This window comes from Squalius cephalus (assembly GCF_949319135.1).
Source record: "Squalius cephalus genome assembly, chromosome: 22".
NCBI classification, from domain to species: Eukaryota; Metazoa; Chordata; class Actinopteri; order Cypriniformes; family Leuciscidae; genus Squalius; species Squalius cephalus.
This window is the reverse complement of record NC_137143.1, coordinates 29,787,876-29,909,771: the sequence shown is the minus strand read 5'-3', so window position 1 is coordinate 29,909,771 and position 121,896 is coordinate 29,787,876. Positions and strand designations below refer to the sequence as shown.

Genomic DNA, 121,896 nt, shown 5'->3' with positions numbered 1-121,896 from the left:
GGAAAGATTGAAACACTTCACAGGGGATTTGGGTGAGAACTGATGTTTCCTCTGGGTGGTCTGTGTTTCATCCAACAGGAAATATCATATCAGAACATCATTGCATTGAGTGTTGTGTAATTATGTAACAGACTCTCTCTGGGTTTGGGCGGACACAAACTCAAGCCCATTTTTAACTAACCCAAAGTTTTTCTGGAGCTGTGAAGGAAACTCCTCCTCTAACCGAGCTCACATTCCTTCTTGGACCGTTTTCCCCAAACGTGGGAGTCTGTGGAGAGAGTGAGTGAGTGGAGGAGATGAGAGAAGGGGAGGAGACCAGCTAAGAAACAACACTGGACTTCAGACGAAAGTTTTCCGAAGATCTGTTGGTACGAGCACACACAAGGTAAGCTGCATTTTTATTTCTTCAACAACAGCGAGTATTTCCTCTCTTTACTTCCAGACTTTTTAGAGCCTGATGTTCCATGGATGTACTGGTGCATAAAGAACCTATAGATCATCACGTTTACTTTGTTAATGCACAAGAACCCTTAAGACCTAAAAGTCACACCAAGAATATGTCATTTCAAAAGAACCCTATAAAATAGTTCATATGATCCTGAACCTAAGAGTCAAACTATTTATGTTCTCTGAGACATTCTTCTGTTTGTTTGTTCATATAGAACTATCCAGAAAAATCTTAGATGTAGAAAAGATTATGTAATCAAAATGTGTCTGTTCTGGTCTGTGTGATGTGTTTCTGTTGCTTTTATGATTGGTAATTTACAGTTTCTGTAATTTTAGTAAAGTCTTGCATGGCAGAGAGAGCGACTAATGAGCAAGAACTGTCCGAATCTGTTCCAGGAACGCGTAACGAGAAGCTCCTGCATGTAAACATGAGAGGTGGGGGCCGATTTAATGAAAACCATGAGTTAGAGAATGTTGTCTAAATACGTAATCTTACAGCCACCACAAAGGGCCTCTTGGTCTCTGATTCGGGAAGAGATCTGAAACGCAGTGCGAGTTATTTTCACGGCACAGTAGTGACATAGAGGGTGTGGAATCTTGGGATCCGTGTGTGTCGTTCCCAAACTTCCTTCCCCATCCCGATCCGTCACACAGTCCTTGTATGAATGCAGGTTTTGTTAAATTCAAGCAGAAGTCTCCATTCATCTTATGGACGGAAAAGTCATGGAATGTTTGTGGAATTGCTATATGCTTTGCGTCTTGGAAACATCATAATGCAAAAGCGTCTAGCAGTGAGGTGAAAATGAATTTATAGGTATGACACCATGTATTATTACAGTGCTTGAATCAAAGTTCACACGCAAGTCCTAAATTTCTCCCTGGAAAGATTCTGTCAGCAAATGGCATCATTTTGATCAAGAAAACTTCCTCATGCAGTCGAGAACATTTCCAGAGAGCCTCTCTTTGACATCATACACCAGTTTTATTCAGCAATGATACATCAAATTTATCACTAAAGACATTTGTTACAAAATGAGCATTTTGAACTTTCTATTCATCAAAGAATCCTGAAAACCAAGTGAATTAGTTCCCACATTGATGATAATCAGAAATGTTTCTTGAGCAGCAAAACATCATATTAGAATGATCATGTGACACTGAAGACTATGAAAATGCAGCTTTGATCACAGGAAGAGATTAAATTTTACAATAATTTCAAACAGAAAACAGTTCTTTTAAATTTGAATAATATTTCACTGTTTTACTTTATTTCTAATCAGATAAATGCAGCCTTGGTGAGCAAAGAGACTTCTTTCAAAAACATTGAACTTTTGTACTATAGGATGCACATTCACATCAGATAGAACAGGAGAACTTTTATCTTTCAGTTTGTTTAAGCTCATTCAATGCTAGAGAACAGACTATATGTTTACACAGCGCTCATAATGTTAGCTACATCAGAAGCTTTTTAGACACACTGATAAATCCCAAATGATTCCTCATTTTCCTTTGTGAGTACATGAGATGGAAGTTCTCTAACAGAAATGATTCTTCTACCGACAGGATCCACCAAAATGTCTTTCCTGTTGATGTTTGTGACCGTTCTGCATTTGGTCACCCTGGCCATACTCTTCATTGCCACCATGGAGAAGGTTAGTCAGAACTGCAATAAAGAAACTGACAAACACACATGACCTCTGAACTATGCATTTGCTCATACAATCAAAATGTGCTAAAAATTGTCTTCTGCTGCATATTATATATATATATATATATATATATATATATATATATATATATATATATATATATATATATATATATATATATATATAATAGATGTAAATCACTGGAGATCAGGTGAAGCTCATTTTCCAAAAGTTGTAGTTGTAAAACAAAAGTTTTCTTACAAAAGTTGTAAGAAACATTTTAACAAATGAAATTTGAGAAACTCACATTTTTAAAAGCATCTACACATCATTACATCTTAGGGGCCATTTACACTACACCGTTTTCAACTAAAAACGGAAAACTTTTTATGCTTTTTCTAGTCCTGGTGGACTTTGGGAGACACGGAAAACACAGATCTCTGGTATAAGTGCACCTATGACAACGCCACAGAAACCTGGTTATGTGCATCTGTCAAGGAGAACGGTGGGTAACTGATTTTAAACAGTATAAGGCAAGGCTATTAATCAAAAGTCCTAAACTAGTTTTTGTTAATACAAAAAGTTAACTCTTTCCCCACCAGCGTTAAAAAAAAAAAAAAGGTTGCCAGCCACCACCAGCGTTTTTGATCATTTTCACAAAAAATATTTTGTTGTACGAATATCTGAAAATGCAGCATATCAAAAGAAAAGAACAGACCCTCAGCTTTTAAACTAAAAAACCTGTATAGCATCATGCATTCTTTCTTTTTTATCAACACTTGAAAATGGGGAAGTTTCCTTAAAAAAAGCATTTTGTTTGGAGTTGAGAGTTAAGCCACCACAGTCATCAAAATGTAGAAAATAGCACAAAGTGAAAATAAAATGGTATTTGGGGTTAAGGTTACGGAAACTACATTTAGCATGGTAAATACACAAATCATGAACATGAACTGTTGATAAAACACATGGACACTGATTTGGATGAATAGAATGAACGTACATGCATGCAAATCCTTCCCAACTTTCATTACTTACAAACTGACAACACAACTAATGACGTTGCATGCTCGTAATTTCATTTGCTCTTTATATATAGAGATGCAAACAATAACAAGCTACGCAAATAGTGTTAGAATAATGATATTGACATAAAGCCTGACATATCACTTTACAGCAGATACTGAATCAATGCATGTTACATAAAAGGCATCTCTGACAGAAGAGTCAACAGCGTTCATGTCTTTCAAAATAAAAGTCTCACATCAGAAAAACATTTAGAATTATGTTTATTTATTTGACTGCACACCTGGTCGCGACCCACCAGTTGAGAGACTACATTTCTACACCGAGGTTGACGAATAATCTTTTTAAATAAATAGTTATTTGTGATATTCTTCTCTCTCAGAATGGCTGCAGTCAGTCCAGGCCCTCATGATATTATCTGTAGTGCTCTCCTCCATCTCCTTCATGGTGTTCCTCGGACAGCTCTTCACCATGTCCAAAGGAGGACTTTTCTACTTCACTGGTCTATGTCAATGTTTTGCAGGTAAGTGTTTTCATTAATTGCTTATAAACTGATTATATATAATTTTGTATTAATTTAGGTAGGTTGGACTAGTAGGTAGGCTGAACGTTGATGACATGTTATTATTCCCTAAATAGTGCCACATGTGCTGCTCCCTTGTGGACACTTTCTATATATATTCTCACACTATTCACCTCCTCCACACACACAGGTTTTGCAGCATTTGCGGCTGTTCTGATCTACACCTTTCAAAGGAGCGAGATCCTTCAAGATGTTCAGGAACTGGAAATGGGTCGTTTCGGCTACTGTTACATTCTAGCCTGGGTCTGTGTGCCCCTTTTACTTATTAGTGGCGCACTTTATGTGCATCTGCGCAAACGGGCCTGATTTTCTGCTTAACACCATGCATGTAGTGTAGCTGTTTAGTCTGCTATGAGATTATATATGCTTATGGCTGTTTTATATTTTATGATATATGGCTTATTGTTATTTGTAATTTATTACAATAACCAACACATGCTTTGCTGCTTTTGGGAAGTTGCATCAAAACGTGGAAACTGCTGCTTTATAGAGGTGACTTTTGTTCATCTTCAGAACACAAATGAAGATCTTTTTGATGAAATCTGAGAGCTTTCTGTCCCTCCATTGACAGCCAAACAACTACCACTTTGATGCTTCAAAAAGTTCATAAAGATATCGAAAAACTAATCCATATGAATTGAGCGATTTAATAAAAAATTTCTGAAGAGACTCGATCATTTATATGCAACAGATTGAATTTAGGCTTTTATTCACATATAAACACTCATCAACTCGCACATCAGTTGTGGTAAACGTCATGTTCGCTTGATGTGAGAGAACCAATGAGGTTCATTCTCGTGTTACGCAGCATGTTTGAGCTTCTTCAAGAACCAATGAGGTTTATTTTTGCGCAGGTTTGGTTGAGCTTCTGTTTATGTTCACTGATCAATGTTAAAATGTGAATAAAAGCCTAAATTCAATCTGTTCATTATATGAAGCGGTCGAGTCTCTCCAGAAAATTTGGACTAAACCACTCAATTCATATGAATTAGTTTTACAATCTCTTTGTGAACTTTTTGAAGCGTCAAAGTGTCAGTTGTGTAGCTGTCAATGGAGGGACAGAAAGCTCTCAGATTTCATCAGAAAGATCTTCATTTGTGTTCTGAAGAGGAACGAAAATCCTTTTTTAAATCATGCGTTAAGAAAACTGGAAAAAGTTTCTAGATCAATTTGTTGGATTCCCAACATGAAAATGTCACAACTGGAAACCTCAAACCAGTCCTTTTCCCCCAATATTGAATATGTGTCTTTGTATTATTATATGTTTTTATGTATGCGAACTCTATAAATAAAATATTTTTCAAAATCACAACAATAGTTGTTGTGTTTTTGGTTAGAGTAAACAACACTTTGTTTACTCAAGAATAGTATCACAAAAATGCTGCAGTTCATCAACAGGATCAACAATTGTCCACTAAAAACTTGTGAGTCATGAAACTGTTTTAAGTCGTTTATATAGTAGTGAGTTTGAATCAGTAATTAGTAACAATCTGCACTGCTAATTCAAATATTCAATTTGAACAGCTCTAATAAATGTATTGTGTTTAGTTGTTGTGCACATGACTTATCAGCACGACAACATACCATCGTAAAACACATTCTCTGCTTTTAAAAACACGATCGATACTGTCTAAGAGACAACTGGCATTAGACATGACACCTACAGATAGAAGAGGCGATTACAGAGGAATGTGTGCATAAATGAATTACAAGGAATTCATGCAGAACCTAAAGGTGAGCAAAGGTGAGCTCACCATACTTTCTTCATTGGATTAAAACACACGTAGCTTCTCCGGATGTGTCTAAACATCATGTATACAGATGCTTGTGACGTGAAAAGAGACCACTAGGTGTTGAGTTCCAGCCTCGCCCCCTTTTGACTGTGACGGAAAGAAGGTCTCAATCTCTTCTCCCTGGAGATGACTGGCTCGGCTGGTAGAACCAGTCACGATAGTGGGCCGGCGACAGAGAGGCACTCTATGTGTTTACTAAAGACACAATAAAGACAGAAATCTAATATCAGCCTTACGAGAGAGAGGACGAGGACTGAAGGGAGACCGGAGTGTTTCTCAACATGTTTTGTGGGATGTTGGATGATTTGCTGACTCAAGACGTGGTTTTGCACGAAAGCTAAAAATGGGCAGATCGCAGCAATGACTTGTTGCTCACATTGGCTGGTGACGGGGAGTAACTTAACACCAGATTGAGTGAGGCCATTTAGAATGGGTGGAGATAGCAGAGATATGTCAGAACTTGACGGAAAGAGTGGATGGACTGAGGGTGTGTGAGACAGGCACAGACGGGTAAGTCTCCACTTTTAGTACATAATCTGTTCTTTTTAAGTATTACCATGAAATAGATAAGTAGAAATGCATGGATTTTAACATGCCCTTGTGAAAAAGAAGTACACTTTAGCATACTTTGTAATGAAAGAGTACTTGTTACTTAAGTGCGAACTGAATGTAACGTTTTAATTATGTTTTAATAGTTGAGGTACGCATAAGAACATTTTCATGTCAGTTTCTCCCTTAATAGACTAAATGCCGATTTGTTCTTCACTTTTGATGTAGGATAAAATACATGGTATTTAGGATCAACTCTGACTGTATAATTGCGTTATATAAATCTTAAGTGACTTAAGTGCGAACTGAATGTAACGTTTTAATTGCAATTAAATGAAAATGTTTTAAGTTTACATTTATATTAAAATCATTTAGCTGAACTTTAGAGTGTTTTTTGACCCGCTTAAGTAAGACAACGTACATCTTTACGTGTAATTTCGTAAATATGCTTAGTGTACTGCCAAATGTAATGTCAAGCATTTATGGTAAACTAAAATTTACTCTAATGTCATTTCTATTGAAACTTGTATGTCATGTATTTAATTACACATTTGTGGTTATGATGTTGCAATTTATTACATTTACAACATGCTGACTTCAACATACATTACTCATTAAAAGGACAGATAACACAATGCAGTTAAAAGTATAATCATGTACTTTACAAATGCTTTAGTATGTTAGTCAACATATCAAAATAAAAGCACTTTAAAAAACACTACAAAAGATTGTTAAACATGATTTAAAACTTGCTAAAAAAAAAACTTCTAAATTGACATTATTACAAAGTGATTTTTTTTAAAAGCTTTCTTTAAGTACACTTAAGTGGCATTTTTTTTAAATATACATTTAAGATTTGAAGAACACAAGTGCACATTCAACACAATCAAGTGCACTTCTTTTCCACAAGGGTGGCCATCAAATCAAATTGACGAGGAAAAGGCTGGGAATGTTCTTAAACTCTAATGATGCTATTTTCCCCTCAAGACTGTATTCTAGGACATTTCAAGATTCTCCAAATCTTCCAGGAACCACACAAACGATTCCTCCATGGAGTATCCTGCTTTTCTGTTGACATTTGGTGGCTAAAAAGAGTTAAATAGTTTCAAGGCATGAAGAAGAACCTCAACTATTTGAATAATTCACCAACATCCTCCTCCAAGACATATAGAGGAGCTGCCAGTTATTCTCTACACATCAACATGCAGTTTTCCACAGTCATTGTTTGGTAGAAGAAGGATAACTCCATCCATCATTGGGTTCCAATCATGTCAAACTCTCAAGAGCAGAGCCTCAATGAGAACGTCATCTTCGCTCCGTTGACCGAGTCCAGTCCAGACTTCTTGCACTGCGAGGAAGAACGCTATTGTGTGGAAAGCCTGGTGAGCTCCGGTCCTGAGGCTTTCTACACCAAACTCCACCGGGAACAAATCGGATCGTTCTTGTCCACCGGCGAGGTGAACCAGATCTCCAGCTGGGCCGAGGACTATCTTCAAAGCGATGCGGTCCTGGAGGATGGAAACGGGGAGGTGGAGGTTGGTTCTGAGGGGGACGACTTCTCCGGACATTATTTCCCCACGGAGTCTGACACTCCGGCTCCATGCTTGGAACTCGGATGGCCAGAAAGGTACAGCTGGATGGACATGGGTCGAGTTGAAGTATACACCAATCCTCCTGTAGAACAGGAGCCCTCCATACGAGTAGTCCTCAGGAGACTCTTACAAGGAGCCACTAGGGTAAGTCAAGTCAGCTTTATTTATATAGCAGCTGTTTCAAAGCAGCTTCACAGTAATAAACAGCTGCAAACTTAATCAAATATGAGACAAATTATGCAGTTCTAAGAAGACAGTAGTTCAATAACTCTAAAGTTCAGGAATTATGAAATGGATTAAATTGCTCTACAAGCAGAAGACAATAGCTTGACTCAGCTTGAGTCAGTTCAATGTTGATTCAGTTCACTTTATTAACAGTGTTGATGTTGCAAAATGCATCAATGATGAAACACTGTCGATTCAGCTATAAATCAGCTCTAAAGGAGACAGTCGGTAAGACCAGGGGCCTGATTTATTAAACGCAATTATGCAGTCGGATTTGATCCTAAATACCATGGATTTTATCCTACATCAAAAGTGAAGAACAAATCAGCATTTAGTCTATTAAGGGAGAAACTGACATGAAAATGAAACCTTTTGGCTGAAACCTTTTGGCCTCTCATACGAGTAATTCAATTATTTCGACATTGTTTATGAAAGCACATCAGAATATGCATGAATATAATTTACTGTAATATTTTTACTGCTTTTGATGATTGCATCCCTGAAATGAATTGATTTATATGAATGATTTCCTAAGTAATAATAATAATATTAACAGAAACTGGCCCATGCGCTCACGTTTTCTGATTTCCTTGCCCATTGATGAGTCCCATGCTTCTGATATTTGTAGGCGTTCAGTAGTTGATGTTGATGCGCTTGATTTTAAAGTCGGAAGTTGAGATGTCCATAGGGTTGATTTTGTCCATAGGGAATTGATTGGATGGTTGTGGTTTGCTATTGGTCCTCATCATCAGATAATAAGAGATGTGATTAAAGATTACGAGGGCACATGAATTAAAAAATAATGATGTACACAGATAAATTATTTATAATAAATACAGCAATATTCCTTTTGTGACTTTAAGATGAACTGCGATCTATAAATAGAAGTGCATTAAGAACATTTTTGTGCATACGGATAGACGTTGTATAAATCATTCGTCAGAACATTTTGGAAACATTTGTGATGTGTTCACATTTAGGATAATTATATATGAACATCTTTATAAATGAGCTAAAATAAGTTGGTTGAATGCAAAAAACTAAACTAAGCATGAACCAGCAGAAAGTCCACTAGTTTTTTGCATTTGTGTTGGGCAGGTGATTGCCGTTGTAACAGATAAATTGTCGGATAACGTGGTGATTGGTGACCTCCGAAACGCTGCATCCCGGGGGGTTCCGGTGTACATCATCCTCAACAGAAGATCCGCGGAGGAGAACTGCTCCCTGCACCAGCTTCAACATCCGGTGAGTGGATCAAACCATCAAAGTTACTTCTGTTGAGTACGTTGTGTAACCTTTAAGCCACAAAACTTTCATGCACACCTTAACAGACTGAACTTTAGGCTGGTCCTCTAGACAAAAGATCAGACACACCTTAGTGGAATATTCTGCATTTGTCAGCAAATGTTACTCTTCATCACAGAGTTTCTCTTTCTGTGTGCAAGCAAGTATGAATGAGAAGAACTCACAAAGCCATGGTGAACAGGTTCAACTACATTCATCTGCTGCGGATGATTGGCTTGTGGTTGTGGAATGTTTTTGGTTTGGATAATCGCTCCACATAACTTAACTAGATCTGGCCTTTAGTTGAAAGCTGAAAGTTTAGCATTTTGCAGAAACCAACTTCAATCTTTATGCAGTGAAGATTAAAGGTTGTGAAACATTAGATTTTGCGATGTAGTTCAAGGGAATCTCTTCCTTGATGACATTTTCCAGAATATCATGGTGCGCATTCTTGGAGGTAAAACGTTCCTGACGCGTGACACGAAGATGGTTGTTGGAGAGCTGAAGAACAACTTTGTGTTGGTGGATCTGGAGACGGTGATGATGGGGAGCTACAGGTAAAGGACGCTTTCATAATGGAGCTCATAAATAGTCTTTTAATAGAGCTGAGAAACGCATTACCTGCAGTTGAAAGACTTGCTCCAGGGAACAAGGGTGTGAACCGTTTGGGATTTGAACCAACTTTTGGGTTGCCAGCTCATACCATTAAAGACTTTAAGCTACACCACCCCTACATTATACAGACAATTAGTGAAATCAAGACTCTGTGGGAACAATTTTTTGTCTCTATCACAGTTATTAAAGTATACTTACTCAAAAGTTTAGGGTCTTTTTTTTTTTGTAAAGAAGTATCTTTTGCTCACCAAGGCTGCTTTTATTTGTTTAGAAATGCAGTAAAACAGTAAAATTATAAAATATTAGTTTATTGAACTGTTTTCTATTTGAATATATTTTTTAAATAGAATTTATTCCTGTGATCAAAGCTGAATTTTCAGCATCATTGCTCCAGTCTTCAGTGTCACATGATCCTTCAGAAATCATTCTTAATATTGATGCTAAATTTTTTTTTTTATTAATGTTGAAATGAGTTGTGCTACTTAATATTTTTGCAAACCATGATAATGTTTTGTAACATTGTAAATATATTCAGTGTCACTTTTGATCAATTTAATGCATCCTTGCTGAATAAAAGTATTAATTTCTTTAAAATTTTTACTAGCCCCAAACTTGTTAATGGTGATATACACTGCCCGGCCGAAAAATAAAAAAAATAAAACGATGCCGTTTGGATTTAAAAAGGCAAATGCTCAAGGGTCTATGTTTGGATTATCATTGCTGTGTATTATTATCATGTTTCTAGCATGTTATATGTTTGGCAACCGTTTTTCTAACCCTAATTGATGGAGTGTGTAGCTTTTCATTTCTTAACCCTCTGGGGTCTGAGGTGTTTTTGGGGCCCTTGAGATGTTTTGACATGCCCTGACATTTGTGCTTATCTCAGCTACTTACAACATACCATTGGCCAACATGTAATTTTGCTGTATTTATACAAAAAAAATATCATGCGTGGTTAATACGTTTTGGGAAAAACATTGTCAGCGCAATAAGGCCATTTAACACAGTTGTCCACAAGACTTTTGAATTACTATTCTTGTAGGCTAGAATTTTTTTCAACAAAATGATGTGAAAATCATTCTGACCACTCTTTCACAAACAACAATATAACGATTTTAATTTTGCATGTCAGTTTTTTTTGTATGCATGGGAGTGTTAAACAACCATGTAGGAGTAGACTTGAGTCTACAGAGTACAGAGTGCTGGACTCTTGCATTGTCAATACAAGATCTTGTCCAAAAATTGATGCACCTCTTGATGGAAATAAATGTTGTGATGTTATTTCCATCAAGAGGTGCATTCATTTTTGGTCAAGATCTTGTGTTGTCAATGCAAGAGTCTCCTCCAGCACATCCCAAAGACTTTCAATGAATTTAAGGTCTGGACTCAGAAGTGCCAATTCATGTGTGAAAATGATACGGCAGGCTCCCTCCCAAACATTCTTTCACAATTTGAGCCTGATGAATCTTGACATTGTAATTCTGGAATATGGCCATGATGTGTCTTCATGGTTGTTTAAGTAATGAAAAGCTACACACTCCATCAATTAGGGTTAGAAGAACTGTTGGCAAACATATAACATGCAAAGCGATCAAATGCTATCAGAAGACTTTGCACATATTGACTATTTTAGTTTAGTTTTATGGTGCTACTTTGCTCCATTTTGGATTTTTACATCTTCTGAATCCTTTATAATCCCTTAATTTTTCTTTTTTGTCTTGGTCAGCCTTGCCTGGAGCGATGCTCACCTGCATCGTCAGCTCGTCACCGTTATGAGCGGCCCGGTTGTGGAATCATTCGATCGAGAGTTTCGGATCCTCTATGCTGCCTCGCTTCCAATCCCAGATGCATGGAAAACTGGAAAACCAGCAACAGAACCCAAAATATATAATAAACTACCACCCCTGAACATAAACGGCAACAAAATTGAACTTACCGAGTTCATCTCCAATCCTCCGCCTCCTCCTATTGACAGTCCTCTGGATTGGGAGGCGATGGGGGTCATCAAGAGATTCACGGACAGCACATTTAGTCCACCTGATGATGGGGAGTTGCAGTTCTATCATCAACCCCTTTTGGACAGACATCCAGGAGGATGGGAGCTCCCCTATAATGACTTTAACAGCAGACATCTGACTGGGCATCAAGAGGAGGGCAAGTAAGTACAAAATACAAAGATATTTGACCTCATATCTAATATGTGACAGTCTTACAATTACATTAAGAAATAATGGGAAAAATATTAAAGGTAGACTTTAGAAAACTGCATGTATTCTGAGGAAGAACATTGTTTTTTTTGGTTGTGCTTCGGCTCTGTGTGACTGTGTGGATGAATATGATTATCATACTGCTCATAAAACATTTACTACTAGGTGTAAGAGATATAACCAGTTTAGAAAGGATCTCAAGCTGACTAGCTGAAGACGTTACTGTAGCTTTACCTATTATTAGACACAGTACTTCCTTGAAAATAAATTCCAGCACACATGATGAAATGAGCCTTCACAATAGATAAAGCTTTACAGTGAACTCTGTTAGAGAGCTACATATGGAAATGTATCTGTTCAATAAAACACCTTACTCTCCTGTTGAGTAATAAAAACGCATCTCTGCGTCACCTTGATAACATTTCATAGTCTGTCTAGCCAATGTTGATTCTTGTTTTATTACGAGCTCCGTCTCGTTCTCTTTTCTCCAGCAGACTCTCCTCTGTTCCCCGTTTGTTTTAAACGGGTGATTCTCTGGAGGTTGGAGATTTAGCGGCTCCATGTCAACCTTTCTCGCTCCTTGTGACACTAACCTCTGACTTCTCACACCAGACACACACACACACACACACTCAACTAACCTCTGACCTCTCACACGAGACACGCGTCAAATGAGCCAATGCAACTTTACTCTATTTACGGAAATGACGAGACACACACGGGCGAGTGACGCATGTACACAATTTTCTGCGAAAAGCATCCCAACAGGTCTAAAATATAAACATATTATTGGCTTACTATAGTGAATCAGGGTAAGACAAAAACATGTTTTGGTTAATATATTGACTCATTATTTAAATTGTATATATTTTGAACAAAAAAGTTACATAGTGTACCTTAAAAATAGAAAATAGTTAATGGTTATTGTAAGTTGTAATGTTTCACATACAATTTTACTGTATTTTTATCAAATAAATGAAAACAACAAATAAAACAACTTTTAAAAACAACAAAAATCTTGCTAAACCCAAACTTTTTAACAGTAGTGAAGTGTATGACATGAAGTGTATGACATGAAAGATAGAGAAAACAAAAAACAGGTGCTGTAACTGAGTGAAATTACATAATTTTGAATGTTGTATTTTGTGTTTTCATGAACAGCTTGTAGAATTGAATACAGTTTTTGATATGTGATGACTAAATCCCACAATGTATGACTCCATCCATATTTAATATATGATATAATATTCTGCAAGCTGTGATAGCTTTGAAGAGCACAGTCCTGAAGCTGCTGCCTGTTGTATTTCAGAATGAAGGACAATATTTGAACTAAACTTAAACTTGCTCTGTCTTATCTGCATTTTAGGTTCAATTCAATGTTTCTGTCAGACTTCAGGCATCCGGAATATCAAATACAAAGGTCAGCATTCTCAAAAGACTTTTCATGTGAGCTCATACGGATGTATTGTTAGATGTGTTTGCGCTTCCTCTTAACATGCATGTGCTTTTTCTGTTGTTTTCTGCAGGCGGCATTACTCTCCAGGAGAAATGCATTGCAATGACGTGGTGAACAGGTAAATAACCGGTCCAAAAGACTACAAGAGGCAATCATGTAAGCAAATATTTGAATAGATGTTAGCAAACCTCTTAGAGATTTGTGCTTAAATCTTTCACCCAAAGACATTTGCAGATGCCTGACAGAATCACGTATCCCGTGCTGAATCCTGAAAATGAGGAGAGGTATCCTGTGTACAAATCCCGCAACATGGCATCAGAGGAAGAGATGGGACCCGCTGTGAGACGAGAGCCTTTCCTGATAAGAGACAGAGTTTTAGGAGACATGATAAACCCAGAAGGAACCACTCAAGCCAATCTAAAGGTCGGTGCTACTGGTATACGTAAGCAATAATGTACGACAGGCCGTGTTTTATTGTGAATAAAGTTACAGCTGAAAGACGTTATTAGGCACGACACAAAGCCATGATGGCCTCTCCTACATTATTGCTTTTAAAAAACGGTTACCACACAGTATGAATATTAAAGCCGGAAACAAGTATTAATGTAACTTTTTTTGAAGTAAAATCACTGAAATCCATCCTTCCGCCAGAAGAAAATAGTCCCTGACAGTGACACTAAACGTCAAGAAAGTGTTCCTAGCATAGGTTCCTAGATGTAATATGCCTCATCTGATGGAGCTCAAATAAAAAAAGATACTAGAACAGAAAAAAAAACAAAAAAACCCCAGAGACTTACGCGTGGGTACGCGTACATTACGCAGTCATTTTGTACCCACTTTTGTTGTTGTTGTTGTTGTTGTTGACAGTTTTCAGTGTTTATGGGGAGCAATATGAGAGAGAAATTTGGTGATCGTTGTTTAGGTACATTAAACCACGTAAAGCTTTTTCACGTTAGGACTAATGTATATAAAGCCCATGAGAACGTGGGGAGTCAACCCACAGCCGCTCCGCTGCCCTGCTGAAAATGTGAAGCAGAAACGCTTAATGTTAAAACATGACCTGCGCGAAAGAGAAATTAAATGAATGCGTCATTGTACCCACTACCCAGCACTTCTGAAAATGCACTTCCGAATGCGTCTCTGTCGCCAGCACATTTCAAACCAAACTGACGCCCATGATAAGATGAACAAACAGTAAAAGGCCTACCTGAAACAGAAAACTTTTGAATAATATTCCCTCTGCACTTCGGAAACTGTGGGCTTACACACACACACACACACACACACACACACACACACACACACACACCAACCACCCGCATAATGACAAGACTGTCTTTGACAGAGGGAGGGTGAATTAAAGATGAATAATGCAAACATAACGCCAGCAGAGGTCACTATACTTCATATAACTAATAAACAGTTACTTTTGCGGTAATAGATGGAACAGTTTTGACAGTAGGCCTATATTGATTGTTATGTTGAAATGGGTGGAGCGCAGTGATACACGGATATGTTCAGTGAAACGGTAATTTCTGTGCTTTATCGTTAATAAAACCAAAAAATATACTGAAATACTGAAAAAAAAAAAAAAGCAAAGCCACTGGAGGCTGTTGTTACAGTGATTTTCTATAGGATAGTTAAGGGATGTTGTTGTTTGCTTTATTCCATTTTGACCTTATTTCATTCTTGTTTTCTTTCACAGAATCCATCAGATCTTTCCCGGAGCAAGACTTTCAGCACTTTGAGTGACATTCTTAAACGGGTCAATTCACGTCGCAGTTCTTTAGGACAGACTAGGACAGAAAACCCAACGCCGGGCATCAGCAAATCCACAATGGAGCTCAATGTACATCGTTCAGACACGGCATCAAACGCTCGAACCACCGTAAGAGACATTGAGATTTCTCATTTATATGCAGATTACGTGGCAGCTGTTGGGACAGAAAGATAAACATACAATTAGACCTAAAAGAGCCATAAAATATAATGCTCATGTTTAATGTTTCCACTGATATTTCAGGGCTTATTCAATATTAATGGAACATGATTATTTTAAATTTAATTTCTATGAAACACATTTGTGGCATGTTGTCAATTATGACATTACTCATTCCTCGTGTACAAATACACATGTTTTGCAGTAAATCAATGTATACCAGAAGCCTAGAAGAAATGTACTCTAGCCTAGATTTAAAAAGCACATCTGACTGTCTCAAAAGTACACTACCATTCAAAAGACTTTTTGTGTTGTGAATACTTGTGTTCAACAGTGGGACAACTGTTTTCAACATAATAATCAGAAATGTTTCTTGAGCAGCAAATCATCATGATTTCTGAAGGATCATGTGACACAGAAGTCTGTAATGATGCTGAAAATTCAGCTTTCATCACTGGAATAGATAACGTTTAAAGTAGCCTATATTCAAGTACAAAACAGTTATTTTACATTGTAATAATATTACACAAAATTACTGTTTTTATCAAATAAATGCAGCCTTGTTGAGCATAAGAGAATATCAAAAATGTAAAAATTGTACAGATCCCAAACTTTTGATATCTACCCAATATCTTTATATTGTTTATGCATAATCAGAAGTTCATTGTCCTAGAAAAATAGTCCCACCCACAGTTTTACTGAAGCCTATAATATCTACTATGAAGTGCATTTCAATTTTATTTATGCACATTTATGCAAAAAAGGCATGTACAAAGCTGGTGTATTTAAAGCTCAATCGTGTGATATACTTTAAAACGCTAAGAAATGACTTCACTGCTATTGTCTTTCAGAACTGTGATAATCTGCCTCTGACTCCAGCTCTGGCACTTATGAAAAAGAGAAACGATGATGTTAAATCTGGACTGTTGAGGAACATGCCCAGTGTGTTTTCTCCTGGATTCAGATCTTCCAGCTTCGGCCAGCAGAGGGAGCCGTGGAGGTCTCCTTTCAGAAGCCACAGAAGTGAAGAGGAGCACTGAAGTTAGCAGGAAACCCCACACAATGACATCAATAGTGTTACAAGAATTCCCACATATTTAAATATGTAAATGTTACTGTAATAAGCAAGGCTGCAGGTACGAAGGGAGTTTTCTGCTTAATGAGAATGAATATTCATCATCAATGATGTCACACTTGAAGAACAAGTCTATTATTATAGGCCTGATTTACATGTGATGGACTCATGATGTATGAACTGTCATATTTTCTCAATGAAAAGGGAATGTAAATGTCAAATGTTAATGCTGCCTAACATTTAATATATATACCTCCATTTATAAAATCAAATACCACAAATAATATAAGAGACTGGCTCTTTCTATTCAGATATGCTCAATAAGTCATCATGAAATAGTTTTACTTCAGTACATCCATCAGCTGCAGAGGAAAGCTGTTTCAGACGAGCAGGTTGTTACGGTTTGATTAAAGATTACAATACAAAGAAAGACCTTTTTATCCTTTGGAATAATGTGCAATGATCAATCATTCAAAATAAGATTAGGAAAGCGTATAAAAAAAAGTAAATAGGATCAAATTTGATTTCATGTTGATTTTATATCATTAGACCTGTCTGGATAGGCTGCTAAGATTAAACAAAATTACACAAGTATAAATCGTTACACTTTATTTTAAGGTGTCATTGTTACAGTGTAATTATATATTTAAATACTGAGTAATATTAAGTAACTACATGTACTTACTATAGGGTTAGGTTAGGATTAGGATTTGGTTGAGGGTTAGTTGCATGTAATTATGCATAATTTACTGTTATTACTATAGTAAGTACATGTAACATGTAACACGGACACTGTAAAATAAAGTGTTACCGTATAAAATAGTTTTTTATGAGTGACATAATAAAAAATGTTTCATAAAGGGACCACTATGTAACTTATTTTGTTTAAAATAAACAAAATTTAAATAATGAGTTAATACATCATCAATCCTCCTTCCCAAAATGTGTTTGTCTTATCCTGATTAACTATGGTAAGCCTATTATAAGTGTTTATGACAAAGCCTATTATAAGTGTTTATGGCCTGGTTTCACAAATTCACATTTCACATTTAAATAGCTTTTATAAATGTGCCTTAGAAAAAAACATTAGGCCTACTGGTGTGCATCTTGAGACAAAACAACGGCAGTGACATATTTTAAGAGATATCAGTGCAATCTGCTTTTAGTTAAAACAGCTCAAACATGCATTGTAGTCTGGGATCTATATTTTAGAGCTGTTGGGATGGTTTTTGCGGGAAATTGCGTATATGCTCGTAAATAGAGTAAAGTTACTCCGGCTGCTTTGATGCGTGTCTGTGTGTGTGTGTCTGGTGTGAGAGGTCAGAAGTTAGAGAACGAGAAAGGTTGACATGGAGTCGCTAAATCACCAACCTCCGGAGAATCACCCGTTTTAAACAAACGGGAAACAGAGGAGAATCTGCTGGAGAAAAGAGAACGAGACAGAGCTCGTAATAAAACAAGAATCAACATCAGATCGAGTGTGTGTGTGTGTGTGTGTGTGTGAACAGAGGAGAGTCTGCAGGAGAAAAGAGAACGAGACAGAGCTTGTAATAAAACAAGAATCAACATCAGATCGAGTGTGTGTGTGTGTGTGTGTGTGTGTGTGTGTGTGTGTGTGTGAGAGAGAGAGAGAGAACAGAGGAGAGTCTGCTGGAGAAAAGAGAACGAGACAGAGCTTGTAATAAAACAAGAATCAACATCAGATCGAGTGTGTGTGTGTGTGTGTGTGTGTGTGTGTGAGAGAGAGAACAGAGGAGAGTCTGCTGGAGAAAAGAGAACAAGACAGAGCTCGTAATAAAACAAGAATCAACATCAGATCGAGTGTGTGTGTGTGTGTGTGTGTGTGTGTGTGTGTGTGAGAGAGAACAGAGGAGAGTCTGCTGGAGAAAAGAGAACGAGACAGCTCGTAATAAAATAAGAATCAACATCAGATCGAGTGTGTGTGTGTGTGTGTGTGTGTGTGTGAGAGAGAGAGAACAGAGGAGAGTCTGCTGGAGAAAAGAGAACGAGACAGAGCTTGTTATAAAACAAGAATCAACATCAGATCAAGTGTGTGTGTGTGTGTGTGTGTGTGTGTGTGAGAGAGAGAGAACAGAGGAGAGTCTGCTGGAGAAAAGAGAACGAGACAGCTCGTAATAAAACAAGAATCAACATCGGCTTGGCTTTAGGAGATGAAGCACTGAGGGATCTGAAGTGTTGTAAAAGTGACGTGAGATGATGGTGTTTTATTCCTCAACAGGAGAGTAAGTGTTTTATTGAACAGATAATCTGTCATATGTTTCTCTCTAACAGAGTTCATTAAGCATTATCTTTTGTGAAGGCTCCTTCATTATCTGTGCTGGGTTATATTTTCAAAGATGTACCGTGTCTATTAAAGGGTAAAGCTACAGTCTTCAGCTAGTCAGCTCGAGATCCTTTCCATCTGGTTATATCTCTTGGAAGCAATTGTTTCCACCAGAGAATAAAACATTTTATTCTGATAATTGCGACTTTTTATCTAATAATTGCGAGTTTACAATTGCGAGTGATATAAAGTCGCAATTGCGAGAAAAAAAGTCAGAATTCTGACTTTATAAGACGCAATTGCGACTTTATTTCACGCAATTCTGACTTTATATCTCGCAATTCTGAGAAATAAAGTCAGATTTGCGAGATGTAAACTCGCAATTGTGAGATAAAAAGATTAAAAAAAAAAAAAAATTGTGGCGGAAACAAGCTTCCATACTTACACCTATAGTGAATAGTTTTATGATAATCATATTCATCCGCACAGTCACGCAGAGTCGAAGCACAACCAAAACAATGTTCTTTCTTTTTTACCGCCAGAGGGCCAACAGTTATAGTGCACCTTTAAATATTGAAAAATACAGTGGATTGTAATGTGTAATGATTGCATTAGTATCCCCAATATAGAATTAATCTAAAAAATAATAATTGTGCAATGGTTGTGGTACCTCTCTAAAAAATGAAATTGAAGGAAGGAATATCCCTGCACTTTTGAACTGGATCATCGTCATTATCTATGAAAAAGAAACTGCAGAAAGCTGACGAGTCACTAAATGCGTCTTGAGTGTGTGTGTGTGTGTGTGTGTGTGTGTGTGTGATGTGGGCGTAGCCTACTCATGACGTTTTAAAATGTGGTTTCACGTGTGAGGGTTTCAGACTTTGTATAGACGCAGCACACTAGAGAAGATCTTTATTCTCAGCATCTTCCAGAGAACTGTGTGTGAGTGTGTGTGAAGCCTGTGAGCAGATGGACCTGATGTGGAGGATGAAGCTGCTCTGTGGACTGATCTTGACTGTGGCGGTCCTGGTTCTGGCTGAAGGACACAGCGAGGAATCTGGATGTCAAATATGGGAAACCAGTAAAGACCCGAAAGACGTGTGCTGTACGAAGTGTCATCCAGGTGAGTTTTGCAAAGGACTTTACTCTGGGATAAAATCATTGATAAAAAAGACATCTGTATTATCTGCATCCATGTTTCTCAAACTCAACAGAATTGTGTTTAACAAAAAACAAACAACAAAACAAAAAAAATATGGCAAGCAATTTGCTTGATAAACTGCAGATCTTGGGTAAGAGTATCAAGATATAATATATTATAAGTTTATAGTTCAATATACAGTGCTCCATAGGAGTGTGTGAGATTCCTGTTTCCATAGTAAGGATTAGGATTGTGGGAATTTGGGTTGGAACTAGGTCTGCAAAAAGCTGGGGCCAAAAGGAGCCGTGTTCAGAAAGGTTTGAGAAACAATGGTTTATGCTTATTGTTCGTTTTTTGTGAAGTGAATGCATGTAGTAAAAAGAGATGAAAGAAAAGAGAAATATGCATTAAAAGAACTCTTAGTACCATGGTATTCTTAGAAGTACCTCAGAGTACTATGTAAAATTGAGCAGTTCCACTGTGTTCTTTTTTTAGTAAGATTGATTAAATCAATAAAAAAAATTATTTTGTTATATAAGAAAGCAGGGCTTTGTCTCAAATGAAATATCAATGGAAATTGATCATTTTGTTAAACGTTACCACATTTTATTACTATAATATTATTAATAACAATGTGTTATCAAACAACACCAAAAATATCAATGTAAATGTAAAACAAATGGGGAAAAAATCATATACATTTTTGTTGCATATTACATACATGGAGGCTTGAGAAGCTCAGATGTAAGAACTGAATACACAGTTATCAATTTGTGATAGATGAAGTTGGAATAAATGACTAAACCCCAAAAATCAAGCATTGCGTTAGTTCAGGCAGGCCACGTCAGCTGTTCATGACGTGTTCCAAATTCCAATCCAGTGTCGACATCTATCACAGCGGCACATATAAACTCCCATTCCTTCAGCATTTCCTCATAGCATCGCTGCTCGCATTAAACTCCCTCCTCCAACACCAACTCCACCCAACCGAACCTTTAATCATTCTGTCTTTTTGTTTTTCCTGTACAGTCATACATTGCAAGCTTTTTATCATGTATTTGTATTTTCACAACTCATGTAATTGAGATTTGTAATATGTATGCATTTACTGGTTCTGTTCTGTACCCCAGGGGGGTTTGACTTGCTGCTCTCCCCGCTCTGTCCAGGCATAGGAGTTTTGCCCAGAACAGAACCATACCGCCAACACTAACTGTATGCTATAATTGTAATAAATGTATATACTTGGCAAAGTGGTCCTGACTGAACAGGAATTGCTATAATAACTGTCGGAAAGTCTTTTATTTCCTGTCATTTTATTTTGAAACTGTAGTGACGTCATTTTCTTTCCGAGCGCATCACATTCTCATTTCCGACTCCGCATTCTGTGGGATGGTGGCTCTCGTGTGCGTAACCTAAGCGAAAGTAAGTTTCATCCTGCACTAAGATGTAAATATTGCCATCGGACTTGTTTAGATGTTGTCTACTTTCGCCTGTTTTCCTGTTAAGTATATTATACGCTTGGTTTTGATACTTTCGTGTGTATTTCTTTAGTTAATAGGTATCACGTGGCTATGTTATAAGCCGTGTTAGACTGAAGATTGTTTCCTTTACATTATTTCAGCCTTAAGCTATATTCTCGAGTGCCATATTTCAGTTCTTATGCCCTTTAGTCCTACCGTTAAATCGTGTTTTGCTTCTGTGTCGCTGTCAGATGCAACTAGAGTGTAGTTCGGCACTCCCAGGCCATGCGCCCCTTACGTGCTGGGCGCATGGGGTGCAGTTGCGCCCGCTTCCACTAGAGGAAGCGAAGACCACCAAATCTATTTAGTATCTCTAAATTGCCTCATTAACCCTTTGTATGCCTGTATATTAGTTGTTTGACTCTTTTCAGGTTATTCGACCAAATTATTATATTTAAGTATTCCTATTCAATGTTTATTATTGTATTGGATATTACTTTATACTTTTGTACATTGTGATTAATATTATTTTATTCTTTGTTTCTTTTATAGACCACACACACACATACACATACATTTGTACAACAATGCCTGTACCCAAACTTCAATAATAAAGTTTGCTGGAATAATTTCTCCGTGCCCTTCTCTCTGACCGGAGCCCTGTCAAAGGAAACTGTCAGACCAGTATTATCCCCTTCAGAGTGTCCGACTCTATCACATGGTCCTTCGAGCCGGATCTGACAGCTTTCTGGAGACAATATGGAGCCAGGACAACCATCTGCAGATCCAGCAGTGCGTTCTCGACCCCAGCGGGAGATACAGTTACCAGCATCCCTTGCAAACTTTGAAGTTGGGTACATACCGAGAGTCACAGTACTTCCTTCCACCGAAGCTGAAGAACTCGGAGCAGCAGCCCCAGCTCACGACATCCCAATCCCTGATCCACTTTCACTGCCATTTGTGAGAGCAGAGTCATGCCGATCCTTGGTATCTTCTCATCGTAGCAGGCCGAGATCTCGAGCCAGTGCTGCCTCATCAACCAAGAGGTCCGTTGCAGACGGGCTATCCGAGCTACAGAGTGCCATGTTGGAGGAACAGGTCAAGCGGATGGAATTAGCAGAAGTGCAGCGGCAGATTATGGAGCAGACGCTAGTGGACGAGCAGTGTACTCTTCTAGACAAAGAAGCCAGAGACGCCCTTGATGAGAAGGAGGAACTTCTCAGAGAACAAGAACGGCAGAGACGTCGACTGGAGGAGAAAGCAGAGATGGCATACAAGAGTAAAGAGGCTATCACCAGGCATCAGATGTTGCGACGGCGACTGAAAGAGAAAGAGATGGAATTGGCACAAGCAGCTCTTATCACATCTTTCCTGAAGGAAGAAGGAAGTAAAAGTCCCAGTTCCTCCAGGCCCCTCAGTGAATGTGAGTACAACCTAAGGTCCTCATCAGAAGCTCAGCCTCTCCTACTCCACTCACAAGGTGAACACGGACTACTCCATTCTACTCCATCTATTCATGTTCTGCCATCAGTCTCCAGTGCAGTCATTAGTCCACCTGTCTCGACCAGTCTTCCATCAGTCCAGCCCACTCCACAAGTGAGTGCTTATACTACTACTAGTATACTTGCCCAGCCGCAGACTACGTATATTACCATGATTCCTCCTCCTGCAATCATCAACCCAGCTTCGCAGTCGGCTTCCAGACCAGCCGTGAGTGCCGTTACCTCACGTGCTCCGCCACTGTCAGTCGAACAGTATATGGCCCCACTTCGCCAGCCACATATGGACTATAGCCAAGCCCAGGTCCAATATGTGCCTCCACCTGTTACACCTCTACAGCCAGTGCTATCAGCTGCTAACACGCTGTCCTATCCTTACCCCGCTATGCCGCCACCTCCACGACAGGGCACAGCGCCTCTAGATTACAGGGCAGCGCCGGGTACAGACCTCATGGAGCTCCTAGTTGCCACATCTTATGGCCTTCCTAGACCTACTCTACCTCACTTCACCTCAGGTAAAGAGTCAGACTTTGCCCTGCTCAAGATGGCTTTGGACAATCTGCTCAATACACATGCTCACCTCACAGAGCAGTTTAAATATCAAGTCCTCCTCGATCATTTGAAACTGCCAAGCGCCTACAAGCTAGCCCAAGCCTTCATGTATCATGCAAAGCCGTACACCTCATCCCTCCAGGCTCTCCAAGATAAATATGGGCAACCGCGTCAGCTCGTGCAGAGCGAGCTGGGTGCCATCTTAAACTCACCTCATGTAAGATCTGGAGATCCAGAGGCATTTGACAACTTTGCTCTATCAGTACAAGGTCTAGTTGGTATGCTCCGCTCTCTCGAGGGTGAGAATGGCTACGAACTGCGATGCGGCTCCCACGTCGACAGGCTGCTCAGCAAACTGCCTACTAACTATCGAGACGCGTTTGTGGAGTACAGCATAAACCGAGGCATCCTCAGGACCGGCACTGACCAGACCTACACGCTTGAAGACTTCTCTGTTTGGCTTCAGTTAAAGTCACAAGCAAAGCGCATTTCATCTCGAGCAGCTCTGATGTTCCAAGACCAGCCTAAGCCAGTTAAGGGCCAAAGGAAATCCCAGGGTCCTTCATCCAACGTGTTTTACAACACTGAGAGCCAAGCTAAGGTAGCCCCTCCAGATCCTGCTCGCAGCACAAAGTCACCCAAAGGTAAACCCAGTGTGAAGCCTTACTGCCCGTACTGCGACGCCCGTGAGCATTACCTCAGCTTATGCCCCAAATTCAAAACGCTCACTCCATCAGAGATTTCCACCTGGATTAAAGACAGAGGCTGTTGGAGGTGTGGCAGGAACCATAAACCTGAGGTATGTACTCTCAAGAAGCCTTGCCAGGTGTGCAAGCAGCAACACCTGACCGTGCTCCACGAAGTGAGTTCCCAAGAGGCTAAGAAAGTGTTAATGGTCAGTGCTGCTCCCGACACCATATACGTTGACCGTCCTAGTCGTCCACAGAGAGTCATGTTGAAGCTAGTTAAGGTGTGCCTGTACAATGCCGAGCACTCTCTGGAAGGTTTTGCTATTCTGGACGACGGATCAGAGAGAACCCTCATCCTTCCCTCAGCAGTCCGGCATCTCCATTTAGCCAAAGAGCCTGAAAGCTTGCCTTTGCGTACTGTCCGCCATGAGGTGATCCATCTACAAGGAGCCGCTGTCTCGTTCGACATCTCCCCAGCTCATTCTCCCAAACAAAGGTACCACATCTTTCATGCCTTCACTGCTGGTGAGCTGAGCCTGTCTGAGCATAGCTATCCTGTCAAGTCACTCATGCGCAGATACCCCCACCTGCAAGGTCTTCCTCTGCCGAAGGTTGATAAGGTCCAGCCGCTTCTGCTAATAGGCTCTGACTTTCCACATCTGCTGCTCCCCAAACAACCGGTTCGAGCAGGTCCTCCTGGGAGTCCTGTAGCTGTGTGTACTGATCTTGGTTGGACACTGCAAGGCCCCGCCAACCTCAACCTCACTGGTGAGCACTCTCACTGCTACTTCACTATGTCTCCTAACTCAGAGCTGCAGCGGCACGTTGAACGACTGTGGGAAGTTGACATAACACCGTATGCCAATGCCAAGACTGTGACCCGCTCCAAAGAAGATCAGCAGGCCCTAGAGCTGCTAGAACAGCGCACAGTCAAGGTAGAAGTGGATGGAGTAACAAGGTATGCTACTCCCCTACTTAGGCGCAAAGCTAGCCTCACACTCTGGGCTCCAAAGCACACATTGCTCCCACAGCTACGGAGCACAGAACGCCGTCTTGCCAAAGACACTGCTCTAGCCAACACCTACTGTCAAGAAATACAGAAGCTTGAACAGTTGGGCTACGCCAAACCTCTACCTCCTGACACAGTAGACAGCTCCACAGAGTCCTGGTATCTGCCGCACCACGTTGTCCACCACAACGGTAAGGCGAGGATTGTCTACAACTGTTCCTACCAGCACAACGGTCAAAGTCTCAACAGCCAACTGTTGCCCGGTCCGACCTTAGGTCCTACTCTCCTCGGTGTACTTCTTCGGTTCCGAGAACACAGTGTGGCTATCAGTGGTGACATCAAAGCGATGTTTCATCAAGTTCGCCTGCTACCAGAAGACAAGCCCCTTCTCCGTTTTCTCTGGAGAGGTATGAAGAGGGAGGAGGAACCAACAGTGTATGAGTGGCAGGTTTTGCCATTTGGGACGACATGCAGTCCCTGCTGTGCCACGTACGCCCTTCAGCGACATGTGAAAGATAACAGCAGCGGTCATGAGGACATCCTACACCTTGTGGAGACTGCCTTCTATGTCGACAACTGTTTGACCAGTGTCACGAACACTGATGAAGCCAAGACCATCATCAACCGGATGCGTAAACTGCTCTCAGTCGGAGGCTTTGACATCAGGCAGTGGGCCAGTAACACCCCCACAGTTGTTGAACATCTTCCATTGGAAGCGAAAGCAGCAAGCACCGAGTTGTGGCTCTCTCAGCCTCGACAAGATCCCGAGGAGCCAGCCTTAGGCCTTCGCTGGAACTGCCTTACCGATCGCCTTGGGTACCGCCACAGACCGGTAGAGTATTCACAGCCAACTCTGAGGAACGTCTACAAGGTGATGGCAACACAATATGATCCCCTCGGATACCTAATTCCATTTACCACACGAGCAAAGATCCTTATTCAAGACCTGTGGAGAGTGGGAGTTGGCTGGGATGAACCGATCAGACCAGAGGCTCTTCTGGATATCTGGACACAATGGGAGAGTGAACTAGTCCATCTTCCACAAGTGGAAATTCCCCGATGCTATGTCCCATCAGTAGCAGACACTGGGCCACCCAGACGAGAGGCACACATCTTCTGCGACGCCTCTGAAAGAGCCTACGGGGCCGTCGCTTACCTCCGCACCCAAGACAATCAAGGTGAAGTCCACGTTGCATTTGTGATGGCTCGGTCACGAGTGAGCCCTCGCAAACAATTATCCATGCCACGCCTCGAACTGTGTGCTGCTTTAGCCGGAGCCCAGCTGGCTAAAGTCATTATGACAGAACTGTCACTCCTTTCCCAGCAAGTCACTCTCTGGACTGACGCGATGACAGTTTTAACGTGGCTCAATTCCGACTCGTGTCGCTACAAGGTCTTTGTAGGAACTAGAGTCGCAGAAATTCAAGAGCTCACTGAAAACTCGACCTGGCGGTACGTCAGCACCACTGACAATCCAGCCGATGACCTTACTCGCGGCAAACCCTTGCTCGAGCTCAGCCAGTCGAACCGGTGGAGCCAAGGTCCACCATTCCTCCGACAACATCCAGACTCCTGGCCAGTGCTTCAGTTAATAGAAGCCCAAGAAGCTGACGAGGATGAACTTCGGAAGACAGTGTTCTGTGGAGCCACCACCTGCTCTCCGACCACGACACTCAGGTCTGATATAGACAACTGGGACAGTCTTCTCAAGGCTACCCATGAGAGCCTTCACGGGGCGGCTGATGATCAGAGCAGTCCTACCATGACAGCAGCTGACGTCCAAACAGCAGAGCTCCATGTCCTCAGACAAGCCCAGAGTGAGTCCTTCCCTGAAGAGGTGGGAACTCTTGCTGCTGGTAAGTCTATCTCGAGACTGAGTCGCCTGCTCATGCTTGCTCCAGAGTATGATGAAGCTGTTGGCCTGGTGAGAGTGGGAGGTAGACTACGCAGAGCAGAAGATCTTGACCCAGATGCGATGCATCCTATCATCCTCGATCCCAAATCTCATGTTACGAAGCTGCTCATTAAGAAATATGACAGTGAACTGCTACATCCTGGTCCCGAGCGGGTTTTCGCCGAAATGAGGAGAAGATATTGGATCCTCCGGGGTAGAGAGTCCATCAAGCGTCATCAGCACGGCTGTGTTGAATGTCAGAAATGGCGCGCTACTCCAGTGGTGCCTCAGATGGCAAACTTACCCCCTGCCAGACTCCGCTTATACAAGCCACCTTTCTGGTCGACTGGAGTCGATTGTTTCGGCCCTTACAACGTCAAGGTGGGCCGGCGCACAGAGAAGCGGTGGGGTCTGATTTTCAAGTGCATGACGACGAGCTGTGTGCATCTTGACCTACTGGAGAGCATAGACACTGATGCTTTCCTGATGGCTCTCCGCCGCTTCATCGCTCGCCGTGGCAAGCCATTTGAGATCCTGTCTGACAGAGGAACCAACTTCCGAGGTGGAGCTGCGGAGCTGCAAGCCAGTTTTGCCGCTTTAGAAGTTCCTCTTCAAGAACAGCTGGCCAGACAGCAAATCGAGTTCCGTTTCAACCCCCCTGGGTCTCCACACTTTGGGGGAACGTGGGAACGAGAGATCAAGTCGATTAAGTCAGCTCTCCAAGTCATCCTTCAGGACCACACCGTCGCCGAACCTGTGCTGCAAACTGTGCTGATTGAAGTGGAGGGAATACTCAATGCTAAACCGCTTGGGTACATCTCCTCCGATGCTGCGGATCCGGATCCCGTCACACCAAATCTACTGTTGATGGGACGCCGCGACGCATCACTCCCGCAGGCTGTTTACGCATCTAGTGACCTTCTCAGCAGGAGAAGATGGCGCCACAGCCAGATCCTGGCGGACCATTTCTGGTCCAACTTCATCCGTCGCCACCTCCCGGACCTTCAGAAGCGGTCGAAGTGGCACAAGGACACAGACAATCTGACTGCTGGCCAGGTAGTGATGGTGGTTGATTCGCAGCTACCCAGAGCCCAGTGGCCCATCGGGAGAGTGGTGAAGACCTGTTCAGGTTCGGATGGACGAGTTAGGGCAGCGGAAGTTAAGATCAAGGGACAGACCTACCTACGGCCAGTCGTGCGCCTTGTGCGGCTGCCAGCCTGGGAGGATGAAGATGACGCCAACTAAGTAGACTTTCCTTTGGGATTCAAATTTATTGCTAAATTTGGGGGCGGCTATGTCGGAAAGTCTTTTATTTCCTGTCATTTTATTTTGAAACTGTAGTGACGTCATTTTCTTTCCGAGCGCATCACATTCTCATTTCCGACTCCGCATTCTGTGGGATGGTGGCTCTCGTGTGCGTAACCTAAGCGAAAGTAAGTTTCATCCTGCACTAAGATGTAAATATTGCCATCGGACTTGTTTAGATGTTGTCTACTTTCGCCTGTTTTCCTGTTAAGTATATTATACGCTTGGTTTTGATACTTTCGTGTGTATTTCTTTAGTTAATAGGTATCACGTGGCTATGTTATAAGCCGTGTTAGACTGAAGATTGTTTCCTTTACATTATTTCAGCCTTAAGCTATATTCTCGAGTGCCATATTTCAGTTCTTATGCCCTTTAGTCCTACCGTTAAATCGTGTTTTGCTTCTGTGTCGCTGTCAGATGCAACTAGAGTGTAGTTCGGCACTCCCAGGCCATGCGCCCCTTACGTGCTGGGCGCATGGGGTGCAGTTGCGCCCGCTTCCACTAGAGGAAGCGAAGACCACCAAATCTATTTAGTATCTCTAAATTGCCTCATTAACCCTTTGTATGCCTGTATATTAGTTGTTTGACTCTTTTCAGGTTATTCGACCAAATTATTATATTTAAGTATTCCTATTCAATGTTTATTATTGTATTGGATATTACTTTATACTTTTGTACATTGTGATTAATATTATTTTATTCTTTGTTTCTTTTATAGACCACACACACACATACACATACATTTGTACAACAATGCCTGTACCCAAACTTCAATAATAAAGTTTGCTGGAATAATTTCTCCGTGCCCTTCTCTCTGACCGGAGCCCTGTCAAAGGAAACTGTCAGACCAGTATTATCCCCTTCAGAGTGTCCGACTCTATCACAATAACTATTTATAACAAGCGACAGCACAAATATCAATGTAAATGTAGTTCACAGTATTTAGCTTGTACTTACACACGCATGAACACTGGTATAAACTAAAGTGTGTTCCTGTTTCCCCTCATGATAAAGTGTGATCACGTGATTAAAAAAAACACAATAAACAGCTGCTTTCATCCTCACAGCGCATTACTTTCGATTTCGATTTGATCATCGTGCATCAGAGATGTATAATGTTCAGGTATAGAGTGAGGTTCAGAAGTCCACTTGTAAAAAGGCTTCTATTTTGCATTTTTTATTTAATCTATTATAGTCAACAATCGAAAAGTAAACATAACTTTGGTGTGTCTACCTTTTGAATCAATGACCGATGACAGCATAATAAAGAGCATCTTGTGCTTCATTGCACAAGGGTCATCACGACACATTTATGTATTTGATTAGTCAATAAATATGTCATTCATTTTACATTACAATTTTCACTGTTTTTGCAATGCATAATGGATTGGAGAATGAGAATGTTGGTAACATTGACTTCCATAGTATTTTATTCCTACTGTGGAAGTCAATGGGGACCAGCAACCGTTTGGTTACCAACATTCTTCAAAATATCTTCTTTTGTGTTCAGTGCAAAGAAATAATTTCATACAGGTTTGTAACAACATGAGGGTGAGTAAATGATGACAGAATTTTCATTTTTGTGTGAACTATCCCATTAAGGTTGAGTAAAAAGAGGACACGTCTAAAGAGGACGTAGACTGTGTTCACCCAAGGTGTGTTTTTCAGATTTTAATGTGGTCTCAGACTTCTAATCCTACTGTATGTGTGTGTGTGTGTGTGTGTGTGTGTGTTTGTTGCAGGAAACCGTCTAGTCAGTCAATGCGGTCCAGACCCAAAGGATCTGTGTACTCCCTGTGGAAATGACACCTTCATCCCCTTCGGAAACCCTGACGCAAAACAGCGGATGTGTCTGAGGTGTTATCAGTGTACAGGAGGTACATCATACATCACTTTAACTGATGCTAAAGACTTCTTCATTATGTTTTGTTATTCAAGTGCTCTGAGCATCACCATACAAATGCCAAAACTGCCCTTAGCTGACGACAGGGTTGGTGGTTCTGTGTAATAAGACCATGGCCAGTAAAAACTAGCCCAATAATGACCCAAGCCTGAATAATACCAAATATCAAAATATCAAAAACAGGTGGCATGCGGGTGAAAGAGAAGTGCACCGCCAGCAGAGACACAGTTTGTGGGTGTTTACAAGGATATCGATGTGGAAATGATCAATGCTCTTACTGCCTGAAGGAGTGTGGGAAGGGAGAGCAACCTGCTGGAAGAGGTGAGTCTGGATAAAGATAATCGATCAGTCTTTTGATATTATTAACTAATATGCATCTGACTGCAAAGTCTTTCTGATATGAATTTAGGCAAGTGTGAGCCGTGTCCTCCAGGGATGTACAATGACAACATCCATCAACCCTGCGTGAACTGGACCAAGTATGATGCCTTTAACATTGTTTCTGATATCGATCTGCCTGTTAAGAATGTTTCTGAGCTGATGAAACCACATTTTATAAGCTATTTCTAAAGATGCATCTCTCAACCCACAGATGTACGCCTGACCATCAAATAAAGGTTCCTGGAAGTGCATTTAAAGATGTGATCTGTGAACCTAAACCACATCTCAAACCAACAGTGTCGCCGAACAGCGATGCAGACAGCAGTACGTATGACTATGGAAGCTTGTTTCCGCCACAGAATAAAACATTTTAAAAGATAATTGTGACTTTACATCTCACAATTCTGACTTTATTTCTCAGAACTGCGAGATATAGTCAGAATTCCGTGAAATAAAGTTGCAATTGCGTGTTATAAAGTCAGAATTGCGAGATATAAAGTCAGAATTGCGTGAAATAAAGTCGCAATTGCGTCTTATAAAGTCAGAATTGTGAGATATAAACTATTATGAGGTAAAAAAAAAAAAAAGTCTCACAATTTATAAAAGTTAGAAAAGATGTCAGAATTGTGAGATATAAAGTCACAATTATGTGTTATAAAGTCAGAATTGCGTGATATAAAGTCGCAAATTGCAAGAAAAAAAGTCAGAATTCTGACTTTATAAGACACAATTGCGACTTTATTTCACGCAATTCTGACTTTATATCTCGCAATTCTGACTTTATAACACGCAATTGCGACTTTATTGCGACTTTCATGCAATTCTGAGAAATAATGTCAGAATTGCGAGATGTAAACTCGCAATTGTGAGATAAAAAGTCGCAATTATCTTTTAAAATGTTATATTCTGTGGCAGAAACAAGCTTCCATATATGACAGAAATATAAACCCGTGGGCATGATAGTGACCTCACTGATGACCCTGACATCACAGGGAGTTTCTAAACACCCTGAGTCCCTGACGTCTTTATTTCAGATTATGGGAAGCAGCCCTACATTTTTCATGCACTTGACCTTTTATAATTCATATACTGTACATACACACACACACACACATTCTTGTACATCTATCTTTATGAGGACATACATTGACACAATGCAATCTCTAGCCGCTTACCCTAACCTTACCCATCACAACTAAGTGCCTAACCCGAACCCTGACCCTAAACCGACCCTTAACCTAACTATAACCTTATCCCTAAAACCAAGTCTTGACCCTCAAACAGGCCTTTAAAGGCTCTCAGAAAGTCAGGACCGGCCAAAATGTCCTCACTTTACTCTCTTTGTCCTCACTCCAGTGGTCTAAAACTCAAACTGGTCCTCACAAAGATAGTTGTACAAGTACACACACACACACACACACGCACGCACACACACACAACTTGAACTTGATGTTCAATTAAAGGTAGGGTATGGGATTTGCAAAACGGCCGGCAGATTTTGAAAATACACAACTCAAATGGTCCTACCTTCTTTCCTCCAACGCTGGCCCTGACTCCACCCATTCGAAGAACATGGACATGAATGGGGGGAGGGGGGTTTGATTGACGAACTTACTGTCCAATGATTCTAGGTGGTCTTGGAAATGATTGGCTGGAGTTTTTCGAGTCCTGCCCGTTCCACAGATGATTAAATTGCTTAAAGGAGAACTCCGGTCAATTTTAACATTGAGCTCATTTTGTTGTAAATTTGGAGTGCTGTCAATACAGAGAACAACGACAATAATCGGTGTTGCCTACATCGTGTTATCCTCTTTTTAAAATTTGCACCCTGTTGACTTCAATGGGGCAAGTTTTAAACCTGTCGAGTTCACGCACATAGGTTTAGTTACCTATGATCAATGCACGTAAACTCGACAATCGACTACTGTGGACTTCGACCGAAAACAGGATGTAAATACAGGTATGAGCGCTGGCTGAATTAACATCACTTTTATTAATATCTTTCACATCTACTGCAGTCAGATTCACCCGCGTTCACTCTGAAGGAATCACTCACATTGGCTGTGCACTTGTAATGACACATCAAGGATGTTAAGAGGCTAAAAGCAGGTTTTTTAAACTTGCCCCATTGAAGTCAACAGAACAGGGTGCAAATTTTAAAAAGAGGATAACACGGTGTAGGCAACACTGATTTTTGTCGTTGTTCTCTGTACTGACAGCACTCCAAATTTACAAAAAAATGAGCTCAATGTTAAAATTGACCGGAGTTCTCCTTTAATTTTCATTTCAGTGCTTCTAACTCAGTGGCTGTAAGTGGGTTAGGAATAGGATTTCAAGTTATTTTGAAAAAATTGACAAAAAAGAGAATCACATACACCACCTTTAAAAACATAAATACATTTCAATAAAAAAAGAGCCGATAACTTGTTGTGGTCATGTCCATTGTTACGTTCCACACGTGTCTGTTTTTGTTGTCATTATTCCCTCCCTCTCGTGTACGCTGATACGTTCCACACGTGTTTGTTGTTGTACTCGTTATTTCCTCCATGTTTCCTCCCTCTCTGGTACGCTCTCTATCTGCTCTCAGGTTGCTGTGATTGGCTGTCCATCATCCTCAAGGCGGTGTTCGACGTCCAATCTGGTGTCGCCCAGCTGTTTTAAAAGACAGCGCGTCTCATTCAAGAAAGGGCGCGCGTTTGTTCAGTGTTTTGAGAGGTGTACTTTGTATCAGATTCCTTATGTGTAGTCTAGCATTTAATTGATTAGTCCTTTTGTGTCTTGCACTACTGTTCGGAGTTTAATGGTTTTTACGCCTTTGAATATCGCGCAATATACACAGTGCCTGTAGGCTGTAGTATTTTGTAAGTGTTAGACACACTAGGTAAGAAGTGTGCGCCACGTACTTTTGTTTTTCTTATTTTAGGATTATTTAGGCGTCGGATGCGCCGAAGAACTCGGTTTATTTTCTAGGCTACATTTTACTTTGGCAGATTAGGAGTAGATTTAGGGAATTATTTTTGTTATATTTGGTTCTTTTCTTTGGCGCAACTTAAGTTCCTTTTCCTATTTATTACTTGTATGTTTGCTCTCCCATGAGTATTGTCATTTACATTGTACATAGCGCATTTGCTGGATCTAGTGGCTACGGCTTTTTGTAATAAATTTTCCAGTTGATTACACTTCAATCAGTCTGTCATGTGTCCTTCTGCTGTATCCCCTTTACCGTAGTAATATAATATCGAAATGTTGCGTTACATCTCCTAGACCTTTAAATATCGTAACATCCATGAAATATGATTTGTTTAAAGGGGTCATATAATCAGGGTTCTAAATTAACTTTTTTGATCACCAGCCAATGTGGCTGGTAACTTTCTAAAGTTACCAGCCAATCAGAATATCCACTAGCCAAAATTATTATTTTTTTTTATTTATTTTTTTTTTTTTTTGAGTAGGCTACATGTGGCAATCCTGACAATACATGATGACATTATTGTGATCAAACACTAGCCATTCACGACCCGTCAGCCATTTGGCATTTTCTTTTCTTAGTTTCTCTGTCGATACCCTCCTCATCCCCTGCCTCGTTCCTCTTCTCGCCCCCAGAAGTCTGTCCCAAGTACCACTGCCGCATTTCGTTTAATACTTTACTAGCCAACTCCGTTTGTCTTGTGAAATTTAGAGGTGGATAAACGCAATTTAGAGGTGGATAAACACACTTAGGAGGTGGGTAAACGCTATTTCCGAATTTTGGGAGGTGCGTAAACGGCGTTTACGTGCGTTTAGCCTCCACTACATCCCTGCATGTAATGCCTCATGCATCACCGGCCAAACTGGCTAGTAAGTTTTTATTAACACCCGCCAAAATGAATTTTAACCCGCATTTGGCGGGTTGGCGGGTGTTAATTTAGAACCCTGCATATAATGCCATTTTTGTACAAGCTAATATGATTCTTTAGGGTCTAAATTAACAGTTTGTAATATACTTTAATTAAAAATTCTCATTAGTATTGTAAGAAAACACTCATTTTACCTGGTCAAAAACAGCTCTGTTTTCAGCACGCCGTTTAAGTGCATGTGTCTTTAAATGATAATGAGCTTTGCTCACCCCGCCCCTCTGTTCCAAAGAGTATAGAAGACAATATAAGTGTTAGGTACAACTGTCAGGGCTGAAGCACTAAAATTTTACTTATCTGTTTAAAAAATAACCAGTCTGTGAGACTATGACAGTTATTAGGCACATAAACAACACACAAGTTACTCAGACAGGAGCTTACCTTTTTCAATGTTCTCGTTTATAAAGCAGTCTGGTGAAATGATTTGCGCAAACATTGACGTTGATTGTGGGGAATATTCCCTTCGAAAACAAAACTCAGCCACTGCTTCTTCAGCGGTTCGGATTTTAGGAACATCAAAATGACTGATGTGTTCCTTATTACGCCAAAGAACAGAACATCACAATCGCTTAGACGCCATTCTGCTCCAGCGTATCAACAATGGCGGACTATGATGACAGCTCGCTCACGGGCGAGGGTGGGTCTGTGTTGAAACGCTGCTGTCAATCAACAATCGTGGGAGGGGCGTCCGACCGTGTGACGTCACTAGGTCGAACAGCTTGATTTGAGACAGGGGAAAACATATAAGGAGATTTAAAAAAAAAAAAAACACTGGATGGATTTGTATCATTTTATGATGGTTGTGTACAGGCACTGCCAACACACATTTCAGTACAATCAATTTGTAAAAGTGCATGTACCATTATATGACCCCTTTAAAGCTTTAAAGCTCATTTTCAAGTGATTCACTCATCATTGCTCTTTGCTACAGCGGTCATAGTTTTTCTCATCATCTTTGGGCTCCTCTGCGTAACCATACCTTTTTTTTTATTTATTTTTTTTTTTTATTTAACAGACAGACATACAGACCAAAATAGTGCAGTAACGAACAATCTAGTAATTCCAGAAATCCAGAAGTGAAATAAAAGTGTGTAAATGTATAGGTGTGTGTGTGTGTGTGTGTGTGTGTGTGTGTGTGTGTGTATGCATAAGCATAAGCAAAGTAACCATTTATTATTTATTACCATCTTCATTACCATCACCACCACCACTCCTCACTACCATCATACTGCCAACATTGTATTAGTCAATTTTTATTTTTTATTTCTATATTTTCTCCTATGCAACAATTACCTTTGTCAGTACTCTCTATAGATAAATTAATTTTTAGATAGTAAGATAATAATAGAAGATAAGATAATAAGATAATATAAGATAACCCTCCCCCCACATCTCTTCAGTCCCTATTTTCTCCTATACAAAATTTTTATTTTTTTGTGTAGTGTCTAAGGTGCATTAAAAGAAGGGGTACAGTGTGAGAGTGTCTCAACTTGGGACAGAGATGCTGTCCTATGGAAACCACTTCTCGCCTGTCTTGCCTGCCTGAGTGTTTATGAGGTTTTTCAATTTATATATATATATATATATATATATATATATATATATTTTTTTTTTCTATTCTACGTTGTGGTGCATTAAAAACACATGAAAAGATTAGGGGAATTGGAAATAATCAATTGATTTAACCATAGCAGTGCTGATAACAATGAACACCAGGTTAGTAATTCCAAAACAGCAATAATAATAATAATAATAATAATAATGATGATGATGATGATGATGATGGCAATGGTGATAATAATGATGAGAGCAACGACAATAACAACAGCAATTACAACAATAATAAAAATAATAATAGTAATCATAACAATAACAGTAATGAAAAAAAAAAAACAATGATGACAAAAATAACAAAAATGCAGTAATATCCGTGGGTTGATTAAAAGGTGGTAGGAGTTGGAGTTGAGAGGAGAGAAGGGATTCATAGTTGTAAGAGGTCAGAAAGTGTTGGATGGCAGAGGTCGGTTTCAGCTGCGTAATTATAAGGGGGAGATGTGTATTCCATTGTAATGAAGTCTGTAATGAGATTTTTCCAGTGGTTAATGTTTATGTTATTATGAGTTTTCCAGTTCATGAGGATAGTTTTCTTGGCGATGGTTAGAGCTATGAGGAGCATTTTAGAGTTTATATTTTTATCAGTAATTATTGTGAGGTCCCCCAGCAAGCAAAGAGAGGGCGATAGTGGGATGCGGCAGCCGACTATATTGGATAGTGACTGTGTGACCTCTTCCCAAAAGTGTTTGATTGGAGTGCAGTGCCAGGTTGCATGGATGTATGTATCTGTAGAATTGTGAGTGCAATGTGTGCAAACTTCTGATGTGAGACCCATTTTAGCTAATCTATTGCCCGTGTAATGTGTTCTATGAAGTGTTTTGTATTGTATAAATTGAAGATTAGCATTTTTGGACATGAGATAGATGTTTTTACAGATTTGGGTCCAGAAGTTGGCATCAGGAGCTATTGAGAGATCATTTTCCCATTTTATTGTTGGTAAGTATATGGTCTGAAGTTGGTTTGAAATGATTTTGTATATTTTAGAGAGAAGTTTCTTTGGAGAGGAAATGTTAATGAAGTCTGCTATTGCTTGTGGAAGTTCTAAATTTGTGGCTCTGATGTTTATTTTTGCCAGAACAGAAGATTTGAGTTGTAGGTATTTTAAAAATTCATTGCTCCCGATGCCAAACTCCTGGGCCAATTGCGGAAATGTTGTTAACGTGTTAGATTTGAAAATATGGTTAATGTGGGTGATACCCTTTTCAGCCCATGTGCGAAAATTCAGTATTTTTTTTATTGCTTATGAAGTCACGGTTGTTCCACAGTGGGGTGAGGTTAGATGGAGCTAGTATAGAATTTGTGATTTGGTGAAATTTCCACCAGGCTGTCAGAGTGGAAGCTATAGTTACAGCATTAAAACATGTGTGTAACCATACCTATCGCTACAATCCTCTTCCTGGAGTGGAGAAGAAGGAAGGTCACCCATAAAGAAAGAAAGCAACCAGGTAAACTTCATCAAATGCTGTTTTCTTTAGTCCTGCATGTTAAAGGGTTCCCGCATCTTCATGCTTTTCCGTGTGTCTTCCGCCCCGCAGGAGGACCGACTCAGACGCGTGTTCCTGAAGAGCTCAGCTTCTGTTTTCCTGAGCAGGAACGCGGCAGTGGCAGCCAGAGCTCCATAGAGTCCCTGCTCTCGCAGAGCATCGGGCCTTTAGAGGCATGAACGCTGGCATCACAAATGATCATTATGTATATTGAGGATATGTATATTGTGTTTCTGTGTAATGTATAATTTATTAACTGAATTCTATTGATGCCAGTGAGATTTTGTAGCCATTAGAGTAGCTGTACTGCTTTTTCTGTACTGTGTCATATTTTCATATTAATGTTCTGCCTATGTTCTAAAGGAATATATTTTGTACTTGTTTACTCAAGGAGAAGGTTTGACCCTAAGTAGTAACTCTGAGAGGTACATGAACTTGACTAAATATTATGGTTCATTTTTGTTTAATACATTATTGTGATTTTTTCAACCTCGGCTGGATCAGGAATCACATAGCCTACTTCCCTACTATATAGAAAGTGAAAAACAGAATCTGACAAAAGTATGTCCGAATTCATAGTCGGCAAAAAGTACCCAGATGACCTACTACTTCTGGTGAGATTCTGAAGTGTGTGTATGATGGACACTTTACTTTCCCACTGGAGAGGATTTATGAATGGCTGTGAACATAACCTGACATAACTCATGACATGACACATGCATGACGACATGGCAAATGTAGTAGTTGTTGTTTGTCAGCCAAATGAATAGCCAAATATTTTGTTTTATATATTTAAATAATTGAACAATGTTCTCTGAGGTTGGTTAATAGTCACATGACATGCAGGTAAACAAAACAAACAAAACTTTTTTTTTTTTTTTATGTGCTCACAAAATTTCAGTTTGGGAAATCCTGACCTATAACATTGTTCTGATGTGAATCTCTTACAATGCAGGTTGTAAGTTTTATCAATTATAATTTCAGAGAATTGTTTTCTGTTTGATAATTAATCAGCCTGTACGAAATCATTGTGCTCAGATTACTTTTATTATGAAAACACATGTTATAATACAATACAATATAATTTTAATAATATTCCCTCTGCTCTTCGGAAACTGTGGGCTTCACACACACACACACACACACACACACACACACACCACCCATTATGACTGTGCAGAGGGAGGGTGAATTAAAGATGAATAATGCAAACATAACGCCAGCAGAGGTCACTATACTTCATATAACTAATAAACAGTTACTTTTGCGGTAATAGATGGAACAGTTTTGACAGTAGGCCTATATTGATTGTTATGTTGAAATGGATGGAGCGCAGTGATACACAGATCTGTTCGGTGAAACGGTCATTTCTGTGCTTTACGGCTATATTGGCCAATCAGCATAAAGGACTGATTGGCACTAACACACAATAATTATTGCAACTTGGTATTCTATAAAACCAAAAACTATACAGAAATACTGAAAAATAAAATAAAAGCAAAGTCACTCGAGGCTGTTGTTACAGTGATTTTCTATATGATAGTTAAGGGATGATGTTGTTTGCTTTATTCCATTTTGACCTTATTTCATTCTTGTTTTCTTTCACAGAATCCGTCAGATCTTTCCCGGAGCAAGACTTTCAGCACTTTGAGTGACATTCTTAAACGGGTCAATTCACGTCGCAGTTCTTTAGGACAGACTAGGACAGAAAACCCAACGCCGGGCATCAGCAAATCCACAATGGAGCTCAATGTACATCGTTCAGACACGGCATCAAACGCTCGAACCACCGTAAGAGACATTGAGATTTCTCATTTATATGCAGATTACCTGGCAGCTGTTGGGACAGAAAGATAAACATACAATTAGACCTAAAAGAGCCATAAAATATAATGTTCATGTTTAATGTTTCCACTGATATTTCAGGGCTTATTCAATATTAATGGAACATGATTATTTTAAATTTAATTTCTATGAAACACATTTGTGGCATGTTGTCAATTATGACATTACTCATTCCTCAGTGTGTACAAATACACATGTTTTGCAGTAAATCAATGTATACCAGAAGCCTAGAAGAAATGTACTCTAGCCTAGATTTAAAATGCACATCTGACTGTCTCAAAAGGACACTACCGTTCAAAAGACTTTTTGTGTTGTGAATACTTGTGTTCAACAGTGGGACAACTGTTTTCAACATAATAATCAGAAATGTTTCTTGAGCAGCAAATCATCATGATTTCTGAAGGATCATGTGACACAGAAGTCTGTAATGATGCTGAAAATTCAGCTTTCATCACTGGAATAGATAACGTTTAAAGTAGCCTATATTCAAGTACAAAACAGTTATTTTACATTGTAATAATATTACACAAAATTACTGTTTTTATCAAATAAATGCAGCCTTGTTGAGCATAAGAGAATATCAAAAATGTAAAAATTGTACAGATCCCAAACTTTTGATATCTACCCAATATCTTTATATTGTTTATGCATAATCAGAAGTTCATTGTCCTAGAAAAATAGTCCCACCCACAGTTTTACTGAAGCCTATAATATCTACTATGAAGTGCATTTCAATTTTATTTATGCACATTTATGCAAAAAAGGCATGTACAAAGCTGGTGTATTTAAAGCTCAATCGTGTGATATACTTTAAAACGCTAAGAAATGACTTCACTGCTATTGTCTTTCAGAACTGTGATAATCTGCCTCTGACTCCAGCTCTGGCACTTATGAAAAAGAGAAACGATGATGTTAAATCTGGACTGTTGAGGAACATGCCCAGTGTGTTTTCTCCTGGATTCAGATCTTCCAGCTTCGGCCAGCAGAGGGAGCCGTGGAGGTCTCCTTTCAGAAGCCACAGAAGTGAAGAGGAGCACTGAAGTTAGCAGGAAACCCCACACAATGACATCAATAGTGTTACAAGAATTCCCACATATTTAAATATGTAAATGTTACTGTAATAAGCAAGGCTGCAGGTACGTAGGGAGTTTTCTGCTTAATGAGAGTAAATATTCATCATCAATGATGTCACACTTGAAGAACAAGTCTATTATTATAGGCCTGATTTACATGTGATGGACTCATGATGTATGAACTGTCATATTTTCTCAATGAAAAGGGAATGTAAATGTCAAATGTTAATGCTGCCTAACATTTAATATATATACCTCCATTTATAAAATCAAATACCACAAACAAATATAAGAGACTGGCTCTTTCTATTCAGATATGCTCAATAAGTCATCATGAAATAGTTTTACTTCAGTACATCCATCAGCTGCAGAGGAAAGCTGTTTCAGACGAGCAGGTTGTTACGGTTTGATTAAAGATTACAATACAAAGAAAGACCTTTTTATCCTTTGGAATAATGTGCACTGATCAATCATTCAAAATAAGATTAGGAAAGCGTATTAAAAAAGTAAATAGGATCAAATTTTATTTCATGTTGATTTTATATCATTAGACCTGTCTGGATAGGCTGCTAAGATTAAACAAAATTACACAAGTATAAATCGTTACACTTTATTTTAAGGTGTCATTGTTACAGTGTAATTATATATTTAAGTACTGAGTAATATTACTACATGTACTTACTATAGGGTTAGGGTAGGATTAGGATTTGGTTGAGGGTTAGTTGCATGTAATTATGCATAATTTACTGTTATTACTATAGTAAGTACATGTAACATGTAACACGGACACTGTAAAATAAAGTGTTACCGTATAAAATTGTTTTTTTATGTGACATAATAAAAAATGGGTCCCACTTTATATTAAGTGGCTTTAAGTACTATGTACTTACATTGAAATGAATAATTTGACAATGGACTTATTGTGTACATACATGTTTTTACATTGTACTTACATTTTAAAAAATCCTGCATGTAATTACAGCTGTAATTAATTTATGTAATTACATTTATAATTACACTGTTGACCCTTCCCTTACACCTTAACTCACCCTTAAACCCACCCAATCCACCACACCTGTCCCTAACCTTACCCGTATCACACCTCAATAGCAGCAAAAGTGTTTTACAATACAACATGAACACAATAAGTACATTGTACTTATTTTTTGATGTAAGTACATAGTACTTAAAGCCACTTAATATAAAGTGGGACCCAAAAAGGTTTCCTAAAGGGACCACTATGTAACTTATTTTGTTTAAAATAAACTAAATTAAAATAATGAGTTAATACATCATCAATCCTCCTTCCCAAAATGTGATTAACTATGGTAAGCCTATTATAAGGCCTGGTTTCACAAATTCACATTTAAGTAGCTTTTATAAATGTGCCTTAGAAAAAAAAAAATAAAAAAAATAGTGGTGTGCATCAGTGGTGACGAAACAACGGCAGTGACATATTTTAAGAGATATCAGTGCAATCTGCTTTTAGTTAAAACAGCTCAAACATGCATTGTAGTCTGGGATCTATATTTTAGAGCTGTTGGGATGGTTTTCGCGGGAAATTGCGTATATGCTCGTAAATAAAGTTACTCTGGCTGCTTTGTGTCTGGTGTGAGAGGTCAGAGGTTAGAGAACGAGAAAGGTTGACATGGAGTCGCTAAATCACCAACCTCCGGAGAATCACCCGTTTTAAACAAACGGGGAACAGAGGAGAGTCTGCTGGAGAAAAGAGAACGAGACAGAGCTCGTAATAAAACAAGAATCAACATCAGATCGAGAGAGTGTGTGTGTGTGTGTGTGTGAACAGAGGAGAGTCTGCTGGAGAAAAGAGAACGAGACAGAGCTCGTAATAAAACAAGAATCAACATCAGATCGAGAGAGAGAGTGTGTGTGTGTGTGTGTGTGTGTGTGTGTGTGTGTGAGAGAACAGGAGAGTCTGCTGGAGAAAAGAGAACGAGACAGAGCTCGTAATAAAACAAGAATCAACATCAGATCGAGTGTGTGTGTGTGTGTGTGATAGAACAGAGGAGAGTCTGCTGGAGAAAAGAGAATGAGACAGAGCTCGTAATAAAACAAGAATCAACATCAGATCGAGAGAGAGAGAGTGTGTGTGTGTGTGTGTGTGTGTGTGTGAGAGAACAGGAGAGTCTGCTGGAGAAAAGAGAACGAGACAGAGCTCGTAATAAAACAAGAATCAACATCAGATCGAGTGTGTGTGTGAGTGTGTGTGTGTTAGGGCTGAACGATATATCGTTATCGTATCTATATCTAGATATGAACTTTCAAGATATTACTATCGAAAAAAGCAACGATATAGACGATATAGATTTCCCCTCTCCGCGCTCGCCCTGCATACAACTCTGGCAGTCACAACAAACATCAGTTTTACGAGTGCCCTTGAATGCACCGCTAAAGCCAGCGCGCACACACTACCAGGGAGTCAGGGACGTGGGAACTATATTGTGAGAGGGGGGGCGGCGTTTCCATGGTGACGCGTCATTGCTTGTCACGTGACACACCGCAGCAGCAACAGCGCTGAATGAATGATGATCTGCTTTTATGTCATTTTTCCTTTTTTATTCCGAATATTCACAAATGTGTTAGCTATGGCATGAAATATCTGATATTCCGATTGTCAAATACATGCAAGTGGAAGTATATTGTTGTTTAAACACCTTTATAACGATCGCGTTAGTTGAGCTGTATGCGCGATGGGCGCCGCCGTGTTGGTTTGTGCCGCAGACGCAGTTCAGAGAATCGGATCTGTTGGATTTACAACCTCTATGTTTACAACACGTGAATTCATCCACTTCTCCCGAAATACTTAAAAGTAAGTGGCTGGTGAACTGGGAATAGAATAGAGTAAACATTGAAGTTACTTACACAATGTGTATCTGATATGAATAAAACGTGTCGAATTATAATGGAAAGGATTATTATTACCTCTTCCATAGACATCAGTGTGTATTTTACAAACTCTAAATGTATTGTTTTTTTAGTACTTACGTAGTCATATCATATTGTATCGATATCGAGATATCTGGCATGAAAATCAAGATATGAAATTTTGTCCATATCATTCAGCCCTAGTGTGTGTGTGTGTGTGAGAGAGAGAGAGAACAGAGGAGAGTCTGCTGGAGAAAAGAGAACGAGACAGAGCTCGTAATAAAACAAGAATCAACATCGGCTTGGCTTTAGGAGATGAAGAACTGAGGGATCTGAAATGTTGTAAAAGCGATGCGGAGATGATGGTGTTTTATTACTCAACAGGAGAGTAAGTGTTTTATTGAACAGATAAACTGTCATATGTTTCTCTCTAACAGAGTTCATTAAGCATTATCTTTTGTGAAGGCTCATTCATTATCTGTGCTGGATTATATTTTCAAGGATGTACCGTGTCTATTAAAGGGGTCATATAATGCCATTTTTGTACAAGCTAATATGATTCTTTAGGGTCTAAATTAAAAGTTTGTAATATACTTTAATTAAAAATTCTCATTAGTATTGTAAGAAAACACTAATTTTACCTGGTCAAATACAGCTCTGTTTTCAGCACGCCGTTTAAGTGCATGTGTCTTTAAATGATAATGAGCTTTGCTCACCCCGCCCCTCTGTTCTGTGCGTACACCGTTTGTAACACAATAACCATAACGCGTTGTTCATTATAAACGTGGGATTATGAATTATATTGAGAACGTCGTACATAGAAAACATGCCGTAATGTACCCTGAGTGTAAACAGCCGCATTCATCATGAAGCGTGCAGCAAGCAATTTGCAAAGATTAATATAAATATTAATATAAAGGTTAATAAACATTACACTTACTTCTGGAGGTTCAGCAGGAACTCGTTGGTACCGATCACTGATCTATATAGAATGACATTATATAGATCAGTGGTACCGATCCGTTTTTTCTCGTTTGTAAAGCTGTCTGGTGTGAAATGATTCCCCAAACATGAAAGCAGGGTTGATCGTGGGGAATCCCCGTGAGGGAATCCCCGCGTCAATCCTTTGGGCATATCCCTTCAAAAACAAAACTCAGCCACTGTGTCTTCAACGGTTCGGATTTAGGAACATCAAAATGACTGCTGTGTTCCTTATTACACCGAAGAACACAATCGCAGACGCCATTCTGCTCATAGACAGCGCTCCAGTGAGGGTATCAACAATGACGGGACTATGATGACAGACAGCTCCCTCACGAGCGAGGGCGGGTCTGTGTTGAAACGCTGCTGTCAATCACCAGTCGTGGGAGGGGCGTCGATTTTGTGACGTCACAAAATCGAACGGCTTGATTTCAGAGAGGGTCAAACAGATAATGAGATTTAAAAAAAAAACACTGGATAGATTTGTATCATTTTATGATGGTTGTGTACAGGCACTGCCAACACACATTTCAGTACAATCAACTTGTAAAAGTGCATGTACCATTATATGACCCCTTTAATGGGTATTGCTACAGTCTTCAGCTAGTCAGCTCGAGATCCTTTCCATCTGGTTATATCTCTTAGGCCGGTGACACACTGGATGCGTGGCGTGAGCTGGCGTTTCTGTTGCGTGTCAGCTGCGTGGCGGCTGCGTCGCGTTTTCCATGTCTTTGCACACCAGAAGCGTGTCTGACGCGGCGCTGCTGCTGCTAGGTTGGTGATATATTTGACACATGGGGAGAGAGTTGTGGAAGGCCTATACTTAATGTTAAACATAAATATATAGCAGCAAAGACAACGTCGGCAGTGTTGACGGCAATATAGACTATAGAATATTTCGTTCTGTATTGACAGGTGCAGTATTTGAAAATCGATAATATTTTTTTAAATTGCATTTATATTTGCATTTATGTCAGACCCTAGACACTTTCAAACATCAAAATGACATTTATTAATATGTATTCGTGTCAAAATGTCATCTTGACCTATTCAATTTTGCCTGGAAACGCTTCCAAGATGCTTGCGTGTCGCGTGAAAAATAGGCGTCGGTTCTATTTCTAGCATGCACGCGTTTTCCGCGCGGCTCGAGCCGTGCCTGAGACGCGCGTGTCACGCACGCAGTGTGCAAGCTCTAACCTGTTAACATGGGAGCCGAAATAAAAACGGACACGCCACGCAGCTGAGACGCTTACGCCACGCATCCAGTGTGTCACCGGCCTTACACCTATAGTGAATAGTTTTATGATAATAATATTCATCCGCACAGTCACGCAGAGCCGAAGCACAACCAAAACAATGTTCTTTCTTTTTTACCGCCAGAGGGCCAACAGTTATAGTGCACCTTTAAATATTGAAAAATACAGTGGATTGTAATGTGTAATGATTGCATTGGTATCCCCAATATAGAATGAATCTAAAAAATAATAATTGTGCAATGGTTGAGGTTCCTCTCTAAAAAATGAAATTAAAGGAAGTTGAAGGAAGGAATATCCCTGCACTTTTGAACTGGGGATCATCGTCATTATCTATGAAAAAGAAACTGCAGAAAGCTGACGAGTCACTAAATGCGTCTTGAGTGTGTGTGTGTGTGTGTGTGTGTGTGTGTGTGGATGTGGGCGTACTCATGACGTTTTGGAACTTACAAATGTGGTTTTACGCGTGAGGGTTTCAGACTTTGTATAGACGCAGCACACTAGAGAAGATCTTTATTCTCAGCGTCTTCCAGAGAACTGTGTGTGAGTGTGTGTGAAGCCTGTGAGCAGATGGACCTGTTGTGGAGGATGAAGCTGCTCTGTGGACTGATCCTGACTGTGGCGGTCATGGTTCTGGCTGAAGAACACAGCGTGCAATCTGGATGTCAAATATGGGAAAACAGTAACGACCGCAAAGTGTGTTGTACGAAGTGTCATCCAGGTGAGTTTTGCAAAGGACTTTACTCTGGGATAAAATGATTGATAAAACCCAACATCTGTATTGTCTGCATCCATGTTTCTCAAACTCAACAGAATTGTGTTTAACAAAAAACAAACAACAAAACAAAAAAAAATATGCAAAGCAATTTATGCTTGTTAAACTGCAGATCTTGGGTACAAGTATCAAGATATAATATATTATAAGTTTATAGTTCAATATATAGTGCTCCATAGGAGTGTGTGAGATTCCTGTTTCCATAGTAAGGATTAGGATTGTGGGAATTTGGGTTGGAACTAGGTCTGCAAAAAGCTGGGGCCGAAAGGAGCCATGTTCAGAAAGGTTTGAGAAACAATGGTTTATGCTTATTGTTCGTTTTTTTGTGAAGTGAATGCATGTAGTAAAAAGTGATGAAAGAAAAGAGAAATATGCATTAAAAGAACTCTTAGTACCATGGTATTCTTAGAAGTACCTCAGAGTACTATGTAAAATGGAGCAGTTCCACTGTGTTCTTTTTTTAGTAAGATAGATTAAATCAATAAAAAAATATTTTTGTTATATAAGAAAGCAGGGCTTTGTCTCAAATGGAATATCAATGGAAATTGATCATTTTGTTAAACGTTACCACATTTTATTACTATAATTTTATTAATAACAATGTGTTATCAAACAACACCAAAAATATCAATGTAAATGTAAAACAAATGGGGAAAAAATCATATACGTAACAATTTTTGTTGCATATTACATACATGGAGGCTTGAGAAGCTCAGATTTAAGAACTGAATACACAGTTAATTGTGATAGATGAAGTTGGAATAAATGACTAAACCCCAAAACTGGAATTGCTATAATAGCTATTTTTAACAAGCGACAGCACAAATATCAATGTAAATGTAGTTCACAGTATTTAGCTTGTACTTACACACGCATGAACACTGGTATAAAGTGTCTTCCTGTTTCCCCTCATGATAAAGTGTGATCATGTGATTTAAAAACCACAATAAACAGCTGCTTTCATCCTCACAGCGCATTACTTTCGGTTTGATTATCGTGCATCATGTATAATGTTTACCGGGAGGATGTCAGGTATAGAGTGAGGTTCAGAAGTCCACTTGTAAAAATGCTTCTATTTTGCATTTTTTATTTAATCTATTATAGTCAACAATCGAAAAGTAAACATAACTTTGGTGTGTCTACCTTCTGAATCAATGACCGATGACAGCATAATAAAGCGCATCTTGTGCTTCATTGCACAAGGTTCATCACAACACATTTATGTAACATTACGTAACAGTGTTAACATTACAATGTTTCACTGTTTTTGCAATGTATAATGGATTGACAGAATGACAATGTTGGTAACATTGACTTCCATAGCATTTTATTCCTACTATGGAAGTCAATGGGGACCAGCAACCGTTTGGTTCTTCAAAATATCTTCTTTTGTGTTCAGCGCAAAGAAATAATTTCATACAGGTTTGTAACAACATGAGGGTGAGTAAATGATGGCATTTTTGAGTGAACTATCCCATTAAAGTTCAGGAAAAAGAGGACACGTCTAAAGAGCACGTAGACTGTATTCACCCAAGGTGTGTTTTTCAGATTTTAATGTGGTCTCAGACTTCTAATCCTACTGTATGTGTGTGTGTGTGTGTGTGTGTGTGTGTGTTTGTTGCAGGAAACCGTCTAGTCAGTGAATGCGGTCCAGACCCAAAGGATCTGTGTACTCCCTGTGGAAATGACACCTTCATCCCCTTCGGAAACCCTGACGCAAACCAGCGGATCTGTCTGAGGTGTTATCAGTGTACAGGAGGTACATCATACATCATTTTAACTGATGCTAAAGACTTCTTCATTATGTTTTGTTATTCAAGTGCTCTCAGCATCACCATACAAATGCCAAAACTGCCCTTAGCTGACGACAGGGTTGGCGGTTCTGTGTAATAAGACCATGGCCAGTAAAAACTAGCCCAATAATGACCCAAGCCTGAATAATACCAAATATCAAAATATCAAAAACAGGTGGCATGCGGGTGAAAGAGAAGTGCACCGCCAGCAGAGACACAGTTTGTGGGTGTTTACAAGGATATCGATGTGGAAATGATCAATGCTCTTACTGCCTGAAGGAGTGTGGGAAGGGAGAGCAACCTGCTGGAAGAGGTGAGTCTGGATAAAGATAATCGATCAGTCTTTTGATATTATTGACTAATATGCATCTGACTGCAAAGTCTTTCTGGTATGAATTTAGGCAAGTGTGAGCTGTGTCCTCCAGGGATGTACAATGACAACATCCATCAACCCTGCGTGAACTGGACCAAGTATGATGCCTTTAACATTGTTTCTGATATCGATCTGCCTGTTAAGAATGTTTCTGAGCTGATGAAACCACATTTTATAAGCTATTTCTAAAGATGTATCTCTCAACCCACAGATGTACGCCTGACCATCAAATAAAGGTTCCTGGAAGTGCATTTAAAGATGTGATCTGTGAACCTAAACCACATCTCAAACCAACAGTGTCGCCGAACAGTGATGCAGACAGCAGTACGTATGACAGAAATATAAACCCGTGGGCATGATAGTGACCCTGACATCACTGGGAGTTTCTAAACACCCTGAAGTGGTCTTTATTTCAGATTATGGGAAGGGCCCTATATTTGTCATGCACTTGACCTTTTATAATTCATATACATACATACATACATACACACACATTCTTGTACATCTATCTTTATGAGGGGATTCATTGGCACAATGCAATCTCTGGCCGCTTACCCTAACCTTACCCATCACAACTAAGTGCCTGACCCGAACCCTGACCCTAAACCGACCCTTCACCTAACTATAACCTTATCCCTAAAACCAAGTCTTGACCCTCAAACAGGCCTTTAAAGGCTCTCAGAAAGTCAGGACCGGCCAAAATGTCCTCACTTTACTCTCTTTGTCCTCACTCCAATGGTCTAAAACTCAAACTGGTACACACACACACACGCACGCACACACACACCTTGAACTTGATGTTCAATTAAATACATAAATACATTTCAGTTAAAAAAGAGCCGATAACTTGTGTCATGTCCATGAACTATGATTTGTTTAAAGCTTTAAAGTTCATTTTCAAGTGATTCACTCATCGTTGCTCTTTGCTACAGCGGTCATAGTTATTCTCATCATCTTTGGGCTCCTCTGCGTAACCATACCTATCGCTACAATCCTCTTCCTGGAGTGGAGAAAAAGAAAGGTCACCCATAAAGAAAGAAAGCAACCAGGTAAACTTCATCAAATGCTGTTTTCTTTAGTCCTGCATGTTAAAGGGTTCCCGCATCTTCATGCTTTTCCGTGTGTCTTCCGCCCCGCAGGAGGACCGACTCAGACGCGTGTTCCTGAAGAGCTCAGCTTCTGTTTTCCTGAGCAGGAACGCGGCAGTGGCAGCCAGAGCTCCATAGAGTCCCTGCTCTCGCAGAGCATCGGGCCTTTAGAGGCATGAACGCTGGCATCACAAACGATCATTATGTATATTGAGGATATGTATATTATGTTTCTATGTAATGTATAATTTATTAACTGAATTCTATTGATGCTAGTGAGATTTTGTAGCCATTAGAGTAGCTGAGCCTGCTAAGGTATTTGAGATTTTTCTGTACTGTGTCATATTTTCATATTAATGTTCTAAAGGAATATATTTTGTACTTGTTTACTCAAGAAGGTTTGACCCTAAGTAGTAACTCTGAGAGCTACATGAACTTGACTAATTATTATGGTTCATTTTTGTTTAATACATTATTGTGATTTTTTTTCCAACCTCGGCTGCATCAGGAATCACATAGCCTACTTCCCTACTATATAGAAAGTGAAAAACAGAATCTGACAAAAGTATGTCCGACTTCACAGTAGGCAAAAAGTACCCAGATAACCTACCGCTTCCGGGGAGATTCTGAAGTGTGTGTACGATGGACACTTTACTTTCCCACGGGAGAGGATTTATGAATGTCTGTGAACATAACCTGACATAACTGATGCTGACATGAGGACATGGCAAATGTAGTAAATGTAGTTGTTTTTTTGTCAGCCAAATGAATGGCCAAATAAATATATTTAAGTAATTGAACAATGTTCTCTGATGTTGGTTAATAGTCACATGACATGCAGGTAAACAAAACTTTTTTTTTTTTTTATGAGCTCACAAAATTTTCGTTTGGGAAATCCTGACCTATAACATTGTTCTGTTGTGAATCTCTTACAATGCAGGTTGTAAATTGTATAAATTATAATTTCAGAGAATTGTTTTATGTTTGATAATAAATCAGCCTGTACGAAATATTGTGCTCAGATTACTTTTATTATGAAAACACGTTAACACATAATACACACACACACAAAAAAAGGAAATCCTCAAATATGAGACCTTTAAACTGTAGAGGTTCAGTTGCCCTTTCGCCTTGAGAACAGAGAGGCGTTCACGCGCATGATGTCATCGCATGCACAAAAGGTTACAGTATGTGTGGGGGGACAGAGACCTCTGCACTGAAATACTGTAGGCTGTCAGGATGTGACACCGTTTGATATTTTAATTCAACATCATCCGAATTCCCCTGCATAGCATTATTTTAAATCCACTGAAATTTCCAACAGCAAAAACCCTGAATCTTCACATTCTGGTAAAAGACATCTCAGGTTCTTTTCTGACCTCTGACCCTTGCGTTTCGCAACACCATTACACACAGAGCTGCTGCTCTGTTTTTAGAAGTGAAACTGAGGAACACAAATTTAAACACAAATGTGGACTAAAACGGTTTGAAAATGCTGTGAAATAATGAAATTGAAGCACAACACAAAGACAGCAGAAATAAGGCATTATATCCCTTTCACAAACAGAAAATCACAGGTCTCTGGTGTATCATCCTTCAGTTAACTCTTGTTATTTTTTTCCATTTACCTGTTTTAGTTGACAGATGTTATTCCACTGCATGTACATTAAATGACTCATATAAACAAATACATGAAGATAAAAAAATGACATTTATTCTTCTATCACAATGTAACCATGAGAGTCTTCCAAATTTCATTCCATCCAAAATCAGATTTGCAATCTTTACACTTGATATTTCCAACTTCTGACCATAAAGACGATCTATTGCCCAACACAAGGAGAGTTATCTTAGCAGGTGTTTGATTGACAACAAAGATATGTCTCTGGAAAGCAAATTGTGAAGCATCACTAATAAGGCGCTGCAGTGATGATATATTTTTGTAGTGCAAACCGTATTGACAAAACCCAGTACGATTTTTGGATTATTGCAGTAAAAATAAGGTCTGTGACCAACAAAAGTTTGTGATTCTCACATCATGATAATCTCCACAAGTGAACAACTTTATATTATAAACCATGAGGCTGAGTAGATGTAGATGAGTTTACCTGTCCAGTCTAATGACATTTAATGTCTCCGATAACCTCTATAGTCCCATTTAGCCACATGTTAGCAACTCAAGATAAGTAAAAGCTTTCAAAAATCACATTAATGATGTATTTTATGTCGTAGAATAAAACGTGAATGCATACCTTAGTTCAGGCCTTAAAAAAACATTGACTTGAATGTTAAAGGGTTAGTTCACCCAAAAATGAAAATTCTGTCAGTAATTACTCTCCCTCATGTTGTTCCAACCCTGTAAGACTTTCGTTCATCTTCAGAACACAAATTGAGCTATTTTTTATTAAATCTGAGAGCCGTCTCACTCCTCCATAAGCTTCTATGGGATCGAAACTTGCCGGCCCAGAAACGTTAGTAAAGACATCGTTAAAATAGTCCAAGTGACTACAGTGGCTCAACCTTAAGTTTGTCAAGTGATGAGAATACTTCTTGTGCGCAAAAATAACGACTTTATTCAACTATTTATTTTCTTCTGTGTGGGCCTGAGTGAGTTCATGTAGTGTAACAGCGCAGCGCTTCTGGGTTGTACGTCACACGCGTCACACACATGACCAGCGTCGGCCAATAGTGAGCCTACGTTCTGACGTACAACCCAGAAGCGCTGCGCTGTTACACTACATGAACTCACTCAGGCCCACACAGAAGAAAATTAATAGTTGAATAAAGTCGTTATTTTAGTTTTTTTGCGCACAAAAAGTATTGTCATCGCTTGATAAACATGGTCACTTCGACTATTTTAAACATTGTCTTTACTAACTTTCTGGGCAGGCAAGTTTCAATAACATAGAAGCTTATGGAGGAGTGAGACAGCTCTCAGATTTCATCAAAAATATCTTAATTTGTGTTCTGAAGATGAACAAAAGTCTTACGGGGTTGGAACAACATGAGGGAGAGTAATTACTGACAGAATCTTCATTTTTGGGTGAACTAACCCTTTAACTCGTTTCCAGGTTTTGGCCTACAATAATACACTGTCCCTGCAACACTCTATGCTAATATTAATTTTGCAGGTGTACAATTAACAACAGAGATTTAAAAAAATGACAGTGTTTGTATCATCATATAATAAAGGAACTTTGACTCAATGTATTTTGATAGATTAAAAGCGAGTGTTTATCATTAACTATGTACATTACATTTCCCTGGCTGCCGTCATGTTTGTGTGTTGCTATTTAACAACAGGATGAAATCGCAGTTGGAAAACCAACTTCAAGTGTCGTTCCAAATAGCACACTTTTAGAAGAAAAGGTTCTATATAGAACCCTACGGTTCTTGACTCAATTTGAAAGATCTCTTTATGCTAGAAAGGTTCAATATAGGTAAATTATTTCATAATACTTTAATGTTTAATGGGTTATTTCATTTTTTTTCTTGTGATTAAAGGATATTTACGAGCCGTTTAATTCATAAAATTTAATTGAAATGAATGAATTAAAACAAAATTAATTACAAACTAAATCCATAAGATGATCCCATGATGGAAACCCCTGAAAGGTTCTATATAGAACCTTAAAGTGTTCTGTCAGACGCTTCATATATGGAACATTTCAGGGGTTTCCATCATGTGATCATTTTATGGATTTAGTTTAAATTCATTTTGTTTTAATTAATTTTGAACAATTAATTAATTTTGTTTTAATTAATTAATTTCCATTAAATTTCATGAATTAAACAGCTCGTGAATATCCTTTATCACAAGAAAAAATTGAAATAACCCATTAAACATTAAAGTATTATGAAGTAATTTACCTATATAGGTAGGCCTATAACCTCGAGGTTGAAAAATCGTCAATGCAAGTGAATGGGAGAAAATAATTATTTTCTGATCCCGTTTGAATTGTGCCATGAATGTGAAGTGAACATATGTTGTCTGTGAATTTTTCATATAATTTTTCATGTTACCAGTTTGACAGTATATTGTATGATTCTTTGGCTAGCAGTTGTGGAAAAGACATAACGAGAAAGACTACATGTCGTCTATGTGACGTCACCCCATAACACATTTTCCCTCCACTTGTCAAATCACGGTGCTAATGCTGCGATAATCTATGGAGACAGATCGAGATGCCTGTGTGTTTTGTACCCAAATGTCACCATTCAAACCAAATGGGCTGTTCTTTCTTCAGATTCGTGTCGAAAGCAGCGAAGAGTTGTAGTCCACAAAGTGCTCTCACACAAAGTCTAACCGTATCAAACTTCTACCCGCTAAATTGTAGCATTCTTCACACGAAAAATTATACTAAAAATTCACAGACAACATATGTTCACATTCATGGCAAAATTCAAACGGGACCAGAAAATAATTCTTTTCTCCCATTCACTTGCATTGACGATTTTTCAACCTAGAGGTCCAGTGGGGTTAGCGGAAGGGGCGGGACTTACCAGCTCTATATAGAACCCCACTGAACCTTTTTTTCTATAAGAGTGCATGAATGGAACATCAGATAATCACCAGTTATAAACTCAGTCTAACAACAGATTATAAAATCTGTGTCCATAACATTGACTATACATTACAAAAGAAAACTGAGAGACAGCACTGAATTAGTCATACGTTCACTGTTGTTTACAGTTCTCTTTCTTGTCTTTGGCTTTGTGACGTCCTGTTTTGTCGCTCTGCCGTTTAGTTGGTGGTATGAAGGTGGGTTCCGGTAAGTAGTCATAAAAGATACTGTGCGGGCTACGAGTGGCCAAGCACAAACCTGCTGAGGTAACAGAAAATGACTGTTGATGTGGCACAAATACAGTTATTGAACTTTCCTATTATATAACATGCATTTGTACCTGACGGGGGGCTGGTGGAAATTTGGCTTTCACGCTTCCTAGCCTTGAACGTTGGGTCCAGTTCCTCTGCAATGTTGTGTATGTGTTGGTTTCGGCTGAAAAGAGATAAACAAGGTGTGGTGCAAAGATACAGTAACTGTTGAAAGGCGTTCTTGAGAAACGGCTGATTGTGTGAATGTGTGTGATAAAGAATGTGTGACTTACAGTGCAGTGCATGGTGGGCTTGCTAGATGGTGTTCAATGGTGTAGTCTTCCTCTTCCACTGGCGAATGCAGTCCGTCTGAGTTCAGCCTCTCTCGCAGCATCTGAAGAGCCTGAAATTAAAGACAACATGGTCTGAAATATATGTCCATTTACACCAAAATTAAAATGTAAAACAAATTACAAATGAAAGGTCTATCCACACCATGAATTAAAGGGGTCATGTTATGCTTTTTTTCCCATATTCAACTTTCTTTAGTGTGTAATTTTGCTGTTTGAGGTCTGCAAAGTCCCTCCAGTGAGAGTTCTTCTCTATATCAGTGTCAGTGTTTCTGAACTCCCTGAAACGCCTCCATTGTAGTCTTGAGTTTTCTTCCGGGAACAAATATTCCTCATTTAAATAATTCATACGCAGAATAAAGGGGCGGCGCCTGGTTGAGTTAGTTAGTAGTGTGTTGAAACTGGCGGTTATGATAAGGCGTGGGACATTTCCCAAACATGTTCGAAGCGATTGACCAATCACAACACACTGCTCGAGCCGACCAATCAGAGCACAGTGTGCTTTTCAGAAGGAGGGGCTTCATAGAGACAGGAACTAAACAGAGCGTTAAGGCCCTTGCACACTGAGTCCGAAATACGCATCTGAAATTTTCGCACATTAAAAAACAAATACGACCTCATGTCATGTCAATAACGCTTGCACACTGCCTCCTCATAAAAAAAATCGGATCAGGTTTGATTTTCTGCGTTTTTCGCATACGTAACAAGCATTTTGAATGGTGTTTTGACAATTCAGAGCGACCGAATCACGAATATGAAAAAACGCAAGGACCTTAGTGTGCAAGGACCTTTACTGACAGACTGGGAAGAGAGGAGCTGCAACAATGGAGAATATGGGAAAAGAACATTTTTGAACATTCATACATGAAAATATTCTAGTAGGCCCCAAAAACTAAATTAAGACAAAGGCCGTAATGGGTCCCCTATAAATGAGAAAGTCTGCAAAATATAACTGCACACCAAAAGCGAAAGCATGTGCTTTAATGCTACAGATTTCTTTCACCTTAAATGCTTATATACAGTAAAATAATAATGTTTGAAGTTGTAGATAAAGATTATAGGTGTATGTTTTACAAGAAAATACCATTTCAGTTTTTCTGCTTTAAAATGTCCCAATTAATTCAGTGTGTTACTTGCAGTTTCTTTGTGAAATTTACTAGCAACTGTTTCACAACTGTTGAATAAAATCAGTTGTGCTGTGTTTTCATGAAGCGGATGAGGTTGGTTCAGACCTTCCTGGTTGTAGTGTTTCCTTCATCTCTTGGTTCGGCTGGTCTGGTCTGGATCTCTAGGTCTCGTGGCCTGTCGGTGACTCTTCTCTGATGGCGCTGCTGCATGTAGTGTGCGATCTCCTGATGAGCATTTATTCAGCAGTTAGAGAGTTACATCACCACAGCTGAGCTTTCTTTAGACGTTTGAGAATCAAGAAGAAGTATGTCATTTGATGTACTTAAGTTAATCTACATTCCAGGAAAATATGGAGCTGTATATTGCAATCTTAGTTATCCTGAAGATTATTTTACCTCATCTTGGGCTACTTGAGCCGCAATGAAGTCCACCTCTGATCCAGAGCTACGAGGAAACTGCTAAACAAAAGACATAATAATAAATACTATGCGTGTTGTTTTTGTAGCAAACTTATAATTTAGTTTTAGTAATTATTTATATACAATTATAATATTTATTCATATTTTTAAGATTTTATTTTTAGATTTTCATTAATTTTTTTTGTCATTTTGTGATGTGCTTTTTTATAAAAAAATTAAATATTTTTTTAATTTTTAATTTTAGTCATTTTAATTTTATTTAGTTTAATTTGAGTTTCACTTGAGTATCAAAAAGACATAAAAATTAATACTTTACTCTTATTATTTATATACTGTTATAATATTTATTAATATTTTGAAGTAGCTTTTATTTTAATATTTTCAGTTTTCATTTTACATTTTAGTTTAAGTAATTTTGTTATATGATTTTATTATTTTTTATATTTCTATTTAGCTTTAATATATTTTTAGTCTGAATACTTTTATTACATCAGCTTACTTTATTTCTGTTAGTTACCAAAGCAAAGTTTTTTTTAAGGTCAAGTTTTTTTTAAATCTAATTTTTATATTTTATTTCAATTACCAAATAAATAAATGAATTGGTGTGAGTTATTTAGAGTACTGCATTGTCATTAAATTTAAATTTATTTAGATTTTATTTAAATTTCATTCAGATACTGTCAAATTCAAAGACTGAGCAAACAAAACTTTGCGTTCCCTCATAAAGAACACAAACGTTTTTGTGAGGGAACGCAATTATTGACTTATTATTTTTCCTCACCACCATGTCCCATAAGGGCTCCGTATGCACAAAGATATTCACGATCTCCAAAAACAAAGTAATACTAGTCCCGAACCCTATGCAAACCTGAGGTTATCCATGAAAAACTAACCAAATAAAAGTGTGTATAAGCAAATAAAGCACGTTGAATGTAACGTACATCTCTGCGAGGCAACATGTCCTCTTCCTCCTGAAGTCTACGGGCCAGCTCAGCGTCCTGAAGCACCTGCTCCCAGATTCCCAACCCTGACGGAAGGAGAACAGCTTTATAAGACCAAAGCCAACATATCAGCAAGTATCTACATTAACAATACACGTTTACCTTCACATAGAGGAGAAACACAGTCATTTTCATGGTGACCAGCATCAGCCCTCTGCCGTCTCATCTCCATTTCTTCTTCTTCCTGGAGCCGTTTAGCGATTTCCTGTTCAGAAAACAATTCACACACACAATAATTCAATAATTCACACAATTCAATAATAAAAACGACTGATGCATCATGTGTTTTAATAGTCCAGTACAACCATAAGTGAAGTCATATTTATTTAAATAGTGCTTTGTACAATACAGATCATTTCAAAGCAGATTCACATTAATAAAACAGGAAGATAACAGTGTTACTATTGTAAAATTCATTAATTATGTATCAAATTAAATTTGAGCTGTAAGGCAGCTCTACAGAAGACAATGGTGTTGTTATTCAGCTCACGTCAATTCAATGTTGATTCAATTCAGTTCAATCAAAGTGTTGATGTTGCAAAGTCATTATTATAGTTTTGTTCTCATCCGATGGTGTTAGTGCAGTTAATATTACTAGTCTTTGAAACACTAGCTGAGCAAGCCAAAGAGAAAATAACATATTTCCGAGTGAAACAGTACATATCAGAAGTAAATATGAGATCTGGATTCATCCATTGGGAATAAGTTCACAAATAAGACCAGGCAATTTAATTTGTTTTCATTTTAATTTTAGTTTCAGTTTTAGTAATATTGCTATATGCCTTTGTCTTGTTTTTTTTTTGTTTTTTTTAAAATATATATATTTTAATTTAGCTTTCCTTTTTAACATGCAAGAAAGTAAACAGTGTTCACTATTATTTAACAATGCATTTTGGCTTAACAGAAGCGGCTTCACAACGGCAGAACTGAATACATCTCTGATGCATCAGGATGGAGGAGAGGTGATATTCATAATAAAACCTCAGACCCCACATGCACAGATACACACACACACACACACACACACACACACACACACACACACACACACGCACGCACACACACACACCTTGGTCTGAGCAAAGATCAAACAGCAGAGGTGTCAGAGTAGGCAGTAAAAGTTCCATCACGGAGTCACTCGAACAAAAGCATATAATCTTTTAGTGCGAAATACCAGTGTGACACTCACTAGAGTACAAGCAGGCCAGACCCATGGAAAGTACAGCTCACACACACACACACCTACACACACTCTATACGTGTGACGCCCACAGAGACGCTTCTCAGGACACACACCTCGCCTGAGCACTTCTGAGGCCTCGTTTACACACTGACATCACGGAAGAAAACCACATGATTCACACAAGAACTGACGCATTTATTATAAAGATCTACACTCAGCAGCAGAAGTTTGGAGAACAAACATCTGACTTTGAGGATATCTCTTGATCCTAACCAGTTTCCGCCCAAATACCACATTAACCACAGTTGTTGTTACTACACAGTAATATCATAATAAACTCAGAAGGGTTTAAACAGTTTTCTGAATTTGTTTGAAGTTAACATGAAATATAAACTGGAGGAAAATTAACAGTATTTTGGCAGTATATTTTTATTTAGCACTATTACACAGGTCTGACATGTAATGTGACATTGTTGTCATGGTTTTGTGATCCTTTATGAATTAAATAGAGTAGAAAACCATTTTAATTTTATACACCAACAGCTTAAGCAACAGGAATGGGTGGCTAAATGAGAGACAATATAGACGGGAAGTGAGTTCACACACTAAAAATAACATTTAATATCTATTATTCAATTTAAATGTAAGGTACTTTTTGAGACAAAAAGCACACACTATAAAGTACTTCAGTTGTCCACTAGAGGACAGTAATGTAAAAAGGAGGTTAGGGCTCTATGGTTCACGCTATTAAAGGGCCAGTTCACCCAAAGATTTGTATCATTTAATCACCCTCATTTGGACATAAACCATAAAGCAGATATGTATGAACAATGAGGACAGAATGACAACAGAACTATTAACTAAAAACTATTAATTCACTATATCTTCTGAACCTGTAGGTTTGTGTGCCAAACAGAGTGAAGTAAATGATGAAAGAAAAAATTTTTTGGGCTGCACTTAATTTGTTATCATTTGACTGATCGTCCATCAAGACAGTCCCTATATTTAATCACCGGGATGTCTGGATGTTCCCTGAAGGTTTTTTTTACTGCATTTCTTATAAACAGACAGAGAATTCCCCATGGGAAAGTCAATGCAATGACTACACAAATAAACACACAACATCAGAGGATGCAGTTGTGTGGGCTCATGGGTATTCCAGCACTTAAGACTGAGGGTTTACAAAACTTGAGTCCTACAGACTGAAGAGTTAAAGTATGTGTAGTTAAGTTATAACAATCAACATGCCCTCAGCGCCACGGTGAGGCATTTCTCATTGTGCGGCACCATGGTGAAAGAGTTTCCATTCTGATGCCCAGCGCCACTGGCCCACCAACGATTCAGGCCTGAAGAACTCAAGTGGGAATGTGTGTGTCTAACATGCTTTTGTACAACACACACACACACACACACACACACACACACACACACACACACACACACACACACACACACACACACATTCTTATACATCTATCTTTATGAGGACATTCATTGACACAATGCAATCTCCAGCCGCTTACCCTAACCTTACCCATCACAACTAAGTGCCTAACCTGAACCTTGACCCTAAACCAACCATTAACCTAACTATAACCTTATCCCTAAAACCAAGTCTTAACCCTCAAACAGGCCTTTAAAGGCTCTCAGAAAGTGAGGACCGGCCAAAATGTCCTCACTTTACTCTCTTTGTCCTCACTCCAGTGGTCTAATACTTAAATTGGTCCTCACAAAGATAGTAGTACACACACACACACACACACACCACAATAGCATAGCAGATCTATTCCGCCAGGACCAAACATATCAACATTGTTATATTCAATATCCATTACCATGCCAAACACTTAGAGAGTTGTCATGACAGACATTAAGTTACGCTTTGAACCTTGACTTTTGTATGATTATTTCTCTATTCTTAACTATGCCAATGTAAAGCACTTTGAATTAATTGCATATAAAATTTGCTAAATATAGTGATCTAAATAGACTTGCCCTGCCAATAGTGTTTCTCTTTTGTGCTCTTGAGTGCTGTGAGCTTTATGACTTGTGAAGTGAGCATTGTTTTGAAATAGCTGGCATAGTGTTGACAAGGGTCACTCAGATAAAGATGTCATTCTAGGAAAATATCGTCAGAAGAACAACAAGACACCGCAAAACTGCCAAGATACAGATGGATACATTTAGCCAGTACTGGAAAACTGAAAAAAGGTTACAGCTCCACTATACAATCAAACAGCTAGACTTTGTTCACAGGCTGGCAGAAATACAGAAAGATAATTACCAGTGCAAATCTCTTCTACCCCACTGAACTGCTCAGTTTGCAGTCTAATAATACTGTCGCCACTAGGCAGAAAGGACAGTCAACACCAGGTGTCCATGCAGAGCGTCTACAGCCCACATCAGGGAAAAACACCCAGAGTTAACAAACAGAGCAGGTGCTGATGGACGTTCCTCTTCTGTTGAATCACACAGGCTGCAAACCACAGCAAAACACAAAAACATCACAAGATATTGCCATTTTCTGGGAGCCTGTCCCAGTTCTTTCCGTCCTGTCCCAGGAAATGTCCCTGTTTTACACCACGGTCAAAATACCTCGCAAATAAACGGCAAAAATAAGATAAATTCTAATTCTATGCACTAAAATGTGCATAAATTCTAAAAGTAAACATTATACGCACGCCTCTTGTGAGGCAGAGCATTTTTTATCCGATAAGAAGGCGTGCATGAACTATGTCGGAACCACATTCACCGAAAAAATCCCTCAATGTCCATCTAAAAACTCAGGTGACTTTCTGTCATTAGATGATGTGATTGGATAACTGTATCAACCAGCAGACCAATCGCATTGCACAGCATCTCAAATGTTGTTTTGGTCATTTTGAAATTCAGAGCCAAAGTCTGTCATCAAAATGGTCGGGAATAATGACCTCCCAGAACTCTCGCAAGATTGCTTTTCATCTGTTTCAACAGATGTACGAAAAAAGAGCCACAGTTTCTTCCCCAATTGCAACAACTACTATTTTTATTACAGATATTTTGCACCAATTATCTAGGAGGTGATGATTTTGTTTTTTTGAACACAAGGGATGGAAACGGTGCTTTATTCGCAAATGTTTTTATTCTATAATTTTATCATTTTGAACATAAGTTAAATTTGCAACTTTTGGATGGAAACAAAGCTAATGTCTCTTTAAATAAGTCCAATTACTATAGTCAGTCAGTCAGTCATATTTATTCATAGAGCACATTTAAAAACAACAGCTGTTGGCCAAAGTGCTGTACAAAGTGTAAACTAGACCCACTTACGACCATAAGCAACAGTAAATAAGTGGGTTTTAAGTAAAGATTTAAAATCAATGTATGTTGGTGCAGTTTTTATGTAAGATGGCAGATTGTTCCGAAGCTGTGGAGCGGCCACAGAAAAGGCAGAATCTCCTTTCAATTTTAAAGGGGTGGTATAATGCCCTTTTCACAAGATGTAAAGATGTAAATGAGTGTGTGTGTGTGTGTGAAGTTTTAGCTCAAAATACTCCACAGATATTTTTATATAGCATGTTAAATTTGTCACTTTTTGAGGGTGAGCAAAAACGCACCATTTTTGTGTCTGTTCCTTTAAATGCAAATGAGCTGCTGCTCCCGGTACAGGGGGCGGAGCTTCAAGAGCTTGTGTCCTTAGCAGCTCCGAATACCTCACACAGACATGCACTGAAAATTTCAAAAACGTTTAGCCTTTTATGTTCAAACCGAAGTCAGAAAGATGGAGAGACTCAAGAAGAAGTGACAACATGTAGACAACATCTCTGAATGGTTAGTTGGTGAATTTATAAAGCTGATGTGTAGATATCTTCTAGTCATTGATTAGCATATTCTGTCAAGATAATCTATAAATCGTGTTCAGGGGGCGGGATTTATGTAAATTTTAGCATTAGTGATGTCACTAACCCGGGAGGAATGTGGTGTAGTCTCTACCAGCCGTTTGTTGTAGTCCTTAAAAAGCAATTTAAAAAAGAAAACATCTCCCTTTGATTTGTACTTTGAGCGTTGTAACTTTGCAGATGTTGTTTATGTTCAAACAGCAACATTACACACTAACTAAAGTTAGAAAAGTGAAATCATATTCAACCACCCGTTTAAACGTGTCCTTGGGAACAGTCAGCTGTAGACTACTGGTTGACCTAAGTTTTCTAAAAGCATTATGATGGGATGAAAGGACATCAGAGATGTATGGAGGAGCCAGTTCATGCAATCCCTTATAAGCAAAGAATAGTGTTTTGAACTCAATACTATGTTTAACTGGAAGAGAGAACAATACTGGCGAAATATGTTCGCTATAATAGACCATTACTTCCTCAAGACATTTCTCCAGACAGACGGCCTCAGAAAGCCTCTTGTAAATAGTCTTTCCACAAATACAGAAGCTCAGTGTTCATCCAGCGGGACGTGGCCTTCAGATGAGCGGTCCACCTCCTCAGTGACAAACCACTCGTCACCCCAGAAACACCACAGACATCGCCATGGGAACACTCTCAAAAACCACTCCTGACAACAATGATGACAAAGCTGCTCCTTTAGGAGACAGAAATGTCGCCCAACAGCTCAATAAAGGACATAAAAGAATACTTGAAGCCAATGGATATCAGAGTGCAAGATCCGACTCGGGCCTCAGTCTCTTCAGTCTTTTATGTTCTTTCTGTCCTTTATTGCTCTCTGCAAAAGCATCTCTACACAACCGCCACCTCACACAGGTGTTTTAATCAGCTTAACATGAGTGGACAGATAATTAACAACAGAGCAATGAACAAAACACTTGTCATTTGTGTAGAAATGAATGGGAAAAATCACAGTGTTCAATATGGTGAATGTATTAGGGGTGTAACGATACCCTCATACCCTACGATTCGATACATATCATGATACCGAACTCATGATATGATATTATTGCGATACTCCAAGGTTATGATAAAAGGTTAACAAAAAATGTACTGTTGATTAAAATACTAACTTCAGTTTTACATTGGGGTGTAAATGAATAGGCTTGGACTTGGTGCACCCAATGCACCGGACAATAGAGACTAAAATATTCATGATTCTGAAGCTAAAAATACAGAATTGTTTTAGACGAATATGCTTGCTCTCTGTCACTCACTAGATATATTTTAAATATATAGGCCACTTTTTACTGGTAACAAAAGACATTTGGCATTATCAGGACATACAAATATTCCCATATCCCCATTGCATCATTATATTCAACATTATATATAGAAGATTAATGTAGTACTGACACTAAAACTCACACAGTAATTTTCATATTGAGTGAACTATACACAATACAGATTATCACTATCCATGATTCATATTGTTGCCTTTTTGTATTGCGATATATTGTGACACCCTAGAATGAGCATGGACCAGATTTTAAGCATTATTTGAGCTAAAGAAGCAACATTTATGATACCAAACATCTGATAATCATAATCAAAATAAGCGCGCGGCCATCTTTAAAATGTTGTCTTTGAACTTCAGTTTTTGCTGTAGCTCTGTATATTTCTATGACATCGCTGTCGAAGAGATAATTAGCTGGTAAAGTGGATCTACTTTCGTAGAGTTATAGGGTTAGTTCACCCAAAAATATATATTTATTTCAATATATCAAAAGAAGATATTTTGAAGAATGTTGGTAACCAGACCGTTGACGGTAGCCATAAAAAAAAAACCTTGTTTTACAGTCTGGCTTTTTAGGTTTAAAGGAACACGCCGACTTTTTGGGACTTTAGTTTATTCACCGTATCCCCCAGAGTCAGATAAGTCCGTACACGCTATCTGTTTCTGATGCAGAAAAATTAGTTCATGCATTCATGACCTCGAGACTAGATTACTGTAATGCTTTATTAGCTGGTTGTCCTGCAACCTCAATAAACAAGCTACAGTTAGTCCAAAATGCAGCCGCTAGAGTTCTTACTAGGTCAAGAAAATATGATCATATAACACAGATTCTATCATCTCTACACTGGTTACCTATTAAGTTCCGTATCAATTACAAAGTATTACTACTACTGACCAATAAAGCCCTAAATGGTTTAGCTCCTGGGTATTTAACGGAACTTCTATCGCCCTACAATCCATCGCGCTCTTTAAGATCACTAAATTCAAGGCTTCTGGTCAAGGATATCTAAGTCCACTAAAGGAGGGAGGGCGTTTTCACATTTAGCTCCTAAACTCTGGAATGGCCTTCCTGATATTGTTCGAGGCTCAGACTCGCTGTCCCAGTTTAAAACTAGATTAAAGACGCATCTCTTTAGCCAAGCATTCACATAATAGCAGCTACTTACCTTTTATACTACAGTTGAATTGGATCGAATGCATTAATATTATGAACAGCAGCTATGCTAATTATTTCCCATCTGCTCTTCTGTTGTTATCTCGGGACGCTAGTCCCGAGGTAAATAGAGTTTGTCAGTTTGTATCCAGCCTCTCATGGAAACTTCAGATGCCCCAACACCTCTGAAGAGACGACTCGACGCCAGCGATGTTATGCCCTAAATTAATACATGATTAACTAACTGTATTTTTCTATGTAGGCTACATTTCTGAAATGCACTTTCTGTAAAGATGCTTTGAAACAATATGTATTGTGAAAAGCGCTATACAAAGAAATTTGAATTGAATTGAATTGAATATACACCCTTCTCATCTCTGTGCGTGCCGTAACTCTGTCTGACGCACCCACCGCTAGCCTAGCTTAGCACAAAGACTGGAGGTAAACGGCTCCAGCTAGCATACTGCTCCCAATAAGTGACAAAATAACGCCAACATTTTCCTATTTACATGTTGTGATTTGTATAGTCACAGCGTGTACAAATAACAAGTTCACATGAGACACAGCCATCCTTTAACCGTATACATACTGGGAACTATATTCTCAGAAGGCGAAGCACTGCTACTTGGGCGGAGTGATTTGTGATTTAGGAAAATGTTGGCGTTATTGTGTCACTTATTGGGAGCAGTATGCTAGCTGTAGCCGTTTACCTCCAGTCTTTGTGCTAGGCTAGGCTAGCGGTGTGTGCGTCAGACAGAGTTATGGCACGCACGGAGATGAGAAGGGTATGTATGGACTTATCTAACTCTGGGGGATACGGTGAATAAGCTAAAGTCCCAAAAAGTCGGCGTGTTCCTTTAACTTTGACATGTTTTGATGAAACACACCTCATCCTCTTCCTCTCGTCTCCTGGCCTCCTCAGCACACCTCTGGAGCTCTTCCTGAATCAGCTGTGCATATCTGCAGTCCTCTTCCTCCCTGAAAATCAGACAGAACACTTGAATGATTCAATATATGATATGATATTTATTATATATGCTTTTTGCTGTCCTCTTTTGTGCTGTTTGCAATATCATGTACACTAATCAGTAATTAATTAATACTTTTATTCAGCAAATTATGCATTAAATTAATCAAACGTGACAGTAATAGCATTTATAACGATACAAAAGGCTTCTATTACAAATTAATGCTGTTCTTTCTATTCATCAAAGAATACTGAAAAAAAAGCATCATGATTTCCATAAAAATTTGAAGGAGAACGACTGTTTTCAACATTGATAATAATAATAAGAAATGTTCCAGCATATTAGAATGATTCCTGATGGATCATGTGACACTGAAGACTGGAGTAATGATGCTGAAAATTCAGCTTTGCACCAAGGGGATAAATTATATTTAAAAAAGTATTCAAATGAAAACTGTTATTTTAAATTGTAATAATATCTCACAATTTTTACCAAATAAATGCAGCCATTGGTGAGCATAAGAGACTTCTTTCATAAAATGTCGTATCAACCCCAAACTATTGCACCGTTTTGTACATATAAACCCTAAACAAGTCCATGCACCATACAAGTGGAAAAAGCAAACTCATGTCAAGTCACGCTGATTTCACTCTCAAGCCAAACATTAATTCCTGTGTTTTTTAACTTACACTTCACAATATACAAACTAATCAAGTTACGCAACACAATGAGTCAAGCATCTGTTTTCCACATAGTAATTTGCAAATACAAAAATGTCTGTGGTTTAGTGATGTTGCTGATAATACAGTAATTCAGGAAGCGTGTCGAGGCCTGACGACTCTTACAGCTGCTGCAGGTTTCGGCTGAGATCCACTCGCTGTTCCTCCTCCTCCTGAAGCCTCCGGGCCAAACGAACATCATTCTGCACCGCCTGGTTCTTCTGGATGTTGGTGCTGTAAAACTGCTCAACTGAGATGAAAATGTTGAATCAGTCCGAGGCCTTTTTTTACCCAGTGAAATAAGGAAGGACGAGCAAGATTACAGGAAGTAGATGCTTATACTCACTTTCCTGCTCTTGAAGACTGTGAGCCAGAGCGCCGTCCTCTAACACAGAGAAACATTGGCACACTGCGGGGGGGAAAACACACAATTATAGGCAAGAGTGTTAAACTAAATTAACAGGTCATTAAAGGCTTAATTATAGGGATTTTACCACAGTAAAATGACTGTAATCTTTATAACACGGGACAACAGCAATGTCACTGATACTAATGTTCAATGCATTTATTTGATTAATAATCACAATTCTCTCATCAAATAAAATGGTTAATTTGCTGAAATGTAGTCTAATTGGTGCAACTTCAAATTCAAATAGTTTTGTCACACATTTGTCTATTTCATGCAATTTACAGATTTTTTTTAGCTAGAAATATCCAGTTTATAAACATTTCATAGTCCATAATTTCACATGAGGAGTGAAGACACTAAAGAGATGTGGCATTTTAACATGCGAACGTATTCATAAAACTAGCAATTTATTTTAAGTCACTGTCATTCTTTTCAGCACAAAAATGAAATAACTTTATTTGAGAAAGGTCTGCATTATTTGCATGGCAAAAATAAAATGACCACCTGCTGAATGCAGGGATTTGTTTTTGATAAATGAAATAATGCTGAAATATCATAAAATATAAATATTAGATGAAGAACTTAAGTTAAACATAAAAAAAATTAAATGGAAATTAGAAATGTTGCCTTTGACAACTAACTGATTTAATGAATTTAATGAATTAAATTTAAGCACTAAAATTACTGTACTAAAACTGAAAAAAATATAAAAGCCTATAAAAAAAGCTAATTCAAAAAATGTATAAACGCAATAATAGTATATAAATAATAGTAAAATGACTTTGATAATGGCAGTAGCAATGAATCAAATGATGAAGAAGAGCATTATAACCAGGAATAAAGCTATCGCTAATGCCAACCCCAACACTTAAAACACTTTCGCCATTTTAATAAAGCTGATTCAGGAGTCAGGATTGCAGTGATGCTGTAAAGCTATAAATCTTGGTAATAATCGGCTGCATTCTCCACATCTTAGCACTCACAACTGGCGTGCAAGTTATTGTGCAAATTAAGTTGAATCATTTAATTACTCAAAATAAATTTTTGAGTGGCATATTTGTGCAATTATTACACATTAGACAGTGCCAATAAACAACGTTATCAGAGCATGCAATTCATTCTCTAAGACCGGTTTATGTTTTGGCCCGTCTCCGCTCTGTTAATAACGCCACACTGGGGCCAAAACAGGAAAACTAAAGCCAAGCCAACTGGGTCAACAACTCTAACACAACGGCTCAGAGGAAAAGCACATAATGCCCCAATAAGCTTACAGAGGTGTGTCAATGTGAACGACTAAAACCGCCAGGAGTCCACTGATCGACTATTAAACAATAGCACCCTGAAGAAAGACATCCAAGCAAACACACACACAAGGCTCTGCTGAAGGTCAAATAAAACCCTGCACATTAAACACACATCCAATGACAACCCTCCTTCTCTCTCTGTCTCATGCTCTCTTTAAGTAAGTGTGGAAAAATCAGTGAGCTAATAAAAGCACACGAACTCTCGCACAAGCATGCTAAACATCAGAGCCATAAAAGCTGACACTCCATTATAATAGACAGGTCGTCTAATTACAGATCTGTCAGTGCTGTAGCACATTTTTAAACACATATTAAATGCTCACAAATAAGTCTATGACTATGAAACTATTATTCTTAAAAAGTACTAGTCTCAAGATTAAAAAAAAGTTATTTTGCATTAGATTTACCGTTTGTCAAGATGCGCCTGCGTCCATTCGTCAAACTCTGTCTACTGTCATGAAGCACATACACACACGAGTGTGAGCTCATCCTATACATCAGTCCGTCATGCGCTTCTGTTAGTAAACAGCACTGGTGCTCAACCAGATGGATTTAACAAAAAAAGAGAAAAAGTTAGGAAAAACCCCTCCTGGTTCATGGGCACCTCCACCCTGATCCAGGACGGAAAAGCTGACATGGCCACTCTCAGGACAGAAGCTTGCTTCATAAAGGTTGGCATACTCACAGTTAAACTAAATGCAATGAAAGGGGTTTTGTGCATAACAAGAGCCAATGTTGTGCAACTTAAAATTATAACCAGGTTTTAAACCAGAAATAGTGACGTGCAATTCCTCAAACCAATGGAAACAGCTTTGATGCCTTTATAATAATATTATCATTAAATGTTATTTTAATCACAGCTAAGGATGAGGGGGAAAAGTAGCAATAGTTATAAAAATTAAACTCAATGACTTAATCCTAAATGACCTCAATCTTAAAAAAAAATGTTAATCATTAAAGTGGTCTAAGGCTTATTGTTCACAAGTTTGGGGTCTGTTATTTCTTTTAACAATTTTGAATAGTCTCTTATGCTCACTAAGGCTGCATTTATTTGATTTATTTTAAAAAACAGTAATACTGTGAAATATTATTACAATTTAAAATAACTGTTTTCTATTTTGATATATTATAACATGTAATTTATTCCTGTGATCAAAGCTTGAGTTTTCAGCATCATTACTCCAGTCTTCAGTTTCACATAATCCTTCACAAATTATTCTAAATCATTGATTTGCTGATTATTGTCAATGTTAAAAAAAGGTTGTGCTGCTTAATATATTTTTGTGGAGAACATGTTATATTTTTCAAGATTCTTTAATGAATAGGCATCAAACTAACAGCATTTATTTGAAAAGAAATCTTCTGTAAAATTAAATGTCTTTGCTGCCACTTTCGATAAATTTAATGCATCTTTACTGAATGAAAGTATAAGTTTCTTTTAATAAAAAATCTTCCTGACCTCAAATGGTAATGTGGTTTTATGGTACGATTTTAAAGCTCATCTTATATTCTTTTATTGTACATAAAAACAACAATGTGAACATTATTCAAAACATCAGCTATTGTTCTACACAGAAGAAAGAAAGTCAAATGGGTTTAGAATGACATGAATTATTAAAAAGGTAAATTAATAATTTAGGAATCACTTATGGGCCATCCAAAATCGCATGTCTGAGTAGGTACTACTTTTGTATTTAAATTTACTTTGCAATCGTTAAAAAAAAGGGGCCGTTCTATATAGTATGACTATGGGTAGTATGAATAATATTCGGATACCACTCTGTTGCCGTGCTACTTTAAAGTAGGGAAGTAACTGATTTCGGATGCAATGTTGCACTTTTGCTTTAAAAGCAAATATTTCTGACAGCCAAATAAATTAGCGCCACCTGGAGGTGAAAAGTGAACACTGCTAATTTTGTTAGAATAAATGTTTACGAGGTGCAAGGATAAATAACGTCAGCCCTTAAAGAGACCGAGGATGATGAAGGGTGGTCAAGCGTGCATTTGTTGGGATAAGACAGTGGTCTGTCCCATTGGTGTGATCCCCACAGCTGAGCCGAGGCCCCCGGGACAAACAGATGGTGCTATTCAAGTTCCAGAAACAAAGAGAGCAGAGTAAAGACAGTAATCGGGACCCCTGCATGAAACTAGCAAGCGTCTTTTCCTGTATGCTGCTCTCCTCTTCCAATCACTCACTTTCTCCTGCAGTTCTTTGTCTATATTTGGCACGCGGAGCAGAAGCAGAAGCTATAAATATCCGGCAGCGAAGTTAAGGGAGGTTCACACATGAACTCAATGAAACAGGTCAGAAGCTCTGCTTCAAAACCCAGTTCGTTTCAGGAGCGCATTTAAGGCCTTATAATGCATTGTGGGTAGGCATCTCACAGGGTAGGTGTTTATATATAGTGTCCCGTTTTATGCACAGACAGTTTGTCTGCTTTCTAGGTGCAACTACAGCCGTGCGTAGGTTTATATGAACAACCAAACAGCACTTTCCTGTTCCTCCTGCGTTCTTCTTGTTTACAGATGTTTGATGTAAACTGATGTAAACTGACCTGTCTTTGTGTGCAGTAAATCTAAATTCTCCTGCACTTGAACTCTTCACACCTCTTTCCTGCCTCCAGCTTTAGGCCAAATCGGGAGAAGATTGGAATCTCGACCCAAATCCTGTTTAAGAAACAGGAACGCTGGGAAGCTCTTGAGCTCATCCAGGGCAGATAAGAGGACGAGCGTGTGGACAGACGCTCTCCAGCACTTATCAGCAGCACACAACTCTCTCTCTCTCTCTCTCTCTCTCTCTCTCTCTCTCGCTCACTCACTCGATCTGTCCTGGTCTCACATCACATTCCTGAACGCTGATCTCATCTCCTACAACACACAACAGCAGCCCTGCCAAACAACATCTGAGACAACAGCAAACCTGCACAGGGATAAGAGCCAGGTGCTGATTAAGCATTCAGACAGCTTTGACCTTCATTTTTGAATACCATTGAAATATCGTTCCTTTCACTAAACTGAAAGATTATGGATAATTACATGCATAAATAGTTTTTACAAGTGCATTTTCTTCCTGCATGCAGTAGCTGAGATGAAGAATAGTCAGCAACAGTTAGACCTTGTCCAAACTAATATGTTTTGGTTTGAAAATGCATCTTTTTCTCTCTGTTTACACTGAGACTGTTTTTGTCCAGCAAGCTTTTTGAAAACGTGATTTTCTGAAAAACGGTGACGTTATGCGCATGTGTATGTTCAGTCTATAGGTGTGTAATGTTGTCAATAATGATGATTGTTGTTAATGTTTTTTTTTTTTTTTTTTTTTTTTTAGCATTTAATAAAAATAAATAAATAAATAAATAAATAAATAAATAAGTCTATAGGTGTGTAGTGTTTCTTTACAAAGTGACATCGCCATCTACTGGCCTGGCAGCAGAATACAGCGTTTTTAGTCGTTTTCGACTAAATATGCTGCTGTTTAATGTTTGATGACCGCATTAGTAATATCAGAGAATGTCTAATAAGGGGAGAACTTCCACTCTCAGTAAACTTCCGGCTTCTGAACTGGTTGCAGTTCCACTCTGGTTCCATATGAGGGCGCTCACAGGACGAGTGCAGAATGATTGGAGGTCTATGGAGCTATACCCCTCAAAATCCACTTTTCTCAGGATATAATTTTTTGTCTAGTAATTTGAATGTTGTATTCGAAAGGAGATGCAAAGAAATTACACATTGCTGCTTTAAAAAGTCTTTTAAAATGTCAATGACGTCATACACATCGTACGACCAGAGATACTGCTTTACGGCAATCCTTCAGTCACTTTGGTGCTTTCGCGCTCTGCACTTTCTTTTCTCTCGAGGCATCGACAACACAGCTGACACAGGTAAATACACGTGCTAGAAGAGGTTTTGTTTTGTTGTTTTAAAAGACCACGCCGAAAATACACACGATGCCATCAAGCGGTATCTCTGGTCGTAATCAGTCCTTCACTGACCAATCAGCGTTCATTAGCAAAATGCTAGCGTGTTATGGGCAACAACAACTCAACCTGTAAGAAATGGAAAGGACATAAGTACTCGTTCATTCAACTTTCGACCTATAACCCATGTTGAACTTGCAAAACCTACAATCAAATCTGAGATTTCTCAACAGCAATCGGGTGAAAGAGACAAATTTAGCTGTCTAGCCCCATTGACTCCAATTAATTTTGCACTCATGGGCGATCGCCCCCAGTGGAACTCTGGTGGAACTACAACCAAAATTCGGTACAATAGGACTTAATAGGGAGTGGCCAGGCTCTCCGTAGACGGGCTCTGGTAACATGCATAAGCAATGCGTCTAATCGCTTGCTTCTGCTTCTTTTACGATTGTTTTTGGACCCGGAGATTCTGTCCTCTTCCAGAAGATGTGTAATAGCGCCCCCTAGTGAAAACATGGACTGCTGGAAAATTTCGTCAATGGCGGGGAAAGAGTTAAAACCAACATTGCAACATGGAATTCATTTTAGAACACTTTTTATGGTGGTTCCCTTTTCAAATACAGTTACACAGACACTTTTAACATGCATACCTGAGAAGATAGCAAAAGAAGTAAAGATGCAAAACAGAAAAACCCATACCGTCATAAACACCGGGCAGGTGAGATTTGTCGATGTCGGTTTCCGCCATAACTGATCCACACTGAGCTCACAGTCTCATGATGTTGAGGAGAAACCTGTAGCATCAAACAAACACGAAAACTGACTTTCAAATTATCTTTAAAATCATTTTGCAGGTTACTACAACAATTTCTTATAACTGTAAACACTGTAAGCGATCAGTACGACTTCTATAACATGCCAGCAGCCGTAACCTAATCTCCATAAATCCTGGAACAATAACACACATTGTGTCAAGGATAAAGATGTTGGCAAAGTTCTTATTTCCTCTGGAGTTTGTTGACCGTTTGTGAGCCATTAATCTTATTTTGATAAGCTTATGGAATTATTTTTGAGTATCTATAACAAGAAAGCACAAATATAATCCTTTCAGATCACCAGAACTATCATCACATATAATGTTGAAAAACATTATGGTTTAGCCGTCAGGTTAGAATGACCTTGTAAGGAATATCTTAATGCAAACTGCTGCCAACACTTAAATCAATGCAATACACTACAATATAAAAGCAACATGCAATATCACTGTAATGTCTTGACACAGTAGTACAGTAAACAGTAATATCTGATAAATCTTAAAGGGATAGTTCACCCAAAAATGAAAACTGTGAAACATGGAAGTCAATGGCTATCATCAACTTTCTGTTTATCAACATTCTTCAAATTATTTTCTTTTGTGTTCACCAGAAGAAAGAAACTCATGCAGGTTTAGAACAATATGAGGGTGAGTAAATGATGACACAGTTTTCATTTTTGGGTGAACTATCCCTTTAAAGTGCGTGAATTCAGGAAAGCTGATTTTTCAAACACATTAATAAGTAAGTTTTACATCTCAAAATTTATTTGAACATTTACTGGTCCCAGTTTAATAATGTCCTACACTAGGTCAAACTTTCAGTGTTAGTGTTAATGTTTCCATATTCACTAAATGAATTTTGAACCACAATGAAAGTATGAACCACAAACAGTAAACTTACTAGCCTATATAAACAGTTATGTTAATGTTCTACTTTTGTTGAGTTGCACTTAAATGGACTTTATAATATATATGCACTGTGAACAACATAAACACTATAATATAAATGTGCTTCAGAAAATAACGAAAACGTGATTAAAAAACAGACTTACCCTCTTCTGTCACTCCAGACACGCGCAGACCCGTGAAAGTCGCGTCTCTCTCTCCCTCTCACACACACACATACACACACACGCACACGCTTGATTTAGACGTGACACACAATATTACACACACACTCATGTGCAGTATGCCTGCAGTGTGTCACAGGAGCACCTTCTCTCCAGGACGAGCCCCGTGTCCTCTGTTCTTCATGTTTAGTCTGTTTTTCCTGACACACAATGTCAGTTTGAGTTCGGCTGCTACTTTTGTTCTCAGTCAAAACAAAGAGAAACATGTGGAGTTTCCCACGAGCCTCGCGCGTCCCCTGCTGGTCACGTGAGTTCTTTCACATGTGACCCCGTTCAAATATTTTGGGACATGTCATGTATTATGAAAGTTTCGGGGCACTAAAAAGTTTTTAGTCAGTACGGATGCATTAAAATGATAAAAAGAGACAGTAATGAATTTTACATTGTTACAAAACATAAAAATTAATTGTACACAAAAAAATTCTATAATAATTCGACTAATTAAAATAAATGCTGCTGTTTTGAACTTTATAATCATTAAACAATCCTGAAAAAATGCATCATGGTTCTCACAAAAATACGAGGCAGCCCAGCTGTTTACAACATTGATGGTAATGTATTTATAATACAATACAATATGCCTATTTATATATATAATAGTATTATATGCAATGTTTAAAAAAACTAGCTACTTTTGTACGCAGTGTGTGATCATTTATTATGCGATAGTTTATGTGATAGTTGACTGCTTTTATGAAGAGAGGTTACTTTATAATAAAAATAGTAAGAACGTTGTTTTATTCAGCAAATTCATGAAGTTACTATAGTCGAAGTCTACACAATAACTGGTGAATAGATATTTTACGTTATGTTTCGTAGCCTATATTGCTGTATTGACTAATTTTAATAACATTAGGCCTATATAATATATGGCTCCTCATTAGTAGGAAGTATATTTGAATAGGCAGAAATGGACGTTTAATTTATACAGTGGCCCCAAAAATTATTTAGACACTTACTGTAAGTCACAGTGAAAACAGACAGACAGATAGATAGATAGATAGATAGATAGATAGATAGATAGATAGATAGATAGATAGATAGATAGATAGATATATAGATAGATAGATAGATAGATAGATAGATAGATAGATAGATAGATGGACAGACAGACGGATAGACAGACAGATAGATAGATAGATAGATAGATAGATGGATAGATGGACGGACGGACGGACGGACGGACAGACAGACAGACAGAGATAGATAGATAGATAGATGGACAGACAGACGGATAGAGAGACAGACAGACAGACAGACAGATAGATAGATAGATAGATAGATGGATGGATGGATGGATGGATGGATGGACGGACAGACGGACGGACGGACGGATAGATAGATAGATAGATGGACAGACAGACGGATAGACAGACAGATAGATAGATAGATAGATGGATAGATGGACAGACAGACGGATAGACAGACAGACAGACAGATAGATAGATAGATAGATAGATAGATAGATAGATAGATAGATAGATAGATAGATAGATAGATAGATGGATGGATGGATGGATGGACGGACAGACGGACGGACGGACGGACGGACGGACGGACGGATAGATAGATAGATAGATAGATAGATAGATAGATAGATGGACAGACAGACGGATAGACAGACAGACAGACAGACAGATAGATAGATAGATAGATGGATAGATGGACAGACAGACGGATAGACAGACAGACAGACAGACAGACAGATAGATAGATAGATAGATAGATAGATAGATAGATAGATAGATGGATGGATGGATGGATGGATGGATGGATGGACGGACGGACAGATAGATAGATAGATAGATTGTTGGACAGACAGATGGACAGATAGACAGACAGACGGATAGACAGTTAGATAGATAGATAGATAGATAGATAGATAGATAGATAGATAGATAGATAGATAGATGGACAGACAGACGGATAGACAGACAGACAGACAGATAGATAGATAGATAGATAGATAGATGGATAGATGGACAGACAGACGGATAGACAGACAGACAGACAGACAGACAGACAGATAGATAGATAGATAGATAGATAGATAGATAGATAGATAGATAGATAGATAGATAGATAGATAGATAGATTGTTGGACAGACAGATGGACAGATAGACAGACAGACGGATAGACAGTTAGATAGATAGATAGATAGATAGATAGATAGATAGATAGATAGATAGATAGATAGATAGATAGATAGATAGATAGATAGATAGATAGATAGATAGATAGATAGATAGATGTGTGTGTTGCAGTCAGCAGTGTGTCCATCACTCAGACTAATAAAGTAGATTGACGTGCAGCTCTGAGGCCAGAATAGCTCTCACCTTTTTTATTTATTTACACCATTAAGAATATTGGTCACTCTTTCTGTCTGCCATTTCCTATCTGTCCCGTTTCTGAGTCTCTTAAAATAGAAGCTGCGAAGGGCCGTAAGGATGAAACACTTGAGGAACCGCAGTGGGCATCATGGGAAATAAATCTCAGCAGCCTCTTAAATAAATGAATTAAGTGGGCAATTTGCCTGGCCGACTCATCCCGCAAGCTCTAACACAAAGTGCCGTATTCCCACCTGTGTTCGGTGGGATTTATGAACTCGTCTGGATTACATCCCATCCCTGACGCACAGACCCGCATCTGTCTTTCAGTTTTATTGATACATTCATTTATCCTCGGTGAATTTACAAGCACAGGATATGTAAAAGGTGGGGAGGAGATGACATGGCCAGTGATGGAGGGTATATAAGTCCAGGACAGACACACTGAGATAAGATCTCCAGGCTGAAGTCGCACAAGAACGAGTTTGTGTGTGTCTACGTGTCATCATGATGTGTAAACTGTTTCTGTTTTTTGCCTTTCTTCTCACCGTCCTGGAGCCTCTGCTGGGACATCCGCTGGTCCATCCGGCAGAGATGAGCTACACCAGGCCTGGTAAGTCTCATGTTCTCTCCTTCACACACACACTGAGGCAACAACCTGAAAGCCTCATGTACTAGTGTGAGCATACAAGATACAAAATGTTGCATGCTCACAATCCAACAACCCAGAGCTGAGCATATCATAACCGTTCTGTCATATGTCGTATTCATCTGTAGTTCTTGTAGAAGAGGAGCAGGCGGTCAGTCCAGAAGACCTGAGTTACTCTGAACAAGCGTATCTATCCCAGGGTGCCGCAGGATTCGGTTACCCGTCCCTCATCACCGGAGACATCAGCAGTGATGGTGAGCTGTTGCTCTTAGTTGAAACTTATAGTCAATCCACAGGAAAACTTCAGTGCTTAGATCTCACTTTTTCATAGATGCTTCTCATGAGGAGAAAGAATAAGAGTAAAAAGCTCAGATCATTGGGTCTCAGGAGAATTTGAAGAGAAATGTTAGAGAAACTCCAATAGAGATGCATGTGAGGTTACTGGGGTCTTTTTACATTAGGAAAAACATCTGAGAAATTCATTTATTGCTGTGTAGGAGAAGCAAATAAGACATCGGAAACACTTTACAATTTCATGCATTAACATTGGTTCAGTCATGACAACTCTCGGGATAGTTTGCAAAACATTTTATTAATGTAAATAGAATGTACGTAGGTTTAGTCTTGGCAGACCAGATTTGCTGAACAGCTGCAGAACAAGTACGACTTTCTTCTGCAAAATGCTCAGAACATAAATGAACGGAAATCGCCGGCAGCAGATCTCGGCAGGTGGTGCTGGGGAGGTGGAGGGACAGAATGAGATTTTGCATAGTGTGCCGAGAGTACATTTGTTTGGATGCGTCATGGTTATAAATGGGGAATGGTATTGGATATGTGAAATTGATTGGCTGAGAACGTTACACTGAACGAACCGAATGAACGAATCAGGGGTGCGTTCCGTCATTACCAACACATAACGAGAAATGAAAACCAGCTCGTTTATTCATTTTTTAGTTTAGTTTAAAAAAACGAAAAATGAGATTTTGGCTCAATTTTTCATTTCAAATGAAATATCGAACCCATAAACCGATTTGTAAACCACAAATGAAAAATCGAGCCAAAATCTAATTTTTCGTTTTTTTAAACTAAACAAAAAAAAATGAATAAACGAGCTGGTATTCATTTCTCGTTATTCCATTCCAAACAGGAAATGAAATAATCAAAAAGTACACGGACCATGGCTGAACTATTCATTTAAATACTTTAGTTAACATGAACTAACAATGAACTATATTTCTACAGCAGTTATTTATCTGAGCTAGTGTTAATCTTCATTTTAAGATCACATCTGTCAACATTAGTGAACTAACAGGCACATTTAAGGTTTAACAACGGTTAATAAACACTGTAAAAACATATTGCTCATTGTTAGTTCATGCATTAACTAATGTAAACAAATGAGACCCTTTTGAAAAGTGTTAAAAAGACATTAAATAGAAACAGTAAATCTATTAAGGGTGTGTTTATTGAAGCTTTTTCAGTTACACTTTATTTTAAGGTGTCTTTGTGACAGTGGAATTATACATTTAAGCACTGACTAATAATGAACTACATGTACTTACTACAGAGTTAGGGTAGGAATATGGGGTTGGTTTAGGGTTAGTTGCATGTAATTATGCATAATTTATAGTTATTACTACAGCAACTACATGTAAGGTGTAACAAGGAAATAAAGTATAATTAAGTTTTCCCACCTTTTCTTACATTGATCCTGTATTATAGTAACTTAAACACAGATGGGACTGCAACTCACTCTCTTCTGGCCTTATTCTTCTTTCTCACAGGCCTCAGAACAGCTGGATTTGTCCCGAGTCAAGCTGTAAAAGACGTGAGTGACTTTATTGAAACCCTATCATCATTCAATATTATATCAAGAGACAGCGATGAAGTTTTATTGAAATATATTTGCTTGTTTGTCGTTCAGGTCTTGCTGGAAAAGCAGTTGTTGAATCCTCTGAGTCGTTTCCTGGGCGGAAGGAAGCAGTACCGCAAGCGAGGCAGTAACACCGAGTGTTTCTGGAAATACTGTGTCTGAATCAGCCAGTGAAAAAACACTTCTCATCCGCTTTACCTGTCGTTTTCAACACTCGTGCACAAAATTTGAGGGCCTGATGCACTAACCTTGCAAAAAATAGATTTATGTTTGTAGGAAAAATAGCTGAAAATGTATTTGTACATACCTGTTCTTTAGCTTTGATGTAAATAAAGTAAATATGTTTAAAAAAAAAAGTTTTGGATGTTGTTGTGTAAACGTGAAATAATTCAGACCATTAAAAGCGACAAAATACAAAAGCAGATAAAAAACGGAGAAATATGAGGATCTAAGTCATTGTGGTTTTTTTTTATTCATATTTATCATGTGGTGTAAAATATTTCCCTGAATTTGAGACAAAATGGCTTTTTACATAGTTCATTGTATTTTGCACCTTTTTTTTCCGTAAAATACATTGTACTGATATTTACATTGGTTTTCTTTCAAAACTGTACAAAATTTATCTTTGATCACAAAACTGTACAAATCAGAAGTTTCCTATTGGGTCCGGACTGACGGGTCAATAATCGGCCTCTGGCAGCTCTCAAACCTACAAACCATTAAGGAACTACGCCTGTGACATCAGCAACAGCACAGAAACACACTCACAACGACACACTTCAGCTCTGACACTGACACAACAGAGCAATAAATAAAATAAAAAAAGACAAGAATGAGGTTTGGTGAGAACCGTACGGTACACTGTGATGAGTTGGTCTTTCTGGATGCTTTATGATGGATTTGATACGTTTTATATGTACCAGTGAATCTCATGAAACATATTCAGGTCACAACTCGCCAGAAAAAAAAGAAAAAAACGACATAAAAACAAATAATTAGAACCATTTTTAGAACCATTAAGATTACATTGCTATTTTTGCATTACAACCAGTACGCATTTTTGTTTCCGAAACAGACATCATGAAAATAAATGTCACTATGCCAATAATCATAATGGTCCAACAATGGTCAAGGAGAGGAAAAACAACAATGGTCATAATTTGAAGGAGAAAAAAACAAAAAACAAAAACAAATTATATATATGTATGTATGTGCTTATACATACATATATATATATATGACCCAGTTATGTTTATGACACACCGATCTACGTATTCAACCATCAAACCAATCTTCAGATTGGTTTTATACCATAGTAAGAGACGCTGCTTGACATCTTTCAGACACCTGTATGGTGGACAAATATTATTTGAAACTGAGAAACAGAGACAATGAATTAACACACTGTGTTGTAACAACACTGACAGAAAAACTCATTTAAGGCCTCATTCAAATCATCCGTTTGGATTGGATGAACTCAATCAGGACAGAATATCATCCCTCTCATTGCTGGTTTGCTTAATTGTGGTGATTCAGCTCGATGCGGGCGAACTAAACAGAAGACTAGTTTGAGATGAAGCAGCCAAAGTAAGCAGCAGTAAAGTAAAGCTTTGGACAGTAAAACCAGGTCCAAATATCATTCATAGACGCTTTTATATTTGGCGGTGAGTGCTAATGTTCTTCAGCAGCCGAACAGGATGCTGGACTTTGTGGGACATTTATATCCGCGCAAGTGGTCAGAAGCTCATTACAGGTACTTCTGGGAGATCATAAACCCTCCTGAGCCTGCGAAATTCAGTAGAGGACACATTAACAAAAACATTTTGAAAAACGAGTTCGGGCAACAGCCTAAAAAAACAAAAAAAAACTACACAGGTGAATGTGACATCAATACCAAATTATAGTCTGATATTCACAGTTGTTTGGGTCCATGGACTGTCTGTAAAGGAGAAATGCATGGTCATGTGATGGCCGGTGTTCACATGTTGAACTGTCCATCTCCTGTGAGCGTACAAACTCAAGAGAAATCACCTCGCGCCGTGCCCTCAGACCGGATCATGAGAGACTGGCACACGGACGGCTCTCCCTTCCTAAGATTCCCGGAGTCCCAGCGGGGCCTGCAGTTGCAGTGATTGTCCATGGAGCGGAGAGCTTTCAGGTGTCTGTGGCGGGTCTGCTGTCCTGTGATGGACAGGAGCTGTCAGGAGGGTCAGTCTGAAGATTCAGTTTCTCACCCGATTCCATGGTGTTACAACTCACACAGCCCTGGAAAAACAGTTTAAAATAAATCTATGAGATCATGATGATGCAAAATAAATATATGCTTCAGTGCTAGATAAAAACCATGAGTCAGGCTGAAGCTGATGGATGATATAATATTGATATGTATATAAGATGCATCAAATTGAGAAATAACAATAAATACTAAATATTTCTTGAGCAGCAAATCAGTATATGTGACCCTGGACCACAAAACCAGTCATAAGTCGCACGGGTATATTTTTGGCAATAGCCAACAATACATTGTATGGGTCAAAATGATTGATTTTTCTGTTACGCAAAATCACGAACATAAATGCACAACTTTTAAGGCGATTTTCTCAATGTTTAGATTTTTTTGCACCCTCAGATTCCAGATTTTCAAATAGATGTCCTATCCTAACAAACCATAAATCAATGGAAAGCTTATTTATTCAGCTTTCAGATGACGTATAAATCTAAATTTTAAAAAAATTACGCTTGTGACTGGTTTTGTGGTCCAGGGTCACATTAATGATTTCTGAAGGATCATGTGACACTGAAGACTGGAATAATGATGCTGAAAAATTCAGCTTTGCATCACAGAAATAAACGACATTTTAAAATAGATTCAAATAGAAAACAGTTGTTTTAAATTGTTTATATTTTTGATATAACAGGAAACCGTCTGACACGAGGAGAAACTCCCTCTTCTGTTATCTCAAATGAATGAATATGGCCAATATATAGATCTATAATGGTACATATGTTCGACCCCGGCGTAAATGAGAAGTTCTCGACCTGTGTGTTGATCTCCTGTGGGACGGTGTGCTGACGGATCCAGGGATGAACCTCTGCGAGCTCCTTCTTCTGGTCCGGGGTGAACCAGGGCTGCATGGTCTGCATCAGAAGCAGCTTTTCTCGGTCTTCTTGCAGAACCTGGTCCTGATCCCTGCATGGACATCCACACAACAAAACCAAACTCACTCAGGCTGCCTCAGCACGTTGCTAGCTGACACTGAACAGCACAGCGCTTTGATTTCAACATCTAAATCCTACTAAAACATCTTGTATTCGCCCTCTCCTCCTTCCATAATCAGGAGCTTTTTAAAAGGATCCACTTCATCAAGCTGCTAAACACGGGTCTCATTGTGTACCGTCACCTGGAGTCACCTACCTCAGCGATGACGGCGCAATGAGACATTTAGCTTGATCAGAACTACCTCAGCGAGAGAGCCTGGCAGCGCTATCTCTTTCCCCTGTGGAAAGAGATGCTGAGAATGTCACGTTTCCCACAGGTTTCTCAGAGGAATCAGCGGGAACCCGGGATTGAGAGGAAGAGAAGGACAGAGGGAGAAGACGTTCCTCAGGGTCTGTTACCTGGGGCTGATCTGATAGGTCATCATGATGGGCTCTGGTGTCTGCTTGATCGTGCTCCACAGAGGGTTGTCCACGTGCTTCTTGAGGGTCGCACGCTCCTTTTCCTGGGCCTCCGCGGACTTGCGCGCCTTTCGGGACGTGTCCGACGAATCGTTGCTTGCGAAGTACTTGCTGCTGTTGCTGCTGCCTGTAAACGGGAAACGTCAGGGCTCAGTTTAATGACATTTTGCCTTTTATATAGTCATACAAACTGTAAAAAGTGATTTTTCGAACAAAGACTATTGAAACAAAATGACGTTTAATTCAATTTGTTCCATGCCATTGTTTGTGAAATTTACACACAATTTCTGAGAAAACTGTTTCTACACTATTTTAGTTTTTAGTGCATGTTTGGAACAAAACGAGGGCGAGTAAATTATTAATTTTTGCATCAAATTTCCATTAAAATAATCTTCTGGGAGACTTTTACAGTCTAGTTGAAACTAGGCAACTAATCCAAAGTCTCTAAACACCATCTACAGAAAGAAGCTATTTTGTGGTGGGAGTGTCTAATTCCCTCCACACAACATTAAGTGTCATGGACGAGTGATTTTGAACAGCACCGGTATGGCTGGTTGACGTTCTGTTAGATCCCAGTCCGGATCCGGAGCCCAGTGAGCCCGACTCTCCGGAGCCACTGCCCGACGCGTTGGAGCCGGTTCCTGAGCGGGCATCCTCCTGTAGCAACTGGTCAAGCATTTCGCTGGAGGTAGAATGGGCGTCCTGGTTCCCCGACTCGCTGGGAGCTTCTTCCTGTGAGCAGATAAACAGACAGCTGGAGTCAATCGATTGAACTTCATTCCCACTTCAGCTTCTTAAGGAAAACTTCTAAACAAAGATATGCAATAATCGTGGATAACTGGTCTAAGGCCCTTTTACAAGCATTTCAATATTATATATATATATATATGAATATTTATATAAAATATATAAAAATAAAGATTTTAAATATATTTTACTTAAATATATCATGCATTCTAATAATAATAAAAGAAATAATAATAAAAAAATCGGACTCTTAAGGCCATTTCATATGAATTTTTGCAAGTATTTAAATATTTTAAATATGTTTTAATTACTTGAAATATTTTAATAACAATTACTAAAATAACACTTTGTTATTTCTCTTATGGCACTTTCACGTTAATTTTTACAGGTATATTAATATTTAAAATATATATGTTTTTAAAAAATATTTTACATTGAAACATTACCTTTCACACAAATTTTTACAAGTCTTTTAATATTATATTTTGATATTTTACTAAAACTAAGTATTTTAATAATTAATACGATAACATAATTGGCCTCTTATGGCCCTCACACATTCATTTTTAATAAAGATTTTAAATATATATATATATATAAAAACATTTTAATATTTTACTTAAATATTATAAAGTATTTTAGTAATAATTAATGAAACATCAATTTGGCTGCTTGAGGCCCTTCTTTACAAGTATCTTACAAGTATTTTTACATAATTAAATACTTTAATAACAATAATATAATAACATAATATGAGGTCATGAGAACTACATGCATAACAATTAGAAAAGTATTCGCAAAATACTTCATAAAATAGTTTCAGATTGAGTAAATCATGTATTTCAACTTCCAAAAAGCATCCACGCCAACCCAGATCTCAGTAGGGTCTCACCGTTTTGGCGTGGTGCTGGTGCAGACTCTCAGGACCGGTGCTGTTCAGGGGTTCGGTGGGTTTGGTCAGCTCCTCCTGGAGTAAGTTCAGCTGGATGGGTGAGCTGGAGCGAGAGCTGGAGAAGAGCGCTGTGGGCTGTGCTGCATCAAGGTCTTCCCCAAACCAAGGGGTGGGAATCGAGTCGACCTCTGCGGAGGCACCGGCTGGCATCCCAACACCCGTGACGGTGGACCCTGGAACATGTCCCTGCAATGGAGACCCATGAGCCATGTGGGCACCAGGTGGGACAAACCCCCCCATATTAAAGGGAGTCTGGGGAACGACTCCAGGCGCAGCGACGGGCATCCCCTGGAGGTACATGCCATTGGTGCCGGGGTACATGGGGTAGCTAGGAAGTAGGACAACCATCATGGGAGTCATGGGCTGGAGGTTCTGGAGACCTTGGTCAGGCTGGACCACCATGGGCTGCTGATCCGTACCGACGGTGAAGTAAGGGGCGGTTTGCATGGGCACTGCCATGGGCGGCACAAAGCCGATGTTGGATGGCGGGAGCTGAGATGACTCTGAGGAAGGCCAGGAGGAATGGGGTGCTCCTGTGGGTCCGGGAAGCGACCAGTAGTTGCCCGGCTGGGAGCCGTAGCTGTCGGACGAGTCCTCTGGTTTCGCACGCTTGTGTTTGTTCGGAGGTCGCACGACATCACCTGAGAGCAGATGGGAAAGTTGTGTATCGTTTGATAGTGACTGTTAATGGAACTTTATAAAACGGTAAGTTCCAGTCCTTGATTCTGATTGGTCGATAGCTGTGTTTTAGCACAGCCTCTCATACCTTATTGCTTACGTATGTGAGACAAGGGCTAATACATTTTATTTCCGTGAAACATACCAGTTAATTTCCAATATTGCGCAGAATAGCGAAGTTAAAACTGGAATGATAACTCAAAAGTTGTAGTTAAACAACTGAGCTTTTTCAGTTGCTGATGCCAAAGCCAATGTAATACAAATAAATAAATAAAAGTACATTTTATGCATGGAGAAAGGTCTGTATTGCTTTAGCATCCGCCATACACACACAAAACTTTACGGATTTTTTCTTTAAAAATACAGATTAAAAGAATAACTAAAATATATAGTTATTTTAGAGCTCCTGAAGCGTTTCCACACACACCTCTGTGATGAGAATGGGCCATGCTGCTGTTGTCCTGCTGGAGGTAGGAGCTGTAGGGACTCTGCAGGATGCGATGTCGGAAACGGTCGACGAATTGCTGCTCCTCATTCTGGGTGTGAGCTGACAGCACCTCTTTGGTGAGACCCACCAGGAGTAACTCCTCCTGAGCCGCTGAGGAGGTGCTGGGGGCGGGGCATGCAGGGGTGGGGGCGGAGTCTGTGGGCTCGCTACCCATTGGAGCATCTTCTAAAGCTGTGACTTCTGGAGGAAGAGAAGGGGCAGCTACAGTAGGACATTTACACAGTTCAATGGTGCTGCTAAAGTACTTCTGGGCCGCGTCCGAAATCTCCCCCTATACCCTTAAATAGGGCACTAATTGAGGGGACCGAAACCTAATTGTAGTGGTGTCCGAAACCATAGTGGATGTTACTGAATGCACTCATTCAATCCCACAATACACCGCAATAACGAGTGTACAACTGATGTATGCTCAATGGCTAGAGAATACCCATAATGCACTGTGAGAGTCGCGCGTCTGACCAGAAGATGGCGCCCACAGCTGAATCATCCATCCATTTTCCAAACCGCTGGTCCAATGTGGCTACAGCGTTATCATACAGGTATACATTTCTTTTTAATTGATTATTAGATTGTTTAATTACGATTTATGTATGCTAGTTTCCATGACAGAGTTCAAGATAAATCTTTTCATTACTACTGGAGCTGCCAGTTTGCTACATTTTAAATGATTATTAAGCAGCACAAACCATGCAAAAGCTGCAGCGCTACCGGCGCACTCAGTGTCCGAATTCACTCACTCGTTTTCATACACTCCTTCAGTGGACTACATTAGGGGAGAAATTTAGGGAATAGTGAATGAGCGATAAAAATTCTGTATTATAAATTTTAAGGCCAGACAAGTTTGTTGAAGTTTGGTTTGTAGGCAAGGACTACATGCCTGCGCACATATATTCAAACGCGCATACCTATAGACTGAACTCGTAATACACATGTGCACGCCATCAGCGTTCTCACAGGGTTCGCGTTTTTGAAGTTTGTGCATAAAGAACTTAAGAGTTTTCTGTTAAAACAGTGTCATGTTAGCGGCCCCTAAGTTAATAACTAATGATCATTGTGACAGAAGTGAATCAATCAAAACTAACTTTAGCTGGACAATAACTTTATTCTAGAGCTCTTGTAAAGCCAAAACAATCTCTGTTACTTTAATTTCCTATTATCAATGTAAAGCTGCTTTGGAACAATCTACATTGTTAAAAGCGCTATATAAATGAAGATGACTTGACTTGAGGGTTTAGGGATTTCAAACACAGTCATCTGCCTATAAATGTAAAAAATTTTGTGTCACTGTATGTGGTGTCAGTGTTAACTCACCCGACTCGGGCTGCGGCACATGCACTATGGTGCTGCTGTAGCTGCACTGACTGGTGACAGACACAACGCTCATGGCTTCTGTAGAGATGGTGAGGTCAGTGAGCGGTGCTCCCACTACCGCTGCCGTCGTGACTGATCCCGCAGACACCTGACTGTCCAGAACACCAGCGCCCTCGAGAGCAGCTTCTGCAGGAGACAGGCCGTGAGAAACTGTGCAGGGCTTTAGGAGAATACAGAAAGGGTTGGAATGGACTCGTACCATCTGTGTTCATAGTGCCTTCATGTGCGGCCGCTTCAGGTTTATCTTCCTCAGACACAGAAGAAGAGGATGAAGTAAATATGGACAAAGACTCGCTCTTTCGTTTCAGAGCAGATGTTGCACAGCTTTCTAGATATCTAGAGAAGGAAAAACACAAACCAACATTAATGGGCTAATTTCATTCATTTTTTTTCCGTTGTTTCTAACTGTTAGTATATATATATATACACACACACACACATATATAAATAAATAAATATAATCCAATAATAGACACTACACTGATCTCAAATGATCATGTTCACTCACTGATCTCTTTCTTTAAATTGGAAGATATTTTTTTTATTACATTTTAAATTTTGAAAGACTACAATATATATATATATATATAAATAAAAACAGTATGGATTGCATATTTAAATGAATTACTAACTTATAAATGAATTATTATAGAAACAAATATTTAATTGTTTGGATTATCCAATAATAGATATTACCACATTTTATTTAAAATGAAATTTTTGTTCGAAATTTTCAGACAATATATATAGCTATTTTTATAATCTATTCGTTTTTAATAAAATCTAATCTTATAGGCAACATTAGGGATTGCATATTTAAATTAAATTAACAATTTAGAAAAAACAAATCATCGAAACTAATATTTTGCTGTGCTTTACATTTTCAGAAAAACATACAAACCTAAAAATAGTTATTTTATGATTTGATCTGATTTGTTATGATACATGATATGATATATGATATGCCTCACCTGATGATGCTGTCCACACAGTTGATCTGCTGATATGATGGAATGTGTGGATGTTTCCGGGCTTCTTGAAGAGACTGCTTCAGATGATTTCTAATTCCCAAACCCTGGCTGGAGTTAGGATGAATGCCTGTGCCTGCCACTGATGGGAACAAATCAACAAATCAAATATCACTACGTGTGGGTTTTGGGTTTATATCTTGTGCTTCTAAATCAGACTTGAAATGAAATTACATTTATTAATTCACCATATGTTTTCTGATCAAATGGTTGCATATGGTATATTTTGGTTTATATCCATAAAGTGCTTCTATTTATGCTTCTATCTATTTAGGACCGATGTAGAAAAGAAATACAGGGTCCAGACCTGCAGTGCTTGGTCCTAAAGGTGTGAGCTTCCTCCGGGAGTCGCGATACGCCTGCTGGCCCCAGTTTTTCACTTTATTGACATCCGTACAAAACTGCTGCAATGTCATCTACAAGACAAAAGATGCATTGTAAGGTCCTGCCAAACCAACACTGATTTGTCAATATGTCATGCACTTTCAGACGTACTGGTTCTCTGTGCGAGTCCTCCCAGAGGTTTCCGTTACTGTCGCTGGACGACGCCACACTGATGTAGTGCTCGTGAGAGCCGTTACTACCCAGACTGCCATAGCCACTCGATCCATTATTGTGAACAGGCTGAGAGAAAGACAGATGTGATTAAAACAAACCAGCAGCTCAAATGTGCTTTACAACTGTAGTCATGCCACATATGAAGCAGAATGTATTTTTTTTAATTCACTTTTATTTTTATTTTGTGAGTTTTCGTGTTAATTTGAAGTAATTTATTTATGTGCATTTGTCATTTTATTAGTTTGTGATCTTTTTAAATAAACTAAAGCTGATATAAAAATAAATTAAAAATAAATTGTATTTCTTTTTTTACTTATTTAATTGCCAAGGCAACATTTCTAATTTTGGTTTAGTTTGATTTCCATCTAATATTTGTATTTTATTTCAGCTTTATTTCAATTAACAAAAATGTTTTTAATAGATTTAGTTAACAATAATAACCCTGATATGAAGTCAAGTAGGCATGCACAGATATTAGCTGATCAAGATCTAATTGTGGGCAATTGCTTATAACTATTATTATAGTTTAGATTGTAATTTTGCTCTAATGAAAGAGCACTATTGTTTCAAGAATGCTTTCCTATAACTGATTTGACAGTAACAGACTACCAATTTTAGGCTTTAGTGAGTTTTTTCGAACAGTTTTCATGTAATTTGGGTCTGTTCCTCATACAAAGCGATCCATGCATAGCTATTCAGAAATGTTCGAAAGTTTGGGGCCAGTGAGATTTTCTTTTGAAAAAACAAAACAAAAAACTATTTATTTAGTAGATGCATTAAATTGATCAAAAGTGACCGTAAAGACATTTATATTATTAGAAAAGATTTATGATAAAAAAAATGCTGTTGAACTTTCTATTTATCAAAGTTTCCACAAAAATATGAAACTGTTTTCAACATTGATAATAATCAGAAATATGCAATGTGTAATTTACTCCGGTGATGCAAAGCTGCATTTTATAATATTATATTCATATTTACTGTATTTCTGATCAAATAAACAGAGCATTTTGGGCTGTAAAAAGGTTGTCTGCCTGTGTCTCTTGTGGATTTAGTGAGCTCTCACCTGCTGGAAGAGCTTGTGGATCATGGCTTGCAGCTCTTTCACGTCCTCACACATGATTGGCTGCTCGGCGTTACTCCGTGCAGCGAAAACATCTTCATTCAGAGGTCCACTACAGAGAAGACACACATAAACAAGTGATAGTGTATGTGCGAATGTGAATGTTTGGATTCAGAAACAACTGACACATTCGTGAGCCGGCGCTTACGTGCGAACTTTGTGCCTGCCGATGATGAAGGCCACCTTGCGGCTCCAAGGGTTGATGAAGCTGGACCAGCTGGAGTCCAGGGACACGTAGTCACCGTTCTGACACCGGAACCGGATGGGCGAGTGTTCAAACGGAGGCTGGCCTGCGTACTTCAGAACTGAGGGGATCATGACAATTTTTATTAAGACCATATACAAGATTCAAATCTTGCTAAAGCACTAAATGGTTTATCTCCTCAGTACTTGAGCGAGCTCTTTACGCACTATAGTCCTTTATGTCTATTGCGTTCTCAAAACTCTGGCCAGTTGATAAACCTAGAATATCAAAATCAACTGCTGGCGGAAGATCCTTTTCCTATTTAGCACCTAAACTCTTGAATAGTCTTCCTAGCCGGCTCGTTCGGGAAGCAGACACACTCAGTCAGTTTAAATCTTGATTAAAATCACTTCTCTTTAACCTAGCATACACAACACATTACCAATTTCGATTATTCAAATCAGTTAAAGGTGCTGTATGTAACTTTTTCACTCTACTAAAGCATTAAAATACCATAATATGTTTGCATATATTGAGAAAACATGCTAAGGTCACATACTCGTTTCTCTGAAAAACACTTCTACAGCCAGTTATTTTACTTTGAAATGTGTGTTTCTAGGCTGGAATGATTGTTATTGTTTTGGTCTGTGATACTGCACGTTGCCAATTTTTATTGTCCATTGCGCTCGTTCCTGTTGCGTGTGCTCAAACTGGCAACCCATGTGAGCACCGTCCAGTCTGAGGAGCAGGTTGGCGGGAGAATCGACGACCTCCGATATTTTTAATTGGACTGCAGTACCTATTTCGACCACTAGTTGTCATTCTTACATACTGCACCTTTAAATGATTGTTAGGCGGCATAAATTAGGTCAACCGGAACCGGGAGCACTTCCTATAAGAAGCATGGCATCTACACTAACATTAGTCTGTCGGTCTCATCCTCATCCCGAGGTTACCGTAGTCAGCCGGATCCGGTCCATATCCAGATCAGATGGTAGACCTGCACCTAGACACGACCAAAACGCAGCCCTGAACATCAGCAGAGACCATGTCTACTAGACAATCCCCTGCGAAGGCCTCGTCGATACGATCCTCAGCAGAGACCGCAAGAACCAGACCGGTCCTCCGCACAGACCCTAAGACCAGCCTCGGCTCCATGCCAGCGTGATGAATCGATCTTCAAGCAAAAGGAACTGGATGAATATTTGAATGCTACTGAATTCTGACTTGTGATGCATCTTGAATCATAATGACACCGTGTTCGTTGGTTGGCCAGAGGAGAACTGAGCCTGGTTTCTCCCAAGGTTTCATTTCTCCATTCTGTCACCTGATGGAGTTTGGGTTCCTTGCCACTGTCGCCTCTGGCTTGCTTAGTTGGGAACACTTAATATTCAACAATATTATTGATCTGACTACACTTTGATGCTGTTGTATAAGAACTGAACTGAACGATGACATAATTTCTTGCAGAACTGCTTCATAGATGAACTGAACTACTTAAATAACTGCTGATCATTACAACGGAACTGAATCAACACTGAACTGACTTCAGCTCGATAAAGCCGAAATGCATCCTTTTCCTGCTTTGAAACAATCTGTATTGTAGAAGGCGTAATATAAATAAAGGTGACTTGACAAGACTGATAAAGCCTTTAAAATGTAAAAAAGTCATAATGGACGTACTTTTGCGATGCATGGTCAGCATGAGCTGGCGATCGTCTGGATGCAGGACGGTCAGAACAGAGGAACCGATCAGGTCTTGAGGGAGGTAACCGAGCAAAGGCACCGCCCTGCACACACACACACACACACAACTAATGAACAAGGATTCATTTCACAGAAACACATTTACAACAAGAAATTGCATTTATTTCCAGACTTTGTTGAAATGAACATGAGACCGATAAAGTCTCATGTTTGAAAACAGTCCAAGCCTTCATTATTTGTACAAAAAAGACTTTTGATTCCAGCACAGAGTAACAAGATATTGAACTAATCTGGTCAACAAAGCTGGAGTTACCTCACATTCATGCTGTTATATAAGAGCTAACACACCACCTGATCATCACTGAAAAATATCCTTAATGCGAAGCTGCTGACTCAACATTATTTGTTTATTTGGTAAACAGCCATAAGAAGATGGAAACTTACCACTACTTACCAAATAAACAAATACATGGATAGAAATATTGATTAGAGCCTAAATTATTATAAACTTAAAGCATCTGCCAAGAAAAAGTCCATTACAACAAAGAAAACTATACATTACTACTACTAATAAGTTGCCCAGCTTTACTCCATACATCATATTTTTTTCAATTATTAATAATAATCTGCTCAGCTTTACTATGTGAAACATATTATTTTAAATAATAACAATAATATTACACAGCATATTACATTATATATAATAATTATTATTATTATTATAAAATAATATGTTTGCACAGATTATTATTATTAATAGAATTATTATTTGAACATATAACCATTCACCAAAGCTGCTATGGTATTTTGATTAAAGGTCCAAATCACTCACCGGTCATCCACTTCTAAGAAGACACAGCCTGGAGAATGAGTCGTGCTGAATATGCGCTTGTCCATGGGGATGCGAGGGGCTGGAGACAAACAAGCAAACAAACCCAGACAATCATTATTAGATCAGAACTAAACTGCCAACATATTGAGGTCATGTGACAACCAAGTAGTATACGGCGGTTTCAGAATGTGCTGAGGTGAAAGGTCAAAGGCTCGTACCCTCATATCCTGAGATGACGCGTTCAGCGAGGGACAGGCAGCACGGCTCTTCCTCTCCACTCAGTCCCTGAACCTTCAGCAGATACGGAGTGATCCGGAAAGGACAATAACGCATTTCTCCATCTCTGTCTTTCCCTCCTCTGATGGCACACACACACACGTATTTAAAGACACTTAATATTCAGTAATATTACCAATTTGACTGCACTGACAATACTGGATCAGAACTGGATGAACTATTGTCTTCTGTAGAGCTGCTTTATAGCTGAATATTGAATTCATTTCATAATTAATAAACTCCAACATTGAGTTAATGTTATTAAACTGAATCAACACTGAACTAAGTTGAGCTGCTTTACAGCTGAAACTGTATTCGTTTCATAATTGAAGAACTATGCAACATTAATACTGTTATTTTCTTGTTTATTACAATGAAGCTGCTTTGAAGCAATCTGTATCGTATAGCTAAACCAGACTTGACATAATAAGACATATCAGATGAGAATGAGTAATAATGCTGTGTAAAGCGCAATTAAAAAGTCATCAGGAAGCAGGAATAAAGTGAGATAAAGAGGATTCCTCTGACTGACCTGAATCGACAGAAGAAGGACTTGACCTGGGCACATTCAAACAGAAGCGCTGCTATGGAGAGCACAAGCACAATCATATTATTATGAGCTGAATACATCAAAGCTGTTGTTTGTATGATTAAAACAACCAGCTTTAAAGGGATAGTTGACCTAAAAATGAAAATTCTGTCATTTACTCGCCCTCAAGTTGTTCCAAACCTGTATGAGTTTCTTTCTTTTTGAACAGTTGAACACGAAAGAAGATATTTTAAGGAACAGTTGATGAGTCCAATTGACTTCAATTGTATGTGACCCATATCTTCTTTTGTGTTCAGCAGAAAAAAGAAACTCAAACAGGTTTGGAATAACTTGAGGGTGAGTAAATAATGACAGAATTTTCATTTTTGGGTCAACTATCCCTTTAAACTGGAAGACTGTCATCATGACGAGCGACTCACCGTTGTCCGTTCCCACATTCCAGTGCGGCAGTCGCGGCTGCGCCGTGTGCGAGTAAAACACATTGACGTCCTGATGGTACAGTAGGTCCACGAACTTGGCAGATTCCAGAAACTTCCTCTTGCAGTGAAGCGCGCTGGAGGCCTGTTCAGACGCGTACACCACCTTCCCCGAGGCCAGAGAGAAGACCACCACAAACATGTCCTGAGAACACCAGAGAACTGTTCGTGAACTCACAGGGAACGCGCTCATTAAAGCCAGACGGCCCACGGTGATTCCACCAATCCATACTTCGACGTGCAAAAATGTCAAAAATTTCTGGTATTACAAGTTTTCTAAAATGTTACGTTTAAATATGTAAATGAGGCATTATCTAATAAAATATGCACTCATTTGCATACATTTCCAGAACTGAAACCTGAACAATGGATGAAACCAGGTTCAAAAATCTTTTCATTTTGTTGACAGAAATATTAGTCTTAGTTTTCACAGAGGATTATAAACATATCTGTTGATCCCTCCATAAATCAGAAAATACTGTCAACAGCCAGAAAACAATACATTTTCATCATATTTTTAGAAAAAAAAAAAAAATTTAAAAAATCAGGCAAACGATAAATGAACAAATATAGATAGGAATAAAACAAAATCTGGTGTATGTAAAGCTGCGGAAGTGGAGATTATTTTGACACATTTTTTATATATGTACTGTAAATGAAATTAAAGTGCATTTAGGATGTTTTCTCTCCACTAATCTAAAAACTATATGTTATGAACAGCCAAATCTCAAAATTGAGCTGTGCATTGAAAAATTATGTTTTTTCCTGTAGCCTTAAAATCACCATAAAATCAAGATAGTCACTTCTTCTTTCTATAGAATATTGCAGTATGATTATAAATGATTTATCCGTGCATTTTTTTTAATTCATGTGTCCTTGTAATTTTGAATCAAAATAACTTGAGGATGGGGCAACCTGTCACTCACATCAGATCCACCAATAGCAAACCACAACCATCCAATCAATTCCCCATATTTCTTGTTCAAGAAGCCATTATAAGTAACAATAGGAAAGAAAGTACTATCGCAACTTCTGTTTCCATGCGACTAAGTGTGTGAGAGGAAGCGCAGCAGGGACGTACTGTGTTTTTCAGTGTGTGTTCTGACGTGATTCTCTCCAGCTCCTCCAGTGAGCACACAGTGGCGTCCCGTCTCTCCTCCAGACCCCTGCTCATCAGTAAGTTGTAGTACTCGCTGTTTGCTGCAGGAGGCGGCAGAGGAAATGTCAAATGAGCGTCGCATGAGAGTCACGGTAAATAATCAGTGTTTGGCTGAAACAACGGAGCAGGAGGCCACGAGAGAGATTACAACACCACACAGATGTAAAACTGGGAAATTTCACATAGCATTACATCATACACTGATGACAGACATTTATTTCAAGTGATCGCAAACAGAAATGAGCAGAAATCTATACATGCACTGAAGAAAGCTTCAATTAATAAAACAAAATGCATGATGATTTAATCCCTTAAAATATTTCTTGTTTCCACCAAAATATACTATGGTTATTGTTACTACAAAAACTCTATATTACCCTTGCAAAACTATGTCTTTACTGCAAACTTGCCATTCATTTAGGACAAAATCGCAGTAAACAAAACAAATTTTGCAAAAACTTTGGTAAATATCCATATATGCAATACATTTATAAATATAGCACGCTCAAGTGAGAATATGAACTTGCTGCAAATTTGTGGAAACATTTTCAAGTGCAGTATATTTTTTGTACAGGTAACCACGGATGTTCCTTCAGTTTCTTCACACATTTTTAATGAGATTTATTGCATTTTTTTTTTTACAGTAGTACAAATCTGTCACGTTTCATGTGTGTTTTTATTCATGTCTGTATTTAAAGTCTTGTGTTTTGCTGTCAGTGTGTTAACTGGTTCTGTCATCCTCCGTTTCCCCGGCCTGTTTGTCACCACAGTTTCATATTGATTTGAGTTTCAGTTCAGGTGTGTCTAATTAATTAGTCTCGTTACTTCCTCTTGTTTCTGAGTATTTAAGCCCTCTGGTTCAGTCTGCTCCTTGTCTTGTATTATTTCAGTTCTCTGTGATATGTGGTTATACGTTTTCTTGATTAAGGCCATGTTTACATGAAGACAAGACGCAGATATTTCCCTGCGGTTTGGCCTCTCATTTACACGAAAAACCCATTTTTAATCACAGAAAACGATTATTTCTAAAAACTCTGGCCAAAGTGGAGATTTCTGATAACGGCGGTTATGTGTTGCCGTGTCAACTGGGAGAAACAGGGTTTTAGGTTCTCAAACGTCACATTATGCACCAGAAAATGCTTAACGTCATGTGAGCGCCCTAGGAAGTCGCTCGTGTTATTCGTTGTTGTCGATTCTAAGGATTCTGATTGGCTTGCATGGCTTTATCCTTCCCTACACTGCCGCCCATAGGTTTGGCATAGTTATGATGACGTATTTATGCGGGTTGATGTAAATGACAACTTTTTTGAAAACGATGTTGTGTGCACAATGTTATTATTGAAAGCGGGAGCGGGGGGGATATTCGTTTCTCTAAATACCCGGCTATGTGTAAATGTGGCCTAAGTATTGGATATTGAAGTCTCCTCTAGTATCTCCTCTGTCGTGCGCTTGATTACAGCCGCCTAATCCGTGACACAATCACTTAGTGGTGTTGTGGCAGAAAGATTTCCTTGCACAAGTAACATTAAAGAGTGCCATATTTCCAAGCGATAACAGGATAAAGACTTCCTTCATGCATATCAGAAAATCAGGTGTTTGCACAAGCACACACTTTATCAGCTAGATGAGAGCTCTTAAAATACAAGGCATGAATGATTCAGTTGAAAATGTATTTCCTGTGTTGTTTTGGTGACTGGTCATCAGATCATCTGCTGCGCTTCAATGAAAGCTACCTTATTAACTAAATTAAATCATAATGTTTGCCCTCGCTGAACCACGGCATATGTTTTGATTTGGATCTATTCCTCAAAGGACGGGAAATACATGGCAGCTGCATTCTAGCGTGTTGAGTTTCAGCATTACTTAACCACATGACGCACACGATGAGCTCATGCAGAAACCATCCACATCATCTCAAGACAGGCTTTATACTGTAAAACATTTAATAAAACCAGCAGCACAGGGGAAAGTCCTGAAGAATGCGGATAGATTTAGCAGCGAGCGGTTCGCCCCTTCCTGACGGACTGTTACATAACCACAGACGCGGATCTGAATGTGTGTTTTACAGCAACAGCAGTCGCTCTAGTGGCTTTGTGCTTGGAGTCACACACCTAAACAAAAGTGTGTTTACCTTGCACTTGTTTGACACAGTTCAGCGCGTAGTTCAGAGCCTCCACAGTGCTGGCTTTACTGCGCATCCTCTTCTCAGACGGCAGACGCTTCTTCATATCCTGCACCGTCTGCATCATCTCTCTGTGCGTCTGGCCTCGCTCGTGCTCCGTCTGCTCACTGCACACACGGTTCATTACAGGGCTTATTGGACAATTGCAAATGGATCACTTATGGAAACCCATTTCCACCCCGTAAGAAAAAAAATCATAATTATGAGATAAAAATCTAAATTCTGACTTACCACGTTTAAATTTTTATAGATTGTAATTATGAGATAAAAAGTGATAATCATAACAAAAAGTTGAAATTGTTATGATATAAACTATAATATAATATAAAGTCTATTTTTGCCATGAAGTAAATTTTGTGTCACAATTACGACTTTAAAAAATTGAAATGATAACATACAAAGACATAATTATCATAAATCGACAGGAAGTTGAAATTATGGGAAAAAGGTCATTATATAGACTCATAATTAACAACAAAGCATGATTTTGTTTTCTTATGTGGCAGGAATCGGCTTCCATAATTATAATAACTATATGGGTATAGAAATGATCTGAAAGGTGGAGGGAATTTTAAAGACTCATTTCTAACTTCATTTTGCCTGATGTTTTGCAGTGAGAAAATGCGTTCTTGTGCATCTTTCTTTACAATAAACAACAATGACACTTTATCTCATGCAACTGCATGCAGACATTTTTAAGTGTGACTAAGTCCACTGTATGATCCTTGATATTAATGCAAATCTGCAAATACAAATACCATTGAAGTTTGCCACTGAAGCATAAGCTGAGTTGTGTTACTGTACGGTAATTCAGCTCTTGTGTAAATCTGTGGTTGTGACGGTTCGGATGTCTTCATTTACCTGCTGCACTCTGTGTGACGAGAGCTGTGAAAGCTGGAGGATGAGGAGACAGTGGCAGACTTTGAGCTGAAGACACAAAGAGAGAGAGAGAGAGAGAGAGAGAGAGAGAGAGAGAGAGAGAGAGTCTAATGTTGGGACATAATAGGACAGGACTTAACCTACACATGTTCTACCTCCTCAAATGGACTTGCCAAAGTAAAGGTGTTGTTCTAGTCACTAACCCTCAGTATAAGTGATTGTTGTACCTCTTGCTGCTTCCTGACCCCGTGGTGCTTCCAGGGCTGCAATTGGCCGAGGAACGATGATGTCGTGATCCAGCGAGGCTGTCGTTCCCGCTGCTGGACTCGTGACCACTGTTCATGTCCACATCCTCGTGTGTGTGCTCTCCTCCGCTCTCCTCACATCCCGGAGAGCTTTCCCCCCCGCTGGCCCCGGGGTCCGGCCCGCCGCCGGTTCGGTCCGCCTGCCCCGTGCGCACGCAGGAGCCAGGAGAAGGGCTCTCCTCTTCTCCATCGGGAAAGCCGTCTCCTCCCGGCATTCCCTGCTGTGAGTTCTCCTCCGACCGCTGCCCACCGCTACTGAAGCTCGGATCCAGAGTCGAGATGCTCCGCTGCTTTTGTCCACATCAACAATGATGGTCTATAGAGAAATCCATGATGACGACGACAAAGTTTTTGGAGGATAATTGGTGGATAATGTAGTCTTCCATTGAATGAACTGCAAGAGAAACACGGATACATATCAAACCCATGAAAAAGTACTTTGGCAATAACCTGGTACAATAATTATATAAAGAATAAAAAAATATTAGTGTGTGTGTGTATATATGTATGTGTATATATAATATATATATGAAGAGTTCAGATGCAAAAGCCTCTAAGTGCCATCTGAAATTTCCTTCTAGAATGATAATTTTTACCAAGCTTGTATGTATATGTTCACTTATTTCACAATGAAAATTAGCTATTAATTGTCATTAAAGTGAAATTACTGAACTTAAATATACGAGCTTAATAAAAATATTCATTTTAGAAGAAAATTTTAGATGGCACTTAGAGGCTTTTGCATCTGAACTCTTCATACATACATATATATATATATATATATATATATATATATATATATATATATGCAGATGCATTTACATAAATATATTTTCAATATTTAAATTTTTTTTTTTTTTTTTTTTACATTGTACAAAAAATTACACTTTAGATATACCCAAAATGCATTTTAAGATAGGAAATTTCATAATTTAGATTTTGTAATATATTTTAGCATCTGAAGCTCTTAACATTTCAATTTGGAAAATATGTTGTCTTGATCCGTTCTGTTTACAACACATATTTAGGATATAATTTGGCCAAAGTACATCAATATGACATGCTTTTCAGAGCTCTGTGTGTATAATGCGTGAGCTTCGTTTTGTCTCTGCCTACACAGTCAAGGATAAAATTAGCAAGAAAATAACTTGATTTCACCACATTACGTCTCATTAACTGATACACTTGCCGTTATCGTGTTATGAAAACGAAATGTTTTGCACATTCATCACAAGATGGCCGGGTGTCATATCAGCTTTCACTCTCAAAAACAACAGCCTGTCGGTGTCATCCACAGAACGCATATTACACAACTGTCTGACTGTATTCAGGACTGTTACGTGTGTGTACTGTAACGCCTACACACTCGGCCCTAACAGTAAGGGTTAGTCCAACAATAAACATGTTTTTATATAGGCTACTTCAATTGGAAGGTGCCTTGTCCTTGTGCCTCACAGAATTTTTATATTTCATATGAAATATTATGACATTATTATGCAATTTCATAGTAAAATGTGAGTGGTGTCTGCTCATGCAACACACACCAGCATGATATGGTTACCATATAGATGTTCACCAGAGTGTTGCTATATCTGTATTAAGTCTTTAAGTCTGATTACTTATAAGTATGCACCAGCCTTTAATACTCCGGTTTAGTAGCTTGTTCTTAGTTCTGATTTAGCAAACAACAGTAAATACCAGGCCAGAACATTTACATCAAATTTAGTTGCCTGCATATTTTGTTGTCTGCACGGTTTTATTGTCAATAAAAGGAAAATTATTGATTAAAGGGATAGGTCACCCAAAAATGAAAATTCTGTCATCATTTACTCACCCTCAAGTTGTTTCACACCTGTAAGAATTTCTTTTTTTCTGCTGAACACAAAAGAAGATATTTTGAAAAATGTCTGTAACCAAACAGTTGATGGACCCCATTGACTTCCATAGTATTTTTTTTTTTTCCTACTATGGAAGTCAATGGGGTCCATCAACTGTTTGGTTACAGACATTTTTCAAAATATCTTCTTTTGTGTTCAGCAGAATAAAGAAATTCATACAGGTTTGAAACAACTTGAGGGTGAGTAAATGATGACAGAATTTTCATTTTTGGGTGAACTATCCCTTTTAAGGCATTCCTTGCCGCGTCTTCATAATTGGATTTACCTCTGACTGAAAATACTTACAAAGTAATTTCTACACCAGTTTATTTTCGTGACGGCACACGGTTGTGACGTGTTGTAAAGTCATGACCTGTCTGTGTAACTCTGACGCAGTCATTCTCAGAATAGGCTGTGTCAGAATACAACTAGGTCAGGTTTTAAAAAACATTAAAAAAATAAACCAAGTGGAGATCAGTCTGACTCTGAACCATGCTTTTTTTTTTTAAAGACACACAGGCTGCGCTTATAATGGTCCTACTGAAGCTATAGGCCAATGACAGTGAATTGCTGAAAATATGTCTATGATAAACTGTATAAAATATGCTATTTGGGACATTTAGAATAAGCTAAAACATGACACTCGAACAGAAAGATCAGGGTAGCAGTTTAGTAAATATGCACATGATCACATGTAATTATGTAATACTGGACACGTCACGTTTCTTTGTCATTTACATTTACGCACAGCACATTCTTATCATATTATCTCAGGTCTTTACGGTAAAGAAGTGGTAATGAATCTTATGCAACAGGTGATCATCTTTATGGATACTGCATATTACTGTCATCCATAAAGCGCTACATACATATTTATGAGTTATTGATTGACTTTACTACTTTTTCACACAATAACCCATATGTGTCCTCGTAGAGTCCTGGTGAATCAACTGTATGGCAAATCACACTGGAAAATGTATTAGTTTCTGTGCGTCTAATCATTTGTCACATGATTTTGAGTGTGTTTCTAATTATTGTTATATATAAAGTAGGGCTGTCAAACGATTAATCGCGATTAATCGCATCCAAAATAAAAGTTTGTGTTTACATAATATATGTGTGTGTGTATGGAGTATAATTATTTTCTATATATAAATACACACACATGCATATATATTTAAGAAAAATGTGTTATTTATATATAAAATATTTATATATAATATAAATATATATACACAGTATATACATGCAAATATTTCTTAAATATATACATGCATGTGTGTGTATTTATATATAGAAAATAATTATACACCGTACACACACATATATTATGTAAAAACAAACTTTTATTTTGGATGCGATTAATCGCGATTAATCGTTTGACAGCCCTAATATAAAGAGTTGCATCTAACATAAAGGGCATTGTGCCTGATGAAGACCTGACGGTCGAAACGTTGCACTGTTTATTGATAATAAATGTTTTTGTAAACTCAGTGTGCGGACATCTAAATAGACAGATTAGTAGATTTAAAGCTGAAGTGTGTCATTTCTGCAACTCTTGAAAAACAGAGACAGGTTTTTGAACAGGTTACTCAGATCTGCTCCAAACTCAGTGTTGCAATATTGGGCTGTTTGAGATGCTAAAACAATCTTAAAGACAAAGTACTTACAGAGGAGTGAAATCAACCAACGAACCGCTTATATTTTTCTAATATTGGACACTACTTAAAGTATTGCACCATAAAAAATAAATAAATAACTAAAAACACCTTTAAAAGATTATAATTAGTGTACAAATGTCTCAGACCCTCATCGAACAACTGTTGATGTCAGACTTGTCTGAGGTAAGGTTTTTCTCTACACAAGCGTGTATAAACACACATCTAGCTGATGAAATATTCCAGAACTACGGAGTAAAACTACATTGAGAAGTTTCCATGACTTTTCCAGACTCTACATTTCAAAACTGCCTGATATTTCCAGCAGGAATGGATTTGTGTCGGCTAAAATGATCAGCATTGGCCAATTATCACTTTTTCCCCCCTTTTCTTTCTCATTTTGTTTATTTCTGTAAATATTCCACAACATTTGTTGCATTAGCCTAGATCTGCACCACTGCTTTCTAATTATAGGCATCCATAATCCATAAGAGTTGACTGCACATTTCCATGACTGTGTAACCCTGATTGATTCATCATTAAATCTAATCGTAAACCTTATTGCAGATCAGGCTGAAATATTATATTCACAATAAACATCAAATGTTCACTGATAAACAACAATAAAATACGTTGTTGGCTCATTCATAAAACTCTTAAATAAAACGCTTATTGAAGATGTACATCATTTAAGATATAAAGCAACTACAGACCCCTGATGTCCTCCTCACCATCACTCTTGGCCTGATCCAAACATCCTTTGAGATGCACCAGAAGAACAAGCATCTTCTAAAGTTCCCACATTCATAACTCATGTAACGAAAGCAATAGACTAAATGTTACTTAGTGATACTGATGCGCGCCTCCGCCATGCACATGCACGGGCACGAGTTTGCAGAGAGAAAGATATTCCGCTAAAATCCTCTACATGAGCCGTACATCTCACACATACCCAGCAGCATCACAAAAACATAAGCTTTTAAATGAGACAGAAGTAATACAATTTAGTATTTAAGTCGGATGAGCAGTGCGCATGCGCAAGGATACAAGCATAAGCCAACGTGATGTTTCACGAAAAAAACACAAGCAGGATAATACATATTTAATGTATCAGAAGTGAGTGCTCATGACTGTATTATATAGTTAATTAATAACGTAATTATAATTGTGATATACCTGAAATCGTTGAAGATAATAGTGGAAGACTTGAACGCTGCGTTTCTTGTCTTATTAAACTCTCTTAAACACAACAGCACTATTATATCTATAAATCTCTTTCGTGCGCTTGAGAGCAGTAAAAAAATGAACACTTAGCACTTACTTGATGTTTATTTCAATTCTCACTTGCTCCAGTTTCTCGTGTGTCCCTCCATTACTCCTCCGGAACGCAAACTCACCCACGTGAGTTTGCCCGCCCGGAACCACGCCTACTCGACTCCCATTGGGTGGGAACGTCCCCTACGACAGTCTGATTGGTCGAGCGGCGTGGACAAAACAGACTAGCCGAGAATGCGGCTGGACTCACGTGTATCACCATGTTATACAACCAATATACAACAGATGAAAATGACGTAGCGGTGGAGATCTCGCGTGGTTATAACGAACTGTTATAACGCCGCGCCCTCCATTGGAGTTACATTTTGTGTCGTACAGGCGCAATTATGACTTATTACCTGCTTTTAGCATTACTAATTGTTGAAAGGGGCAGTAAGGAAATTATGTTTAGGCTGTTGAGTCTTTATTAACATGCATATATAGATATGAGATAGATGTCGTGAGCTGGTACAAATCACAACACATTATCTTTTTTTCAGTTGTTTGTATCGAGTACACTTTTATATCTAAAGTTCAAATTTGGTTTCAAAAATGTCTACAAGGAAACAGCCTTCTGTAGAAAGCCCTCACACTATTGTTGTCTTGAGAGATGAATGCTATTCCACAGGTACATAATGTGCACCTTCGTCTTGAATGAAGACCGCAAACTGGATTTAACCAGCACAAATGCAGTAGTGCACTGTACAGTACATCTCTTTTCCTCGATGAACACGTTTGAATACAGTGTTTGAAATAAAAAGTGATTTGTAGCATCATCTAAAGCAATCTGATCCATGCAACCCTTGAGTAACAGCAATAAAAAGCAAGCTTCATGCTGACTTACTGAATAAGGCTTCCGGTGAGAAATAAAGGATGTTAAATCCGTTTTATTGAGCCAACTTTGGGCAATTCAATACACTTAAGTTAGTAAGGCCACAGCATAGAATTGCACTTGTTTACAATTTATACACATGTGAGACAAACATAGAAATGCATACAAAAAAAAAAAAAAAAAAAGCTCAGATAAACAAACATAAAATGTTTTGGCACCGTGAACAAGAGGTGAAGAAAACACCAAAAATCAATACTACTGAAATCTGATTAAGCAAAGATATTTCCAAGCAAACTATTTCTACACAAGGTGATGCGAATGATGCAGTTAAATTATTAGTGAATTTAATCTTTCAATAATATTTCAAAACTATATATATTATAGCATTTGTTTGTGCAGATATTCTGAGTGAAATCAGAGGAAAGTTCTCGGTTGTTACAGGATGGCAGTGGAGTTTGGCTACAGGCACTGATGGCACGTCTGTGGTTGTTCAGGAAAGGCTCGTGTGTCTTGTTGGCATTGAAAAACTCTGACACGGCCAAAACTAGAGGGTCTGGTTACGGCCGTTCACTAAAAGAGTCCATGAGGGATTCATCAATGACATGAGATGTTGGCAAATGGCTTTCACAACAAGTTTGGCCTGGTTTTTGGTCAACATGTTTTGGCCTCCAAATGAAAGTGAAATGTTTCTCATATTAACATACAAGTAGGAATTTTGTGGTTTTGGATCATGTTGTAACTTGTACACTATCTAGAGTCAGTCCTTGTCCTGTGGTTTGCACAGAGGAGTGCGTGTTAGATGTATTTGGAACTTATTAGGCATTTTGGAACTTATTCAAATCCTATTCAATTAAAAACAAAACCTAAAAAAAAGAAAAAAAACCATTGAGGATAGTTTACAATATATGCTTTTGAAAATCAGCAGGTTAGAACTCATTGGAAGAGCACTCGTTCGTTCATTCATTCATTCTCTTTTCTTTCTGAAGTTGATACTCCTTCATATCCTACTCTTTTCCTCAATTCATAACCAGTATTCATCTCTGTATTGCATCATTATGACTGCGTCCAGACTAAAAGAGGGGGGAAAAAGAGCAGAGATTAAAATGGACGTAGTATACTTTGTTTACGACACATTTAATTAGCACATAAATTGTTTAAAGAACACTTAAATCACAGGGACGTCTATCATTTTGTACAATTCCTGCCCCTGGAGTGAAAGAGCCTGTAAATACTGATACTCACTAATAATGACGATAATGATGATCACAATCACGGCTATCAAAATGGCCCACATCTGCAAAATCAACAAACAAGCATACATTGTCATTTGGTGCCTATGATGGCGCTTTCAGATCACTTATCCATTTATTTAATATATTATTTGCTACCAGCTTTGGTTTAATCTCAACTCTTTAATATTGTGTGTATATATATATACACATATTATTTATATATATATATATATATATATATATATATATATATATATTATTTTTTTTTCTCCATTAAAAAAAAAATACTGTATGTCTTTATATTTCCTATATTTTTAACTTTAAAAGGTATAGTGGAGGATCTTTCCGAATTTTAGATAAGACCCGCCCTCTCCACTTTTTGAATAAGTTTGATTGATTCACCAGAATGATTGACAATTAGAAGGACCAATAGTATAGGTGATCCACCTGGAAGTAAAAAAAAATCCTCCATTATACCTTTAAATGACGTTTTAAAATAACAAAAATAAATCTCACTGTATTTTAACCATCGGCTGCATATTAGTTTCTCTGTTTTTAAGTACGAGTATTTTGACCCAGACCTAAATCTGAAATATTAATGGTCTGGCATCGACTAATGAAAATCGGCCAGCTCGAGGGGCGGCACCAAGCATGCATTTGAAAAACTCACTGCACGCAATTGGATAACGCTACGACCAATCACAACAAGCCCCATACGCTTAGCTACCAGCGGAGCTAAATGGTAGATTAGACTCTTGCTGTATCCGTTCGGCAAAACAGCAAAAACACCCTCGAGCGCTGTCTTCTGTTCCTCTTTTAGATAAAAAGCCAAGTCTAACTCGTTCATTGTAGCGGCCAAAGCCGTTTCAAACAACTGGTGTTCATCCATAGCCATCTTGCAATGTTTACTAATGACTTTGACGTCACAGCGCTGTCGTCATCTGTTTAGCTCGCCTCTGGGCCGCCTATATATCAGATAACCCGATGTGATTGGTGCAGCTCGGATACAAGGGCATATTTAATGAGCATCATTACTCGACGCCAGAGTAACTCGCTGAGCAAATTCAACTTGTGCTCTCGCGAGAACTCTGGATTTCCAGGGTACATTACAACTGCATGAAGAACAAAACTTCCAATCATCTCTAAAGCCTTAATATCTATTATAAAACGCATTTAAACTAAATGAGTGCATGATATGAGTGCTGAACTTCTTGTTTTACCTTGACGTTCTTCCACCAGTACTTCCTCTTGAGTTTGGCGGCGCTGGTCTCAAACTGGGAAGCACCGGCCCGCAGGGCATCGGCCCGATCGTCCAGGTCAGAGAGCTTCTGGTCTCGCTCCAGGACCTTATCGACGTTCACCCTCATGATGTCCACCACCTGGAGGGGGGAGACCGCTGTTAGAAGAGGATGAACTCTGCAAAAGTGATGCTAATGGCTGGAAAAGGTCAAGGAATCTTGCCATGTGTGTAAACACACAGCTGTCCGAACACCAGGGGAAGTTTATTAATCGATTTAATGATGCGAGACTTCTTAAAACCAGGCAAGCAACAGGAGATGCACTTCAATGATCAGTGTTTCACACTAACAGAGTGTCTTAACCCGACAAAATGGGAAGTTTCCAGCGACATTTGTTAGTCCACACTGAAAGTGCAGAATACAAAAATAAAAACATATTTGATGTTTAATACATATAGAGCAGGATTTCAGACTGATTTTACTGTGGGCGGAGCTCAATGTGAAATGACAAGAAGTTTTGTTGCTGGTTAGGAAAAGAAATAATCAGGACTGAAAACTAAATACACTTATCTTCTTCGAGGCAAGATTTGTCCAACTAGGTCAAGGCTCATTTCTCAGGATTATCCAACATTTGGGAAACCAGTCTTAACTGGTATTATTATATATTTATATATTAACTTCCGCATTAACTGCTACTGGAAAATAATGATGACTCATCTTGTCTGGAGGGGCATTTTTCTACTATTGTTTTTTCTCTCCAGTCAAAAACTCATTAGAATGAAACACACTTTATGACTGTGTTTGAAGACTCAACAAACTCTTTCTATCTGTTTTCCTACTGGAATCAACAGCATTTAGTTTGTTTAACAGAATCATTTGAGACTAAAAGCACTTTGATCCGTTCACAATGGAGGAAGCGGTATGTTTTGAGTTTATTATCTGTATGTATTTATCAAAAATATAAAGCTATAGAGCATGACAACCTGTTGCTCATATTCGGTCTGAACAATTCAAACATCTTCAGCAGAAGAAATGGAAAGCATAAAAACCCCCTCCTGTAATAGAATTATATAACAGTCAATGGCAACGGCACACAAACATCTCAGCCTCCTCACATATGCTCTAGTGCTCCACAAACCCTGTTGCAGGATGCCGGAGCTCCACCCATTGAAGAGAGACCAGCGTGTGCAGATCCATGTTTCTCTTACATAACCATAGTGACGGGGCGTTACATAACCAGCCGGCAGCCTATGAGCTCAACCCAGACTGAACGAAGATGTATGTTGGGAGAGGTCAACAGTCATTGAGTGCACGGAGACCTGCATATGTCCCGATATAAACTTCCTCAAACTGAAATCATGAATATGACTGCAGTGAGCAGCAGAAGAGAAGTGGAAACACTGCTGAAGGATTACACCGTGCTCTTCAGGGAGTAAACACACAGAAAAAAGAGAGAGTCAAAGAGAAACTAGCACCTTCTGTATCATTTACCTGAAATATTTTTTTTTTAATATAGCACTGGTCAAAAGATTGGAAACATTACTATTTTTAATGTTTTAGGAAAAAGTCAACAAGCTTGCATTTATTTGATCCAAAATACAGATTTTTTTTTTATTGTGAAATATTACAATTTAAAACAATGGTTTTCTATTTTAATATACTTTAAAATATAATTTATCCTTATTATATATGAACCTTCAGAAACCATTCTAATACGCAGATTTATTATCAATGTTGGAAATTTTTTTTTATTTTTTAACCTGTGCTACTTTTTTCAGGATTCTTTGATGAATAAAAAGTTTAAAAAGAATAGCGTTTATTTAAAACAGAAATCTTTTGAAACAATATACATTTTCGTTAAAAAGTTTAGGGTCAGTAATTTTTTTTTTTTTTTTTGCCAAACATTCATACTTTTATTCAGCAAGGATGAGTTAAATTGATTTAAAAAATTAATAGTAAAGATTTATATTGTTAGAAAAGATTTTTATTTTGAATAAATGCTGTTCATTCAATGATTTATCATGTGACACTGAAGACTGGAGTAATGATGCTGATTCAGCTTTGATCACAGAAAAAAATTATATTTTAAAGTATATTAAAATAGAAAACCATTATTTTAAATTGCAATAATATTTCACAATATATTACTTTTTTTTATCAAATAAATACAGGCTTGGACATAAGACACTTCTTTCAAAAACATTAAAAATAGTAATGTTTCCAAACTTTTGACCGGTACTGTATATGCTTAATATTTTTTGCGGAAAACGTAACACTTTTTTCCTTCAGGATTCTTAGATTCATAGATAGTTCAAAAGAAGATTTATTTAAATTTAAAAAAAGTTTTTAAAATTTTAAAAGTCTTCACTGTCAATTTAATGCGTTCTTGCAGAATAAAAGTTAATTTCTTGTAAAAATAAATAAATAAAGTAAAGTATGCATAAGTGCACCACTTGGAACACAACTAAAGATATGGACTTGAAGAAACATTTGATTAAATAGATTGATGAAAGAAAAGCTGTCGATGTGTATGTCTGGCGAAACAGTTGTGTCATTACAAAATGTATTCAATGGTGGCGTCTAAAAACAGAAGAGTACAAACTCGCATTTTATATAATTGTAATATTGTAGTCATGTCTGACAGGGTGGAGTTTCAAGGTACAATTAAATATTCATTGTACTTTGTATTCGTTGTCCTGAAATTGTGTAACTGTTCACATCACAAAGGAACCATCCCTGAGAAGATCGAGACGGAAATGAAGTGGACTACTTCTAGCTGTCCATGAGGAACACTGGGAGACGGTGTCAGGTGTGTCCTCTTACCTCATCCACCTGTGCCTGTGTCTGCTGAAGCCTGCGGTTATTCCCAGCAGAGCCAGAGCCATCTGCACCCGGGGCGGACCTATGACAGAGAGACAGAGACAGAGACAGAGACAGAGAGAGAGAGAGAGAGAGAGTGAGAGAGAGACGGAGAGAGAGAGAGGCAGAGAGAGAGAGAGAGAGAGAGAGAGAGAGAGGGAGAGAGAGAGAGAGGGAGAGAGAGAGACGGAGAGAGAGAGAGAGAGAGACGGAGAGAGAGAGAGAGACGGAGAGAGAGAGATGGAGAGAGAGAGAGAGAGAGAGAGAGAGAGAGAGAGAGAGAGAGAGAGAGAGAGAGAGAGAGAGAGAGAGAGACTCTTACATTACATTCAAAAAAACCTTTGTCAGGACAGCTGGAAAAGTCCAGGCAAACAAATGGAAAACCTACTTGAGCAGTCCGTATCAATTTTTTTTAAGTGAATAAAGCTTAGCATAACGTATTCATTACTGCCGCTAATGTGATGTGAGCTGCGTGAAGCATCTGTTAAGCTCATAAAGGTCCTGTTATGTCATTCTAACAGAAATCTAGTGTGACAAACAGCTTGTGATACTCTACTGCCACCTAGGGGCTGATAGACGACATTAATGGAGCTCCATTCATCCAGGAGAACTGTTAAAACTACACACGTAAACAAAGTCCTGTTTTCAGAATAACACACCATACAGAGGATTTTACAAGAGGATCATAAATTCAAAGTGGTGTGAAAACAAATAACAGGAACATATGTAGAAGCATTTGACTAAAGACGTAAATGGGAGGTATAAAACACTCAAGCTCAAACGAGTGTATTAAAGCGCTTATCAAGTTAAGCGCTCTCGCTCTGTAAACATACAAAGGCACTGTGAACTAGTTCATAATGAAAACGACATACACACATTCAGCATGAACCACGACTTACAGTAGTCCCGAAAATGTCTGAACATCATTGCATTAGAAATCCAAATCTCTAATCATAATTTCTCACAATTAACCGAGTCATTTTTTGCTCAATGACATTTAATCTGGTGTCAAAGTTTCTATGAAACAGAGTTTATTTGTAAAGGTAAACTCTGAATCTCTACACAGAACACTGACAGGAGAAATGCGGTACGTTGGGGTACTTTAGGGGTACAACAGCTTCTCACAACTGTTTTTTAACCTGTCAACTTCTAAAAGGTGCATTTCAGTATCTTAGAGTAGTGATATGTTCCCTTAAAATACTACTATGAACTTTTAGGGGTAAATAAGGCACAAAGCTGTTGTACACCTGAAGGTACAAGTTTTGCAAAAAAAAAATTCTGAGTGTGTGTTTTAAAGGTCTCAAGCCAGGCTTTATAGGGATGGTTCGGAGTAATTTCAACCTATGGTCCTTTGTACCATGACCTCGAGCCAAACACCCCCACAGCTTATTTAGAGATATCAGCCGAATGGCTTAGTGCAGGCGCTAATGGATCCAAGGATGTATCTGGTAAATTACCCCACTAATAATGCCCAGAATGGTACCAAACTTCTACAGTAGTACAAATAGGTTCTGTACTCATAAAACGAGACATTGGAAAGTTTGTAAGTACATCAGGAGTTTATTTAAATAACACTTGCCTGATGGCTAATGCTACCGCTAACCCGGACGTCGACGTCACTTACGAGATTTGGGAAACGCCCGTAAAAGTCCTGGCAGAAAGCGATGCATAAGGATGTAGTGTAACGACGCCCAGTTCCAGGAATGCACTAATATTTTGTTGGTAATACCAGTTTGCAACAATTATTAGTTAACACTTGTCAACACTTCGGAAAAAATAATAAAAATGTTCGATATTCCAAAAAAACGTAAAAAAAAAACGTCGTAAAAAAGCCCGTAAAAGTCCTGGCAGAAATAATAATAAAATAAAAAAAATAAAATAAAAAATGCATGGCTTTCTGCCAGGACTTTTACGGGCTTTTCCCAAATCTCGGAAGTGACGTCGACGTCCGGGTTAGCGGTAGCATTAGCCATCAGGCAAGTGTTATTTAAATAAACTCCTGATGTACTTACAAACTTTCCAATGCCTCGTTTTATGAACCTATTTGTACTACTGTAGAAGTTTGGTGCCATTCTGGGCGTTATTAGTGGGGTAATTAACCAGATACATCCTTGGATCCATTAGCGCCTGCATATACATAACTTTAATAATGTTCGACCAAGGGGAAAAAGGCTTCTGGGGGGTGTTTGGCTCGACGTCATGGTGCAAAGGACCCTAGGTTGATACTACTCCGAACCATCCCTTTAACTGCCGTCTAATGCTGCGGATAAAGAGTGACGACAGGAGACTGGAAGAGAAACATCAGGACTCAATATAAAGCAAAGAAAAACACACACATTCCACACCAAGACGTGGAAGGTACCGAAAGCCTCCAGGTCATGTGACTGGCAGAAATCTCACTGCAGAGATCCTCCAGTGTAAGAAACACATGGCGCTTTCTAAATGCTGACTTATTAGAGGTGTGTAAATCAGAATACATCAATCAAATATGATATTTGCAACAACTCAAAACATGCAGCGATACAATTACGATTTGATGAGATTCATGAGCCTGCAGTTAATATAAAAAAACTGGCTACATTTCTATCAACTCACAGATTCAAACCAAAAAATATTATGAACATTGTACTTCTGAAAAGTACAATACCTGTAATCCAACTGGGACATCCAGAACAAAAATACACTTTAGTTTTTTTTGTTAAAAAATATAGAATAATAAATGATTCTGAAGAACACATTATTTGATGTTTATTGATCTTAAGTTTTCAGGTTGATATAACTATATATTACCAAGTTGAGCAAAGCGTTTTTGGTATTTAAATAGTTTTTTTGGTAAAATTACTTTTAGATTTGTGACATTACTTTATGTAGGCTAGTGCTAAAACTGCTGTTCACTTTCAGAAGTTGTAGTGATGCTTTCTTTACCCAGAAAGAATGTGAAAATAATATAAAATAAATATTGGTTAAATAATTTTCAGTTTTTAAATATAATTAAAATGTATTTTACACACTTTTATTGCATCACATATCGAATATTGCATTATTTAACAAGTTACCGGAGACACATATTGCATTTTTCTTCAATATCATGCAGCACTAGATACATCATGATCATATCATTATTCATTTGATTGCATCAATCCATACTGATGTATCATACACACCCCTGCTATTATAGATATATTGATGCTATAAAACTATACAAGTAATTAAACACAACTGTTTAGTTTTCTGTTCTCAAACTTGATTTTCCAATTGGAAAACTATTCCAATTCTATTACATTTATTCTAAAGTTCTGTCTAAAACTGTAAACTATGCCTAACATTAAACATAATCATGTCAATAATAACATCCAGGGAACTGATAAATTCTGAGAGCTAATCTGACACAGACTTCAAATTAAGTCACACACACATCCTCACCAGTACAATAAAGCAATAAAAGGTGAATACTTCATAACTGTTCATTAATAAATCGATAAACAACATCATAAAGCATAACAAACCAATACTTAAAGAGCATTTAATATGATCATAACATTAAAAAGTTTAATTTCTGATTAATTTATTGTACATTTACTAATGATCTGTTAAAAGTCATATAATGTTTGATAAAGTTCATTGGAGCAAAACAAGAATTTTTAAATTATGTGGGAAGGAAATTATTCTCAGTTAAAATCCTGGATCAACCAAGAGGTTAAAATATATATTTAAATAAATAATATATTTATTACAAATAATATACACGTAAGTTATATAAAGTTGATCATACACTGTTTATAGTACGTCACCAAAATTATCAATCTACAACATTCAATCAAAGCATATTAACTGAACTGCAATCAGGCTGTTGAAATTATGTGAAATCATATTTGGTGAGGCTTATTTAACTATGCTTATTTTATCAATCGTTTTATATTAAATCTCCACATTTGCGCCGCAACTTTGATAAGCATCCGCATTTAAAAAGTCAAAAGACAATACAATTATGTAATTTAAACAACAAAGACAAATCATATATGATATTATAATGGTAAAATGTGTGTATTTAGACTCAGTTTAATGTTTCAAGTTTTCCCAAACTTTGTTGTCAGAAAAAAGCTGTTAGCCGTTAGCATGTAGCGGATATACTAATATATACGGTCTAAAACTCTTTAATTGACAATAAAGTTCACTATTGGCGTTATTTGCGCCGATTCCAACTAAAAGCGACTTAAATTAAACTCCGAGAGTGAAAAAAAAAAGTAAAAGTAAAAAGTCAGTAAGCTAATCTGCTACGCTAACCTGTTGATTTAGCAGCATTCACACCCATTAGCACGACACACACTTTCCAAACACACCCAGAAAGACTGATATTCATGAACATGTAAAACACGACATTACATATAACGTTAGGTACTGTACATGGAATCATTGAGCTCGTGCGAGTGATGTTGGTGTAATTTTACTTACATGTTTGTTGAGTTTATGTGTGATGTGTGAAGGCCCCGATTATACTCCAGCTGCTACTGTGAGCGCGCGAGTGAGTGTCTGTGTGTGCGCGTGCACACAGAAAAATTCCAGACAAATTGAAAGTGACTTTTCATATTAGTATTAATATTTGTATACATTCATACTAATAAATATATATATAAACATAGTACACTATATAGTACATTACTTTTATTTACTGTAATAGGCTATATATAAATACAGAAATAAATATGCATTTAATTATAATTGTAACATTAATGATAAAACTATAGTAGCCTATACTATATATATAGCAGAGGGAGTTTCTACAAGTTACATCATATAAACAAAGAAAAGTTGCAGAAAAAAGGGACAGTATGAGCAACATTTCTCTTTTAAGATTTTATTTTACAGCAGAAATTATATAAAGCATTCAGAAAACATTTCCCATATTTTAAGGGCAATTCAAAATGTTTTGCATGGCTTCAGCAGCTGAATATTTATTTTTATTTTTTTAAAACATATCCAACAATTCAGTGATGCTCTCACATGCACAGTTACAAAACAAAAAATTAAAAAAATAAATCAAAATAAATAAATAAAACTCACAAGAAGGACAGAAAGAGGGAGACGGCCGAGAAAACAGAACATGAGGCAAAACTCATTGGAGGAGGAAGAGGAGGAGGATACGAAGGGCACAAAGCATGAAAGAGAAAGAGAGAGAGAGAGATTGAGGGGGAAACAGAGGTCTAATACTAGCTTAACATGCAGAGTGTTGAAAGCCCACTGCCCTGTAAGAAATATGGGCTCATATTTTATCTTTTTTTTTTATTATCTTCATTTTAAAATGATGAAAACGTGCATTAGGGCTGGGGAATATGAAATCAATGTCCACAGACCACTGAACACCTCTCTCTGTGTACCTGTAATTGCATAAGAGGAAGTGAACTAAGCATGTCCCAATGTTTTTTTTTTCCCCGTTTTTTAATTTTTTTTAACTTATCCATATTCTTTCAACCTAAAGAGCTCAGCTAAAATCAAAGTGTTTATTGCTCTGTACTTGTAAGTGAAAAGCTTATAATCGAGTGGTTTTTCGGTTCAGTTTAAGCCTAACCTGCATTTCTGGAGTTCCAAAGAGAGGATTTAGGACATCGTACAAACTTCCAACTGCACCAGTAGTGTTTTCCCTCGTTCAGCTAAAACCTTCACGTGTGCTCGTGTGTTCATCACACACACGCTTATAACGTACCAGGGCTTGGAGAGGGAATTCAACTCGGATGGTGAGCTGTACAAAGTGCATATTTCTCTTATCTGATGCAAAAATACGGAAAGCATGATCCGGTCGACGTAGATGCACGAGTACTGAGCTGTTTCATAAGAGGACGGGATCTCCCACCTTATTCTGAAGGTATTTGGCGCTGAGGTATACTTATCATGCATTCCCAATCCCATGGGGATATGGCAATACTAAATGAGCGATGATACCTGCACGAACGATGATACCTGCTCAGTTTTGGAAAAATGGTCTAAAAACTCTATAAACACACACACGGTCTGTCCTGTTCCCCGAGTGACAGTCTGTCTCTGAAAGCAGTGGTTTGTAACAAAGTGAACGCTGTAGTAATGTACATATTCCCAGTGGTTTCTCCTGTTGATTCTGAGCTGAACCTGGAGACTTAAGCTAACCTAATCTAGTCTCCATGCGAAACACCCTCTCCCTGTTTTAGCACCCTGAGTAAAACTACAAAAGGGAGGCAGATTTTTCCCTTCCCCAAGATGAGCGACCCAAACAGAAAGTTACTGAGATACATATACCCGGTGATCCATAAACAGCTTTTCCTGGTGAATTCTGACTCTCGCTTATAATTTCCTGAAGTTTAATGTTGGATGAATGTGATGTGGATTAAAAGGGATGTAAAGGACCAACTCGCCGGCCAGCTTTGCAAGGAGTTGTGCTCTTGAATCTGGCAATGGTTTCCGGACTAAATGATTACATAATGCGCCGACTTCCCCGAGCACGTCCTACTTTCCTGGCCCAGTTTAGATCAGACGTGGAAAAGAGAAAGAAAAGTACACAAAATGAAAGAAATAATGAAAGCATGCATAGTCTGTTACTGGGTCACTCAAATTCGCTTTAGGACACGCAATGTGAACCAAAGAGAATGAGTGGGGGACAAAATGACAGGTGCCTTTACTCTGCATCCACATTTAAGGAGTGAAAAAAGGGAGTTTGAGAGGAGGAAACAGACCTGGGCTCCTGTTTGGACAGTAAAACCAGCCTTTAGCGTTGCATACCATTAAAAAAAAAACAGAGCAATTGGTTCATGTCGACTTCTTTAGGAACACTCTCCTGATATTGGTTGAATTTTTAGGCACTTTCTATAATAATACTGATACAGAGTCTCTGAGATCACGAGGAAACTTCTAAAACAATGGATCTAAATGTGGGGAATTGAAATGCAACTATAGATAAGCACCACATTCCTTCTTTTCTTTTTTTAACAGGCAAAATGTGCTGGTGTAAGTTAAAATGATGCCTCTCGTCAGCTGAAATCGCTTTGGAAATTCAGGGGGTCGGTTAGTCTCAAATTTCTTTCAGGGAAATTTGTGAACCTTGTCGCGCTTGATTCCATATAGCTGACATGAGCATAAAAGAACAAAAAGTACAAATCAAATCAATATGATTTGGCGTGACTCGACCATGGGGTTTTTGAATGTTGGTAGCAGCCCCCCAAGAAATGAAGAAATCAAAAATAAAGCTATGAATAAGAGTAATGTGAACACATGGCAGTTGTAGATTCTGATGACGGTTTTCGAGCCACGTTCAGGACCGTTCTTACGCCCTTGATTCCTATTTCAGATGTGACACAAGCATGGAATCACGTGTGTGGGAATCGCCTGCTTGAAATAACCATTCACAACCCTCAAATCAATATCGTTTTTAATTGCATGACCTACTTTTAATCCTGCTAACTCCATCCAGTACTCATGTTGAGTTAAAGTAGATGGTAAAATGTGAGAACACTTTCTAGTCATGTTGTACAAGACAAAAACCGTGGAGACATTTCATCCTCTGTATCACAGCTATAACTGTAGGGTGCATGAGTGAAGTTTGGTCATTCAGTACTAGTTCTCCCAATACTGTGAAAATCTGCTTCTCAAAGGAATAGCTTATTTATGTCCTGTAGAACTGGATTCTGGTCACCAGTGGTAAAAAAACAACAACAAAAAACACTATTTAATTCTCGCTAACCCTGAAAAAGAAAGATCCAGTTGTGTCTGACGGATTTGTTTAGCTCTTCCGCTAAATCTACGGTTTTATCGTGAATCATGTCATGCTTCAGAGAATGCTCTGTGAAAGAACATTTCCAAGAAAGTCTTATAGTGAAGTTGCTCAAATCGTATTACAGACCATTGCCACTACATTTTATCTTTACATTATGTTCAATGTCTTAAAGTTTCATGCACATGGCTCCTTCTTCGCAACCAATATTTACAATATTTACATACAATACAACCGTACATCTTGGGTGTTCAAAGAAAACTATACAATAGATTTTTTTTAGTTTGTCTCTTAATGTGTTATAATCCAATTTATGAATAAAATACTATATATTCTTAAATACAATCCTCTTCGGAAAAAGTTTCTGGCTATCAATGTTCCTTCACCCATCTTCGATATGTACAGGGACACCTCAATAGTCAAAAATAAGGATTTTTTTTTAAGCTTCTGTATAGGGACCCTTCAAAAAGTCAAGAAGTCAAGGCAATGTTCAGTGAAACTCCATGGAAAAGCTTGTGGCGGCTTTCTGGAGCTCTTTGAAATCAAACAGTAACAATGAAGAAACGTATCACAACACACACACACACACACACACACGCACGCACGCACGCACGCACACACAAATGGAAGATAACCTTTGCAAATATATGTCTGGCGCTGTGGCACAATTGATAGAACAATTCACATTAAAAAAGGTCCGGAGATTATTTCAAACCTTTTAAAAGGTTTTAAGCCCACACAATTAAAAAAACAAAATACAATAAAGGCCAAAAACAATAATGCAAATAAAATAAATAACTGAACTATATAAAAATAATAGTCTTTATAACAATATATTTGGAAACAAACAGGCAACATAGGGCTAGGCTTATACGGACTAGTTTGATGGTGCCACAATATCACCAATTTGAATGAATGAAAATAAAACACAAAACATTTACGTCAGCATGCAGGAGCGTTTCGCTCAAACACATGCACTGTATCCAGATTCAATTCAACAAACACAGGACACACAAAGTCAGGCCAGCAAAAATGACATTAAGAAAAGGACCCATAAGAAAGTCGAAAACAGTGCACACGAAACAGGTTACCCAGAGGGCTTTGCTTCAGTTCCCCAAGTTGTCGTCAGAAGTCCCCTAACCCCCATAAAGACAAAGGTAAGACACTGATATTTCAAACCCAGCATTTTTGCCCTGACCCCATCTACATTCATATGAAGGTTTCCCTTTGAATGAACGGACAGCATTTGCAAAAACAAAGATTCGTGGAGATTTCAAATACTCTGCATGCATATGGTCACTGAAATGAGGCCTTTTTTTGGTTTACATTTTCTAGGTTTTGTTCTTTTTTTTTTCCCAAACTGATTGTTGTTGTATTTTTTTTTCCTTTCAAAATATAAAAATGTAATCTGAAGCGCCTTCCAGCATGACGTTTTTCTGCCTTCTATGATCTGTTCGTGTCGCGTGATATTTTACAAGCGTCGTAGGAATAAAAAGCCTTTGCTCCTTGGTCTTCGTTCGTTTTTTTTTCCTTTTTTGTAATCTAAAGAAAAAAAATCTATGAAGAGTGCAAAAATGCCATGAAGATAATGTCATATTTCCCCAATAGTTCATCCGTAGCGAGAAAATACACAATGCAGGAGCAGAATCAGTCTAGAGTTCAACCGTCGCATTTCCGATGATCTTCCGTGTTCCACCTCTCGTGTAATTTTTGCTTTTTTCGTAAATTGTTCGTCTCTCGTAAAAACGCAGTGAAGAGGAAGAGAACAGTCCGCTCGGAGATGTTACACTGCGACGGGGCTCTTTGCGGCGCTCTCATGTTCCTTGGCCTTTCTCAATTCTTTCGCCCTGAAAATAGACCAAAAAACAGAGTATTGTAGGGTTAGCCTTGATAGATCACAAGCATTCTGGGCCCTCAGAGGAATCACAGACCATTAGCCAATACACCTGCCAGTTTCGTTAGTGTATCCTCACTGGAATCAGCAAAGGACAACAAATATACCCCGCTATTAATCACAAAGACCTTTAAAGCCTCGAGGAACACAGTACACAGATACAGCGGCTTAAAAAGCATTTAGACACTTAAGTCACACTTAATGTCTGAATGTCATTGCATTAGATAACAATAAAATCAAAGCAAGAATCATTCATTTTTTAAGACAGATAGTACAAGCACACTTTTCAAGATACTTGGTTTGATTTTTTGCTTCTAATCCAATGACATTCACACATTTCTAAGTGGGATTTAAGTGTCCAAATCTTTTTTGGCTGCTGTATGGAACAAATGTCTTTTAATAGAATTGTGGCATTTTATAAATCTGTGGGAAAAATAATTTTCTTTATCTACTTTTTACATTTAAGAGTCTACAATCAGATTACAAAGCAAACACATTACTATTATAAATGAATAAAAACCTGGCCTTTAAATCCAAAGTACACCATCCATCTTAACACTAATATTATAGGATCATAACCTAGAAAGTGTGACAATTCATGCACAATACATCACAGAAATTACATCAAATTCTTAATGAAATATTTATATTTGTCATCATGTTATACTTCTACAGTATCCAACATTTTAAAGACATTTTAAACCCCCAAACACATCTTTAGCTCACAGTTTGACCCCCCGTCCAACCCTCAGCCCCCAAATCGAGCTTATAAAAGCTGAAAGAGATGTATAAAACAGGCAGCCAGGCATTCAAGACATTTTCTCTTCCATAAAGAAAGGATTGTTATTATAAGCATGCCCTGATAGAAGCAAGGCCTCCATATCTTTAGCATCATGCAATTGCCAAATGCACTACCCAGCAGTCCTTAGTGTTGTCATAAGCATCCTCATTACAAGAGAGATGGAGGAGACTTTTGGGAAGATAGAGGGATTGAAGGAGAGACTGAGAGAGTGAGAGAGAGGGAGAGAGAGAGAGAGAGAGAGAGAGAGAGAGAGAGAGAGAGAGAGAGAGAGAGAGGGAGAGTGCTTTGTTAGTTTTGCCATTAATGCTTCATCTATATTTATTTGTTAGTTGGATCTATAGTCCTCTCTCTCTCATATAAGGCTCAGTCAACTCGGGCTCCAGTCAGCCGTCATGCATGCAGGCATAAAGCAATAGAGAAAATAAGATAAAAGAAAAGAGGGAAGGAAAGGAGAGATAGAGTCATAGGGAACAGTAGAGTCCGAAATCAAGGAACATAGACATAGAAAACGGAGAACTAGATGAAAGAAAAGGGAGAGACAGAGAGATAAAAGAAGAGAAATCAAGGGGTACGAACTGATTTACTGAGGCTGCACTCACCCGTTTGAATAGTCTATGGTCCATCAAGGGGCTTTGCATAAACAGCAAAACAACACCAGACAGCTATTAGTACACACTGAGGTACGGTTGGGTTGGGGAAATGGGACCAAACACAATAGGGCTTTCTAACAGAGCCATGAAAACACCAAGGTGCTATCCTATGACTCCTGGCAATCGTGTTGGTGTGACTGAGAGAAATGTGCCCCTAACCCTTTTAAACAGCAGGATATTAAAAAAACTGATTCATCTAAAAGGTGAAAGTATACCATAGTGTGAGTTGTGTGCAAGCTAGAAGAACATCAGGGCCGTAGGAACACAATGCGCCTGGTGGAAGCTCTGGCCTTTGGCCTACCTGTGACGGCACCGCAGCAGAAACCGCATGATTTTTCTGGCAGCTTGGTCTTGTCTCTTGGTCAGTAAACTGCTTCTAAAACAAAATGATTAGCATGAGTGGTTATGCACACTTGCAAATAAAACCAGAAATTTCTAGAAGAAAAATGCATGTACAAAAAGTTCCGCTATGGCGAGATGCAGGACAAGATGAGCGCTAATACTTAGGATTAGGAGTTTGTTCAAGTCCTACTCCCAAGTATACAGAAAAAGTAATAAGCTGCTCTACCATAAAATGTCAGCAATTAAGGATCAAACTGCAATTGCTGCAACAGGTTATGTGACAACAAATGGCATACAAAAATAATTATGCTTCTATGTGTACTTGGACTCGAACTGTTAGTGAATTAAATATTTTCCCGGGGTCCGACTGGCGCTGTTTCAACAACAGATTGTCTCTTAAAGTAAACAGGAGGGTTTTGAATGCTGCCATTCTTCAGAACACTGATTTGGCAGTGAGTCACATTTGAAGTGCTGGCAAGTACTTAGTAAGTCATCCAAAACGACAGTACATTTTAGAGCAACAGTCCCTTAGTAGTAACTTGAGGTGCAATGACACTCAATAAATGCATGCATAACCTCCTGCCATTTATTTCCTATGCAAGAATAATATAAAGATGGAAAGTTTGACTACTGAAGTTGCCAAAGTGCTCACAACAAAAACAGTGTGGGTTTATTACACCAAGTTCCTTTTATAAATTCTGATTTGTTATACACTAGGCCATAGGTTTTTAACCACTAGGTTTGCCCTGTACGAATGCTTTGTACCTGAGTTTGTGCTGCACCAGTGCAGCTGCAGTGGCTCGGCTGCGCGGGTTCGGCCGGCCGAGCTCTTTGTAGCTGCGGTAATATTGCTGGATCAGCACGGCTGCCCTGCGACTCTGCTGGAACTTCTTCTGTTCGTGGTAGCTGCGGAATTTACTCTGGATAAGGATGGCGGCCAGCGTCATCTTCTTATAAAGTGCATACTGCCAAGAAGACAGAGAAAGAATCTTCTGTCACACGAGAGAGAGAGAGCAAGATCTGTAGCAAACTACCACTTGGCTAATAATAAGGGTGGCTGACAGTTGCTAAGTTGTTTTCAGCTGGGTCATTGCAAGTCAGGATGCTTGGAAAAGTAGCTAAATAACTAAACCGTTCTTAGCAAGCTGCATGATATGAGCTAGCATTCATCTTTGTAGCACTACATGTTTTGTTCAAATCCATAACCTTAAGTATAGGAGATAGTAACAACAGTGATTAAGAAGCACCACTAACAAACGTCCAGTTTAAAGCAGTAGAAGGTGTAGATGAAGCAGAAAGTTTTACCTTCAAGGCTATCCATGTCAGCTTGA

The 121,896-nt window shown here is 38.5% G+C and overlaps 9 protein-coding genes across 37 annotated transcripts in view; 5 read left to right on the top strand and 4 right to left on the bottom strand.

The window, feature by feature from the left end:
• Positions 1–254: 254 nt before the first annotated feature.
• On the top strand, positions 255–5,007 carry emp3a (epithelial membrane protein 3a (MAM blood group)). Its single transcript, XM_079858164.1, has 5 exons — positions 255–385; positions 2,011–2,099; positions 2,499–2,601; positions 3,502–3,642; positions 3,833–5,007. The coding sequence occupies exons 2-5, from the start codon at positions 2,022–2,024 to the stop codon at positions 4,006–4,008; spliced, it is 498 nt and encodes a 165-aa protein (XP_079714290.1). The 5' UTR covers positions 255–385; positions 2,011–2,021; the 3' UTR covers positions 4,009–5,007.
• Positions 5,008–5,586: 579 nt separating this feature from the next.
• fam83e (family with sequence similarity 83 member E) lies at positions 5,587–40,529 on the top strand. 2 transcript variants are annotated; one of them, XM_079858152.1, is made up of 10 exons: positions 5,587–6,005; positions 7,032–7,780; positions 8,960–9,106; positions 9,578–9,702; positions 11,487–11,918; positions 13,334–13,387; positions 13,494–13,541; positions 13,648–13,846; positions 15,129–15,311; positions 16,214–17,363. In XM_079858152.1, the coding sequence occupies exons 2-10, from the start codon at positions 7,313–7,315 to the stop codon at positions 16,400–16,402; spliced, it is 1,845 nt and encodes a 614-aa protein (XP_079714278.1). In that variant the 5' UTR covers positions 5,587–6,005; positions 7,032–7,312; the 3' UTR covers positions 16,403–17,363. The 2 variants fall into 2 exon arrangements, with proteins under 2 accessions (XP_079714278.1, XP_079714279.1); XM_079858153.1 differs by lacking the exons at positions 15,129–15,311; positions 16,214–17,363 and adding exons at positions 39,154–39,336; positions 40,242–40,529 and having other exon boundaries at positions 5,618–6,005.
• Positions 19,577–33,791, top strand: LOC307149978 (tumor necrosis factor receptor superfamily member 5-like). 2 transcript variants are annotated; one of them, XM_079856671.1, is made up of 7 exons: positions 27,362–28,210; positions 28,307–28,398; positions 30,013–30,147; positions 30,357–30,494; positions 30,583–30,652; positions 30,766–30,878; positions 33,142–33,791. In XM_079856671.1, exons 1-7 carry the CDS (start codon positions 28,101–28,103, stop codon positions 33,213–33,215), a joined length of 732 nt encoding a protein of 243 aa, XP_079712797.1. In that variant the 5' UTR covers positions 27,362–28,100; the 3' UTR covers positions 33,216–33,791. The 2 variants fall into 2 exon arrangements, with proteins under 2 accessions (XP_079712798.1, XP_079712797.1); XM_079856672.1 differs by lacking the exons at positions 27,362–28,210; positions 28,307–28,398 and adding an exon at positions 19,577–19,844 and having other exon boundaries at positions 33,142–33,788.
• Positions 40,530–46,160: 5,631 nt separating the features above from the next.
• LOC307150776 (tumor necrosis factor receptor superfamily member 5-like) lies at positions 46,161–50,620 on the top strand. The gene is made up of 7 exons (XM_079858302.1): positions 46,161–46,304; positions 47,983–48,117; positions 48,327–48,464; positions 48,553–48,622; positions 48,736–48,848; positions 49,457–49,573; positions 49,664–50,620. Exons 1-7 carry the CDS (start codon positions 46,172–46,174, stop codon positions 49,789–49,791), a joined length of 834 nt encoding a protein of 277 aa, XP_079714428.1. The 5' UTR covers positions 46,161–46,171; the 3' UTR covers positions 49,792–50,620.
• Positions 50,621–50,624: 4 nt separating this feature from the next.
• Positions 50,625–74,274, bottom strand: ccdc50b (coiled-coil domain containing 50b). Of its 11 annotated transcripts, none has more exons than XM_079858295.1 (13): positions 74,012–74,274; positions 72,845–72,939; positions 66,865–66,927; positions 66,645–66,768; positions 65,719–65,809; positions 57,429–57,531; positions 57,267–57,352; positions 56,302–56,364; positions 56,011–56,130; positions 54,722–54,831; positions 54,518–54,612; positions 54,418–54,435; positions 50,625–52,215 (listed from the first exon to the last, which is right to left on the bottom strand). In XM_079858295.1, the coding sequence occupies exons 2-13, from the start codon at positions 72,891–72,893 to the stop codon at positions 52,196–52,198; spliced, it is 942 nt and encodes a 313-aa protein (XP_079714421.1). In that variant the 5' UTR covers positions 72,894–72,939; positions 74,012–74,274; the 3' UTR covers positions 50,625–52,195. The 11 variants fall into 11 exon arrangements, with proteins under 11 accessions (XP_079714421.1, XP_079714417.1, XP_079714411.1 ...); XM_079858291.1 differs by having other exon boundaries at positions 50,625–51,435; positions 54,288–54,435; positions 56,302–56,361; positions 74,012–74,249; XM_079858285.1 differs by having other exon boundaries at positions 50,625–51,892; positions 54,241–54,438; positions 74,012–74,241.
• Positions 74,275–76,006: 1,732 nt separating this feature from the next.
• uts2b (urotensin 2, beta) lies at positions 76,007–79,285 on the top strand. Its single transcript, XM_079858322.1, has 4 exons — positions 76,007–77,030; positions 77,195–77,320; positions 78,851–78,894; positions 78,991–79,285. The coding sequence occupies exons 1-4, from the start codon at positions 76,925–76,927 to the stop codon at positions 79,099–79,101; spliced, it is 387 nt and encodes a 128-aa protein (XP_079714448.1). The 5' UTR covers positions 76,007–76,924; the 3' UTR covers positions 79,102–79,285.
• Positions 79,286–79,388: 103 nt separating this feature from the next.
• Positions 79,389–103,066, bottom strand: per3 (period circadian clock 3). Of its 7 annotated transcripts, none has more exons than XM_079858268.1 (23): positions 102,989–103,066; positions 98,055–98,526; positions 97,810–97,875; positions 96,898–97,055; positions 94,689–94,807; positions 93,551–93,752; positions 93,114–93,165; positions 92,524–92,663; positions 92,306–92,384; positions 91,450–91,556; positions 89,731–89,887; positions 89,526–89,634; positions 88,397–88,525; positions 88,209–88,317; positions 87,845–87,983; positions 87,073–87,209; positions 86,814–86,999; positions 85,422–85,703; positions 84,257–84,957; positions 83,160–83,349; positions 82,558–82,744; positions 81,979–82,129; positions 79,389–81,204 (listed from the first exon to the last, which is right to left on the bottom strand). In XM_079858268.1, the coding sequence occupies exons 2-23, from the start codon at positions 98,345–98,347 to the stop codon at positions 81,094–81,096; spliced, it is 3,804 nt and encodes a 1,267-aa protein (XP_079714394.1). In that variant the 5' UTR covers positions 98,348–98,526; positions 102,989–103,066; the 3' UTR covers positions 79,389–81,093. The 7 variants fall into 7 exon arrangements, with proteins under 7 accessions (XP_079714394.1, XP_079714398.1, XP_079714397.1 ...); XM_079858272.1 differs by having other exon boundaries at positions 85,422–85,682; XM_079858271.1 differs by having other exon boundaries at positions 86,814–86,996.
• Positions 103,067–103,852: 786 nt separating this feature from the next.
• On the bottom strand, positions 103,853–113,718 carry vamp3 (vesicle-associated membrane protein 3 (cellubrevin)). Its single transcript, XM_079858284.1, has 5 exons — positions 113,595–113,718; positions 109,107–109,185; positions 106,266–106,424; positions 105,056–105,107; positions 103,853–104,883 (listed from the first exon to the last, which is right to left on the bottom strand). Coding segments are annotated over exons 1-5 (309 nt in total). The 5' UTR covers positions 113,597–113,718; the 3' UTR covers positions 103,853–104,866.
• An 872-nt stretch (positions 113,719–114,590) lies between these two features.
• camta1b (calmodulin binding transcription activator 1b) overlaps positions 114,591–121,896 on the bottom strand; it is a 275,440-nt gene continuing 268,134 nt past the window's right edge. For 7 of the 11 annotated variants that reach the window (XM_079858257.1, XM_079858267.1, XM_079858265.1 and 4 more), the window contains 5 exons: positions 121,871–121,891; positions 121,331–121,530; positions 120,525–120,599; positions 120,173–120,203; positions 118,262–118,724 (listed from right to left, as the gene is read on the bottom strand). In XM_079858257.1, the coding sequence (XP_079714383.1) occupies positions 118,692–118,724; positions 120,173–120,203; positions 120,525–120,599; positions 121,331–121,530; positions 121,871–121,891 (360 nt within the window). In that variant the 3' untranslated portion in view covers positions 118,262–118,691. Of the gene's footprint in view, positions 118,725–120,172; positions 120,204–120,524; positions 120,600–121,330; positions 121,531–121,870; positions 121,892–121,896 lie in introns of all 11 variants that reach the window. The other 4 variants (XM_079858261.1, XM_079858260.1, XM_079858262.1 and 1 more) reach the window with 4 other exon arrangements.

What these genes read in the sequence shown, in the direction of transcription:
- emp3a (XM_079858164.1), top strand. Translation starts at nt 2,022, where the DNA reads ATGTCTTTCCTGTTGATGTTTGTGACCGTTCTGCATTTGGTCACCCTG. An exon ending in TCATTGCCACCATGGAGAAG is followed by an intron (nt 2,100 to 2,498) that starts GTTAGTCAGAAC and finishes TGCTTTTTCTAG; the next exon opens with TCCTGGTGGACTTTGGGAGA. An exon ending in TCTATGTCAATGTTTTGCAG is followed by an intron (nt 3,643 to 3,832) that starts GTAAGTGTTTTC and finishes CCACACACACAG; the next exon opens with GTTTTGCAGCATTTGCGGCT.
- fam83e (XM_079858153.1), top strand. Translation starts at nt 7,313, where the DNA reads ATGTCAAACTCTCAAGAGCAGAGCCTCAATGAGAACGTCATCTTCGCT. An exon ending in TGCAATGACGTGGTGAACAG is followed by an intron (nt 13,542 to 13,647) that starts GTAAATAACCGG and finishes TTTCACCCAAAG; the next exon opens with ACATTTGCAGATGCCTGACA. An exon ending in CCACTCAAGCCAATCTAAAG is followed by an intron (nt 13,847 to 39,153) that starts GTCGGTGCTACT and finishes TTTCTTTCACAG; the next exon opens with AATCCGTCAGATCTTTCCCG.
- LOC307149978 (XM_079856671.1), top strand. Translation starts at nt 28,101, where the DNA reads ATGGACGAGTTAGGGCAGCGGAAGTTAAGATCAAGGGACAGACCTACC. An exon ending in ATGAAGATGACGCCAACTAA is followed by an intron (nt 28,211 to 28,306) that starts GTAGACTTTCCT and finishes TTGAAACTGTAG; the next exon opens with TGACGTCATTTTCTTTCCGA. An exon ending in TGTGCGTAACCTAAGCGAAA is followed by an intron (nt 28,399 to 30,012) that starts GTAAGTTTCATC and finishes TGTTTGTTGCAG; the next exon opens with GAAACCGTCTAGTCAGTCAA.
- LOC307150776 (XM_079858302.1), top strand. Translation starts at nt 46,172, where the DNA reads ATGAAGCTGCTCTGTGGACTGATCCTGACTGTGGCGGTCATGGTTCTG. An exon ending in AGAGCAACCTGCTGGAAGAG is followed by an intron (nt 48,465 to 48,552) that starts GTGAGTCTGGAT and finishes GTATGAATTTAG; the next exon opens with GCAAGTGTGAGCTGTGTCCT. An exon ending in GAACAGTGATGCAGACAGCA is followed by an intron (nt 48,849 to 49,456) that starts GTACGTATGACA and finishes TCTTTGCTACAG; the next exon opens with CGGTCATAGTTATTCTCATC.
- ccdc50b (XM_079858285.1), bottom strand. Translation starts at nt 72,893, where the DNA reads ATGGCGGAAACCGACATCGACAAATCTCACCTGCCCGGTGTTTATGAC. An exon ending in AGCCCACCATGCACTGCACT is followed by an intron (nt 54,613 to 54,721) that starts GTAAGTCACACA and finishes ATCTCTTTTCAG; the next exon opens with CCGAAACCAACACATACACA. An exon ending in TTCCACCAGCCCCCCGTCAG is followed by an intron (nt 54,439 to 54,517) that starts GTACAAATGCAT and finishes CTGTTACCTCAG; the next exon opens with CAGGTTTGTGCTTGGCCACT.
- uts2b (XM_079858322.1), top strand. Translation starts at nt 76,925, where the DNA reads ATGATGTGTAAACTGTTTCTGTTTTTTGCCTTTCTTCTCACCGTCCTG. An exon ending in CGGAGACATCAGCAGTGATG is followed by an intron (nt 77,321 to 78,850) that starts GTGAGCTGTTGC and finishes TCTTTCTCACAG; the next exon opens with GCCTCAGAACAGCTGGATTT. An exon ending in CGAGTCAAGCTGTAAAAGAC is followed by an intron (nt 78,895 to 78,990) that starts GTGAGTGACTTT and finishes TTTGTCGTTCAG; the next exon opens with GTCTTGCTGGAAAAGCAGTT.
- per3 (XM_079858268.1), bottom strand. Translation starts at nt 98,347, where the DNA reads ATGCCGGGAGGAGACGGCTTTCCCGATGGAGAAGAGGAGAGCCCTTCT. An exon ending in CGTCACACAGAGTGCAGCAG is followed by an intron (nt 97,056 to 97,809) that starts GTAAATGAAGAC and finishes CCGTGTGTGCAG; the next exon opens with TGAGCAGACGGAGCACGAGC. An exon ending in AACGTCAACCAGCCATACCG is followed by an intron (nt 82,745 to 83,159) that starts GTGCTGTTCAAA and finishes TCCCGTTTACAG; the next exon opens with GCAGCAGCAACAGCAGCAAG.
- vamp3 (XM_079858284.1), bottom strand. An exon ending in CACAGGCACAGGTGGATGAG is followed by an intron (nt 106,425 to 109,106) that starts GTAAGAGGACAC and finishes TCCCCCCTCCAG; the next exon opens with GTGGTGGACATCATGAGGGT. An exon ending in ACTGGTGGAAGAACGTCAAG is followed by an intron (nt 105,108 to 106,265) that starts GTAAAACAAGAA and finishes TTGATTTTGCAG; the next exon opens with ATGTGGGCCATTTTGATAGC.